The 144179-nt window shown below is 32.8% G+C and overlaps 5 protein-coding genes and 1 long non-coding RNA gene across 10 annotated transcripts in view; 1 reads left to right on the top strand and 5 right to left on the bottom strand.

Moving 5' to 3' along the window:
• LOC133202130 (uncharacterized) overlaps positions 1-6927 on the top strand; it is a 23409-nt gene extending 16482 nt beyond the window's left edge. For 4 of the 5 annotated variants that reach the window (XR_009723199.1, XR_009723204.1, XR_009723203.1 and 1 more), the window contains 7 exons: positions 1892-2075; positions 2259-2378; positions 2482-2581; positions 2686-2868; positions 3528-3611; positions 3704-3838; positions 5467-6927. This is a non-coding gene — a long non-coding RNA (uncharacterized LOC133202130). The remainder of the gene's footprint in view (positions 1-1891; positions 2076-2258; positions 2379-2481; positions 2582-2685; positions 2869-3527; positions 3612-3703; positions 3839-5466) is intronic. The other variant, XR_009723207.1, reaches the window with a different exon arrangement.
• Positions 6928-59908: 52981 nt separating this feature from the next.
• LOC133202119 (DBH-like monooxygenase protein 1) lies at positions 59909-70731 on the bottom strand. Its single transcript, XM_061337899.1, has 9 exons — positions 70643-70731; positions 64158-64347; positions 63273-63405; positions 62589-62690; positions 62001-62180; positions 61694-61851; positions 61182-61413; positions 60907-61003; positions 59909-60570 (listed from the first exon to the last, which is right to left on the bottom strand). Exons 1-9 carry the CDS (start codon positions 70681-70683, stop codon positions 59967-59969), a joined length of 1737 nt encoding a protein of 578 aa, XP_061193883.1. The 5' UTR covers positions 70684-70731; the 3' UTR covers positions 59909-59966.
• Positions 70732-79031: 8300 nt separating this feature from the next.
• On the bottom strand, positions 79032-80900 carry LOC133175789 (growth hormone secretagogue receptor type 1-like). Its single transcript, XM_061310908.1, has 2 exons — positions 80868-80900; positions 79032-80641 (listed from the first exon to the last, which is right to left on the bottom strand). Exon 2 carries the CDS (start codon positions 80422-80424, stop codon positions 79252-79254), a length of 1173 nt encoding a protein of 390 aa, XP_061166892.1. The 5' UTR covers positions 80425-80641; positions 80868-80900; the 3' UTR covers positions 79032-79251.
• A 13444-nt stretch (positions 80901-94344) lies between these two features.
• Positions 94345-105962, bottom strand: LOC133175811 (inter-alpha-trypsin inhibitor heavy chain H4-like). Its single transcript, XM_061310930.1, has 17 exons — positions 105885-105962; positions 104499-104647; positions 104300-104410; positions 103828-104072; positions 103497-103648; positions 103009-103294; positions 101528-102276; positions 101271-101385; positions 98615-98647; positions 98452-98499; positions 98135-98179; positions 96684-96734; positions 96257-96307; positions 95782-95892; positions 95467-95589; positions 95006-95227; positions 94345-94660 (listed from the first exon to the last, which is right to left on the bottom strand). Exons 1-17 carry the CDS (start codon positions 105957-105959, stop codon positions 94446-94448), a joined length of 2781 nt encoding a protein of 926 aa, XP_061166914.1. The 5' UTR covers positions 105960-105962; the 3' UTR covers positions 94345-94445.
• A 15100-nt stretch (positions 105963-121062) lies between these two features.
• LOC133178199 (inter-alpha-trypsin inhibitor heavy chain H4-like) lies at positions 121063-130948 on the bottom strand. The gene is made up of 14 exons (XM_061312950.1): positions 130865-130948; positions 129685-129833; positions 129420-129530; positions 128947-129191; positions 128445-128596; positions 127891-128176; positions 126407-127134; positions 126148-126262; positions 124001-124018; positions 123059-123118; positions 122270-122596; positions 122049-122171; positions 121582-121803; positions 121063-121348 (listed from the first exon to the last, which is right to left on the bottom strand). The coding sequence occupies exons 1-14, from the start codon at positions 130946-130948 to the stop codon at positions 121134-121136; spliced, it is 2835 nt and encodes a 944-aa protein (XP_061168934.1). The 3' UTR covers positions 121063-121133.
• Positions 130949-134675: 3727 nt separating this feature from the next.
• On the bottom strand, positions 134676-137635 carry LOC133178198 (neuronal acetylcholine receptor subunit alpha-2-like). Its single transcript, XM_061312949.1, has 3 exons — positions 137499-137635; positions 136519-137054; positions 134676-135061 (listed from the first exon to the last, which is right to left on the bottom strand). Exons 1-3 carry the CDS (start codon positions 137633-137635, stop codon positions 134676-134678), a joined length of 1059 nt encoding a protein of 352 aa, XP_061168933.1.
• Positions 137636-144179: the final 6544 nt, after the last annotated feature.

The following is a 144179-nucleotide window of genomic DNA, read 5'->3' as shown; positions in this document are numbered from 1 at the left end:
GATACGTATCCCGATATTTGAGCCACGATACGATATGTATCACGATATGTTTAATTGGTTATAAATTCTTTTTTTATATTGAAATGAACAAAACATTTCTTCACAAATAAGAATAATTTATTCAAAGAAGTTGCATATCTGTTGTAAAACTTAATTATTTTGCACAAGTGGTCTTAATTATTATGTATTTCATATTTATATTTATATTAAGCATATTTATTTTATATATTTAACCCAAAATGTTAAGTAAACAAAGAAAAACACAAGTCAGAATTTTTTGGGCGATATGTCGATATTTCTTCATACGTATCGATATGCGTATCATCCTCACATTGAATCGATATTATCGATATCTCGATATATCGTCCCAGCCCTACCATATATTGTATTTATAAATGATTTCTTAGTGGTATTCATGAATTAGGGCATTGTTGTCTGCACCAAGGGCCCCCTAAAATATGAAGCCTGCTTTTTTAAGTACACATACAGTAGTTCCTCACTTAATGCTTTTGGTATGGAATTTAATCATGGAGTTTTAACTGAATATATTTTAATTGGTATTGTAGAATCCAAATTTATTGTAAGAACTAAAACATTATGCAAAAGTGGAAATATAGGTTAAGACAAAAATCTACTCAAAAGCTCAGGAGCATTTTACTTCTTCTGGAGAACCACTTAGCAATTTTAATTTGTTTAAATGAATGGTGACCAACTTTTCAAGGAGAAGTAGCTATGAAACAGTGAAAATTTGATTCATATAAAAGTCTCCTTTTTATAAACCATTGAAACTTATGTGGAAGTGTCCTGACATGGTATAGATTCAAGTTTGCATGTTCAAATCTGACTTAATGGGGTAGGTGGAACCAGTATGGAATCAATATTTTTTTTACATCAACATATAAAAAAAAATGTCATAATAAGATGCGGTCATAACATGGTAGTTTGTTCAATTGTCTTTTTGTAATTAAAAATAAATAAATGAAGTGCATCTACAGTGGGGTAGGATAGGGCTACAATGAAGGATTGAAGTTTTTCATTGGAATGTATGTCACAACAGGACATTGATTAGTGATATTAATGTCCTAGCTGTTATCCTCAGAAAGTGCTGTACAATTTTTTTCCCAATCATGGTTCCTAGAGGTACCCGTAGAGTGGCACAACAATAGTGGATTAAAGTTTTTTGTGGGAATATAAAGGAAAAAATGTTTAAAATAAAAAAGAAATGGAATTTTTTTTTTAAATACAATGTATTTTGTGATAAAGAACAAACAGCAGCATTTTTTTTTCTTCCATAACTGGTACCATTGAACAGAGCCATTCCACCAAAAATGTTAATTATTCCTAGTTTGAGAGCATTAATATTTTTCATCAAATTTTGAATTCGTCTATTTTTATGAGGAAAAAATTGTAAAATGCTAAGTTCAAGATCTTTGGGATTGGTATTTTGACATGTTTGACTACTTTGTATGGACATTCTTTAAATAGTGCACTGTGCACAAATTTGGTTGAGAATGCACATTTAGTTAAGTATTTTAGTATATCCCTATTCGTTCAAGCTATATATACTGTCCTGTCTGTCCACTTTATTTTGCAAGTCATCTAAATATTTAAGTGGTAGCCAAAGAAATTCATTTTCAGGTGATTGATTAGTTTTTGTAGATGTGTATGAATTTTGATCTCTCCCCTGAAGCTAAGCTGAAGTGAAGTAATAATTCTGTTGAACATGAATTGTTAGATATCAAATGAATTCCAAACTTTAAGACTTCGTTTCAATATGAAGGGATATGTTAAGATTCGAGCATTGATTGGTGTATACAATTAAAAGAATGTCTTTGTGCTTGCATGATGAACTGGGTTGAAAAATTTTGAAAATATTAAATGTTTCCCTCAGCTTGTTGTGATCCTCCTGGACATCCAAGTGTTTTCGACATTGATGAAGATTTTGTCAATCTCTCTCTTGGACCAAACCAAGAAATGATGGTTTTAAGAAGATTATAGGATATGTCATAGAATACGAAGACCCCACCACTTGAGGCAGGCTAATGACTACCCAGTAGATGAGTGTGTTTATGAGGGTGAGTAACTGATTACTTGTTGACACATGTATCTTTCTTATGAACTAGTAAGTGGATTTACATGTCCTTTTGTTGCATGTAATTAGTATATTATGGCTGAAAACTGTGAAAAGATGTTTTACAAAAGTGATTCTTGAAATTTGTTTTGTTTACAAAACTTGAATTTGAGAGTTTTTTCATCAGTGAAGGGATTAAAAAAGGACAAGGAATACAACTTCCACATACAGGCCAAGAATCTTGAAGGTTTTCAAATTAGTGAGTCTAGTGATGTGATTGGTCCCATAACTCCCAAGCCCAAATACAGTAAGTATATTTGAAAAAAATTATAACATTTTAAAAAACAATTACCATATTGTACATTATTTTCAATTATTTTTTCTTTCACGTTTTTAAACTTTTATTTTAGCCAAGGTTTTGCCACCTGGTGTACCAGAGGCTGTCAACAATTCTCTAACTTTTTCTGAAATGGGAACCACCTAAACATAATGGTGGCTGTAAAATTACAGGTACTAATTTAAAAGTAGAATAAAAAAAGAAAAAGGGAAATGTTGATCTCTGTTCAAAACCACATAAACACTGTAGCAGTTGATAATATTGATTATCTTTGTAGACTACCTTGTAGAAGAGAGGTTTAAGGGAACAGAGAAATGAGTACCCCTGCACTGACCCCTCTTTACTGTCACCGATCTTCCTCAGGACTCAGAGTGGGAGTTTAGAGTTACAGCTGATAACTTTGCTGGAAACTGTGAGCCCAGTCTGTGCTCACCAGCATACAAAATCCAGGAGAAGATTGGTATGTTGTCAAGTTAATAAATGTATCGTACACTATTATGGTACTAGAAAAAAGATTTGGAGGTCAAATTAAACCATAATGTGTATTTTCTTCTCAAAGCCCATAATACTCTCACTTTACTGGTCAGGAGCTGAAATTTATGTGAAAGCTTCCTGATGTAATAAAGATTTTAAATTGTTCAAAAAATGGCCTTTGAGGTAGATGGGGCCACAATAGGGGATCAAAGATTTACCTTGAAATATATACATACATTTATGTACTGGTTAAAATCTTTACGAATCCTCTTAAGAACAACTGGACCACAAAAAGTATTTTTAAACCTTCTTGTAGCTTCCTTTTTGTTCAAATCATGGCCAAAGGGAGGAAGGAAGGAGGGGGGGGGGGGATAGTGGATTCAGAGACCCTTTAGAGTTAGGATAGGGTCATAATATGAGTTCACAATTTTGCATGAGAAAATTAAGGAGAAAAACTCTTTATAAACATTAAGAAAAGCTTCTTTTACATGGGAAATGTTGTAGCCCATGGGACTCTTCTTTGCATGCATAGTAAAGGCAAAAAGAAAAAAATAGATAACCCCTATTGTATTCATAAATTTGAATCTTACTTTTTAAGAAAAGTGTTATTTTCCAATTTAATATCTAATTTGAATGTTTTGACAGAGTCTTTTGCAATTGGGCAGGATGAGGAATCACACCAATCATTTGTAAATGAAAGCAGCAGTCATGATGTTGTCAATGAGAATGGTAATCTATATTTATGATGTTGTTTCGATGTTACAAATTAAAAGTTAACCCCATAAAAATGAACAGTCTTAAAATGATAATTTCTTTTTTAGAATTTTAAATAGGACATGATACAGGGCCACTTTTAAGTGATGAAGCAGACGAGTATGATGATGGTTATGATGATGAATCATACCATCCTTCAAGCGATGAAAAAAGCTGTGATGAAGATACCATTAATGATCTTGGTAATAAAGCTGAAAACAGAACTTTCTTAAGCTCAAGTAAGCTTTTCTGATCAAAGTTTGTCCATTGTCGATCTCCAGCGTCACTGTTGCTTCAAATTTTCAGCTCCTTCTCAAGAACCACTGTGTCAATTTCAACCAAACTTGCCACAAAGTATTCTTCGGTGGGGGATTCAAGTTTGTTCACATGAAAGGCATCACCCTATTTTAAGGGGATATAATCAAAAATAAGTGCAAATTTGATGGCATCTTTAAAAAAATTTTCTCCAGAAACAATGGGCAGAGTTGTTTACTTGTACAGCTTTTTAGTATTTTCCATGAATCTTCGAGTAAAAAAGTGCTCTACAGATTCACGTTTAAAATATACAGATTTTCCCTAAAGACGGAAAAAATCAGAGTCGTTCCCGAAATTTGCCAATCAGTTTGATAAAGAAGCTTGTTGATTGAAGTGGTCTTATCAAAAATGATCTAAAAACAATATAATTACGGCAAATGTAAAATATGTAAGCAAAAGTAGACAGCATATGGTGACTTGCGTAGTTAGTGCTTAGTATTTGTATAACAAGGGGTTCTTCATATAAAAATGTCTAATAAGCTGAGTTGCATTTTTACTGACAAACTGCTCAAAATACTGACAACTTCTAGAATACTGACATCAGTTAGAAAAGTTAAACAGGTCTGAGTGGGCCAGAAAAATTATTCTCCAGAACAGCAAAGCCATGACAAGTCATATTAATACAGAAGCATTCTCAGGTAATGTAGCTTGAAGTTTTATCAACAAATGACCCCTGGCAGAAGGGTGGGGACACAATGGGGCATAAGACTTTTACATGGAATTATATAGAAAATGTCTTTAAAGGCCTTCTTCTCAAGAACAACAAAGCCATGATTTGTTATATTAATACAGGAGTATTTTTCAGGTAGTGTACATTCAAATTTATTCAAATCATAACATCAAGGGGTAGGATGGGAGAAGTAGTTTCAGGTTTGTTCAAATCATCACCCACAGGGCATAGGGTGGCACCAATTGTATAATTACTCAAACTTTCCAATACTGAACTGATTTCTGCTTTTCTCTTGCAAAAGGGCTCAGGTGTCATGGACCATGGGCCTCTTGTATAAGGTGCTATGTATTACATTGTACAATATGTAGATTGTTTAAAGTGAATTAAAATTCTGGCAGAATTTCTGTCTTGAATTTTAAGTATGACTGTTTCTTTATTACAGTTAAGGATTAATTCCATAAGTTGTTTTTTTTCTCCAGACATGATCACAGTCTGATAAATTGACAAAATTCATTTTAAATAAATTACTTTCCTTTGCATTACATTAACATGATGTTCATTAGCCAGCATTATAAATTATAAATATCTCCATAAGGAGCTTACATAGAGTGTTTCAATCATGCCTAACAGATTGAAGTATGGAAAAACAACTTTCATACCTCTTCATTAGGTTTGAATGGGTAAGATGAGGCCATAATAGGCAATCAAAGCTTTACATAGGGATATATAGGGGGGAAATGTGCAGGGCCATTGTGACTTGGGTGAGCCATGTGGCCCATTGGCCTCTTCTATAAAAATAAAGATGAATCCCTTTTGTCAATACATGTACATATATAATAATTTCAGATATGCCCAGTAAGCCTCTCAAATCTGAAATGCAGCAGAAACAAGCTGCACTTGCAAGTGACAGCGAAAAGGACAGTGAATGTGAAGATGATCATGATGATGTCGGCAAAGTTTTACCACAGTCAGAGAAGCAAAAGACCAGGTTTTTAGAGGCCAAAAACATCGTCTGGAAACTATGATAATAAAAAACATTCATGTCTCTTTTGTGAGAAGTTTTGCCAGCAGGCAGTTGATAGTATGCATATCATATAAGCCCATAGCTCTTTAAGTACAAAAAATTGTGAGATTCATTTTTGCATATAGGTTCAGGATGGAGCTGAATATTGAAAAAATATATCCTATAAATTTTTTTTTCATGGACATGTAGCAGACAGCTGTTTGCATAATTTAAGCAAGTAATTATTTTTTAACCAAAATTTGTGAAATTTATCGCTCATGACCCATTGTTCATGCAAGGTTTACCTATTTATATTGACACTGCAACAGGCCCATAGAACCCCCCCCCCCCCCACTTTTTCTGAGTATAGTATTTTGCTATAGTAAAGTATCCTTTATATCCTGGTTGCTCCTCCCCCCCCTTTTTGTTGCAATAAGGTCAGTTCAGTAAATAATGTTTTTTTTTTGCTTGTCAGATATTTTTTGAAGTCCCCCCTACTTTTGAAACCCTTGCTATGGGCTGTAAATTGAAGTTTTAAAAAATCCTTTACTGGTGAACATCTAGCAGGCAAACTAGCAGGCATAAAATTAAATATGAAGATTATGAATAGTAATCAAACTCAAAAGTCCATTAGAATAATCCATATTCGTAGCAAAGCAAACATGGACCTCTAAAATTAATCTTAATTAATGCTTAGCCCTCTAATTGAAGGCTTCTTCATGTTTCAGGCCCATGAAAAGGCAGAGTTAGTCATAAATTAGAATGTTTTATACAGTATTAGCCAGTATACCTTATCATCTTTACTTTTGAACTTCTAGGAGTTCAGCTGCATCAATATGATAATAAATATAGAATTCTTGTGAAAATTTACGATTTTTGTTGCATGGGTCTAGATTTCTAGATCCAGGCGGTTTTGAAATGACCACAGCCTGAGAAATTCATAATACTCAGGTAATAGTCATAGCCTAGGGCCTTTTGTTGCATTTTAAACACAGGAAGTTATTAACTGCGTGATATTTATATTTCTTGCTTGGTTTTCAGCTTTAAGCTTAAAGAGTTTTTTTTATTTCAAAACTTGTATGTTGTTTAATGCACTAAGAAAATGCCACTATATTTTGCACAAATACTGACTGATTGTCCTTGGTTGTTCTGTGAAAATAAACTTATTTTGGATACCTTAAAAATTAACAGCAAGAATTATCTATTAACACTTGGCTTATACATGTGTATCTTATTTCATGTCAGCATTCTTTTTATGTACTTTTTTGTATAGTTGATGCAATTAAATTGTTTCATGCAAACAAACCGTCTTTTTTGTTTGATCTTTCAAAATGTTGTAAAACATTTGAGCAAAGGGATAAGAAAACTAAAGGGTGCTGTATGAACTGCATTTCGTAAAAAATCATGGTTTTAGAGACCAACATATCTGAGCAATGGGATTTTTAAATGCTGAATTGGAAAATGAAATGATAGAATGTTATGCATAAAAAAACAATGAAGTAGACTTTCCCCACCAAAGTAATTTCAGTTTTTTGAAGTCATTAAATTGCAAGAATAAATAAGAGGGATCATTATTTTTCCCCTTATTTCAGGTCCGTAGAACGCGGAGGCTACCCCCCCCCCCTTTTCTGAATATACTATATTACTATTGTAAATTTTCCTTTGAATGCTGGTTGTGGTGTCATCCACATAAAAAAGAACGAGATGTTATTACATGAACAGTAGTTAAGTAATTTGTAATCCTATAAAATTCTTGTTAAGAAAAAAATAAACTCTTTAAGATCATAAAAAACATAATGATTGCAATTAAAATTGGGGAACGATTTTCAATTTCTACTTGTCTTACTCAATGCAACAGAAAAAAAAAACCCAAAACGAATATTCTTGACGAAGCAAGTCTTGAATCAACGCACACTCGGCAATTCATTGCCGTCAGCGACGTAAAAGCAGAGGGGAGGGGTAGCTTGGCCCCTCCTTTTTTCAAACTTAAAAGTTTTATTTTTAATTTACTGTGAAAGTGTTTATTAACCCCCCCCCCATACACACACTGTTTTGTTCTGTATTTAAATGCGGTCATTTTATTGTAAAGAAATTTTTTGGAGGGTTCACAAAAGTTCAACCCACCAATAGGATTTTCGACTTTTTGAAGTAAACCTATTTCTCTTGCTTGCCAAAGATTTTCGGGTATTAAGTTGTATTTTCTGCCCCCCCCCCCCCCCCGACTTTCAAAAACGATGTTACGTGCCTGGCCGTTAATACTTTTAAATCTTTGTCATGACTGTTAATTTATTCTTCTCATTTCATTTGCTTTATTTTAATCTATATACAGATGTTGAAAGCCAATTTTTTATCTTTTAACTTTATCGGATATCCTTTGACAATTTTTTTTTTCTATAGCATACAGATTTCATGCAGACATTGTCATGTATTTTCGACAATTTTTTGGAAAAATTGGTGTTTTTACGGGAAACGCATTCAAAATTTACTGAATGTAGTGATTTTCTTGTATAATATCTTACAAGAGTGTTTATGTACTGAGTTTCCTGTGTGTGTCCTGGTAAAGCCATGTAGTGACTTGTCAACTTCCGGTGTGTGATTGAGCAAAATCACGTGACCAAATGTAGTGACTTTTAGGTGAAAAATCATTTTTTCATTATTTGAATTTTCATCTTTCTGAACCTCATTTGCATATACAAAGACCCATAGAATCACAGTTATGGTCTGTTTATCTTGTTAGCATTGCTGGAACATAGTGTAGTGACTTTCAGGTGTAAAACCTCGTGTAGTGAGAATTGCGGTTGTACACGTATGTGTGTGTGTGTGTGTGTATGTATGTATGTATGTATGTATGTATGTATGTATGTATGTATGTATGTATATTGAAATACACGAGCCTAATGACAATTCCAATCTAAAATAAAAACAGAACAGTACCAGTTTTGCAGTAGTTTATATATTTACCATATGATTGGCAGGGGATTCTCACTCCTCCATGGCACCTGATCCCACCTCTGATGTTTTTGGAGGTTCGTATTTGCTCTGCTCCCGATTTGTATTGATTTTATGGTCTTTAAAGTTGACTACTGTTCGTTATCTCCATAATTCATTTATTCAGAGATCGATCACGATTTTCAATTAACTTTCGGATTCATGGAAAAATCCGATAAATTTAATTTTCACTTTAGAGGACTTTGTATTAATTGAAAGAATTATTGAAAGAATTACTACCCCTTTATTTATCTCTTCACTTCCAATATTTATCCCTTTCTATTTTCAAAAGTCTTTCCACTAATACATAGTTAAGGGAAATGTTTACTGAGAATATCATAAATCAAATTTACAGTAACGTAAATAAGTTTTACGTGGGAATGTATAGGAAAAATCTTTGTAAGAGCAGTATGGCCATGATAAGTTATATTAGCATGTAAAAATCATCAGGTAGTGTATATTCAAATTTGTTCAATAGTGCTCCCCAGGGGTACGGTGGGGGTACAAACAGGATATCAAATGTTTGCATATGAATAGAGATATTTGAATATATAGAGATTTTTTTTTTCAAAAAGTCTTCTTCTCAAGATCAGTAGGGTCATAATTAGTCACAGTAATATGGAATCATTGTCAGGTTGAGGAACATTCCAGTTTTATAATTTCATGGTCCCCTGGGCTAGGGTTCCAGAGCATCAGTGCCAAACTAAATCTAAGCCTAAGTTGCAGAGACAGAGTCCTATTTTTAATTGTTAAACCTGCGATTAGTTTGGAGCTAAATGTTTACAGGGGAAAAAGCTTTGAAAAAATATTTTTTTACGTGAAACAGCAGAGTGATAATAATCACACTGACATTGAAGCATCACAATGTGTGAATTTAAAGAGGCTGGGGGTTTGTGGCCATTTTTAGACTATATTGATCTCCTTTAGAAGAAGAGCTCCATATGAAGATATAGAAAATGATCAAATTTTAAAACTAAAATTTTTGAAATTTTTCTTTGCCAAATGATAGTTGACAGCTTAAGATATCATATCTAAAAAATTAAGGTAAATCTGGTGGTTAATTTGTGGTTAATTTGTTGACCCCCCAGCCTCCTTAACATGCGTTATATGATGCCCTCTTGAGGGTATGTTGTGGCAACAATAGGAGACTATTTTTCATAAGAAACGAAAATATATATTCCTTAAAAGATTCTTTCTGAAACAAGCAAGGCCAAGGTGACGAACATTGTGGTCCCGTTTTGATTATTTTCCAAGGCTCTGTAACATCAGAAAAATTGGCATTTCATTTCCTTTCACACACCTCAAGATGAGTACATGATATTCACAAATCTTTTCAGAGAGAAGACTAATAAAGGTAACAACATACTATAAATTTGAGTTCATTTTTATTTCTGGCTCGAATGATTAGATTTAGACAGAATTGTGTGTCAGACAAAAAATTCTGGATAGTCCGATTTGTTTACACTAAACTAGGGGAGATTTAATGTTATTTGAATAATAACTTGGTTAAGCATGACAAATTATTTATTATTTTCCAAATCCCATGGAAAACATAATTGCAAATAGCAAATATTAATCAAAATATTGAGTAAATTCCATTACGTTGATCCGTAGAAACAGGGTATTAGTGTGATAAGCATATAACCTTTAGTCTTCAATATTCAGTATGGACATTCTCAATATGCATTTATATTTGATATGCATCTACCTTTCAGAAAGAGATATAAATTTTATATGAGGTTTTCTTTGGCCGAATCCCATGAACCTTTAGTAAAATTGTGGATCGTTCCTATTCGATAAAATGTTGTGCATTATTGCATCATGCATTTTTTTATTTGGTAAGTATTTATTTTACTTTCACTATTAAGTATGATTGATTGATTGATTGCATGTTGTTTTACGTCCCACTCGAGAATTTTTCACTCATTTAGAGACGTCACCATATACCGGTGAGGGGCTTCAAATTTTGACCTCTACTCGGCACTCCGGGCCATTGAGCAGTGAGGAGTCTTTATCGTGCCAACGCCTACCGTGACACGGGACTTCGGTTTGTAAGGTCTCATCCGAAGGAATCGCAACTTTCACTTCAAAGTGCCGAGCGCATGGTGAAGGAACAGTTGCTACCCATTTTTTATCGACTTAGGTCTGTCGCGGCCGAGATTCGAACTCACGACCTCCCGATCACGATCAATATTAAATATGATTACAAAATTAAAACCTGTTCAGAGTATTTGTATGTAATTGGACAGTCAAAGATAACAGTACTCATTATCATTTGCAATTACGCAAGATTTTGCTGAATTCTGTCGTTCAGATTTGCTTAATGTCCATCTGATTCGATTCTAGAATATCTACCCATTACTATAACAGTATTCAAAATTGAGCGAATGATAAAAATTCTAAACATTACATTTCCTTAATTTGACAGATACATATTTATATTAAAGAAAAATACTTTCGAAATTACTCGCAATAAAGTATTTCATGAATGTATATGTTTAATTGTCATATAGCATTAAAATGATTTCCCAACTCGACGATATATATGCAACTTATTTGTTGCACATCTGTTGAAATTCTGTTTGAATAGTAATAAATAAAAGCAATATCTTTAAGCGCAAGAAGAGATCACATATTACAAGAAGAGATCACATATTAATAAGGTCAATACAGTATCACAACTCATTTTTCAGATTCTTTTTTTTTTAAAAACCGTTAAAACTTTTTTTTTTTGTATTTTAAGGTTTTGCATCATCGGAAAAATATACTGTTATCCTTTTTCCATTTACGTATGCACCAGATGAACGAAGAATATTTGCAGAACTTTCAATACACACAACCAATGCAGCATATACCACCATAACCCATGGGAATCGGTCTATTGGACGGCCTGCGGAGTCCAACATCAGACTTTCAAAGGAATTTCCATTCATCTCTGGAATCTTCACCATAACCCTAACAGAGACAGCAGATGTTGTCATGGAAATTCGGGAGCTAAGAAGAAGTTATATTTTCAATATACAATCTTTGAATGATCTAGACAGGGAGTATATGCTGATCTCCTCCAGTGAAATCAGCCACAGCTATACTTGTCGAATTTCATCCAGTTCCACAACAGACGTTGTTGTAAATATAAGGGTACCTCCAAGATTGCAACATGGCTTAAAATTAATTGGCACCTGCTCCAGAAATGGGCATTGTATTTTAAAAACAGACACGTTTATCGAAATAGGAAGCAGATCTCCGCTTTATCAAACTATTATTGCTTCCTCTGACAAACTTATTGTCTTTTGTAAAGATGATTTAATTTTTCAAGTCTTGCCTAAAAACAACTGTGGAACCAAATTTCAGATGTCTTGTCCTATGTTTAATTCAACCAACGTAAACAACTGTACGGTAAAAATCAACAATGTACAATCAAGGAGGCAATATATAACTATTAATCACAGCATACATTCTATCACAAACTTTTTTGAAATTCCATTAGAAAAAAGAAAAAGTCTGAACATTCAGTCAGGATACGATATTTGTGTTTTGTTTATTGAAAATTATTATGATGATTCTAGAAATTCCATAATGAGAACACAAATGCTTTCTTCAACACCAACTCAGTCTACCCTGTCAACATCTGAAACAATCTCTTCTCTTGTGAAAACATCCGAGTCAAACCAGGCACATATTCTTTTGACAACTATCATAAATCGTGTTAAAATACAAGATAAAACTATATCTACAACTGAATCAAGAAGTAAAACAGCTGAAAACAACACATCTGCAAATGTTTTGTCAATTAATCCTTTTTATTCAAAGTTGAACAGTGTTTCTTCGCAACAAAACAATAATATATCCACAACCAGTAGGTACATAGATGAGTTGTTGATAGATACTACTTTGCCTTTTATATCTTCAGGAAATGTAAATTCTACTTCAAAAGATCCTTCACTCAGGAAATATTCCACCATTCTGCATATCATTTATTCAGGTTTTGTAAATCCTACTTCAAAAGATCCTTTACACTGGAGAGATTTCACAACTCAGCCTGTACTTTTTTCAAGAAATGTGAATCCTATTTCAAAAGATTCGTTACGCAGTATAAATGCCACAACTCTGTCTATCATTTTGTCCAGATATGTAAATCCTTCTTCAAAAGATTTATTACTCCTACGAGATTCCACGACTAGCAACAACTACACAACATCTGCAATTGATTCAAGAAAGATCTGTAATTGTGTTTGCAGCAACATAAAACATACTTCTAACGTCACTAGATCTACAACCGTCAACCTCCATGAACTTATTACACAATTAAAGGTTAACAAATCTGAATTATCTTCAGAGGTTAGGAAGACATCATGTGCAAAGGACAACAGAACATCAGCTCAAGGAATCGGATATGTAGGAGCAGTTGTTATCATTTTAGTTTTAGCTACAATAGTTTCTTTTGATCTGATTAATCTTTGTCAGAATTGTGGCCATTTTAGAAAACATTCCGTGAAACAAAAAAGTAAAAAATTAGAATTTCAAGGACATCTAGACACTACTTCCGCGTGACCTGTTCAATTATGCGTAACATTTCAGTTATTATCTGAAGATATAATTGAAGCAATTAAATATGACTTCGATGTGTTGAATATAAGGAAGTGTCCTGGATTTGATTAATTTACATATGTAGGTGATAAACTGTAGATGTTATGTCTTTAAAATATGTATTTAGTAATTACACCAGAATTTTCATATTTTTGATAGATTTCTGAGATGCTAATTTGTTGTATGTAATTTTGACAGTTAAGATAGACAAAAACTTAGCTTGTATAAATGTATTGTTTATTTGATTGAATAAAATGTATTCTTCGATATGATTCGATTCGATTATATTCATTTTAAATTCAACAAAAAAGGAATGTGCACTGTGATATTTTTTTCAATTATTAAATTCTCTTCCTCTTGTACAAAATATCAACTTCAAACAGCCATATTTCCCATGATTTATTAGTGGTCATCACTTCTAGGTTTTACTTTTCTGGTGCATCTTTTCAAAAATAATAAAGTTTTGTTTCAAATTTATACATATTCTAGGCAATCTTCATCATTTAACAGTTAAAGATTTTTTCCTGCCAGCTTCTAATACAATCATCTAAAGGACCTTTCTCCACAATCTGCAGTGGTATTCGAACCTACGAAGTAATTTTCAACTCCTTACATATCTAACCTAGAAGAAACACTTACACCATTTCTCAAGGCAGTCGTAAATTATGTATGTAAAAGAATAAGCCTTAAAAAAGGAGGAATCAAGCAAGCGAACGACTAGATTAAGGGACCACATCATATAAGGATCATTCTTCCATCATCAACTGTGTTTCTGCAACCCCACCCAGTTGTTCCTTTTTTTTTTCCTTTTTTATAACATGTTTCATTAAACCTAGGACGATTATGATTTGATGCGTATTTCTAGAATGATTCTAGTTAACTGCCTTACTGAGTGTGTTTAATTTCATAGTGAACGTAAAATTGGCATAATGTTAGAAAGAGGACATTTTACCTGTACAGTGTGTAACTAGTTTTCTCAAATACTTGTTCCTTAATTCTTTTCCTTTCAGTTTTTTTAAAGAAATACTCCACTCAGCAACCCTCATGTTTCTCAAAGATACAAAAAAAAATAAGCTTGACTACGAGTAAATCGCTTTCTAACTCGCACTTCTTATCGAACCTTTGTTCACGGTATTAAGCAGTCGATAAGGATACAAACAAACGTTTATAATAGAGGATAATTAAACAGATATGGAAACGCCGTGGTTTGGGTGATGTTATTCACTTATCATTTTTTTAAAATCTACTTTACAATAAAAATTAGTGAAGTTCTTTTTTACATTTTATAAAAATCCTGATAATTCTTTTATTAAATTAACTTATCAATAATATTATTAACACTCATTAATTTTTGTTTGTGAATAATAATGGGGAAGAAATTCTCTTAAAGCAGATCGATTGATCATAACAGAGACCCATCCTAACTCCTGAACCCATGATACAGTCTGTCTGCTAAATTCCAGGTGCAGAGATAATTTTCAAAGAATAAATGCATTTTTATTATTATGGCCAAAATAACCCCAGAACGCCTGACTCAGAGACCATGAATTTTAAGATTTTGGAAATGACATTCGTGCTCATTATAAACATGCACTTATTGTTTGTGCTAAATAACCATAGCAGAGAAGATTTTCAAAGAATAAATCATTCCTATTATATGATCCATAAGGCTCTACCCTTACAGTACAACCCCTTATCCAGGGCCATTAATTGCACTTTTTTGACAGAAGCACCATAATTATGCACTTCTATTCTAAATACTAAGGAGCAGAAAAGATTTTTTTTAAAGAATTAATGCATTTTCACTAAACATGTATGACCATAGAGTCCTGCGTTAATTCCAGAACCTTTCACCCAGTTTCCATGAATTTAACAATTTTTGAAAAGGCGCTTATGCCTATTATAACTACTCACTTAGTATTCTATCCAGAAACAGAGAAGAATTTCAAAGAATCAATGCACTGAAGGATCATAAATTTCACAATTTTAGAAGAGGCACGAGTGTTCATCTTAACCATGCTGTTATATAACCATGCTTTTAGTTCTTCTGTTAAATATACAGGAATAGAGAACAGAGAAGTTTTTTTGAAAAAAAAAAAATTATGCATTTTTAGTACATGACCAATTGCACCCCATCCTAAGACCAGGGTTCTTGAGCCTGAGTCCATAAATTTCACAGTTTTAATAAAAGGACTCAAGGCTTATTACAATCATGTCAACCGTTTGATCGCTTCACTTCAGAAATGTAGAAAAAGATTTTTAAATGTCTTTCCCACCCCTCAGGCCTAGGGCTGGGGGTGGGAGGGGTCATAAAATTCACAATTTTTCTTCCCCTAATCCATAAATGCTATATATTTTTGTTTGATATTGGTTCAGTGGTTCTAGAGGAGAAACTGAAAATGTTCGAATGTGAACGCTCGACGGATGATGAAGCAAGACGGATGAAAACAAATAGCAAAAGGTCATCTGAGTGACTCAAGTTTACGTAAAAAACACAACTCCTTGCATAAAAATCAAAATAATCTCCAAACAATGGAATATCCTACATGTATATGACTGAAATTGCTGAATAAAATCTTTTTTTTACTGTTTTTCAGCATTTGATTTCTTGATCTTTATTTTTTATGAGAGCACGCAATTCATAGAAATTCCTTATCTATTATTATTTTGTTTAAACAAGATGTCAAATATTTTCAAGCTATTAGTATTAAATGTATTTACTTGTTACTTTAATGCTGCGATTAAACTTTTAATGAAAATCTCTTGATTATGCAACTATTATTAAATTACAAGTCACTAATAAACTAATCTGTCATATTCATGTTGCTTGGAAAATCTCTTTATAATGCAAAACAAAAAAGAAATCGCTCGATGATTTAAAATAAACAGAAACCTTGTTAAATGACCGCATAAAGTAGAAAAAAAAGTTTAAAATTGTTAAAATTTACGATTCAAAATGTTGACAAGTTTTCGGCTGTGCTTTATATTGATCATCTTTTCTGGAATAACATACATGAGCAAGTATATTTTTGGAATTTTTATTTTCTATTACTGATCAAGACTAATTAGAATAATATTTAAAACAAGATACTAGATATAGATCTCTAAATGTTTGTGCACGGAGAATATGTTGTTCATATGAACATATAAAAAGATAACAAAGTGTAAATCGTTGATTTATTGATATCATCATTAATCACCGAAAACTAAATATTTTAATTTAATCCTCTATGCTCTTATAAATTTAACCATGAAAATGATATCTACAAGATATATTTCAAAAATATTAAAATACATGTTTATAATAAATTATTCAATTAAGATGTCAATACAAAATAGTGACATGTTTGTTTTTTACTTAAGTAGTGTGTGCGAACAATTATGCCTTCTTTCCATTTTACCTCAACAATGAGTATGATCGTTCACCCAACAGTTTTGTCTTGGTTTATGTGACGATCCGGGAAAATGCAAGCGGCATTCTCCTCAATGGATTGTCAACTAGTATGAATGCTTACACGGCATCCTAATTGCAAGGCAATGGGATATTATATCTGCTCTTCATCATCTCTAGAAGTCAAGATGCAAACTAATAGGTGGAAACAATAACTTCTAAATACAAGAGTGTTTACCAGGTACTTTCTCAAACAGATCTTGGACATACCTATTATCTGAGTACGATTCATAACACAAGCGAAGAATTCATGTGTGCCGCTTTAGCACCCCTTGATGGCGATCTTAACCTCAACATCATTATTCCAAAAGTATAAATTCGAAAATTATCAATTAACGGAAAATTGGTTGAAAATTCAAGTGTTGCCTTAGTTGTTAAAAAGGGCCACGTTTTAAAATTCATTAGCTCCATTCCACTAAATCAGGTCAATTTACATTCATCAAACAGTTTATTTTCTGTGTTTTGCGCCGAAAAAAAATTTACGATACCAGCGTCATTGTGGGAACACTTTTCTTTTTTCAAGTGCAGGACATTCATTTATAATAGGATGCAAAATATCACTTTCATCGACAATTTCTGACCAAAACAGTTTAATGCTTTGCAATTCAAGGCGTCTCATTGACGAAATTTCCTATGCTGGATATTTTTTTCCCTTAAACCTTACTACCTTTAATGAAAATTTTGAGTTAGATTCCGCGCATGAAGTTTGTGCCCTTCTTACACTGTACTCATATGAAAACGACTTTATTTGGACAAATGTTAAAGCAATTTCTTCTATTGGTAATCATCCAACTGACATTTCGGCTGAATTATTCACACTGAACACTCCAAAGACACATGGTATCAATTCATCTGCTAAAAATAAAAGCTTGACAGAAAGACGTCGCAGTACCTCTTCAAGCAATAAGGGCCCTCTTATTGACTCAAAGATCTCAATAAATCAGCCAACATCTAGCTTTCCAAATCAAAACCAAAAGTCTTCCACCAAATAATGGCACATATGACCCTTCTCTAATAGTAAAACCATGTCCAGCTATGGTATTCATCCAACAACAAAACTCCCAAAATCTCAAACCTCAGGTTTTTTAAAGTTAGTAACGATACGTCCATTAGGTCGAACAGCAATGACAACTCTTTATTCAAATTTGGTGTCGCCATCGGAATTTCTAAAGCAACACAATGCAGATAAATATCCATCATCAACAACATTTACCACTTCATCTCATTCCTCAGTCTTATCCTATCATTACACAACTAGAACGGAGACAATAAATAAGTCGAATACGGAGGGACAATGCTTATGTTCACTGGGTGAGAACTGCATCGAAATAAAGCAAGAAAAAACAAACTTCTCATCCTTGGAGGAAAAAATAATACAAATACAGTCATTTCTGATGGAAAATACGACATCACTGAACTCGTTCATCAGAAGGAAAACATGTGCCGAGGACGAACGTTCGTCCTCCACGACACTTGGATACATCGGTATAATAGTAATTTCCTTTTGTTTAGGATCTTTTGTTGCTTGTGACTTGCTGTCGATATTTGAAGGGCGCTTCAAATACATAGAAACTTCATAAAAGAACAAGAACTGTCAGACTGTATGGTAATTAGTCATTCATAAATATGAAACAGTTGCATAACCGTGGAAAATATTACTCTTTAGGAGTGTTTAAGCCAATTGTGCATACTAAAGGGAAGAAGAATGAACCATATGAATATTTTGTAAATAAATACTTTTATCAGAATCCGTGATCTATACAAAAATTTGCAATTAACAAATGTTGTGCGAATTTAATATCTTTTGAGCTGTTGAGAGTATTTCACTGGTATAGAAGTGAAATAAAGCATATTTTCTTATATTCTGATAGGAATTGTTGTTGAGATTAGTTTCAGTCTAAGAATTTATTTTTGTATTGTGTGTATGTATTGTTTCCCTTTTCCAATAGCTTCATCTACAGGTCGACTTTACTATTGATTGATTAAGTTAGGCAAGAAACTCTCGATATTAAAGCATTTATGTCAAAATATTTTAAAATGTGTCTTAAACATTGAAGCAAAAACAGGATGAGAAAAATAATCTTCACCTCTCTATTATGTTAAGGCTTTTTTATCATTATTATACTGCCATGCATTTGTGCTATTTTTCAGCAAATGTTTTTAGGTATATTAAAAAAAGAACTGATTAAAATCAGCAGTGCATCATCGCATTTCCCTAATGAATGTATTTCAAAGACAACTTTATTCAGAGTTGCGAAAACACCATAAAGACTGCTTTTATCACAAATATAGCGACTACTTGAATGCAATGAACTCTATCGTCAACTTCCCTTAAGTTTATTTATGTAACAATAAACCTTTAATATAACTGCATATGGTGATGTTCACCTAGTTGATTCGTTATGCAAGAGCATGTAATACGTCCGAAAATTTCTTAAACGAGGCAGGCTATTTACAAATAAGTTTATGATACAAGGATATCAATCTTGTTTCAAGTCAACATTTCGCAAATATGATACAATGACGTTACTTGTTTGCAAATGTCGTTCAGTCCAAATTATGACTAATGTCTTTCGTTATGTAAATTGTAAGGCAATTATTTTCACACTGAATTGACTGCGGATTTTTTCTGTTTACCGATCATATCAAGGACCACACGGCGGGGTGGAACTGTCGACAGGGGATATTCACTACTCAATCGCATCTGATCCCATCTCTCTTTTCAGACATCGTTGTAAGCTTTGTTCATAATTTAAATACCCTAACTTGACTTTCAAGAATGATCACTGGTGGTTGTTTTCACATCTTATTGAATACAATAAAATGATCTTTAAAAAATATTCTTTGTCTTCATCCAAAAATGCTGAAATAAAGGACACTTGAATTTTAATTTTTCTTTTTCATAATTTTTTTTCATACATGAAAACGTGTGAGTGACATTTCTGATTGTAATAGCAATTTTCCATGTTTAAGTTTGTTGTGACATTCTACTTCTCGATGAAACCAAAATATAGAAATATGAACAAAAGATACCCGCATATAATTAGAAATGATGCTGAAAACAGTAGTGTTTCTTGACTCCTTATATTTGCGAGATAGGAATTTGTTTGGGTTTGAGACAAAATGCTCCCTATTTCGCTATTGTTGTATATACATGTAGTCTTTTTGATGCAAATATATGGAAGAAAAAAAGTCCCGAGTTGATGTGCTCGCGTTATAACAAAAAATTAAGTTTTGCAAATAAAAAATTATTTAACTTAACAATTTATCTTTTATCTTTGATATTTGTTGCAAGTAAACTAATAAACATAATAAAGTTAATCAGATGTTAATGCGATTAAAGCATTTTTTTTTATAATCATTTATGCACTATTTAGCAAGATAAAGTATATTTCACAAAAACCCTTTATTTTCATTTTGTTGTTGTTGTTGTTTTTTTTTTCTAGTGTGTGTGTGTCTTTTTATTAGAAGATATTTTACTTTTGAAAATATAGTTTATTAGCGGCATAGTCGTAGAAAATGATTTTTTTTACATTGATGTTTTGCTGCAATCATTTCTGTCCATAAGAACTCCAGTAAGCAACCTTGTGTATAGAGAATTTGATTTGAAATAAAATAACATTTTTTTTTTCATTTTTTGTGTAATCAACAACCAATGTTTTCTGTATATTTTACCTTCTATATTTTGATTAAGGACAAATATTGATTTTACAGATAAATGCAATTAAATGTTAGTTTTTAAGAGAAATCTTGTACACGACGACTTGGTTTACATGATGATGAGCTTGAAAACTTTTCGTTATCTTTACCGTTTACATTTAAATAGTTTCACTCACAAATATTATAGAAATCTCGGCATACAATGTAATTGTTAGATATAAATAAAAATGCTTTATAACATCCCTTCCATGGTCTGTTCCTTTTCTTTATCCTGCTCTATCATATTTTTTTTAACGTGAGATCATACAAATTTACTTATATGTTTTCTACTTTTGGTTTTAATCATATTTAATTACTTAGACTGAGTTTTGACAAATCAGACAAAGAATATATTTCTAACATTTTTACGGCACATCTTTAATCTTCAATTTGTAATTGTAGAAATTTCTTTTATTTATATAAAACTCTTTTACTAGGATATCAACACTTAATGCATTGTGTGAAAATTGATTAACATTCAATCTATCTCTCTATCAATCTCTATTTACCAAATAATTGAATGCTGACGCTGAAACTATGTAACATGGCGACACAGATATTTCATTTTTAAAAGTCACCTCTTTTAATTAAAAAAATATCTTCGATTTTGCAATGGTTTTATTAAATATTAATCCGGAAAGAAACACGATGATAATATCCATAAGATTGCCACAGAAATTCTCCTTATTAAAGAAAAACAGAATAGGTTCGATTATGAAACTTACGCAGTAATCTTCATCAGACAAGGTAAAAAGGGAGTATTCTGATGTTGAATGACTACATATAGCAAACACAGAACTAACCACATACAGCATAATGTTCTCAGAATTGCCAGTGGCATTAATTCTCTCTACGGGTATATATATTATGGGTAAGTAGATCTTCAAATACTATGTCTTATATGTATCACCGTTTTATATATTATATTATTATGACAATTAAGATAAAATAAAAATATTTTTCTTGAAATATTAATTCATATCTGAAAGTGAAAAAATGGGATGTTGTTATAAATTATATAGCATTCATTTGTGCCGAATATCATTCTGAAGTATTCCACTTTTTTCATATTTTTGAGAATCAAGTCATGAAAAGAGAACGGTATAGTTAAAAAATATAAAAGTTTTTGTTTTTTTGTTTGTATGTTGTTTATGTTGTTTAACGTCTCTCTCGAGAATTTTTCACTCGTATGGAGACGCCACCGCTTGCCGATGGAGAGCTGCAAATTTTGTCCTATACTCGGCACTTACAGCCATTGAGCAGTGAGGGATCTTTTTCGTGCCAGCACCTACTGCGACACGGGACCTCGATTTATCCGGTCTCCACGTCCCACAGTGGGATTCGAACCCGCGACGTAAGGATCAACTCCTTACTTCGCGACTCTAGAGCAGACGCTCTAACCACTGCGCCACGCAGGCGACAAAATATAAAAGTGATAAATTGGTAGTTTAGGACATAAACATGACATAAATATGTAGATATTAATGTTTATTTTTTTGTTTCCTTTTTTTTTTTTTTTTTTTTTTTTTTTTTTTTTTTGTTTTGTTTTGTTTTTAAAGCTGTCTGTGGAAAGAATCACATACATGCCTTCTTTCCATTTTTCCTAACCAATGAGTATAATCTCTCACCCGAGAGTTTTGTCTTGGTTAATGTGACAATATCAGAAAACGTCAGGGCCAGTCTCCTCAACGGATTGTCTACAAATATAAGAAACTACACAAAATCTACATCGCACGATATCATTGTTCACCCGAGAATGGGATATTTTGTCAGCTCTAGGTGCTGAAATACGAACATACGTCAAAACATCCACTTCTGTACACAAGCCTTTTTATCAAGTTCGTTCTAAGTCAGAAATTGGACATACCTATTACGTGAGTACAGTTCATAAGACTAGCGAAGAATTCATGTGCGCCGCTTTAGCTCCCCTTTATGCCAGACTTACCCTCAATATCACTTTTCCGAAAGAACTTTTCCGTAAAGTATTTATTAATGACACATGTACATTGATTGACAATTCAAGCGAAGTCATACATGTTGAAAGGGGTCATGCAGTAAAACTCAATAGCTCCTTTCCACTACGCCGTGTCATTCTGCAATCAACTGCTTATCCATTTTCTGTGTTTTGTGCAGAGAAAACTGTAAGATATCAGCTACGACCAAGCAATCATTGTGGAAAGAATTTTCATTTTTCATGTATGGGGCCTGAAAAAGTGAAGAGATGCAAAATATCTCTTACATCTGTTTCTTCTGACCAAAACACTTTAACTCTTTTCAATTCAAGCGGTCTCTCTAAACAAATTAATTATACTGGATATTTCTTTCATTCAATCTTACCTTTCTTACTAAAAATTTGGAGTTACAATCCAAGCATGATGTATGTGTTCTTCGTACAAAATATGCAGATAAAAAAGATTTCATTTGGACGAAAGTTAATGCCATTCCTTCTTCAAGGAAAAATTTTACTACTAATTTTGACAAACCAACTAAGGAACTTTCTGCAAAGGTAACACCAGAATTTCATCCCTCTGTTGTATCCAATTACTATACAAAGACATTGGAGACTAAAAATATGTCGTTTACTGAAAAACAATGTCTATGTTCACCAGGAGAATCCTGCAACGAAATCCAACGAGAAACAACCAATTTCTCAACCTTGGAGGAAAAAGTAATGCAAATACAGTTGTTTCTGATGGTAAATAAGTCATCTCTGAACTCGTTCATCAGAAGGAAAGTCTGTGCCGAAGACGAACGTCCGTCATCAAAGACCCTTGGTTACATTGGTATTCTAGTCATCTCCGTATGTTTAGGGTCTATTATTGCTTGTGATTTGTTGAAAATTTTTGATAGACGCTCCAAATGCATGAAAACGTGAAAGTTAATTTTAAATAGTTTATTGATAACAGCAAAAAAGAAGAGTAACATTCAAATCTTAAGTTTAAATTCAGTTGAAAACTGTTTGACAATTTTGCGTAATAAAAGAGATGCAAGAAGAATGCAGAAATGATATTTAAGTTAACTAATCTGAGCAATTTTACCACATCAGTGTATGAGTCTTCATAACTGATGTAGTATGATTTTTCTTTAACCTGAATTTGAATTACTTGTTATTTGTTTAAAAATTCTGAAATAGTATATGATAAAAGATGGTTATTTTTGTTGTTTGTTTATTGTTTAACGTCCCTCTCGAGAATTTTTCACTCGTATGGAGACGAGACCACTTGATGGTGGAGAGCTGCAAATTTTGACCTTTACTTGGCACTTAGGCCTAGGGCTATTGAGCAGTGACGGATTTTTTTCGTGCCAGCACCTTCTGCGACACGGGACCTCGTTTTATACGGTCTCCTACAAAGGACCGGTCTCCACGTCTCAGTAAGATTCGAACCCGCGACGTAAGGATCAACTCCTTACTCCGCGACTCTAGAGCGAACGCTCTAACCACTGCGCCATGTGGGCGACTGATAAAAAGAATATAAAAAGGTACTTTCATTTTTTTTAGACAGGTCTAGGTTTGTAAAGTAATTAACTTTAATTGATAAATTGCCTTTCTTCAAGTCAACATTGTATATTCTCTTAAAGACTTGTACATAAAGAAAATGGCAATCATCTCCTCACAACAAAGTCCCATCTTTTCCCTTGTTATTATCCATAGAAAGCCAACGGGTTCAAAATTCAAACTCTGTAATTCTGAAAATATACACATGTAAATGTTAATTTTTAAACTTACGTATTGCTGTTATGTTGAAATATGATTGACTGATTGATTGTATATTGTTTTACGTCCCATTCGAGAATTTTTCACTCATATAGAGACGTCACCATATACCGGTGAAGGGCTTCAAATTTTGACCTTTACTCGGCACTTAGGGCCATTGAGCAGTGAGGGATCTTTATCGTGCCAACGCCTGCCGTGACACGGGGCCTCGGTTTTTAAGGTCTCATCCGAAAGACCCGCAACTTTCACTCCAAAGTGCCGAGCGCATGGCGAAGGAACAGTTGCTACCTATTTTTTATCGACTTAGGTCTGTCGCGGCCGAGATTCGAACTCACGACCTCCCGATCACGGGTTGAAATATGAAGAATAGATGCATCAAGTATTTCATGACTTTGAACTGCTTAAGTGTTTTAATAAACGAAATCTATGATACTTCGGTCAACTGACATCAATAATTGCAAATGTATATAGATGGAAATTTGATTGTGTGACCTACCAGAATTTCCTCAGCACAATAATGTACACTGTACATGTAGCTGTATATTTGATCTTTTGTAAACAAATAATTTAGATTCAACACTAAAACTGTTAGTACATGTATTTTTATTTTAAGGTTCTTGTTTAAATTAAAAAGTACTTGTGTATGTTTGGAGAGAAGAGGCTTTTTTTCAAACGAAACATATATATTGAATGTTTGTTTTACTCGGTATCCATTCATTGTTTTTATTATAATACAATTTATTTTTCAGTTTCCAAAATAATTAACCCATTTGTATACTAAACAACAGTGATTCAGTAAAGTTGAGTGGGTTTTTTTTTTAAATTTGATTAGTGAGTTCTTCTCGAATTCGCTGACGAAGAACAGCGAATTCAAGCAATGAGCGGAAGATTGCGCAGCTGTCTTATTTGAAATGATGGAAAACCCTGAATTATAAATGAAAACTTCTTAATTCTTTCAATTTTTCTATCACAATTTATTGAAAATAACTACCCAATATCATTCGTCGTGTGTAAAATGTAAATGCAAGTTATGTCAATATACTCACGTGTAATTCACGTGATAAAATTTTTTTTATATTAATTCCAAATTGTTTCATAGCTCTCTTCTTAAATAATATTATTACTTTTAATGAATAGACATGACATGGCAGGGGTAGTATTAGTACGCCAGTGGGAGATCAAGAGTGGTAATGGGGCCCAGAGCACACCGGATTCCCTGGAATTTTTATTTATGATATTTTAAAAGTAAAATAATCAAGAAATGACTTGGAATTGTCATGTAAGTTTAAAAGAAAAGCTTATCATTGAAAAATGTTCAAGTAACCCCCTTCCCCTCTCCACACACACACAACTCGAAAAAGTACTTTGGATAACTTTTCTTATCTCCCCCCCCCCCTTTACGAATTCCTGGATCTATAGATATGCATTTATTGAATTATGTATATGTTTTTGTGAAGAAGACTTTAATTTTTTAATACAGAAATTTAAATTTAATATGTGAACTTATGATAAAATATATCCTATCGTTTCTCTTCAAATTTATATAAATCCGAAAAAATGGACCACGCTTGCGTTCATAAATAATCATTAATAAACTTCATAAGATTTTGCATATAAACTTTGTCAGATTTTAGATTTAGTCACGCCTAAGAAGGGGAGATGCCTTTTTTTCTCAGCCCTTAATGAATTTGTACTCAGTCTATTCTAGAGCAAAACACAAACGTTTCCCTAGAGTTTTTAAAGCATTATTTGATTTATTTTCATAAATACATATAGTTTCTTTCAAGCACCTCCAAAGATTCCAAAAAAAAAACAACAGTTACCTGCGTTGGATCCAGCGATCAAACATAACGAAACATGAGGAAAATAGTCTAGTTTTTCTGGCATGTAGCGTTTTTAAAAGCATCCGGGACGAGGGTTAGTGGCACTCAGAAAATCAATTAACAATTTCCTCCTGAAAAATCTTTGACGATTAAAAAACAAAAAGAAAAATTGTCTAAACTTGCAATTTCTAAATTGGTAAATTTTTCTGTCTTGTTATTGTTGATTGTATACTCGAAACATTAATATAATATTTGTATTTATATATGCACTTATCTGAGATAATTTATGACATGTTGATTAAGCGGACAATCTGTGGACCAATATCACTCATTTCTGACAAGTTCATGCAATTTCCTGTAGGAATAATTGTGGATTATACTGATAAACAAATGATTTAGTTGCTGAATCAATAAATATATGGATTAGTTTTTAGATTACAGAGAATTGGAGGCCAGGAGAGGGGGAGATGTAAAATAACAGGAAAAGTTTAGTTTTATAAAGTTTGGTTTCTTATTGGTGTCTATTTTGATCAAAGGATAGGGTTATAAATTCTGTTATTATAAGTTAATATTTAAATCAACCAAATCAATAAATTTATAAAATCAATCAATATATTCAAAAGAGTTCTTCTAATCTTGATTCGACTATGCTTTGAAATTCAGGAATAATGTATAATTCACTTTATCAATACTTATCAATTCATTATAAATTAAAAATTATCAATTAAAACATTTTGCTCGTTATATCTGTAGTTGCACGAAATCTTCAGATTTTAGAAAACACACACTCTGACTGAAATGACTGAAATTAACAACAAAATTGGAGATATATATAAGCTAAAAAGTACGTATTTACGGGCACTCAACGATCTACACGAAAGTAGATACGTTTAGAATTTTATCATTAGCAAATGTGATGATATAATGCACAGATTTCCTGGGGAATCTACATGCTACACATACAAGTACATGTTGGTTGCTAAACCTCTCTCATATCTATATGCTGTAAAATCACAACCTTTCGTAGGAGTTAAATTTACGAGTAAAGAGACCCACAGATCGTACAAATTTCAGATATATCTACATTTTAGCAACTCAGCACTTCTTTAACTACGAACCAAATCCTCACATACAAATGTTTATTATCAAAGCATGAAAATGTGACCCCATATAAAGATATGAGAGGTTGAGATTTCATACGTGCACGTGTACGGATACGTCTAGAAGAGGAATTCTCTAAATTCCTCGCGTATTACAGTTAAAGTGAGGACAAATTTTCTACACGTTCCTACAACTTGTAGAATGCCATCTACACGTAAGTGTAAACTTGTAGCTTTTATAATAAATATAGAATATCACACTGCTGTTTTGATCTCGGCCCTGGTATCAGCTCCAGCGGTAGGTTTCGGCCCAAGCCCGGAGGACGCGGGCCGAGACCATCCGAGGGCTGATACCAGAGACGAGATCAAAACAGTGGTGTGATGTTGTTTATATCATATATCTAAAACCAAAGAAATAAAAGAACAAATATTAAGACTTTTTCCCAACAAAATGTTTTATCAAATTAAAATGAGTAATCGTTCTTTATTTTCGATGTTCATCGATCTTGAGATAGGAAAAGATGTTGCTTGACAAAGGTAATTAATCATGTAAAGTGAGGATTTGCCTGATTTGGTCATTAAATAGATGAGTCTTGGTGTTTTAAAACATGTTACAATCAGAGGCACGTTTAATTGCTAAGATTTAAAGGTCCCAAACTTTTGATAACTCTACTTTCACTTTGGATCGAAGCGGGTTACATGTTTAACAAATAGTTACAGGTCTGAGATTTAAAGTAACTGTTTGTTTTGCTTAGGATATGTATTAAAATAAATAATGACACAAAAAGAGAAAACTTGATATTGTGTAACTGTCAAAGCAAATTAACGTCCATTTCTGTTCAAAACATACAACAGTAACCTCTCTTACGTCACAACTACCATCATTTGGCGCACTTTTTAAAAACAATTTTCTCAACATTTCAGCATTAATAAATAATTCTTAAAGATTCAGGACTAGTTTTAGTATACAAAATATTTATCTTTACCACTTTAATATAAATTTACTCTTAATTCACACAAATTAAGCAGAAATAATGGATTGTAATTTGAGGGCGAGACAGCCCCTTGACAACGGGCTGAGACAGAGATATCTCAGCCCTGAGGGCGAGACAGCCCTAGTTCCATGAGGCTGTCTCACCTAGTCCGAAATGCCTGTATCAGGGCTGATACACTGCTAGGTACTTGATATAAATTAGTCAATTTATGTTTGAAAACGTAACTGTATTTTCAATATTTAGGATGTTTAGTTTCATGAGCACTTATTTTTAACATGTTTTATTTACTAACTAAAGTCAAACTAATGTCACAAGACTACTAAATTGTTGAAACAGACACACCGATCACAATACATACGCAATACATACGTTCTTATAAAACGACATTAAAATCTCAACAGACTAAATACAAAAAACGTGTACGTCAAAGTTTATGCTCACGTACACGTACGCGTGGAAGTTTAAGATCTCAACCTCTCTATTTAACAGTATTCTTTGGAAAGCAGGTCTTTCTTCCAACAATCTTTCGGAATTCTGATGGGAACACTTGTGCTCATCAATTAGCTAACCTGTTTTTATATTGTAATGAAACAAAGCTGAATTTATTTTAAAAAGAAATGCCATCATGAAAAGAATACTAACATGTATGCTTTGGCTTTCAATTCATCATTTAGATTATCAACCTTTGTGCCACATTATTAGCAGACCTGTTTTTTGTGTTATTATGAAACAGAATTTTTTATAAAAAATCCCGACATAAAAGTCTCTTGCCGTGGCCTTCAGTTCAACATCTGGATATATAAATGACGTTTTATTAATTAACAATTGATTTTTGGACTTCGCTCAAACATGAGTTTAAGAGACGGTCTTCTGCAAATTAGTTACTTATGTGTGAGGAATGAATAAAGATGAATAAATTAACGAAAGATGTTTTTTTATGTTTGGTGTCCGTTCAAGCTGTGAAATAAACATTCCGGATAGTTTGTATAACGTTAGTTGCTACATCATTAGTTTTCTTTTGAATCTAATGGCGACTCTTATTTGATTAAATAAATGTATGACGCATGTTGTTGTATACGGAAGCCCGTTGAGGCCAATTCAGAGAGAGAAATATTTTTTAATTGCGTTTAAACGCAATAATTATTGCGTTTAATCGCAAAACATTGCGTTTAATCGCAATAATAATTGCGTTTAAACGCAAAAGATTGCGTTTAATCGCAATGTATATTGCGTTTAAACGCAAAACACTTTGCGTTTAATCGCAAAAGATTGCGATTAAACGCAATCTTTTGCGTTTAAACGCAATACTTTTGCGATTAAACGCAATAATTTTTGCGTTTAATCGCAATGATATTTTTGCGTTTAAGCGCAATAATTTTTGCGATTAAACGCAATACTTTTGCGTTTAATCGCAATAATTTTTGCGTTTAAACGCAATACTTTTGCGATTAAACGCAATACTTTTGCGATTAAACGCAATACTTTTGCGTTTAATCGCAATAATTTTTGCGTTTAAACGCAATACTTTTGCGTTTAAACGCAATACTTTTTGCGTTTAAACGCAATAATCTTTCAATGGCAATAATCTTTGTGTTTAAAGGCAGTCATTTGTATCAAACCTTGCAGAGAACAATGGACCCACGCATACTTATATCTTTTATTTCTTTCTCTTTTTACTTATTAGGAAATTGTGTGTTGTCTTTATAGAATCAGATTTCTCCGAGCAAACACTCTCTGAAAGGTAAATTACTAATAAGAATTTATAGAGGAGAAAAAAATGTCGGGTTGTAAAAACAAAGGAATCCTAAGAAGGAGACATGTCTTAAGCTTATTCTCTACATTTTTAATGAAGTTTCGGTCAGTTGTTCTGCTAAAAAAAACTGTCCCATACGTTGCAGTCACAAGTTTAAATCATGTATAAAGGGATTTTTGGAAAGGACTGAGGAAATGTTGGAATTACGTACAACATGATGAAGTATTTAGCCTTCAATGTACATTCATAACCCTTCCTATGGTTGCATACAGTAAACACAAGAACATATGTGATGGATTTATATGAGGTCACAATCAAAATCAAATGAAAACAGATTGATCGATGTGTACTACATGTATCAAATTGACAAGTGCTATTAATACCACTGAAACTTTCTCTATAAGTTGTGATACACGTAAGCAATTGATCAGAGACTTCAGAAAGAGTTTTGGGTTCTAATACATTTAAGACATTCAGGTTGTTAGGATGCCATTGTTTTATTACAATTTTCAAAAACTGGAAAGTTTTGCAAAAAGACACAGAACAAATCGGATCTTCTTAAAGTTGAAGTGTCGGGTCCTAGTACATGTAATTATAAGCTTTGACTAATTCATGTTTGATTCTGACACTACAGTATCATTGTGTTTAAATGCAAAACAAATCCTTATAAGGAAGGATTATTGTGTTTAAACGCAAAGATTATTGCGTTTAATCGCAAAAATATTGCATTTAATCGCAATACTATTGCGTTTAATCGCAAAAGTATTGCGTTTAATCGCAAAAATTTTTGCGTTTAAACGCAAAGATTATTGCGATAAACGCAAAAAATATTGCGTTTAAAACGCAAAAATATTATTGCGTTTAGACGCAAAAAGTATTGCGTTTAATCGCAAAAGTATTGCGTTTAAACGCAAAAGATTGCGTTTAATCGCAATCTTTTGCGATTAAACGCAAAGTGTTTTGCGTTTAAACGCAATATACATTGCGATTAATCGCAATCTTTTGCGTTTAAACGCAATAATTATTGCGTTTAAACGCAATAAAAAATATTTCTTTCTCTGAACTGGCCTCAACGGGCTTCCCTAGTTGGACTTCTTCGGCAGTAATATTATTTTAATTAAAACATTTACCATTCAATAATTTATTATTGATTTCTAATTAATTTTTCAGTGATCGATGAAGAAATATATATTCCTAACAAAAAATAAATACTATAGTAAATTATAATTAACCAAAGTTTGCTATCGTGTACTATAGTTAACAATAGTAAATTAAAGTTTCAAAGTTATCATTATAGTGTCATAGTGATCACTATAGTAAGTCAAATTTTTCAAAGTGATCTTTATAATGTCATAGTTATAACTATATAAATCAAAGTTTTCAAAGTTATCACTATAGTATATCAAAGTTTTCATAGTTATCACCATAGTAAATCAAAGTTTTCGCAACAATCACTATAGTATTTCAAATTTTCATATTGATCACTATAGTCTCATAGTGATTACTATAGTAAATCAAAAATTTCAAAGTCATCACTATAGTATAATATGCTGTTTAACTGTTCAATGTTGGCTACATGCCGTATTATACTTAGTGGTATAGTATTATTTCATCATACAAGCTATGATTTTTTTCTTGGAATTCAAAAAAAAAAAATCTAAATAGTGAAATGGATTAACAGCGATCAAATAGGACGAGGAACATTATTGGATGCATGCTTTTATTAAGTAAGAATGCTTTTCATCGATAAATTCAACCAAAAAAGTAATTGTGACAAAGAGACATCAGTATTAATACTGTCAATTAATTATGAGAGGTTCCATCCTTCAGTGCAATTTGCTCGAAATTGTATCTTGCGGGGGGATGATTTATCACTTACGCTTTTAGTTATCATCTTATTTGAATGACGAATTACATTCATATTTTTAAACGATAATTTCCCATAGGTTTTTATTTCATTTTTACAGGCTCTGTAACATCAGATAAATATGTGGCCATTTTATTTCCACTTGCATACTCTCCAGATACGCGCATGGTATATATAAAACTTTTCTTTAACACGACAAGCTCAGCACTGATTAATATTGTTCACGGACAAAAGAACATTTAAAAAACTGGGGCATTCAACCTCTGTCAGCATTTCAAGGGATTTTACATCCACTTCCGGAATATTCATGATGTCAGTGTCAGAAACAGCTAAACTTGTCATTGAAGTTGGAACTACGTAAATTTTAAAACTTCAATATAGCACCTAGCTCTGACGAATTTAGGCGAAGAGTATATACTGATGTCTTCAAGTAATAGAAGCAATAATTACATGTGTCGAATTTTATCTAATTCACATTATGACACCACATTAGATATAAGGCTGTCCTGAAGGCTTAGACAGGAAATTAGTTAAAGTGGATCATGTTTCAGAAATTCTCATTGCATTTTGAAAAGAGACAAGTATATCCAAATACAGAGTACAATTCTGCTGTATCAAACCGTTGTATCTTCTTCTGATACACTTGATGTGTTTTGCAAGGATACTTCCGTCCTTCCCAAAAATAACTGGATAGTTATAATGATAACTCTGGCAATATGGTCTAATTTTGAAATAAGGCTAAAAATGAAACCAATATTTTTGACAAAGTCTTCTTCATAGGAAAAGGCCTGCTATCATTTGGATATTTTACTTGAAAAAGGCGTTAATGGTAATCTAACAACCAAGCTTTATGATAAACGTGATGACTTTAACTTTTCAATCGTCAACTTCCCTTACTTATGCAGCAATAAACCTTCATCACCTGCATACGGGGTATATATCTCTCAGTTGATTCGATACGCAAGAGCATGCTCTACGTATGTACATTTTCTAAAACGAGGTAAATTATTGACAAATAAGTTGATGAAACAAGAATATCAGCTGTCTCGTCTAAAGTCATCATTTCGTAAGTTCTATGGTGGATACAATGACCTTGTCAGCAAATACAATTTATCATTGAGTCAAATGCTGACTGACGTTTATCATACTAATTGTTAGGCCATTATTTACACACTGAATTGTCGACGGATTTTTCCGTTATTTCCCGATCATGACAAGGAGCACACGGCGGGTGTGACCGGTCGGCAGGGGATGCTCACTCCTCCATGGCACCTGATCCCACCTCTGATGTTTGGAGGTCCGTGTTTGCTCTGCTCCTATTTTGTATTGTATAATGGACTTTTGAGCTTGAATACTGTTCGTTATCTCCATATATTTCATAGATATGCATGTGGCCCCATTTAGTCAAGATTCAATTTTATGCTAAAAGTCCTGGTAAAATAGAACAAAACAAGATGGATCAAAGTTTAACAGAGAAATATATTAATTTTAGCAAGAAAACATCTGTCTAAATTGTAAATTTTACTTCAAAACTATAAAAACCAGTATAACTCTTTAATGCCATAATTATTTTATCTTAACTTATTGAAAATTTATTTTAATTACTGAATCAGAAATCCACTAAAAATACAATAATATGACTCGTCTAAATTTGCAGCTGTGGTAGCTTTAACGAAGACAACGTCTCCTGCTTCTAACTGCACGACAACAATGGAAGATGAAGAATAAAAAGTACCACTTCTTATATAAAGCATTGATAAAATCTGGTTTCCGTTTCTCATCAAAGCAAAGTAAGATTCTTTTCCGTCGTTTAACAGTGATACAGCAAACCGGTACACACCTCGTACAGGAGTCGTGAAGTGTCCATAACTTTCATGATAAGCGTTTCCAAGATTCAAAATTATTTTATCGAACACAACTGTCTGTTCGCCCAACAATTCAACATCGTGTGATAGTCTTGCCGTGAAAGCTATGGGATTTTGACCTAAATTTGAATGTACAAGATTAATTTTTGATTTTAAGAACACAAGTATCATTTCAAAGAACAAGGTACATTTTGGAGTTTCAGTTTGTTACATAGATAAGATGTTTAAACATGATAATGCAAGATGCCTTCGTAATATATATATATATATATATATATATATATATATATATATATATATATATATATATATATATATATATATATATATATATATATATATATATATATATATATATATATATATATAAAGCACTAAAAACCAACAACACTGTACATCCTAAGTGTCGGATCTACTAAGTAGATACAAGGTCAGGGATGGAAATTTATATAAAGCACTAAAAATGACCAACGACACGAACAATAATAATTGTCAAATTTTCGGGACAACCTGTCCCTTCCTCAGGACAAAGAAAAAAGTTAAGAAGTCATAAAAACAAAGGAAATAGAGAAGCAAAAACAACTAGCACTACTACTAAACTACCAAACACTAAATATTTACAAGGTTACATGTTTAATTTGGAGTTTATAAACAGTTGTGAACAAAGAAATCCGGAGCGCTATGAATTGTGATTTACATAATTGAACGAATTAATTATCGCTAATTAATTACGGCCAACAGTAAATCGCACATTGTCTTATTCTCTCAAAATAGCGTAACTCTACATGATAAAAAGAAATTAAAGAAAGATAATATGGAAGGACAATTTTGAAATATGAATTTGGATATACATGTATTATAAATTTGGAAATCGGAAAAAAGAAATAAACAAAAATGTGAGCTGTAAATATTTGGGTAGGTGATGAGATGCTATTGATGAGATGGCGGGACATGACAGGCAAAACCTATTACGCTACAAGGAAAAAGACAATAGCGGCAGGGTCCCTCTGGTAACCACATACCATCCCGTCCTTAAGAACCTCAGCGGTATCCGTCAAAAGAATCTGCCAATTCTCCACTCAAATAAACGAATGGCAGAGGTCTTTAAGGAGCCCCCATTGGCTGCATACAGGCGCCCGAGGAACCTGAAGGACATGGTAGTAAGAACCAGATTGGACAATCCATTACCTAACGGGGGCTTTAAAACTTGCTCTGACAGAAGATGTCTTCTCTGTAAGTACAGCTCTGACACAGACAGTTTTAACAGCCCCGTTACAGGCCGCAGCTACAAAATACTAGGGAATTTGTCCTGTCAAACAGACAACTGCATTTATCTCATCAGCTGCAAAGTTTGCTCCAAACAGTATGTTGGTGAAACAGGAGATCTCCGCAGTAGAGTCAATAATCACCGTTCTACCATTAGGACCAAAAAACTCAATGAACCCGTTGGGGAACATTTCAACCTTGAAGGTCACAAATGGGAGGACATGACAGTAGTGGTTATTGACCATAATCCAAGATGGACAGACGCGCAGAGAAAAGGCAAGGAAAAGTTCTGGATGCACAGGCTGAAGTCATTCCGCCCTAATGGTATTAACAAACTTAATGACTTCACCAGGGTGAACGTGAACTAGACCCAATCCCGAATTGTAACAAACAAGTTCATTCTCTCTATATAGCGTAAACTTTACCGTTAATTCGTATTAATAATCCTGGAACAACCTATCCAAATATTTACAGCTCACATTTTTGTTTATTTCTTTTTTCCGATTTCCAAATTTATAATATATCCAAATTCATATTTCAAAATTGTCCTTCCATATTATCTTTCTTTAATTTCTTTTTATCATGTAGAGTTACGCTATTTTGAGAGAATAAGACAATGTACGATTTACTGTTGGCCGTAATTAATTAGCGATAATTAATTCGTTCAATTCTGTAAATCACACTTCACCGAGTACACCCGATAGACCAGACGCAATTCATAGCGCTCCGGATTTCTTTGTTCACAACTGTTTATAAACTCCAAATTAAACATGTAACCTTGTAAATATTTAGTGTTTGGTAGTTCAGTAGTTGTGCTAGTTGTTTTTGCTTCTCTATTTCCTTTGTTTTTATGACTTCTTAACTTTTTTCTTTGTCCTGAGGAAGGGACAGGTTGTCCCGAAAATTTGACAATTATTATTGTTCGTGTCGTTGGTCATTTTTAGTGCTTATATATATATATATATATATATATATATATATATATATATATATATATATATATATATATATATATATATATATATATATATATATATATATATATTCTAAGGCATCTTGCATTATCATGTTACCATAGTTAACTATAGTTTAATAAGTACTTTGGTACTTTGATTTACTATTGAACTTTACTTTAGAACTTTTTTTGAGATTTTAGTATTTAAACCTCTTAGTCTGAATATCAATGATGTTACATTTGTAAATAACATGTCAATATCCAAGTATATTTCCATTTATAATATAACAAATAATCATGTATGAACTACAGATCATAAAATATAACGATCTGAAACTCATGCTAAAAATACTGAAAGCTTTCATTTACTATAGTAAAATTTGATACTATAGTTAACTCTTTTGAACTATATTTAACTCTAGTATATTTTTGTTAGGATATTTCCATATGTTAAGAACACGAGCGCAATTTACTTTCTTGTTATCATCAAAAACAAAAATGCGGTCAATGTATAACTTTTTCCCGAACAATTATAAAGAAATGAATTCTTCTCAATTAAGTATACATTATTTTTTATTTAGTTTTTTCATTTGAATGAAAAGAGTTTTCTTATCTTGTTTTTTTTAACGTCAGTTTTATCATAAGCACTTATGTAATATATCATGAAAACTATACAAGATCCAAAAGGCATCGCATATAACATTAAAAGAAGTTATCCAAAATTGAAGACATATATAGTCTATATGTACAACACAACATTTCTTTTAAAATAACATTGTGAAAGGTCTGTCCAAAATTGCAATTTGAAAGTTAGGTTAATTTATAGAAGCAATTACTCGTTCACATGCGTGAAATTACAATTGTATTCTTTAAAAAAAAACTTATTTTGTGCATTGACTTTTGTTTTCAGTAGACTTGTTTCTCTTTTCAGTTGACCAATGTCATAATTCACCGTGTGTTGAAGACTAATATTAAGCTGTTGGATAAGTTGTTTCAGATGTTCAAAGTCGTTCCCATGGTTTGTCACATTTAAGCAGAAACCCCGTTCTCCATACAACAGTCCAACAACAAAAAGAATTGTAAAAAGTGACATTTCTTCCTAAATTTCCCAATATTAGAAGTCTGATTCTATTGTAGAAACGTGGCAAAATTTGCTAAGACATGCACGTTGGTCATAAGACCAAATAGGTATTTTAGCAACACAGGTAATAAAGAAGGCGTATTCTTCATGTCTATTACCGATAAGACTCTGTTGCTTTAATGGGACTGGTTATAGATAAGTTGGTTTGATGAAAAATAACACAAGTACACCATATCATTCTTTAAACATTTTAAAACTTACTTGAAATAAATTTTAAAATAAAGAGTGGAAAATTGTTGACTGCATGTCTTTAAAGTTCTTTTTTCATATCTTATATTTTGAAGAATTGTTATTTTTGTTTGATGTCAAAGTAAACGATTCCCTTTAAGATTAAGCCAGCCTCCTAATACGTAACCTGCACTGTGTTACAATCGTTGATCAATTAACAATATTAGTATTCATTTTCATTTCTACCTTGATTAGATATATCCCACTGAACGAAATAAATGACACCACAAAATCTGACACATATGCTTCAAAGTTGAATATTTTTTTAGAAAAAGACATTGATGGCAAACTAAACTAAACTTTATGATAAACATAATGACCTCAACTTTACTATCAACATCCCTTATTTCTGTACCAATACACAAGTATCAATTGCCTATGGATTGTATCACTGCCAATTGATTCGATATCAAGATCATGTTCAATTTCTAAATTTAGGCGACTATTGACAAATTAGTTGATGATACAAGGATATCAACATCTGGCTAATCCTATGGCTGATACGATAACCTTGTTTGCAAATACAATCCGTAGTTATTTCGAATATTGACTGACCTCATACAAATTGTTACGCCTTTTTCAGCTTGATTTGTCAACAAATTTTTACGCTTACCTGATCATGACAAGGTGCACATGGTGGGTGTGAGTGGTCGAAAGGGGATGCTTACTTCATCGTGGCACTTGACTCCAACTCTGTTTTCAGAGGTCTGTGTTGACTCTGCTCTTAATTTGCATTGTTTAAATGAAAATTTGAGCTTGACGATTCTTTGTTATCTCACACTTCATGCTGATATGTTTTTGTTTTGGATAAGATTACTTTGTTTGGGGTTGCTAAAAAGCCTACCACCATGTAATACTGACAAGGCTTTTCAGACTATGGGGATAAAATTAGCTTACCTAATTCTAACATTAAAATGCCTCTTTGTACATCATGCATTAGTATATATATATACCCACACTTTTTGATAATGAGCAGAAAAACAATTCTGGCTATTTGCAGCTTGTTTTAAGTGTTATTTTATTTTGATTTGTTTGTTTGCTACATTGTCCATATTTAATTGCCCCTTTCAAATAGATAATGTAAAGCTGTGAATAAATGTGCGGTTATATCCGAAAATTAAGTGAAAGTAGTTGCTATATAAACATTAATCCTTTTGAAATGCACGAGTCTAATGACAATTCTAATTTGAAATATAACATTGTACAATCAGATTTGTGTTAATTTAAATATTTACCATATGATTATTTGATATTTATTCAGATATCGATCAAGATCTATATATTTCAATTAACTTTCGGATTCATTGAGAAATCCGATAAATTATACATTTACTTTAGAGGACTTTGTATTGTGATGTTTAAAAAAAAAGAAAGTTTACGGTAACCATTTCCGGAATAATGGGCATGATATGATTGCGCAAATGACAAAAAGTCCTCGTAGCAATATTCCATGAACAGCGAAAGAATAGGAGTGTTTGGGAGCGTCAACGCAGATTTTTTCATCTACGTGTTTTGTTTTGACACGTCTAGCTTTTGTGTAGTTCTGAACATTGAAAACTATTTCATTAATCAATTGAATTTATATCTGGATCTTTATGTCCTCTTGTTTTAATTAATTAAAATATTAGAATTTACTATTGGATCTACGTCAACGTATATATTCATTTCCTAGAAGCTTCAGTCGGCATGATTTTCTCAGTGATTAATGACTATGGATGAACAGATGAACGAATGCGATTTTGATATATACGTTATAGACTAGTTTGAGGTTGCATGCATTGCTGGACATGAACATCTTTTTTTTTTAATATTGCAGAGGAAATTTGTTTTCCTCTATAAGATCTTCTCTAGCATTTTCAACACTTACATCGGCCATGTAAACATTTAATCATCGGTGTATATATTATGTAAACATTTTGTTGTAAAAATTTTTATGCGTCGTATTTTGTCAAAAATTGCAACTGAACACACTTCCTCTGTTCTGACAGAAAAGAAAAGTTTCTCTTTGCAATTTTTCACCAATCTAGCAAATAATAATTTTTGAAAATTCACGAAGACATGAACAAAGACGTTTCACGCCGGCATATTTTATGAAGCGCATAAGCACGCAGCGAAGCAAATTTATGTCATTCAACAATTTTTGAAACTAAAGTTTCTAGTTTTGACGTCAAGTGTGGAATTATGACGTGAAATTGTGAAATTCAAGTGTGAAATTCTTCGCCCCCTAAGTCTGGGGTTCTTTGCTGATCATACCGTGAAAAGCATTGATTCATTAAAAAATCTCCTCTGCTCCTTGTTACAAACTAAGAAGCCACCTTTGCTTTTGGATATCTAGTTGTAATGAGCAAGGATGCCTCTACCTAAATTGTGGAAATCGTGGCCCCTAGCTCTGGGCTTTTTGTATTAAGAAGGGGCTCTATTTTAAATTTGTCTTAGAGTGGAAATGTATATATAGGATCTCCCATGATTTGTAGTTGGATATGATTTTTATCCAACGAGTTGTGTGTTTTTTATCCCCGAGCCTTGGCGAGGGGATAAAAACACACAACGAGTTGGATAAAAGTCATATCCAACTACAAATCATGGGAGATTCTTTTTATCCCATATTTAATACTTCACAACCAATGTTTTACACTGTTTTATATAGGACTCCACTTTATTTTACTTCATCGCGCTAACGCAAAAACCATTGTGACGTCACAACTGTGGTTTATGAAAAATTTATCCAATGAGTCATATCCACGGGATAAAGGGGTAAACATGGGATAAAATTTCTTTTAAAATCATCTCTTCACCTGTATGTTTCTCAGAAAAAGTGCGTAGTTCTACAGCTTAGAAAAATATTATTCAAGGGACACAACAGAGCCATGAGAATCATGATATAGAAGCAAATACAGACAATATTAGCAGTTTTAAGTAGATACAATGTTTGCAGAAATGGACTAATCCAAGGACCAATGATTCCTTATAAGACCAAATACAAAAATATGTGTGGTTCCGGTTACCCGACCGTCCCTATTTTATACCCCCGACCCTAAACTTTTTTATTTGGCAATTTTCATATTTTTTCCGGAATGACTCCGGTTTAAGTTTTAGTTTCAGCAATGACGGCCTCCTTGCAAAACATAGTGTAAGTGTTTAATAGTATTAAATCCAAAGCAAGCTAGCATGTAGGTGTCCCCTACCAATATTGACTAGTATATTATCACACCACATCTAAATGCCACTTGCAAAGGAGTGATGGGTATTATTTAGAAAAATTAAGAAAATCATTTTGTTAAAAAAAAAATAAAAAAAAAAATTCCTACCTACCCTAATTTTTTTGGAGGTGTAACCGGAACCACACATATTTTTTTGTTTGGCCTAATATCAAAGTATTTGTTATTACGAGGAAAGGATCAAAACCTACATTTGTATGTATGATATTCTGAATAAACCAGTTATTAAACCTGGTAATAATAAGTGGGCTTAATATTTTAAAATAACTGATGTGCAACGAGAAATTATTTATAATCTTCCATTCCTCGTGACACAGGATTGCAAATTACAATGGTTTCAATATAGAGTTATTCATCATATTCTAACTACTAATATAATAGTGTAGTATAAAATGGACAAAGTTGACACTAAGTCTTGTACTTTTTGTGAAGAAGAAGAGGAAACAATTTATCATTTAATCTGGGACTGTATGTTTGTTCAGCAATTTAAAAAAAAAATTTTAGTCTTAGTCAAGCAAAAGACATTGAATTGAATTTAAATGCTAAATCATTTATCTTTGGTGAAAAAGATGATAATGAAATCTCAGAATATTTTAACACTATGTTGATATTGATGAAGCATTGCATTTATAAAGTTCGTTGTCAGAATACCTGTCCATTTATCCATGGTTTTCTTAATCTATTTAAATCCTATTTTACAGCTTTGAAATACACTGTAAAAGATGATTTTAAAACACCTTACTGACTATAACACTTTCTAGCAGATATGGGTTGTTCTTTTTTTAATTTATTGATTTTTTTTTTTTTGGCAATCACTTTAATATGTAACAAGTGAATCCCTCAAAACTGCACTGTTCTAGTTTTTCTTTCTCCCTCTTTGTTTCTTTTTCTTTCTCAATAGCGAGTCTAAATGAAACTGAGCATGTTCAAGACACAAAATGTGAAATTAGAGCTTGCTTCTCTCTCTCTCTCTCTCTCTCTCTCTCTCTCTCTCTCAATAAACTTTACACTAATTTTGAATAAGTTTCAACTAGAATTAGTTTCTATTCGGAATCTGTTTTGCACATATATCTACATATAAGTTTGTATATGTATTTGTAATATGGGTGAAAGTTTCAATTAAAAAAATTGTGTAAAATCTCTTACGCTGATCCGTAGAATTAGGATATTAGTGTGATAAGCATTCTTAGGGCTAAGATGTATCCTTAAGTCTTCAATCTTCAGCATGGACATTATCATTAAGAAGTTATATTTGACAATACTTGTACCTTCAGAAATAGAAATTTATGTGAGATTTTCTTTGTCCGAATTCCATGAACCTTATAGTAAATTGTGGATCCTTCCTATTCCATATTATTTTTTAGCACTATTCCATCATGTATTATTTTATTTGGTAAGTATTTATTTTACTCACAATATGAAGTGTGACAAGAAAAAGAATTAAATCCTTTTCAGATTATATAAGAGATAAAAATACTCATTTTCATTTGCATTTTGCAAGATCTTATCGTTTAGAGTTGCTAAATGTCAGTGTGATATGATTTTAACATCTCTACCCAATGGTATTACAATGTTCAGAAATGGGCGAATGACAAAAATTCAATCATTACATTTCCTTAATTTGACAGATTTACATTTATTTAAGAAAGACAAAGTCTTTTGCAATTAATAACAATAATATATTTCATGATTGAATGTTTAATTTATCATTAAAATGATTTCCCAGCTGTACGAAATGTAAGCAACTTGTTTGTCGCGCATCTGCTGAAATCATTGATATATATGAAAACAAGATCTTTATTCTATTGTGTTTTAAGGCTTTACAACATCGAAAAAATATACTGTTATCCTTATCTCACTTACGTATCCAGCTGATGAACGAAGAATATTTGCAAAAATTTCAATAGACACAACCAATGCAGCATTTACCACTATAACCCATGGGAATCGCTCTATTCGGCGGCGTGCGGTGTCGAACATCAGATTTTCATTCATTTCTGGAATCTTTACCATAACCCTAACAGAGACAGCAGATGTTGTCATGGAAATTCAGGAACTTAGAAGAGTCCCGCCCTAATTCCAAAACCCCTCACCCAGTTTCTATTAATTTCACAATTTTTGAAAAAGCACTTTTGCTTATTATAATCATTCACTTAGTTATTATTCTATCAAGAAGCAGAGAAGAATTTCAAAGAATCAATGCACTGAAGGACCATAAATTTCACAATTTTAGAAGAGGCACGAGTGTTCATCTTAACCATCCACTCATATAACCATGCTCTTAGTTTTTCTGTTTAATATATCAAAACAAACTTCTCATCCGTAGAGGAAAAAATAATACAAATACAGTCATTTCTGATAGTAAATAAGACATCACTGAATTCGTTCATCAGAAAGAAAACATGTGCCGAGGACGAACGTTCGTCATCCAGGACAATTGGCTACGTCGGTATAATAGTAATTTCCTTTTGTTTAGGGTCTTTTGTTGCATGTGACTTGCTGTCGATATTTGAAGGGCGGTTCAAATACATAAAAACTTCATAAAAGGACAAGAACTGTCAGACTGTATGGTAATTAGTCATTCATGAATATGTAACAGTTGCATAACCGTGGAAAATATTACTCTTAAGGATTGTTTAAGTCAAATGTGCATGCTAAAGGCAAGAAGAATGAACCATATGTATATTTTGTAAATAAGTACTTTTATTAGAATCCGTGATCTATACAATTCTTTGCAATTAACATATGTTGTGTGAATTTAACATCTTTTGAGTTGTTAAGACTATTTCACTGGCATAGAAGTGAAATAAAAGATATTTTCTTATAATCTGATAGGAATCGTTGTTGGGATTAGCTTTAGTCCCAAAATTTTGTATTGCGTGTATTTATTGTTTCCTTTTTCCGATAGCTTCATCTACTGGTTGAATTTACTAATGATTGAATAGTGAGGCGATTAGTTCTCGATATTAAAGTAAGTATGTCAAAATATTTCAAAATGTGTCTAAAACATTGAAGATAAAACAGGATAAAAAAAAATAATCGTCACCTCTCAATTATGTTTAGGCTTTTTTATCATTATCATAATGACATGCATTTGTGCTATTTCTCAGCATATGTTTTCGGGTACATTAAAAAAGAACTGATTATAGTCAGCAAAGTATCATCTCATTTCCATAATGAAGTCATTTCAAAAGGCAACTTAATTCAGAGTTGTGATAACACCAGGAAGTCTGTAAGCAATGCTCCCTATTTTGCTATTGTTGTGTATAGTCTTTTTTATGCAAATATATGAAAAAAAGATTTACTAGGTTGATGTACTCGCGTCATTACGAGAAATAAAGTTTTGCAAATAAAATATTATTTAAAGTAACAGTTTATCTTTTATCTTTGATATCTGTTGCAAATAAACTAATAAACATTATAAAGTTAATCAGATGTTATAAAGTTAATCAGATTTTCATTCTATTAAAGCATTTTCTCATTAATCATTTATGTACTTCTATTTATCAAGAAAAAATATATTTCACAAAAACTCTAATATTATTTTGTTGTTTTCTTTTTCTGGTGTGTGTGTATTTCAATTAGAAAATATCTAACTTTTTAAGTTAGAGTTTATTTGAGGCGTAATCGTAGAAAATGATTTTTATTACACATTGAAGCTTTGCTGCAATCAATTATGTCCATAAGATCTCCGGTAAGCAACATTGTATATAGAGGATTTGGTTTAAAATAATTGTTATAGCATTTTTTTTTTCATTTTTACGGGTAATCAGCAACCAATATTTTCTGTATGAAATATATGGAGATAACGAACAGTATTCAAGCTCAAAAGTCCAATAAACAATACAAAATGGGAGCAGAGCAAACTCGGACCTCCAAAACATCAGAGGTGGGATCAGGTGCCATGGAGGAGTGAGCATCCCCTGCCGACCATAAATGAAAATTTCTTTATTTTTTCAATTTTTCTATCACAATTTTTTTAAAAATAACTATCCAACATAATTTGTCATGTGTAAAATTTAAATGCAAGTTATATCAATACCCACGTTTAATTCGTAGAGCTGCGATTTGTCAACTAGAGAAATGTGAATTGTAATTTCCCGATTTTAATAAAATATGAAAAAAAGAAACAGCAATCAAGCTCAAAAGTCCTTTGAAATAATAACATTTAGAGCAGAGCAAACACGGACCTCCAAAACATCAGAGGTGGGATCAGGTGCCATGGAGGAGTGAGCATCCCCTGCCGACCGGTCACACCCGCCGTGTGCTCCTTGTCATGATCGGGAAATAACGGAAAAATCCGTCGACAATTCAGTGTGTAAATAATCGTCTAACAATTAGTATGAAAAACGTCAGTCAGCATTTGACTCAATGATAAATTGTATTTGCTGACAAGGTCATTGTATCGACCATGGAACTTACGAAATGATGATTTTAAACGAGACTGCTGATATTCTTGTTTCATCAACTTGTTTGTCAATAATTTACCTCGTTTTAGAAATTGTTCATACGTAGAGCATGCTCTTGCATATCGAATCAACTGATAGATAAAAACCCCGTATGCAGGTGATGAAGGTATATTGCTGCATAAGTAAGGGAAGTTGACGATTGAAAAGTTAAAGTCATCACGTTTATCATAAAGCTTGGTTGTTAGATTACCATTAATGTCTTTTTAAAGTAAAGTATCCAAATATGAAACAGATGTGTCAGACTCTGTGGTATCTTTTATCTCAAGCTCACCAGGATATATCGTATCGATATGAGAATGGAAATAACCGTTGTTAATTGGCAATACGTCCTCCATATATCTAAATGTCGAGTTGAAGGCCACAGCAAGTGTTTTCTTCTTTTTTAAGTATAAGATTTTGGACAAATTCTGCTTCATATGAATACAAAAAAAGGTCTGCTAATAACGGGACGCAATTTGTACCCTTGGGAATTCCAATAGATTGTTGGAAGACCTGGTCTCCAAAAGCCACATAGATATTGTCAATCAGTAACCCAAGCATCTTTTTAATATCAACTTCATAGTACTTGTGTGTATAATCAGAATGTTTTTTAACAAAATAATTTTGCAAATGACCAATGACAAGGTAAGTAAATTTACGAGTTCCATTTTTATTGAAAAAACCGCTGTCAATGATATCAAAAAGCCTGGACTTTGGTTGTGTATAAAGTTGAAAAGTCATAAGTTTTTAATCTGTTGATTTTGGTAAAATCTTGTGATTTCAAATTTTCCAAAAGTTCCTTGGAATTGTTTCAAATATCCATATCTGATTTACACCAATTCTCGAATATATTGTTGCATTGTACTCTTGAAGTTTCTCCTTCACTAGTGTTAATATCTTAGTGAGGAGTAAAGATAGAGGCTTGGTTGAACATTTACTGGAACCCGCTATGTATCTTTGTTTGTAAGGATTTTTATGAAGTTTCGGAATCCAATATAGATATGGTAATTCAAATTCATTTTGGTTGTTTGGAATATTAAAATATGTATATTTTCCCCTTCATATTTTGATTAAGGACAAACATTGATGTTACAGAATATATGTAATCTAATGTTATTTTTTAAGAGAAATCTTGTACACGACGACTTGGCTTACTTGATGGTGAGCTTGATAATTGTAAGATATCTTTACCTTTTACATTTGAATAGTTTTCACTCACAAATACAATGTATTAAAGAAATCTCAGCATACAATGCAATTGTCATATATAAATAACAATGCTTTATAACATCCCTTCCATGGTCTGTTGCTGTTCTTTATCCAGCTCTTTCATATTTTTTTTTTATCTGAGATCATACAAATTTAATTATATGTCTTACTACTTTTGACTTTAATCATATTTAAATAGTTTAACAGAGTTTTAAAATTTGGGGAAAAAAACATATTTGTAACATTTTTACGGCGCATCTTTTATTGTCAATTTGTAATTGTAGTAATTTCTTTTATTTATATAAAACTTTTTTACTAGGATATCAACTCTTAAGGAGGTTGGATCCTGTCATCAAAAGTAATGAGAATTTTTTATCAAGTATATTTTAAGAATCTACACACATAGCTTAATTAAAAATCAAAACAAAAAATGGGGGTCAATGCGCTTCTTTTGATGCTACAGAGCATTTAGTTTGACCTTTTTGCACTGTAAATACTTTTTACACATAATCAATTTTTAAAGTTTTTTCTACAATAATATTTATTCAAATAAATTATGGGAACAAACACAGTCTTATTTCATCTTGAATAGACACATTGAAATTTGTCACAACAAAAAAAAATTCAAATTACTTCGCATGTTCAATTATTTGACCTTTTCGCACTTAAAAATATCATTTTTCTGACATTAAAATTTTTAACAAGCAATAAAATCATTTGAAAGTAATGACATTTTACTGAATTTAAGAAGAATGGTTAAAAGTATCTTATATATTCAGATAAGGAAATTAAAACTGGGGGTCTGTGATGTTAATTTTTAGATATTACTAAAATATTGCTAATTTTAAGCTTTAGTTAGGGCTATTTTTTTTCTGGATTTTCGAAATATATTTGCTATATTTATCAAATATGATGATAGAATTCATGATAGTCTATTTGATATATAATTTAGGACCAGCATAAAACAGTTCACGGCACAGAATAACTTTGTGTGCAGGCTGCATGGAAAAATAGGAATCCAAACTTAACATACTTTAAATACTTCGAAAGAGAAAAAAATGATCATTTTCTTCTAAAAATCCATCCGCCACAAAATATAGTTCCTCACTTAATGCTTTTGGTATGGAATTTAAGGATGGAGTTTTAACTGAATATCGTTTAATTGGTTTTGTAGAATCCAAATTTGTTGTAAGAACTAAAACATTATGCAGAATTTTTGAAATATAGATTAAGAAAAAAATCTACTCAAACGCTCAGGAGCGAACCTCGTTAATACATTGTGCGAAAATTGATTAAACATTGAATCTATCTCTCTATCAATCTCTATTTACCAAATAATTAAATGCTGACGCTGAAACTATGTATCATAGCAATACAGATATTTCATTATAAAAAGTCCCTTGTTTTAATTAAAAAAATCTTCGATTTTACAATGGTTTTATTAAATATTAATCCGGAAAGAAACAATATTATGATACTTAGAAGAATGCCACAAAAATTCTCGTTATTAAAGAAAAATAGAATAGGCTCGATTATGAAATTTACGCAGTAATCTTCATCAGACAAGGTAAGAAGGGAGCATTCTAATGTTGAATGACAACATGAAGCAAACACAGAACTAATCACATACAGCATAATGTTCTCAGAATTGTCAGTGGCATTAATTCTCTCTACGGGTATCACGGGTAAGTAGATCTTCAAATTCTTTGTCTTCTATATATCACTGTTTTATTTATTATATGGTTATGACAATTATGTTAAAATAAACATGTTTACTTGAAACAAGATATTTTTATATAAATTAGATTTGCTCGTGGGAAATATTAATTTTTTATCTGAGTGTTAAGAAATGGGATGTTATTATAAATTATATAGCATTAATTTGTGCCAAATATCATTCTAAAGTATTTTACTTATTTAATTCCACCTTTTTATGTTTTTGTGAATTTTTGTGAATCAAGTCATGAAAAGAGAACGATATAGTTAAAAACTATAAAAGTGATAAATTGGTCATTTGGGCCAAAAAACATGACATAAATATGTAGAGATTCATGTTTTTTTGTTTTGTTTTTAAAGCTGTCTGTGGAAACAATCACACGCATGCCTTCTTTCCATTTTTCCTAACCATTGAGTATAATCGCTCACCCGAGAGTTATGTCTTGGTTAATGTGACAATATCAGAAAACGGCAGGGCCAGTCTTCTCAACGGATTGTCTACAAATATAAGAAACTACACAAAACCTACATCGCACGATATCATTGTTCACCCGACAATGGGATACTTTGTCAGCTCGTCATCACCACTAGACGCTGAGATACGAACGTACGTCAAAACATTCACTTCTGTATACAAGACTTTTTATCAAGTTCGTTCTAAGTCAGATATTGGACATACCTATTACGTGAGTACAGTTCATAAGAATAGCGAAGAATTCATGTGCGCCGCTTTAGCTCCCCTTTATGCCAGACTTACCCTCAATATCACTTTTCCAAAAGAACTTTTCCGTAAAGTATTTATTAATGACACATTGATTGACAATTCAAGCGTAGTCATAGTTGTTGAAAAGGGTCATGCAGTAAAACTCAATAGCTCCTTTCCACTACGCCGTGTCATTCTGCAATCAACTGCTTATTCATTTTCTGTGTTTTGTGCAGAGAAAAATGTAAGATATCAGCTACGACCAAGCAATCATTGTGGAAAGAATTTTCATTTTTCATGTATGGGGCCTGAAAAAGTGACGAGATGCAAAATATCTCTTACATCTGTTTCTTCTGACCGAAACACTTTAACTCTTTTCAATTCAAGCGGTCTCTCTAAACAAATTAATTATACTGGATATTTCTTTTCATTCAATCTTACCTTTCTTACTAATAATTGGGAGTTACAATCCAAGAATGAGGTATGTGTTCTTCGTACAAAATATGCAGATAAAAAAGATTTCATTTGGACAAAAGTTAAAGCGATTTCTTCTTCAAGGAAAAATTCCACTACTTATTTTGACAAACCAACTGAGGAACTTTCTGCAAAGGTAACACCAGAATTTCATCCCTCTGTTGTATCCAATTACTATACAAAGACATTGGAGACTAAAAATATGTCGTTTACGGAGGCACAATGTGTATGTTCAACAGGAGAATCCTGCAACGAAATCCAACGAGAGACAACCAATTTCTCAACCTTGGAGGAAAAAGTAATGCAAATACAGTTGTTTCTGATGGTAAATAAGTCATCCCTGAACTCGTTCATCAGAAGGAAAGTCTGTGCCGAAGACGAACGTCCGTCATCAAAGACCCTTGGTTACATTGGTATTCTAGTCATCTCCGTATGTTTAGCGTCTATTGTTGCTTGTGATTTGTTGAAAATTTTTGATAGACGCTCCACATGCATGAAAATGTGAAAGTTAATTTTAAACAGTTTATTGATTACTTGTCATTTATGTGAAAATTCTAAAAAAGTGTATGATAAAAAGTTGTTTTTATTTGTTTGTTTATTGTTTAACGTCCCTCTCGAGAATTTTTCACACATATGGAGACGCCACCACTTGCCGGTGGAGGGTTGCAAATTTTGACCTATACTCGGCACCTAGGGATATTGAGCAGTGAGGAATCTTTTTCGTGCCAGCACCTTCTGCGACACGGGACCTCGGTTTATACGGTCTCATCCGAAGGACCGGTCTCCACGTCCCACATTGGGATTCGAACCCGCGACGTAAGGATCAACTCCTTACTCCGCGACTCTAAAGCGAACGCTCTAACCACTGCATCATGTGGGCGACTGATAAAAAGAAGATAAAAAAAGATACTTTCATTTTTTAGACAGGTATATACGTTTGTAAAGTATTTAATTTTATTTAATTGCCTTTCATCAAGTCAACATTGTACATTCTCTCAAAGATTTGTACATGAAGAGAATGGCAATCATCTCCTCACAACAAAGTCCCACCTCTTCCCGAGTTATTATCCATGGAAAGCAACGGGTTCAAATTTAAACTCTGTAATTCTGAAAATATACACATGTTAATGTTAATTTATAAATTTACGTATTGCTGTTATGTTGAAAAATTAAAGATAGATGTATCAAGTATTTCATGACTTTAAACTGCTTAAGTGTTTTAATACACAAAATCTATGATACTTCGGTCAACTGACACCAATAATTGCAAATGTATATAGATGAAAGTTTGATTGTGTGACCTACCAGAATTTCCTCAGCACAATAATGAACACTGTAGTTGTATAATTGACCTTTTGTAAACAAAATAATTTAGATAAAACACTAAAACTGTTAGTACATGGATTTTTATTTTAAGGTTCTTGTTTAAATTAAAAAATACTTGTGTATGTTTGGAGAGAAGAGGCTTTATTCAAACAAAACATATGTATTGAAAACATTTTAATTTTTGTTTTATTCCATATCCATTCATTGTTTTTATTATAATACAATTTATTTTTCAATATCCAAAGTAATTAACCCATTTGTATATTAAACAACAGTGATTCAGTAGAGTTGAGTGGGTTTTTTTTTAATTTGTTTAGTGAGTTCTTCTCGAATTCGCTAACGAAGAACAGCCAATTCAAGCAAGAGCTGAAGATTCCGCAGCTGTCTTATTTGAAATGATGGGAAACCCTGGATTATCAATGAAAACTTCTAATTTTTTTCAATTTTTCTATCACAATTTATTGAAAATAACTATCTAATATAATTTGTCATGTGTAAAATGTAAATGCAAGTTATGTCAATATACCCACGTGTAATTCGTAGAGCTGCGATTTGTCAACCAGTAGAGAAATGTAAATTGTAATTTCCCGATTGTAATTAAATATGAAGATAACCAACAGCAATCAAGCTCAAAGTCCTTTGAAACAATAAAACTTAGAGCAGAGCAAACACGGACCTCTAATAAAAATCAGAGGTGGGATCAGGTGTCATGGGGGACTAAGCATCCTCTGTCGACCGGTCACAACCACATTGTGTTAATACCTACTAAGATGAAAGAGGGAATTGTACGGGTGGCAAATTATTTCGTTGCTTAACATTTTTACATACATCATTTTCCCATCCGTTCTTCAACAAAAATATAAAGAACACGTGATAAAATTTTTCTACATGAATTCCAAATTTGTTCATTGATCTCTTCGTAAATAATATTATTACTTTTAATGAATAGACATGACATGGCAGGGGTAGTATTAGTACGCCAGTGGGAGATCAAGAGTGGTAATGGAGCTCAGAGCACTAAGGATTCCCTTGAATTTTCATTTATGATATTTAAAATGTAAAATAATCAAGAAATGACTTGGGACACCAACACCCTTTAGGAATTAACACGTAAGTTTAAAAGAAAAGCTTATCATTGAAAAATGTCCAAGTAACCCCATTCCCTCTCTCCACACACACACACACACACACACACAACACGAAAAAGTATTTTGGATAACTTTTCTCCCCCTCCCCCCACCTTTACGAATTCCTGGATTTATGAAAATGCATTTATTGACTTATGTATACATATGTATGTGTCTTTGTGAAGTAGACTAATTTTTTAATACAGAAATTTAAATTTAATATGTGAACTTATGACAAAATATATCCTATCTTTTCTCTTCAAATTGATATAAATACAAAAAATGGACTATGCTTGCGTTCATAAATAATCATTAATAAACTTCATAAGATTTTGCAAATAGACTTCGTCAGATTTTAGATTTACTCACGCCTAAGAAGGGGAGATGCCTCTTTTCTCAACCCTTAATGAATTTGTACTCAATCTATTCTAGAGCCAAACACAAACGTTTCCCCGAGGTTTTTGAAGCATTTTTTTTATTTTCATCAATACATTTAACATTTTACACATGACAAATCATTTTGGATATATAGTTACAATAAAACGAATTGTGAAAAAACAAATGACAAATTATGAAATTACGATTCACAATTTACAAATCAAGGTTTATATGTGTTCATTCTAAGAATTAAAAAGTTGGCATTTTTAACCCGTTGTATTTCCATAATTATGCCTATTATATCAAAGTGCATAACATATCTAATAATTGAGTATTGTTTGATAAAAGCGATTACACTATACATGTACATGTATGCAATAAACATTTACTTTTCATTGTAAAAATTCATTTTTAAAAAACTTTTCCTGCAAACTGAGGTCATGAATACTGCTAGATTGTAATTAAACAAAGCTTTATATGATGCATATAAATATCAGTAAAGTTGATTCATGATTGCAGTGATGGTCTTTCCGATGTTTGTGTTAACAACTGAAACATTCATTCCGTTTTATGTGAATTTTTTTTTCCGTTAGATATTCTCTGCTCTTTAAAATTTGCTGCTTCTAATTATCCAATAACTTATTCAGGAACATGTTTACAAGAGGGGATTTAATTAACTTTTTTTTCAAAATATTAAGATTTATTGGTTTCATTTCAGTTCAGTACATTATTATACATATTTACGAAACTCCATCTAAATGCTTCACAGCCTTTCTTTCTTCAGGTAATGATTATTACAAATACGCAAAAATTGCACATAATATTTTATGACATGTTGATTAAGCGGTCAATCCGTAAACCAATATCACACATTTCTGACAAGTTCATGCAATTTCCTGTAGGAATAATTGTGGATTATACTTATAATCAAATGATTTAGTTGCTGAATTAATAAATATATAGATTAGTTTTTAGATTACAGAGAAATGGAGGACAGGGGAGGGGGAGATGTTAAATAACAGGAACAGTTTAGTTTTATAGAGTTTGGTTACTTATTGATGTGCCTATTATGATCAAAGGATAAGGTTAAAAATCTGTTAAATTAATATTTAAATTCATCAAATTAATAAATTTGAATTTATAATAAATATCAATAGTTTAATTAAATATTTACATATATCTATATCAAATGATTTTTTAAAAGAAATAGTTATAATCTTAATTCGTAAAATCATGCTTTGAAAGTCAAGAATAGTGTATATAGCACTCAATAAATTAATATTTTTTCAATTGAAAACAGTTTGTTTGTTAAATCTGTAGTTGCACTAAATCTTCATATTATAGAAAACACATATTTGACTGAAATAAACAGTAAAATCAGAGATATATGCTACAAGTTCGCACTTACGGGTACTCAACGATTTACACGAAAGTAGATACGTATAGAATTTCATCATCTGCAAACGTGATGATAAAATGCTCAGATTTCCTGGAGAATCTACATGCCACACATACAAGTACACGTACATGTTGGTTTGCTAAACCTCTCTTATATCTGTATTCCGTGAAATCACAACCTTTTGTAGGAGTTAAATTTACGTATAAAGAGACCCACAAATCGTAAAAATTTCAGATATATCTACATTTTAGCAACTTCCTTAACTACGAATCAAATTCTCACATACAAATGTTTATCATTAAAGCAGGATAATTTGACCCCATAAAAAAGGTATGATTTTACATCAGTCTTTGGAAACCAGGTCTTCCAATGAAATATGTGGACATAACGAACAATATTCGAGCTCAAAAGTCCATTAAACATTATAAAATAGGAGCAGAGCAAACACGGACCTCTAAGACATCAGAGGTGGGATCAGGTACCATGGAGGAGTGAGCATCCCCTCCGACCGAACACACCCGCCGTGTGCTCCTTGTCATGATCGGGAAATAAAGAAAATGTCCGTCGACAATTCAGTGTGTAAATAATGGCCTAACAATTAGTATGAAAAAGTCAGTCAGCTTTGACTTAATGATAGATTGTATTTGCTGACAAGGTCATTGTATCGACCATAGAACTTACGAAATAATGACTTTAAACGAGACTGCTGATATTCTTGTTTCATCAACTTGTTTGCCAATAACTTACCTCGGTTTAGAAATTGTTCTTACGTAGAGCATGTTCTATCAACTCAGAGATATAAACCCCATATGCAGTTGATGAAGGTATATTGCTGCATAAGTAAGGGAACTTGACGATTGAAAAGTTAAAGTCGTCACTTTTATAATAAAGCTTTGTTGTTAGATTACCATTAATGTCTTTTTCTAATAAAATATCCAAATATGAAACAGATGTGTCAGACTCTGTGGTATCTTTTATCTCAAGCTCACCGGGATATATCGCGTCGACATAAGAATGGAAAAAACCATTAAATAAATACATAATGCATGTTGTCGTACGTGTTCGGCAGTACTAGTACTTTAAAACATTTACCATTCAATTATTTAATATTAATCTTTAATTAATTTTTTAGTGATCGATGAAGAGATATATCCCTAACCAAAAAATACTGTAATAAAATATAGTTAACTATAGTTAACAATAGTAAATTAAAGTTTTAAAAGTTGTCACTATAGTTAATCAAAGTTTTTCAAAGAGTTCATAGTGATCACTATATTGTTATAGTGATCACTATAGTAAATCAAAGTTTTCTAAGTCATCACTATAGTAAATCAAAGTGTTAAAGTTATCACTATAGTTAACTTTAGTTTGTTAGAGCATATTTTGTAAGGGATACTTCTATTTACTCTTTGTTTCGCTAGAATAACCAAATTAATTTAATTCTGTTTTGATAGAAATATGTATTAGTTGATAAAATTGGTGAAATAATTACTTCTGTAATCATCTCTTGACCGACAACTTGTGTCGTTTCTATTTTCAAAAAATCCTTCTACTTGAACAAAGCGAGAGAAAATATTTACCGTGGATTTTGTGAATTTAATTAACATTGATACTTTAATCAGTGGCTTGAGGCATCATGAAAATGCTGTTCAAATGTTCAATGTTGGCTACATGACGTATTATACGTAGAGGTATAGCAATATTTCGTCATACAAGCTATAATTTTTTTTTCGTGGAATTCAAAAAAAAATTCTAAATAGTGAAATGGATTAACAACGGTTTGAAATCGAATAGGATGAGGAACATTATTGGATGCATGCTTTTATTAAGTAAGAATGCTTTTTTATTTAAATACAACAAAAAAAGTAATTGTGACAAAGAGACGTAAGTATTAATGTTATCAATTAATTGTGAGAGGTTCCACCCTTCAGTTCAATTTGTACTAAATTGTACCTGGTAAAGGGGGGGGGGGGTATCATTTATGCTTTTAACTATCATCTTATTTGAATGACGAATTGCATTCATATTTTTAAACGATAATTCTCCAGGGGTTTTTATTTCATTTTTACAGGCTCTGTAACATCGGAAAAATATACGGCCATTTTATTTCATCTTACATACTCTCCAGATCCGCACATGGTGTACACAAATCTTTTCGTTAATACGACAAGCTCAGCACTGACTAATATTGTTCACGGACAAAAGAACATTCAAAAAACTGGGGCATTCAACTTCAGCATTTCAAGGGAATTTACATCTACTTCCGAAATATTCAGGATATCAGTGTCAGAAACAGCTAAACTTGTCATTGAAGTTCGGGAACTAAGTCAGTTTTATTTTTACAGCATAGCACATTTGACAAATTTAGGCGAAGAGTATATACTGGTCTCGTCAAGTAATAGAAGCAGTAATTACATGTGTCGAATTTCATCTAACTCACTTAATGACACCACTTTAGATGTAAGGGTGCCCTCAAGACTAAGACAGGAAGTTAGTTTAAGTGGATCATGTTTCAGAAATTCTCATTGCATTTTGAAAAGAGACAAGTATATCCAAATACAGAGTACAATTCCGCTGTATCAAACCGTTGTAGCATCTTCTGATACACTTGTTGTGTTTTGCAAGGATACCTCCATTTTTCAAGTCCTTCCCAAAAATAACTGCGGAAAGTATTTTCAGGTATCGTGTGCGATGTTTAAACCTTCCAATGTGAATGTGAACAACTGTACCATAAAAATCAACACTGTCATTTCAAAGAAGCAGAACATCACGATCAATGGCAGGGTGTTTTCGGTTGTAGACTTTGTTGGATTTAATTTAGAAAAGCAAATGTTACTATCTATTCAGGCTGAATACGAAGTTTGCATCCTTTTTGTGGATAGTTATTATGATAACTCTGGCAATAAGGTCATAAAAACAAAAATGCTTTCATCTATGCCTATTCCATCGTCACAACCCAATACTGATGTCACTTCCGCTTCCGAGCAAACATCTTTATTCAGTCAGACAAACTCCCAGAGGACAACTGTACAAAAGGACGCTTCAACAAAGGATAATAATAATAATATATCTACAACTGATCCAATATCTAGAATAATAGTGAAAAAGGCATCCTCTGCAACCTTCACTTCGTTGAAATCCACCGTGAAAAACGTTTTCAGGAACACACTGAGGGAGAACAGCACAAGTACCTTCCTAAATAGGTATTCGGTGCAACATAGCAGCGTTACATCTACAGCTGGCTCAAATATTACGTCTTCAGTAAATAGGAATGGCTCAATTACCAGACACGGTCCTCCGCCAGAATCTCATACATCTACTTTAAAAAGCACATTACTAACCACAAACCAAACCTTCGGTCGTCTTTATTCTACAACAGCATTGCTTACACCTGTTCTAACTTCCAAAAATATATGTAAGTGTGTTTGTAGAAAGTTAAACCTCACTTTAAGTTTTACTAGATCCCCAAACATCAAAATTAATGAAGTCATTGCAGAGCTTAAGATTAACAAATCTGAGTTATCGTCAGTAGTCAGAAGGAAATCTTGTGCAAAGGACGACAGAGCATCAGCTCAAGGAATTGGATATGTAGGTGCAGTGGTTATCGCATTAGTGCTGGCTACCATAGCGTTGTTTGATCTGATTAATCTTTTTGAAAAGTGTATTCAGAGAAAAGAACGTTTAAAGAAAGGAAGAAAGAAAGGCAACTCGTCCAGGAAAACTGGCATTTAATCTTTTTACTTTTGGACGAAATGTTGTAACTGTGTGAAGTTCTTTATAAATTTACACGTATCAGTTTTATTATTATGATGTTATGAATATATATATAATCTATGATGCTGTCGATCAAGTATAAATAAAAGCCATAAGATCTTTTTCTTACATACTGAATATTCAATAAATTGATGGAATTTGTTTAAAAGCAGATGATTGTTCATTGAATTTTTTTGAGAAGCGCAGTGGTATAGGTTATCAAACTAATATGATGAAAATACATTTTAAAGATTTATTATGTTGAAAAAAAATTAGTAAAATCATTTTTTGTGATGAGCTAGACACTCACACTGCCATATGTTCAGAATTTTGGGGAGCGCTAATTATTAATTTTTTGAATGTTGTTTAAGTCCTATTCGAGAATTTTTCACTCATGTAGAGACGTCACCAGTGCCAGATATTTTGATATATGCATGGTGCTAATAGCCAAAGCAATTGGGCTTCTTTCTCCTTATATGACACGATCCTTTGTTTTAAGGTTTTATCCGAAAGACTAGTGACTTTCAAGTCCAATGCCAGGCATTTGGCGACGAATCACTACCTTTGTTTGTCTTTTAGGTTTGACACGGCGACGCTAACTATAATGCACTAATGGCTGTGTGAAAAATCTTATTTCATAACTTCATGAACTTTATGAAAATATTGCTTTGGCTATAAGCATTATGCATATATCAAAATTTCTGGCACTGGTGACGTCTCTACATGAGTGTAAATTAAATACTTTCTTACATTTGCATGTCTGATAATTTTTAGTTGCTGTCTCGTACACTGCAGTATTTTGAGTTAACATGCAGAAAGTGCATAATTTCATATCTGTTTGAAGATTATATCCGTCTGTCTTAAAAATAGAGAAAAAGAACATATATAAAGGATGAAATATTTCTTAGGGATATTATGTTGGTTGGTACTGCTATAATATTTTTAAAAATGCAGCCTTCATTGAAGTTAATTAATGTACGTGTACAAGCAAACTTGCTTTGCACTTTTTTCAATTATCAATCTATTCTTTAGTAGAAAATGATAAATGAATGAATATTGAATACAACTTTGAAGTCGATTTTTGGAAAAGAAAGAAATTTACTACTAGATTGATTCTTGGGAGGTGTTTTTTAATAGGCTTTGTGAAGGTACACTGTAATACGTTTCAGTTCTTGAAACGAGTTTTAAAATGTTACTGGCCTTTTTGCCTTCTTACATGTTTGATATGTAGGGTATGTGTAGATGTGCCTCTTTTCGAGTTCAAATTCATACATAGATATGTTTTGTCAAATCTTACACATGCTTTCTTTTGCAATGACGCAGCACAGTTAAGGCTGCAGTAAGGAGGCGGGGCCTAATTTATACGGGAAATGCTTACTATGACGTCACACAAAATACAAGTTCTTCAAATTACCACAAAATGAAATGATTTGCTATTTTAAACTGTTGAATAGCTTTAAACTACATCCATACAAACTAGTGCATGCATTTTTGTCGTTGGTTAAATCCCACACAGCAATATATCAACAATTCTCTGATCGCAATGCACTTGTCAATGTGACGTCATATCGTAAAATCTGACGCAGTTTGTATGCAGTGAGAGGCGGATCAAATTATATTTATTCAATGAAAAATGTATTTTGTAATTAAATGAAATATAAATTGTAGATATATGACAGGCCATTAACTTGGATGCGATGTCTGTTTTATGATTTTAATCATATACTTCCCGTACATTCCCTAGACAAGCGATACTGTCGTATATTTGTATGCAGATTCATTGAAGGGTAATAGAAGGGTCGTAATAAATCGATATATTGCAAGGGCATACCCTCAATGAATTATGACAAGCTTTTACACATAAACTCAAGAAGTATGAAGATATTTGAAAAGTGCTGCAAACCTGTTGAAATCTTGCAAATGAATTAATTATATCTATATTTAATGTACTTGACAAGCAAAATATTCAACATACGGTCTAACAAATGTTATTTTAGCAATTAGATAGTAGAATCTGTATAGGTTCGCAGCACTTTTCACAAACTACAAAGAGTGTTGAAAATAATTATATGTTAAACTTAGATTTTTAACTTGGTTATGCCCATGCAATATTAGAATTTATAGATGACCTCAATACTTCAGGTATATTTGCTAAAATCACGTGACTGCCACATCACGTGACAAGTCTAAATAAGAAATCTAATCGTCCTCAACATGTAGTTTTCAACCACATTGCATTTGTCCGATAATAGTAAAGTCCTAAAAAGAAACGCCCATTCTTGTAAAAAAATGTATTTTCTATCTAAAAAAATCGCGGATATTTCCATTTGGCACCTTAACTGTACTCCGGAATTTTAATCAGCTACCTATTTTAGATACCCTAGTACAAAGAACAAGGTTCACTTAGGGCCTTTTTTGACCCTGTGAATTTCTGAAAAACTGAAACTTCTTAATTTTAGTTGACAATGCATTAAAATATTATTTAAATCTTTGGTGATTGCGAATCTATCAAAAATGACGTAATTTTCTGGCTAGTCAATGCATAATGACGTCATCAAATGCGTCATTTTCATCATATCTTGAAAAATTTTACAAAAACAGGCAATTTTAAAAGAAATTTTTCGATATTTAATATAGAGAGCAACCTCTGATCTAAAATATGCACTAATTAAATGATAGAACTGTTTCTGAGAATTACAAAACACGTTTCATTTTTTAGATCAGAGGGTGCGCTCATATTATTTTTCTTCTCTGAAAGTACTCAAATATACCCGTTTTCCTTAAAATTCAAGAAATTGCAATTCCATAAAGCCTGTTTTCCAAGATCTGGACTCTAGGGAGAAAATCTTTAATAGGAAATGAAAGTACTGAGTCTTTACTTTATCTTGATGTTTAAAATGGAACATAAAGTCTTAGTCAACAGATTCGTATATCTACAGGGCCATTTTATGCATAAAGTGAATCTAGCTCTTTTAACGTTAAGAACGTGTTTGTAATGTTTCTGTTTATTACTAAATATATGTTCAAAACACATACTCTACAATTGATAATACTCTTTAACATACAATAACAGAATTCAATATTTTTAACAGAAAATTAATATAACAATTTAAAAAAAAACACGGATTATAGAGAACTTAGAGAACATTATTAGTTCTATCAGTTAAAATAAACATTTTCTGACATAAACAAACCATGAAGCACACAATAAAATAAAGAGAACAATGAAATCGATACAGAGTTACCACTTGACGAAAATTTGTTTTCGATTTGTTCTAATTCCTTGTCACAGGAAGATATCCCCATGTAAAACTGTGTCATTTCCGTTCTATTGACTCTTTGATCCAGGCTATATAAGGCATGATTTTTTATCCAGTGTCCCACATCCTTCTTCAAACATGCATGATTTCTGACAGTCTTTACTACAGACAGACACTCAGACAGGCAGCCTCGTAATGGTCTACAATTATCAATAACCTTGAACTTAATATTTCTAACCTCTTCTGACTGTGACAACAGAAAATCCCAATGCCGGCATCCTCTATACTCCTGTGAAATAAACAATTGCATTTGATCCAGGTTTCGATGGGAAACACAGAAAGGTTGGTCCATGTTCTGTTTTGGATAGTAAGTCAGAAATCCAAGACACATCTCGTCATTTGTTCCATCTCCATAAAACACTGTCTTGGTTCTGGATGTGGATTTGAAGGTGCAAGTTGTTTTAAGGGTGTCTCCGGCTTTAAGTTCAAGTGGACTCAAGTATCTAACAAAACATAAAATATATCTTTAACCAAATATATATATAGTGTTTAATAACAAATAAAATTATACTTTTCTTGGAGTAATATTTATATAATATTTGTAAAATTGAGAGCATAAAAGTCTGTAAGTTACATGTATATCACTATAAATTTATAAAAAGTGCACATCTCTTACTAGTCTTTCATTTGAATGTAATGATATATACAAGTTTAAAAGAGATCAAAATGAATTACATCATGACTGTGAGATTAAACATACTTTGTCAACTGAATTAATTGGAGCACATCCTCTCTAAGCTGACATAAACACACAAGTCGGAAAAGAATGTTTTACTTACTCTGTAATTACAGGTGAATCATAGTTATAGTTATCTTCATTGGTAATATATCGTATTTTTTCTCCTCCGCGAAATTGTTCTATTTTCATCTTTCTACCTGTTGGCATGACCAGGAAAAGAAAAATATATATATACTTATATTCAAAAAGAACATTAATTTTGGTTAAAAAATACTTTAATATTGAATAATCATGACTTTAAAATAAGAATAATTGAATAATTGGATTTTATCATTTTAAACATCAATATTAATGTCCTTTGTTTTGACATCTTACCAAGGTAATGCATGTGGTTCAGAGCTCGTGTAAAGTATATAGAGCCGTTCATGGCTATATTTTCACAATGACCAGTGACAATCACTTCCTCTCTTTGTGGGGGTATCTCAAAATAACCCTGTCCTATGGTTAAAATCCCTGCATCAGCAATGCGTTTGCTAGGAGTATAGTGTAGAACCATTCCTGAGCCATCAAAGTAATTTGATTTCTTTTGTGGGTTGTTCCAATGAATCTATACAAATGGAAAGTAAAACTAGAATGATTTACCAGCAATACCAGTGATCATACAAAATTTTTGGTTTATGAAAAAAAATCAAACAATGTACATTTTTTTTAAATATTAACAAAAGAAGTTGTAGCAGTAGAAAAATCACATAAATTAAAGTACATGTATGCCTTATCAAGATGTTGAATGCTGTATGACATGTATGTAATTTTTTTAAGAGCGGGAGAATTAAGAGTCAATCTGATTACAGGGTGCTTTTTGACATTAAGGTGTCTTATTTTCCTACCTGTAAGACGAAGTATTTATAGCCGTGTTGTCCAAGTCTGAAACCTATATCCCTGTGAAAGCACTCCCCTGATGCACCAACTGTCCACAAACCAATGATATCAAAACAGTCGCCAACACTCATACCACAATGTTCAGGTTTATCCATACTAACAGATGCTATTTACAACAAAACACGAAAAATGTTTATACCTAGTACAATTCATCAATATGCAAAATCTTGAGTGCATTTATTTACAGTTTGACTGTGCTTAAGTATTTATTTATTATAATTGCTTAGAAAACGGCTAAATTTGTCGTGAAATTACATTTTTGTGTACATCCAAATAAGAGGATGTGATGCATGACATGTGCATTGTCAATGATCGGCTCTGTTGCTATCATGTGGTAGTCGCCATCTTGAGGAAATTCGAAAGACATGCAGAAATAGTTTGTTTCCTTTGCAGGTACAACTGTTCTTGGAAATTGGAATGTTATGTTCCTCAGCTCTGCAAATTAAAAAAAAAAAATCCAAATATCTCTGTTTACTTCTTTTTGTTTTCTCCGCCCTTTTCTTTTCTTACATGTATGTAAGAACCAGATGTGTGTGATGCATTGCTCCCATAGCAAACAAAAGAGTAACTTAATAATTAAAGGCTCATCTTGATATTATGTACTCTTCAATTCTGTAATACATGTATCAATTAACGTTCAATTCATAGTGTATTGACAAATGATGTTATAAATATTGGTTCATTTACGATGAAATTGTAATTGTAATCAAAAATGCATTTTAACTGAGAGGAGGGGGTATAAATAGTCTTTACCTGTTTCCCAATCCTCATTGAATTTATTCAATAAAATTGTTTAAACTTTAAAAACATTTTAACTGATCCTACTTTCAATGGTCTACATACCGGGATCCTGCTTTAAAGCGTCGCACTGAAAGGACTCAGAAGAACAATCCACCCAGTCGTTCCTCTGCTTGCAAAACGTACTGTTCATGGGTTCACATACGCCTAAAAATTACATACATATCACATACGCCTAAAAATTATTAGTAGTGCAATATCAGTATAAATCTGTCCAATACGATCTAGAAAATACAAATGTAATCTTATATTTTTTATATAAAATAATGAAATATTACAGACCGTTGATTGAGGAAATCGTGGTCTCAAAATGGATAAATGGCAGTCCTCTTTTACTTGATTTTCTTTTATTTATTTATTTATTTATTTATTTATTTATTTATTTATTTATTTATCTATTATAAATTAAATCTTAAATATTTAAAATATTCGCTTTTTATCAAACTGTGATATTTTTCAAAGAATTCCTTAGTGTTTATCCTGGTGTGAGTGTAAACCCCATACCAGGCCAAGTTTTCACATCTTTTAAAATTGTTTGTACTTCTCGGGCTGATGTAATACTGTATTTCTATTTCAAGAACTTAAACTTTTTTTTCCCATTGCAATTGTAGTCACATTTCCTATGAGTTACTAGTATATAAAATTTTCTTAATATTTTTTAATTTATGCTTCGAGTATCTGTTACAAATTGACGAAATAATAATAGATTTCTAATAATGAGATACTAACCAGGGTGTGTTATTCCAGTTACAGAGTCCGGAATTTTGCCTTCCATCCATAAACAGTTTGGATCTCCTAATTCCTCTCCATTTGTTCTTCCGTCTCCATCTGAGTCCATTCTGCAGAGGGACTCACTCCACACCTTAACACAAAGTTAAACATATCAGATATACAAATATATATAAATATATTGTCTTTAAAGTTGTTTATTTTTTTTTTTTTTTTTTGCTTTGTTGGTTCGTTGTTTAACATCCCTTACAGCTGTATGAGAGTTTATCACTCATATGACATGTCACTAGATACCGTTGAATTACTTCAATGTAAGTTCGACCTTATACTCGTCACTCAGGGCAAGTGAGGTTTCCTTTTGAGTGCCTATAAAGTGGTTTATTTATTTATTGATATTATTTGTTTTGGCGCGTGTGTTTTTAAGAATATGTAGGTATATTTTAACACGGGGCTTCGGATTTTAAGGCCTAATCAGAAAGATCTATTCAACATTTTCTCGATTAGTACCTAGTCTTGGGCGAAGGAACAATTGCTACGTAGTATTTTTATCGTCTTAGGTTTTCGCCGCCGTGTCTCGAACCTACAACTCCTTATAACTTAAAGTTGATCTTGATGCATCTTTAAAAATTTACCTTGACACTATTTAAATGCTATAAAAAGTCGTTAAGTACTGAAAAGATTAGAAATATAATTCTATGTACTGATACTTTGTTTTGATAATTAGATTTGTGGGAGAAATAAAACAAAAGAAGAATCTAAAATTTGTCAGACATTCAAAGATTAGACTATTACATTTTACTTAAAATGAACAATAAGATGATTTCAAAAAATTAGTGTAGAATTACATTCAATATTTATACATGTTTTTACATGTATTAAACTGACCTTTCCTTGGTTGTAGAAATCCAATCCAAACGGGTTCCTTTCTCCTCCCCCGTTCTTGTTTTTGTGCCCTACACCTTTCCACATGTAGTTCGGTTTGCAAGGATGGGGAACATTTTCCCCATTAGGAATTTTTTCAGTAAAATATAAATAGGCATGTCCCGATGTAACGACAATGATGAGCAGCGGTAACCTACAGGGATAAGTTTTAACAGAAATTACTGAGTTATTTTAGACACGATTTTTCCCTTTTCCATCTAAATACAAAATACTTTCTAATAACTTACGTGAAAGATTAAAATTTCCAAAACATAGGAAAATGATATTTTCTTATATACGTCTTGCATTTTGTTCTTTTTTTTCTTAAATAGCATTAATACATGTGATCAAAATTGTGATTAATTAATTCTCGAATCAGCATTTGACAAAGTTAATTTTTCACTTACTTCTTGTTATGTGATGTCTTCAATATAATATATAACTTACCCTTTCATTTTCATTCTCTGATTGCGGTTTAAATATAAGTGTAAATAACTTTGCCTCCTTTTTTATATACATGTTGACACTATGTTGCAATGTTTATTAAGTCTGATGTCATACAGTTTTGTTTCGTGTGCACAATTCTAAATTTTCACCTAGAAAGGTAAAAAAAAGAAGTCTTTCCGTTTATTTTCGATGTCCTAGATAGACGAAGATCATTATACAATACATATGTAGATGCAATACATACCTAGATCGCTGAACCGAACAAATTTCATCATAGGATGCGACATTTCATTCATTAATACTGTATATTAATATTGTCATTGTTTACCAATCTCAGTGAAATTTTTTGTCATAAATGTCTAATCGCCGATTTTTTTAACTTTCACTCACTTAAAAAATTCATAAAAAGGAGAACCATATTGATTATTTAGTTGAGAATGTCATGCATGTACACCAGATGATGGCCTATGAATAACTGATAGAGCAGGATCCTAAATACATGGATTGACCCAGAAGTAGTGTAACTGCATGTCTTTCTAAGTTTCTTCGACGTAAGAGAGATGTAAACTCTACATATCAGATGCTTATAAATCTGAAAAATTAATTTGTTCCTAAAATTTTAGAAATGTAACTTGTTTGCAAAACTTTCAGAATTTACTTGAAAGTTGTTATGAGATCTTCAGTTACATGTTCAATTATGTAGAAAACATATTTAATTAAGGATGTGCGTATATTTCACTTCTAGGTTGTTTGATGATTCTACAATGTAATATGGATTGCAATAATGTAGTAAATGTACTTGCATGTATTTGAAAGTATTTTTTGGATTAATATCGAGGTGTATTATTAAATATCTGTCCAAATCTAAAGGACATAAAAACAGTTTAATAATGTCGCTATATATAGCATGACAAATTTGAAAGCTATAATCAGAAGGTTGGTTTGTTTGTTTTAAGGTTAGACGACACGTTCACATAATATATGATTTTGTCCAGGAATTTTTCATTGAAGTATTGCTACTTTATAGTTTCCTCACAAAAAATTGAGGTACCTTATCAGATATTTATGCACGATACCATAGGATTTTATTTACTAAATAATCCTATTGGAAATCACTGGCATTGCCAATAATACATTTTTTTTGTGTGTGTCTTTATATTCTTAGAGATTTTGTACACAGATAATGATAATTATGATTAAATTGTTATATATTACAAAGAGATACAGAAAAGATATTCGAGCAACGTGTCGTCAGACCTTAATCTATATCTTAATCATTGGCTCTGCTTTCCTGTTTATTTGGTTTTATCTTTAAATCCCACTTAAATTTCGTGCTCAACGGAATTAAGACACTAAAAAATTATATCAAAATTGATAAAAGTATGAAGACGAATGTCTTTGTTTAAAAAAAATAACAATAAAAGATATGAGCGATGAAAGTATGCACTAATCTTTGTTTGATGTTCAAATGATGATTCTTGATAATAAAATATTTTTCTCTTCATACACTGAGATCCCTTATTTGCAATTGTTAAAAAATATGAAATCGAAAATTTCACCTGCACATACAAGTTACACTTCACCTAACATCCGCATTTGACTTATCTTTATTCAATCGCCTTTTTCTCTGGTTGAGTGAGCACATATTAGAATAAATGGATTTTTTAAAAATGATGAAATATCCCTTGTTTGTTTAATCATTAACAACGTCCAATACCATGAATAAGACTAGTCCCGCGTGTGATTTTGTTTTAAAAGATAACATCTTCAGAGATTTACGTTTACCGGAGACAATGGATAGAGTTGTTCCTGTAATTCCTGTCTCCTATTTATGTCGTTTTTCACATTTTTCCACTTCGTCCACTTGACAACTGGACCATATTTTACAAAATTTGGCCTTGAGGAATAAGAATCCAATTTTTTTTTTACGAATATCAAATAATGTCTTCTTTAAATCTGAGATTAATATCAAACAGTAACAAACAAATTCAAAGATCTGAGGTCCCCCGCTTTCGGCGTTTTAGTGGTTGGGATACAATTATTAATGACATATTGTAACGGTTTTGTTTGTCTTCTATTGTCTGTCCATCATGCAAAAGATATAATTTTTTGAATTAATAAAGGTTACGGTCAAAATAAAAGCTTCTCAAACCTGCATGAAACTTCAAGATTCAGGTCATGAGTTCAAATATGATAATACAATCTACAAGGTCTTGTCACAAGGTATGCATATGTGAAAAAATATGAAAGCCCTATCTCTTGCGAAGCAAATGTTGATGACCAAAGTTAATTTTTGATAAGTAGGTCAATTTGTTAATTATCTGAACAGCATGATCGATTTTCCCTTAAATTCATGCAGGATGCGGGGACACTTTCCTCATTGCATTATTTGTACATGATGAAATTTTTATTTCATAAATATCTAATATGCATTTGTTATGCATTATACATATAACAACAATTAGATAGCAGTAAAGAACAGTGTCCCTTTTACAAAAAAAGGGGGAAGGAAAGAAAAAAACCTATCATACATTAATAAGAATGTAACAACAAAACAAGATTTTTTTTTTAATTTTCATTTTATTTATTCATTTCTTAATCTATTCATTTTTATTGTATGTTTGTTTGTTTTTTTTTGGGGGGGGGGGGGGAGGGGGGTTTTTTGGTTTTTTTTGTGTGTGTGTGTTTTTTTTTGGTCGTTGTTGTTTGTTTGTTTGTTTGTTTGTTTGGAATTTGTGACTCTTGCTGTCCTATGCGATTTTTTTATAACTTCTGAATACTTACTGAGAAAATAAACCAAGATATTAATTTTTGATTTATAAAATTTTAAGGCAACAGGAATTACAACACGAATATCACAATTCTTAATGTTCACCTGTCATCTGCGTTCAACTTTCTTAAGTAAAGTTTTTTTTTTACGGTTGTATGAGTAGGCATACAATAAACAGGTTGAAAAATGTAGTGCGTCTGAATCGCAATTTTGGAAAGTGGAATTTAAAAAAAAATTACTTGATGCAATATTCCCTGTATGTTTTAGCATTAATGGGATCGTCTGATCAGAATTTTGATTTCTGTATATAAAACCTCGTCTCTTATATAAAATGTAGAGCGGCTTCTTATGACAACAGCACTTAAATTTGATATTTATTGCTAAATTGGAACAGCATGGGGAAATCCTTATCATAGCCTGATGACGTGGTGGAGGGTCTTCAAATGTCAGGTGTTAATCAAGTATAACAGCCAATGCATTTACGGTTGCACAGTAATAACATTCCTTGCATCATAAATAATTTTTTATCATTGTAAAAAAATAAACATCTATCTTAGATGAAATATATGGAGATAACGAACAGTATTCAAACTCAAAAGTCCATTAAACAATACAAATTTTGGAGCAGAGCAAACACGTACCTCTAAAACATCAAAGGTGGGATCAGGTGTCATGGAGGAGTGAGCATCCCCTGCCGACCTGTCACACCCGCCGTGTGCTCCTTGTCATGATAGGGAAATGACGGAAAAATCCGTCGACAATTCTGTGTGTAAATAATGGCCTAGTAATTAGTATGAAAAACGTCAGTCAGCATTTAACTTAATGATAAAGTGTATTTGCTGACAATGTCATTGTATCGAGCATAGAACTTACAGAATGACGACTTTAAACGAGACAGCTGATATTCTTGTTTCATCAACTTGTTTGTCGATAATTTACCTCGTTTCTTTTTAGAAATTGTTCATACGTAGAGAATGCTCTTGCGTATCGAATCAACTGAGAGATACATGTATAAACCCCATATGCAGGTGTTGAAGGTATACTGCTGCTAAGTAAGGGAAGTTGACGATTGAAAAATTAAAGTCATCACGTTTATCATAAAGCTTGGTTGTTAGATTACCATTAATGTATTTTTCTTAGATGAAATATATGGAGATAACGAACAGTATTCAAGCTCAAAAGTCCATTAAACAATACAAAATAGGAGCAGAGCAAACAAGGACCTCCAAAACATCAGAGGTGGGATGAGGTGCCATGGAGGAGTGAGCATCTTATCTTTTGAAAAGGATGTATTCGTTATTAATAACAAAAGATTTGACCTATGGGAGAGAACAATTTTCCGGAAAAAGTCACATTTAAAAATCAATGTTCTTAAGTTGTTTTCTATCATATATTTGTCAATTTTTTTCAAATTTGCATTTTGAACCTAATTTTTTTTAACATGCAACTTTGATTGATTGATTGATTGATTGTATATTGTTTTACGTCCCGTTCGAGAATTTTTCACTCATATAGAGACGTCACCATATACCGGTGAAGGGCTTCAAATTTTGACCTTTACTCGGCACTCAGGGCCATTGAGCAGTGAGGGATCTTTATCGTGCCAACGCCTGCCGTGACACGGGGCCTCGGTTTTTAAGGTCTCATCCGAAAGACCCGCAACTTTCACTTCAAAGTGCCGAGCGCATGGCGAAGGAACAGTTGCTACCTATTTTTTATCGACTTAGGTCTGTCGCGTCCGAGATTCGAACTCACGACCTCCCGATCACGAAGCGAGCGCTCTACCGACTGAGCTACCGTGAACGGTAACATGCAACTTTGAAATAAGCCTCCAAAGTTGGTCAAAACAGTATTTTGTCAGTTAAAGCACTAATTTTTGCATGAAGTCCTTCAGGACAGGCCTGCCCCTAAATTGAATTATGAAATTTTGATAGATTTTGATCTAAAGAATGATTTAAAACAAGATTTTTTTAGGGGCACCCTTACCCTAGAGTCGAAATTCGTAAAAAACCTACAAAAAATGCGAAAACCTATTTCTATCATACTGGATTATACGTATTTATGACGAATATTTTCATAGTCAGTATAGCTCAGAAAGATAGACCGAGGACTCTTACCATGGACATTTTTAGTTTCCTGGTTCGAATCCACCTGTTGGCACACTTTTATTTTTTTTTCCAAATTTTTCACCTGTATAAACACGAATTTGATTTTTTATACAGGCTTTGGCATTTTACTTCTATTTTCTTCCTTAAATGTATGTTTGCTATTGATATAAAAGACATAATGATTTATGGAAATGCAGATCATAAATTCTCTTTAACTAAACGAGTCGCCCGCGTGGCGCAGTGGTTAGAGAGTTCGCTCTAGAGTCGCGGTTTAAGGAGTTGATCCTTACGTCGCGGGTTCGAATCCCACTGTGGGACATGGACACCGGTCCTTCGGATGAGACCGTATAAACCGAGGTCCCGTGTCGCCGTAGGTGCTGGCACGAAAAAGATCCCTCACTGCTCAATGGCCGTAAGTGCCGAGTATAGGAAACAATTTGCAGCTCTCCACCGGCAAGTGGTGGCGTCTCCATATGAGTGAAAAATTCTCAAGAGGGACGTTAAACAATAAACAATCAAACAAACAAACTTTAACTAAACGCAATCAACCGGAACTATATCTCAGTGTAAGCACACTTTGTTCGAGGACACGAATCATACACTTTGTGTTACTCGATACTGCAGGTGTCACGAAAAAAAAAATCATGCCGAGAAAAAATTTGCTGTGTTTGTCTTTCAAGAGCATCTCTGGGTAGTAATACTGTTTTCCCATTGGGAGAGATACTGCGCTATGCAGAGTAGATGCAGTTCATTCCTCGGGAATATTGTGTGCATTGGCGACATGTTATGTCAAAAATGCAGGAGGAAGGTTTACAGATAAGAAAAGAACGTGGTAAGGTCAGTTAATGTTTTATGCCCCGTTGCCATTACCCAGGCATCAGGTAAGGACCCTCTTACAAAGGATGTATCTGTAAATACCGATGTAGGGTCATATGAAGACACAGTTGACTAGAACTAAAACGATACATGAGAAACAAGAAACTATACGCATGTGGCCTAAAGTCAGCGACCGGAACGGATATCGATAAGCTTTTTCTAAAGACTGAAACCAATATCGGCCCTATAGGTCAACGCATATATTTACCTAGAAGTGATCCTTTGGAACTAAATCAAGTGAAATTTACCTTTGCAAATAAGTATCTATTCCCAAATAATTGCATGTCATTATTAATTCCTTCTCTTATTTTTCTGAACCACTAGAATAATTTGTATGTAAAATTATACCTCCTTCAGTACATTCGGATTCACAATGAAATCGCAAGCGCTTAATTGGCACATTTTCATCACTTGATTCTGGCATGATAGTGTTTACACTTGGAACCAATGTGCCTGGAAGTCGTCATAAAAGTAAGGATTGTGGGAAACATTAAGCAAGTGCAATAACTTTATCTCTCAACATGAAAGCCTCCAGAAAGCAGTTCACACACTTATTTGTCAGCATCGGGTAAAATTTATCAATAACTATCAAATGAATGAAATATTAAAAAAATTATTCTAGACCTGACGTTCCCTTTTACAACTTCTAATACAATCAAAAATGTTTGATAAACTAGTTCTATCAGTTGATATTTGAAAATTGTATTTCTGTTAAAAGACCTTTGGCTTGTCTGAACCTGTGGGTAATGTTAGTTTTCTGATCGAAATGTGTCTGTCGTCTGCCTATTCATGTCGATTTTTTTTAAATTTTCGACATTTCCGAGGGTAACTGGACCAGCTTTTACCAAAGTTTCCTTCCTTCTGAATAAATTAAATTGCTGAAATTGCAGTTTTTCTCCAGGAAGAGAAATTTATAAAGATATGAAAATAAAACTGAGTCACTTAAGAGGGCTGGGTGGTTGTGGCCATTTTCAGACTATATTGATCTCCTTTAGAAGAAGAGCTCCATATAAAGATATACAAAAATGATCAAAAATTAAAAATAAAATGTATGAAATTTTTGTTTGCCAAATGATAGTTGACAGCTTAAGATATCATATCTAAAAACTTAAGTTATATCTGATGGTTAATTTGTTGACCCCAGCCTCCTTAAAAGGTCTTCTCAAAAACCCTTGCCAGAAAAAACGAAGCTAATTCAAATGCTACCGCTTATTACATACATTAAAATTGATTAAATTATTGCCCTTGGGGATAATATTAGATATATTAATATTTTAAAGAAAAATATATTTATTAGTAAAGTTTAAAATTTGTATTCCATAAGGACAACAACGTCACGATTAGAATAATCAATATTTACATGATCCTAGATTGTGTAGATTCAAATTTTTCAAAGTATGGCTACCATGGCCAGGGTTGGACAAAAGCCGGTTTAATTCCATGTTTGTATGCATAAAAATGTATAATTTCCCTTTCTTATTACACTAGTATCAAACGTCAGGTTGATCATGAAACATCCCCATTTAGTATATATATATATTTTTTTTAATTGTTCAAGTAAGGTCCTGAAGGAAGGTTAAGACCAAAAATGGACCAAAGTTTAACATTTAAAGGTGTATGAAACAAAGTATCTTCTTTAAAAAGGACGTTAAATAGTTGAAATAATGCGATCAGATTTATATATTATTACCTTTCGTAGTAGGACTTCTATTTGTATTACATTTTTGCCAGTAGATCGGGCATCCATTATACAGGATAATTATTAAGGTGACTAAGGCGAAGGTTATCGCCCATGGGCATCTTATATAATTTCCAGTTGAATGATGCCGTCGAACACGTGCACTAAAACCCCTGTCACACCGGGACTGCGTCCTCACGGCGATCGCACGGCGTCCATAAAAAATGCAAAACGCCGAGGTGAGCGCAGTAGAGTCTCCTACAGCGCCGTGACAACGCGGCGAGATCTCCACTGAACGCGGTAGGGTCGCGTAGGGTCTCCTAGAACGCCAGGGGACGGCGCGCACTTTGGGCATGCAAAAAGTACGCACCGTGTGATCGCCGTCTGATAAGAACGCAGTAGAAACGTAGTATGATCGCCGTAGCAGCGCGATGAGATCTCCAACAACGCAGTGGGAGCTCCGTACGCACGCCGTGAAGACGCACATGATCGCAGCATGAACGCAGTGATAGTAGACTGCGCTTCCACGGAGACCTCGCGGAGTCCTTGGAGATGTCACGGCGTTTCTATCGCGCTTTTACGGCGCTTCTAATGAGATTAATTGTCTTGTGATTTTTTTGACTGCGATTACACAGCGACAACAAGGAGTTGTCACTGCGATCATTGCGTTCCCTTGGCGTTTCTACCGCGTACGTTGGCGATCACAATGCGCTTTCACGGCGTTGTTAGAGCGTTGTCAGCCAGCTCACATAACAAGAGCAATCGCCTCATATTTGATCAGCAATAATTCTAACGTATTTTTGCACTCCTGGCCAGGAGCATGGGAGTAAAATTGGGAAGTAAAAATTACACCAGAACCTGTTCTGTTGTTTCAGTGGGGTTGCGATGGAATTACTTAAATTCTATAACAACTTTTCAGTGTGTTTATTTTTTACATTCATAATAAAATCAAAGAAAAAACACATCTGAATTGATATAATTGAAAAAAGAAGGGTTTTAATTATAAAACTAACAGTAATTTAATACTAAATTATTCAAATATATCATTTTTGAAGACTTTTCGCTATATGACTCGAATCTTCAAAGAAAAATATCTTACACTCCTTCTTAATAAATATCCATAGTGAAGAACGCATCGTGGACGTACATGTATTGTGAACGCAGCAAGCGCAGTGAGAACGCCTTGAACGCTAGGTGACAACTCCTAACACGCCGTAAAAGCTCCGCGGAGGCGCAGTCAATCGCGAAGAGATCTCCGTTGGGAACGCAGTAGCACGCCGCGAGAACGCCGTAGAAACGCGTGGATCGCCGTAGAGACGCCATGACATCTTCACATTGTAAAAATTTTACTGAAATTTGTGGGATTTCCCTGCGATTTTAACATTTTTACAACGCCGTAATGACTCCGTGTGGACGCAGCTTGGTGTGACAGGGCCCTTACTTAGGTCATATGCATGTTACGGACATTATTCGATTATTTATTATAAACTGATGTAAATTCATGTGACGAATTTGCTGAATGAAATCGTTTTCATTATATAACTGTTAAAATGCAATTTATTTTGCATCACACATTTAATGGCATCTTACTTTATAAAAACAATCTTTTCAAATATTGCCAGCAAGGCATGCAGCAGCGATGTATATCAGTATGAATAATTCTCATCAAACGTGCATGTAAATTGTATAAAAAATAAATCAATGGATGCATTGGCTATGAGAGTTTTAATCTGAAAGTATATCAAGCCCATAAACATTCTTTTCTAATGTTGCCGTTCTCGTGAAATAACATTTTAGTGAGTATGACCGTATCAAATTCATCCTCTGATTCACTGCTTTCTCAAATATGTGAAATATAAAGTCGAGCTGTGTTTATCATTATTTTTTTCTTCAAAAAAAAAAATTAATAAATCTTCCATAGGCATTTGAATTACTTAATTTTTGTGATGAATCATGTCTGGCATAAATTCCCCCTATACAGAATAGTTTCATTCTGTGTTAAATCCAGTGTATTTTCCCATTAAATCTGTGACCCCCGAGTAATATTATAAGAGGAAAGAGATATATAAAAATTCGATGTTTTGAACGGATGCTAATGTTTTCTTAAGAAAAGGACATGATTTTAAATTAAGGATATACATTAATTATTAATCTTTGAAAATAAATCATTTATGTTTCACGTATTGAGCTCTTATTAAGCGTATATTAAAGGAAAACAATTGAGTCCCTAACAGCTACAAACAATAACTTTGGAAAAACGTGAATGAGCTATATGAAGATCGTTTTTTCAATCATTGAAGCTTGAATTTTTAAAAAATCTGATAAACATGCTGTAATGTCGTATGTATATTTCATCATTTAAATGTCACAACAAAACATACGTTGTATCTCCTTTCTAAAAAGATTTTGTTTGTGCTATGCAGTGACTGTCTCTAAAAAGTTTTTTTTCCTTGATTTTTTTTCTGCATTTTCCCCATTTAAATAAAAGAGGCAATTTTATCAAACTTTCATTATCATTTTTATTTTAATGTTCCTTTTTCCATATCTGCGAGGTATACTAAGTAAGAAAATTGTTGCAATATCTTTCTTAAATACATGTATGTTTACCCATTTCAAAATAAGAAATGTTTTGCTCTGTTTGCACCTCAAGAAAACCATGGGATTACTATTATTCATTCTTTTTAAATTTACTTAATTTTTAACAAGCGGAATCCTGAAGTGTCGAGAGGAAATAGGTCGGTTAAAGAGATACATCTTACTACAGCGATAGATCTCCTAAATCCTGTGAACAATACAAATTCTGAACAGGGCAAAACCACAGACCACTGGAAATATCAGAGATGGGATCGGGTGCCTAGAGGGAAAAACCATCCCCCTGTCAACCCGTCACACCTGCCTTAGGTCTTTTGTATTCATCAACAGGAAGGTCATATGTTTCATGATTCGGAGAGGGGGGTTGATTTCAATTTTTATTTATTTATTTGTTTTAGTTTTTGAGAATCCACGTTTGATTTCCTCCACTTCTTGAATATTTTGTAGCAGAGGACATTTGACACTTCTCCTTCACAGCAGTTAAAATTTGTCAGAAGTAAAAATCAGGGCTTCTTGATAGAATTGCTGGAACTTGTATCTATATTTGTAAGCATCTTTATGATGCTTTGGAATACACTATAGGTATGATATCTCAAATAGTTTACCGTTGACTGGAATGTTAAAAGCATTTAAAACTGACACATGATTTTGAAGAATTTTATCTTTTGAAAGAGAACTTACATGTACACAGATGTGGCATTAAAGCCATGTTCTAAAATGCAGTTGTAATAACAAATCTTAAAAGCAAAGATGGATTGTTATTGACTTTGTAAGCCATAGCATATTATTCATTTTAGTCTTTCAAATTCTTTTCACAGAAAACAGAAGAATAATTACATCTGAACCTCTTTATCCTGACAAAGTGTCGAGGTCTTCCCCTTCATATTTTACGAATCGTGTAACAAACTCTTTCACGTGATACATAATAGAAATAAGGTTTTGTCGCCATAATTTTAGACCCTTTCAGGTCATCTTTTTCAACTTTATTTGCAACACCAGTCATGATGCGATCAGCAGGACTATAGTTGATTGACATATTGATTAATCATATGTTGCTTTACGTCCCGTTCGAGAATTTTTCACTCATATGGAGACGTCACCATACATGTACAAATGTATACAGAGGAGGGGCTTCAAATTTATACCTTTACTGGGCACTCGGAGCTATTGAGCAGTGAGGGATCTTTATCATGCCAACGCCTACAGTGACACAGAGCCTCAGTTTTTATGTCTCATTCGAAAGACTCGCATCTTTTACTTCAAAGTGCCGAGCGCTTGGCAATGGAACATTTGCTACCTATTTTTATTGACTTGGGTCAGTCGCGGCCAGGATTTGAACCCATGCTCTACCGACTGAGCTACTTGAAGGACGACTAAAGTTGAAATAGGAAGAAGAACAAATACACTTAAGAGGACTTTGATTTAGACACTGTGCTTATAAAAAAGTTTGGAAGCAACACTGGGGAATTTCTGTTAAGGAAATTTAGGGCGTTAACTTCATCTTAAATTAAAATTTGTTGAAATGCAGGGCAGATTTTTTTTTCTTGATTGAGAATGTTTCTAATGTTTACAGAATCTAGACCTTTATTGACAAATTTTAGCTTAAGGAACCTACTGGCTGATTGAGAGTTATTGTCTTCCATAATAAGTAGAGGTTTGAAGAACCTGCAATGGACAACATCCATAATCATAAAGATTACCTTGTATTCTGGTGTTAAGGAATGCATGCATGGACTTACTTAAGCTTAACAAAGATATCTATTTAATAAGGAGATTTCTCTTACATGTAGAGTATCTTAATCATTATAGAGATATGTTTAAAAAATTATTCATGGATACAAGAGATAGTTTATATATATATATATATATATATATATATATATATATATATATATATATATATATATATATATATATATATATATATATATTTCTTATGAAAATAGAGATATGTTAAATGAAGCAATATATCATATCTTTTACATATATAAAAATATATTTATCTTAAGTAAAATAAAATATCTATAAGACTGCATTTCCCTCTCTCTTTTTCTCTCACTCTTTGAGAACTGTGAAGAAAAAAGTTATCTTGCTTAGCTAATGATTTTAAAACGTCTTGTCATAGTCAACATGTGATACCTGTGGGAAAAGTGTCAAATTTTCAAAATCTTAATCTTTGTTTTCAGCAAAAAAAAACCAGTATCTCTTATTAACACAATACCACTTCAGTATTAAATCTAAACAGGAAAAAAATCCAACATCGTAAAAGAAACCAGGAAACCGGAAGTTAATTAGATGAGCACAATACTTGGCATTGTCAACAACTTCCTTAAGTCAGACGACATGGGCTCTTCCCATCATGCTTGTAGAATATTGAGAACATGCATTATTTTATATATAATGAAACTTCTGTTTAAATTGTTGTCTTTTAATAATAGCTATACTACTATTTTAGAGGTCTTAGGTAGGAAGGAAGATATATATTGTATAATTATCCCCCCCCCCGTTAAGTGTTTGTTGGGGGATATTGTATCAAATTGATGTTTCTTCTCCACCTTTGAGGAAAACTGCCCCTACAATTGTTGCTGTCTGTAAAGAGATTTCATTTAATTCTTTCAATAAGCACCACAAAAGATGTGTCTAGGGCGAGCTCTATAAACTAAATCCCCTGGCTACTTCGGTATTATTGTAATCTGCTTATGTATAGGTTGAATTGTTACTCGTGTTTCGTTTTAAAAGAGGCCGTTTAATTTTAAATGAATAAAAACTGACAACGAAGAACAAAAATATGATTTTTAAAAAAAAATTTCAAAGATGTAAAAAAATATATATATACTTCAAAGGGAACATGTATATTAATTGCAGGTTTAATAACATTTCAAATCATAAGGTCCCCGACAGATGTTTCAGGGAATCAAGCTTATTAATGAAATTGAGACAATCAATTTAAATTAAACACTATTTGCAAAGAATTTAATAGTAGTTTATTCATATAGTGCCTAATTTATTTTATCTTTGAATTTAAGTGTAAACAGATGTACATGTTCCAACAACATTTGATTGATTGATTGTGAGTTGCTTTACGTCCCGTTCGAGAATTTTTCATTCATATAGAGACGCTACCATATACCGGTGAAGGGCTTCAAATTTAGACCTTTATTCGACACTCAGGGCCATTGAGCAGTGAGGGTTCTTTATCGTGCCAACGCCTTCCATGACACGGGGTCTCGGTTTTTAAGGCCTCATCCGAAAGACCCGCAACTTTCACTTCAAAGCCGAGCGCTTGGCGAAGGAACAGTTGCTGCTTATTTTTTATCGACTTTTGTCAGTCGCAGCCGTGATTCGAACACACGACTTTCCGATCACGGAGTGAGCACTCTACTGACTGAGCTACCGTGACGGTACCAACAACATTTAAAGATATTGCAAAGATAACAAGCATTCTGAGAGTATTGCATTAGCAATACTAGTCCCCTACCAGCAAGTGTAATCTGGTTCCCGTTAAAAATTGAAAAAAAATAATTCCGTCAAAAATTAATGAAGTGGAACAAAATGCAAATTTGATCTATAACTCATCAAGGTAAAGTCACATACCAAACATCAGCTCAATATCTGCAAGCGTTTAGAAAAAAAAATGCGAAAAACCCTGCAAAATTGAAAAGGTCATAATTCCGTCAAAAATCATTGAAGCGGAACGAAATGCAAACATCAAGATACACTCACATACCAAAAATCAGCTTAATATCTGCAAGCGTTTAGAAGAAAAATGCGGAAAACCAAGTGGGACAGACTGACAGACAGACAGAGGGACAGACGGACGGACAGACTCAGAGGAAACCTATAGTCCCCTCCGGTTTCACCGGTAGGGGACTAATAATTTGGGAAGTCCCTCCCTCCATCCCCCCCCCAAAAATAAAATAATAATAAATAAAAATTATTTTCAGATTTTGAAAGCCCATAAATTTACTGAGTTTTTTTAAGTCCAGTTTCATCACAAAAAAGCTATCTTGACTCATTGAGAATGAAACGTATTTATAAAGATTTTTTTGAACACTACAACTGTAACACATGCTTCTTCATTCAACTTGTAATTCAAGGGAACATGCGAATAATCTGTCTGCAACAATCTTTTAACATTCACCTACATGTGATAAAAACAAATAACAGATGTAAATAATTTACTCTGCAGACTTCCTTACGTAATTAAGTACAAGATATGTAAAGGAATTTGTAACCTTTAGTGCACAAACGGATGATAATTGTATTCCCTGTAGAACACTTAATTCATATAAAGAAAACATTGTAACATTGATTTTAAGCCCAAATGAATAGGTCAAAAAATAAATAAGATAAAAAATAACCATTTTTTACGATTTGATATATGGTCGTGTACTAATATTTTTTCTAACATTTTTATTGAACGTATCGCAAAATATCTAATATTATAAATTTACTTAAAAAGAGTATAATATAACTTTAATCTCACATCTCAGGAAAAGTCCTCATTTAAACACAAATTTTATCACATTTTAACCAGAACCTTCAAATAGAATAGCCTCAGACAACCTGATTGAAGTCTTAAAGCTTTCAATTGCTTCTGAATAATCTCACACACTTCCGGCAGGTTCGGACAATTTCCTGTCTAAATCGTTCATGGATAATACTGTAAATAAACGGGTTAGCTGCAGAATTGATCATATAAGACCTTATCAGAAAATTATACGCCACCTCTGTAGAGTTTCCTTTGTTGACCTCTAGGAAGGCAGTATGGGTAATTTTCAGCACCCTCGTTATCAGATGAGGGAGAAAACCAATAATAAATACGATTGTCACCGAGTAGAATATGAGAGTCGAGCCTTTCATTCGAATACCTCTTTTCCCAATGGCATATCCACAACGCTCAATGTTCATGTCCGAATGGTTGTCCTGGAATTTTTGAGATTCGGAAGTGTCCTTCATGAAAATTAATCCATCGTGAAAAGATCCTCTCCTCCTACGATACAACTTCATTCCTATCAGAGAGTATAAAATTATCATTAACACAAGGGAGAGTATAAACACGATGTTAAGTATATAAAGATATATACGAGCATTGATTGATTCATCACTAAAACTTGAACATTCAAACCCATTGATTGTTACATTGACTCCCCGCACGGGTGAAGGTTCGAGTCCCGCAAACATCACTATGGGCCAAGAAAAGAGGATGCTTAGTCCTACACAAATGCAGCAAGCTCTCTTAGCACGGCTGGGAGTGAATAAAATTCGGGAACTTCTGACACAAAGGTTCATGTACCTGTCTATAGCCACAGCTACAAGGGTAAACCCGGCAGCAAGAACAATTGAAAACTCAACAAATCTCATAGTCTTACAGAAATCCCCAGATGTGAATCTGTATTGATTTCTGAGGTCGTAAATTTCAAAAGGCATCACAATTAAACAATTCATGAGATCGAATACGGCCAACACGGAAATAAAAACTCCCTTCGTTGTTGATTTACTTTTAGATTTGTAAACATAAAACACAATGCTGTTTCCGATTCCTCCAACAATTATTAACAGGAAAACAAAACATATCACTGGTAACAAAAGCACAGCATTTTCGTCGTTTTTGTAATTCAAAAGAGTCTCCTCATCCGTCACTTCTTTCGTATCATCTCTTTCAGTAAGGTTTGGATTTATGTCCATGCCGCCTATCGACATTCTGGTCAAAAAGTTTCCCGTTTGATGGGTTCCCAATTTTGTTTCCCGATCATGCATTTCCTATCACATGTTTACGCTCTGTTCATTTCAGTTTCCTAAAAACTCAGGGAAAATAACCACTAATCCAGTCGATATATAAGACACTTGAATTTTTAGAAATGCAGCACTTCTTGAGTAAGGAGAGAAACGATACACTTTCTCGCCGGTTATATTTTGTAGCACGAGGATGTTGATAAACACTGCCTTTTAGCCTAAACAAAGTAAAGATTCGCACCTGTAGAAAAAAGATCAATATCAATTAGACATTTCAAATGCCTCATCCATATAATTTTACCGTCACTAAATAAATGAATATTAACCAAAAAATATACAGAACTCACTGCTAACGTTAACGATCAAAAATGATAAAAATATCTATAAGCACCATGCCGTCTGAGAAGTCTGCTTCAACGAAAACAACCCATAATTTATTTGCTGTAAAGAAGAATGATAAAACTTACAATATCAAAGCCCTCAGTTGGATTTTATCAAATCCGATTGGTCTTATTTTTTGAATATGTGGACTACCCAGATTTAGAGAAAAAAGACATTTTTTTTTTAAAGAACTGCAACAAACGAATGAAATCCAAACAATAACAGACTTTACTGAAAGGCCCATTTTATTCTGGACAATTTAGAAACTCCTGTGTGGTATTAATTGCTCATTAAATGCCATCAACGAAACTAAGAGGCTCACTATGTGCATTAAATCGACATTTAATGGCAGACGAACATTTCATCAACATTTGTACCGCGCTAGTAATATTGGGGTTGTTATGATTTGCTTTCCCAACGTCAGAAAAAAAGAGTTAACCCATATGCTTATGTCATTTATCTAAATATGTATGTTTTGGCCTTCATAACTACATAAGCTGTTATAAAGTATAGTAATACTTCATCTTTGAAATTGTGGAATTTCCATGAGTTGATGATACGAAAAACTGACTGCTCTCTCTCTCTCTCTCTCTCTCTCTCTCTCTCTCTGCGAGTCTTGCAAAAAATTCAACGACATGAAATTCAGATATTTCAACAAACATTGGCGTTATTATTTTTCTCCCATACACTTCGCTCTGCATCAAGAATCAAGACATCTAATTACATAGCGAGTACAAACGGGAGGAAATCCCGTTTTATTATAAACACTCCTGGCAGAATGTGTTCTTTTATCACAAGATTATGTAACTTCAGAGTGCGTTTTTCCTGCAGTATGAAAAAAAAAATACAAACGAATGATGTGTGCATGCATCATAAATTTAAAGTATTTTCAAAATTCTAATACTGCATCACGAAAAAAAGTTGTGGTTATTAAAAAATTATTAATGTTAAATGAAAGAAATTAAATACTACATTCCTCGTTAAAAAAGTGGTTTTGTTGATAAAGTAACACGAGTAAAAATCTTAATGGTCATCAGAGTTATTTCCCTTCTTTAATCCACGAACTTGATTACACACAAAAAAAATAAAAACAGTAGATATTCCACACTTTGCATACAAAGGGATTCTCAGTATTGTTTTTTTTTTTTTTTTTTTTTTTGCTGTTGACAATGAATAACATTTTTCTAAGATTGCGCTATATCTATAAGTTTTAAAAGAAAATACCTGGTACTATCCAGTATTTTGCTGTATATATGTAAATGTAACACTTTTACTTTGTGAAAGAAAACTATTGAAAATAATTGTGTAGCCAGAAAATATTGTTCAAGCTAGGAAGAATTGTTAATATTTATATGAATGCTTTGAAAAACACTCTAAACTGTGTAATAGGCGTAATTTAACACAACACAATGTATGAAATCAATGTTTCTGTATATCACAGTAGCCAATAGATGCAATTTTTGTAACATATATTTAATTTCAATCTCTCTGTGCACCATACATTTACTAATTAGAATACGCTGATTATACACTCTTTTTTAAAACATTTTACATTCTTTTATTATGCTTCATATTGATTGTATGCCAATATAATTGACTGTCGTCATGAGAAAAAGGCCCTTAAGGTCAAAATTTCACAAATTGACTTTATGGTAAATTTTGATAGCCTGACTCTTTCTGAATGCAAATATACATCAACATTTAAAATATCTCACTTTTTCAGTATTTTATGAGCATTTTAGTAAGGCTGCTTCAAAACAACGTTGACGTTACTTACTGAAAACGTAATGACGTCGCGTGCGTCACAATCAGTTTCCAAACATTCTTTTAAAAACTACATTTTTTACATAACCTTAATCGTTTTGACTCATATAAACTTGAGATTTTTTTTTCTTCCAAGCAACTAGTATGTAATTATTCATGAGGGAAGTCGCATACTATTTTCATACTATATTAGAGCAAGTCTAGTAATTTTGTAAAGGGTGGGCTGAGGGTCTAGACAGGATCTAGGGACGGTTTTTATTCAGTCGAAAAATTAATACTTGTTGAATTCTACATCATAAGGTATTCTTTTTAAAATTCATACCCTAGCTCAATTTATAAAAGATATAAAGCACTTGTAATATTAAAATATGAAAAAATCTATATAGATGTCCCAGAAGGTTACCTTGTGCAATTAAAGCGGGGCATCCCCTCGCGAAAGAGCACATCGATCCCGATATAAAAAAAATATTTTCGGATGTAAGCACGCATACACTCACCCACATACACGCACGTTACTTTATCCCCTATAACTTTGTTACGAAGGGATAATAACACCTCATGTATTTTCTGTATCACCAAAAAATTCTAACGGGAAATAAATTCAGATACGTCATGATGTGTAAACTTTTGCTTTCTTTTTCTTTCTTTTTTTAAGGTTCATTAAAAAAAAAATCATAATTAATAACAAAACAAAAGAAAAAAACAAAAACAAAAAATCTGTTCACTACCTTCAAGGGGATTCTTTTATTTAGCTTTTTCTTAATTTTTAAAAAAAAATGTTTAAATAATTAAGTTTCCATTGTTTATACAATTCAATTTCTTCGCCTTACATGTAGTTATGGAGTAGAAACATAACAAAGAGGCACATAACGAAGTCAAAGGATTAGCTTGTATTATGAACGTTTATTCTATACATGAATTTTTTTTTTTTTTTTTTTTTTTTTTTTTGTCAACTACTTACTTTTTTCAGTAAATCACACTTAATCCAAAGCGATTAAAAATGTTTCTGTCCTTTTTTTTATTTTGAGGAACCTGAGCCCTCGACGCTACTGCTGCATCACTTGAACGCAACAAGTATTGGTCATTATTTCTTATAGTGCTGCTAATCTAAAAAAAAAAAAACCTGATATATATACACAAACTAAACGGACTTTTCTGAGCGAAATGAAATACAGTTGCATTACAATTTTTTTTATAAAATCTATTTGAAATTGAAACCGAATATCATGCGAGACTTAACAGATCCGTAGAACGCGCGGGGGGGGGGGGCAATTTTTCCTCTTATACATGCTGCCCCCCATTTCTGTTTTTGTAAGGTGAAGCACTGGTAAATTCTAGGATTTGTACAGATAAGTTTTTCCCTTTTTCTGCTTGTCAGGTTATAGTATAGTTTTTTTTTTTGCCCTACCAAACCCCCACCCCCCACCCCGAACTTTTGAAACTAACTACGGACCTGCTTGAATATATGTGTTGGTTAATTAAGATCATCAACTCATCTTCCTCTGTGGCATCAGCTACATGTAACCTGACACCTAAGCTTTTCATATTTCGATGCGATGAAATGTACATGAAATTATATTCTAAAACAATAATCGAATATTACGTCTAACACAGGCCCGTAGGAAGCAATTTCAGTTTTGTTTTTTTTTTTTTTGGGGGGGGGGGTAGCTTTACATTTTCAGTTGGGGGGCACTATCAACTACCAAAAATTCCTTGACAAGCAAAATTAAAAAAAAAAGTCATCAAACGTTTTTATTGAGAGGGCACAAACATATAGTAGCTAGTAGCCCCCCCGTGCCCCCCCCCCGCCCCCCGTTCCTACGGCCATGTAACACATATGTTTATACTTTTTTTATATATATGAGGCGATTCGGTTAAGCAATATCCCATTGAATGTTTGTAACTCTACCACTCTAACTTGACCTTCATGGGCGATCGACTTAGTATCTACTTTTGTCTTGAAAGCTAAAGATAAAATAGACAAACCATTTTTTCCTAGGTATTGTTTCAAAAAATAACAATTTGTCAGAATCTCGAAATTAAAGAGCATGACTCTTATTTTTGCCTGTTACCACACGACTAAAATAGAAACTTTTTTTGTGTGTGTGCTTGTTTAATATTTTTCCCTCAGTATCCCTACATCAACGGAACTTTCAAAAATGTCGAGATCCGGGGTATCGATATATCAGAGCTGAGACTCGACGTTCAAGATTTCAACACGAAAGAAACGTGACTAATTTATTACATACAGATGTACATGAATACAACAGTACACACGCACTTAACGTTTTAAACTTTTCTTTTCATAAATGAAAAATTCTCCATACTATTATACATGTAGTATGGAGAATTTTTTTATTTATGAAAAGAAAGGTAAAAAACGTCAAGTGCCTGTGCAACATTCAGCAAAAAAAAAACAAAAAACAAAACAAACAAACAAACAAACCTTTTTTAACATATGGTCATCAAAGTTTTGCCTGAACCTCCTTTTCTCCGCTCGAAACATCACCAGTGTTATTTTTTTTTTTTTCATATTTCTCAAAATTTATATTTCTGTACTGTCTTTGTTGTCTTACGACTGGTGTGGTTGATGTTTTTGAAAGTTCTCTTAACATTTGAATTTGACACCCATAACCACTTGTTGCTGGTTCCAATTCCCCTGTCGGTGATTTATTCTCAAAAGATGTCACCATATCAAAATTTATCAGACGTTTGTAATTTCTTTACAGCCTAATGTATTGTTTAATCTGTTGTTTCTTTTGTGTCATTACTATTTTTATTCCTTATATCACCGTCGATGTAATTGTTATTTTCTTCAACTTTGATCATAATGCTTTTGGAAAAAGTCCACATTAGCTGTATTTATTTCCTAAATGTATTGCAATTCAATTTCGAGTCAGTTTTTATCGGAACAATTTAAGAAAATTGATACAATAGTCATTTTTATCAGAAACTACTTTTTTGTATTTATTTGATCATTTCAAAATGTTTTCTTAATCATAATTTATTTTTTGCAAAAATTTCCGTGGCATCCCCCTCTTCCGTTTTTCCCCTTAGCATATTCTCTTGCTGTTAACTTAGCAAAGAATTATCTATATAGGGGCTGTTTGCCCCCCCCCCCCCTCTCATTAGTTGCTGTAGTAGGAGGTTCGAATCTCCCATAATACCAGATACCAGTACTATACCCCCCCCCCCCCCCAAAAAAAAGAGAAAAGAATGGTTCTCTTTTTTAGATTGAACTTTTACCGATTTCTGTTTTATTCGCAGATTTTTTTTTTTTTTTTTTTTTTTTTTTTTGCTTTTCAATGATCTGCACCCCACCCCCTCCCCCTCAAACACATTTGGATGTCGACGCTTCACCCTGAGTTGGTGAGCTGGTCTAACTGCGCATATCGATATTATTAACTATGGATTAATTAAAATGGCTAAGTACATTTTACATTAGGTGTTTTTTTAGAATTAAGAAGTAATTTTTTACTTCCGTGTTTACAATACCGCAACTTTGACGTCGTTTTCTGCGCATTGTGACGTAAAAAGATAAGGGCCCTTTTCTCATGACGGCAGTCAATTATTTTGTGCAATAAATAAATAAAATTAAGGCCAAAATAAAAAATAGGTTTGTTTCCCCTAACGCGACCGACCCACTTAAATCGTGCCGACTGAAAAGTTTTTTTAATAAGATTATTCAAATATTTATTTTTTATTGTTTATCAACTTTATAAAATACAATTTCATCAAAATTCGTTTTTTATCAGAATGGCGGCTTTTGTTTTACTCTCATTTAGCGCCCACAACATGTTGCCACAGAGGAATATTTAGTGTTATAAAACAACGGCGATGTATCAATCTTGATATACATCTTTAACTTATTAGAATCCTACACTCTTGAAACATTTCGTGAATTAAATATACCATGACTAAGGAGTGTTAACATGGCATTTACAAATGTGTCTTCTAAAATTAACGTACGTAGTGAGCATGACAAAGCCTGCCTCATGAGCAGATGATGGGCCCACTTTGTGTATGCATATCAATAAATTTCACTGCATTTCATTCGTTTCGATCTAAAAAAAAAACACTTCATGTATGATTCTATTTTTACTATATAGGGCGATAGGATTTGTAAATTTATCTTTGTATAATTATTTCATCTTGATAAATATAATTCGGATGTCGTTTCTTCATTCCTTTTATTTATGGGGTAAACTTCGTAACTATAACATTAGATATAACTTTAATCATTTTAGAATTAAATATTGTCTATACAGGTACTCTCTTTTCAAATAGTGTTAAAATCTTTAAAGTTGGCTTATGGTACGGCTTCCTGAGACGTCCAGTGTATTTTTCTTTTCTTTAGTTGGGCCATTGAAAATAGGTTGTTTCTTTGCTTTAAAATACCTTTAAAAATTGCTGGGTCGACAACATTTGAACACCTGCCTGGTAGAGGGCTCCTAATTTAGACTTTTTCTCGGCACGTATGGCCATTGTTCATAAAGCATCAGTAAGGGATCTTTATCGTGCCAACATCTACATGTATACTGTGACACTGCATGGGCCTACGTTTTGTTTTTTTTGTTTTTGTTTTTTTTTTTTGTTTTTTGTTTTTTTTTTTTTTTTGTTTTTTTTTTTTTTTTTTGTAAAAATTCAATTTCAATAAATTTACGCTGGCCTGAGATATTTCACTAGTTCAAATGAATAATATTTGTGAATTAATTTACCATACATGTTGCTTTTAAATTTCATTTGTATGATATTAGGCTTAAAATCGGTTTCTTTTGTTCTTTCTTATTTATAGATATATTATTCAATTTTCAGAATGTATTTTCAAAACTGCTGTCATAAAAAAAAATAATTTACCTACCTACCTACTCAACTTGAAATTTTAGGGTCGGGTTAGGGGAAACAAAGATATTTTTAATGATGGCCTAAGTAAATTCAATGATTTTTCTTCCTTATTGAGAATGTGAACATGTGATTAAAATCAAGTGGATTTTACACGTTTGAAAGTGTGAAGTTCCCTTATATTTCTTTAACTTAAAGAACTATTATATAGTTGTTTCAAAATGTACTCTAAAAATAGCAAAAGAGAATGAATAAAGAAGTGTTTACTTGAAAGCATATAAGGAAATAATGAACTATATCTGACAAGCAAAGTTTATAACCTTGAAAAATAGTCAAACTGTTTTAGAAAAATGTGTACCCTGTGTCCTCAGCAGAGCGTGTCCTTTCATCGTTCAAGAATAAAATATTTTTTTAAGATTAAAGAAATTGAGAGATTAATGAGCATAATTATTATTTAGAGGATTTAACATACTTAATACTTTTTTGGTGATTCAAAGGATAAATGACAACATAAAAGGGTTTGGTTTTGTATTGTATTTAGCTACCTTTCAATTGTATTCAGGAAAACTAGAGGTACTGTGAGCACACTGTGCTCACATATAGATACTCCCGCTCCCTTATGGGTAAAGATCATTAAATTTTCTTCAGTGGTATAGGAAGAGTTGCGGATAAGAGATTGGTACCAATCGGTTGGATAAAAAGAGAGAGAATATTTGAGCTCTCTCTCTCTCTCTCTCTCTCTCTCTATGATAAAATGGCAAACGCTTTCTATATATTTAATTAATCTGTCCTCGTCAGTTAACGTTAGAAGAATATCCCTTGCATTAATATGAAGGTATAACGTACACCTTCTTATTTATACACATTAACGTTGTTAATTGTTGCTTTGTGAAGTTATATTTCCGCAACAATTGATCAAGTCTCAATAAAATTAAATAAACAAGGAACTTTAGAGGTAATGAGATTTAAACATAGACGGAGAGAGATAGGGGCATTGCTTTTAAAATTGTTTTACTATTACACATTTAAAAAAAAAATAAATTGTTTAGACTGTGGTTCACATTCTGTATTGCAGTTTATTTCAAATTTCTGAAGGGATGTTTGAACTTTAAATTTCATTGTTGCTATTCATATAAAGATTTTATTTAATGATCGTATATTGGTGAGTGCTCATGCACTTAATCAAAATAACGCCATTACGTATATGCTTTTTGCTGCATATATCATCAATAAAACTGTGTACTGAAACACACAACGAATAATCGGTAGTCCCACTATTCAGTCGAAAGAGCTGAAGTAGAATTAAATGTCAAGAATTAAAGATGCTGAAACATGTACTGTACCACCGAACATCAATTAAGGCACTGTTGATGATACCCCCCCCCCCCCCCCCCCCCACTATACTTCCAGATAAGAAACGTATTGTACCCAAGAACGTTAATCAATATTTGAAATGTACACTGTATGTATCCATGTATAGCAACTATCAAAATATGACATTACGACGACTTTTCATTACAGACTTCGAACTCAATGAAAATGTTAAACTGACTAATAAGTCCCATCAAAGATACTTTTCCTACAAGTTGTTACGACAATATCAATTCAGAAAACGAATGATTAACATAAGAACTATTGTATGTTCTATATCTGTTAGAAACTAATTCAAGACTATTATATTGAGAGACAGGATAGAAGACTTTACAATTATTTCTCTAGTATATGTACTCATTTAAGCTCCTTTGATGGACTTGAACGGATAGACTGTTCTCTATTTTCTCTTTTTTTCGTATTTTTGTATGAAACTCACAATTTTCAAAGAGGGCATAAAAATTAACGTTTAGACACTATGTTGATATCACAATATTTTTTTCCTAATTAATTCATGTAACTGTGAAAAATTTCATTATCAAAAATCTTAATGTCTCTCTTTTTTAACTCAAAATGTTTATTTACCTTCTTGGCGTCAGTCCCTTCCACTCAAGCTGTAGATTTGCACTCGCCATTACTTGATTTAAAAGTGCTTCCTCTCGTCCGCCGGAAGTAACTTCTTGATGACGTGACTTTGTGCACATTATCCTAAACGTGCAAGTGATGAAGATGACATTAGAGATGGAAAAAGAAAGTCGATCAGTTAAAATCACTCGTTAGAAGATCATTATAGAGGATTGTAAGTTAAAGAGTTATCATTTAAAATAATGGCCAAGATTTCGTTTTTACGTATGGAAAATACATCAAAGATTGAAATGAATTTAAAGAGCAATGTTGGCCGGAGATAAATTGGTTAATACTTTCAACGTAAAATGGCATTACATACAAACAATACTCAATATGGGAAAAGCATGCATGTACAGTCAATCTCCATTAATAATTATATTGTTTCTCTGTTGTTACATTAAATGAGGATTTTTTTCTTTGGTAGACATTCTTTCAATACGAGGTCCCCTTTTCAAATGTCGGTAAGGCAGCAATTTGTCATCGTTTTGATCCTGATTTATTATTAGGAGAAAATCATATAATTTGCTCGAGCAAAATGCCTAAATTAAATTAAACGGATTTTTAAACAGTATTTCAAATAAAAATCAATTGGGAAGTCATGTTAAAAAGTAGGAAACATTTCATAATACTATCTCCAAACTGAATTTTATCGTTAAACTTGAATTCAGAAATGGCATTTGGCTTTGTTAAAGTGATGCTTGCAAAACGAGGGCTTGATAAACGATCCATTAGCCTCTTTGTTAATTCTATAGATTGATGTGATTCGGCACATTCAGATTAAGTAAATGAAAATCACGTAACGGAGTCATTTGTCATCTTTTCTTGTTCTTCACAGAAATAAATAGCGGAAAGGATTTCACAGGATCACGTTAAAAAAAGTGACACAATTGTACCGAATGTACTTAAAGAAGGTATTATTTTTGGCTTAATTCAGTACGCCCCCAAAAATTTGATGTTCTCATTAAGTGTTGAAATTTGCTTAAATATATGTTGAATATATAAATTTGAAAATCCTGAAAAAAAAGGTACATGTTTAAAGGAGGACCGTTCTGGAAATATGACATTATATTAATTAGTTACTTTTATAAGTTTTAGACAGATTCTGAATAAGCCTCAAAATAACTAATTAAAGGGTTATTTTCCTTAAGAAAATAGTGTCCCCAGCCCTTGCCCACTTCAATTTTCGGATATGTTGTGTAAAATCCTTTGAGAAATTACATTTTTTAAAATCTTTATGGGCGATGTATGTGGACTATATTGTCTGAAAGAAAATTTCATTGAAAATTGATGTCTTCCGCATTTTTTTTAAGAAATTACAAAAGTACATGACGTCACAGTTGGCATTTAGGAGGTCATATACGATTGATTGATTGATTGATTGATTGTTGTTTTACGTCCCGTTTGAGAATTTTTCACTCAAATAGAGACGTCACCATTAACCGGTGAAGGGCTTCAAATTTAGACCTTTACTCGGCACTCAGGGCCATTGAGCAGTGAGGGTTTTTTCTCGTGCCAACGCCTACCGTGACACGGGGCCTCGGTTTTTAAGGTCTCATCCGTAGGACCCGCAACTTTCACTTCAAAGTGCCGAGCGCTTGGCGAAGGAACAATTGCTTCCAATTTTTTTTTATCGACTTAGGTCAGTCGCGGCCGTGATTTGAACACACGACCTTCCGATCACGGAGCGAGCGCTCTGCCGACTGAGCTACCGTGACGGCAGGTCATATAAGAAAAACGATTTGTATGATCTTACTGCATGGAGTTTTAACAATTCGGAAATCATGAGTTTTAACTTCTCATAATAATTTCATATCAGATTTAAAAAAAAATACAAGGCCAGATTTGCATTAAAATCGAACCTTCTTCATTGTAAATACAATATAAAAGTTTATCCCAAGTACACCTATTACCAAAGCAGTAATATTTGAAAGAGTTGGGTTAAATTATAACTTCACACAGATTTGAATAATGTTTTGTGTACAGTAATGGCATAAAGCGATGGAAGAAAATCAGAGAACTGACAGTACTTATAATTTTACATTCCCAGATTACTAGTGGTTGTGTTTTTTGAAAACCGTACTCTCCAGCCATTGATTAAAAATTTGCTAATTTTCTTTGTTCGATATTAATTATCCAAAAGTAGAAATGTAAATTACATGAAAGGTTATCGAATAAATACCATATTTCCAAACCTTTACTTTAAGCTAAGATGATATATATATATATATATATATATATATATATATATATATATATATATATATATATATATATATATATATATATATATATATATATAAATATATAGTTATATAGTTATATAGTTTCATTATAATTATAAACTATAAATATTTACATTTGCAAATGTTTTCCTTTATATAACACTATTAAAAGCAATCTGTATCTATATCCGTATAAACACGGGTTCCTCGCGACATAAACGTTCGACGTAATTTCTCAGTGACGTCATAAAGGGTCGACGCGCAATCAATAGATCAAACTTGTGCCGTTGAGTTTGAAAAAATAAAACATTTCACGCGTTAAGGTTATAATCAGGCTAATAGATAATATGAATAAGTCACAAAAAACATCTATCGGATATAAATACGGGTTGGTACGAGATCAAATTTACCATAAAGCCCTTCGGGCTTTATGGAATTTGATCTCGTGACCAACCCGTATTTATATCCCGATAGATGTTTAAAAATGATACCTTATTTCTTAAATATCAAATCTTCAATCTTTTGGAATGTTTATCGCCGAGTTTCAAACGCTCAGGCCTCTATAATAAAATGATCAGCTCCAATGTAATTTATTCTCCGAGATTGCTCTAAATACATGATGGAATGGTGAAATACAAATTCATTTTCTCTGCTCTAATTCATAAAATGTTCAACTCCAAGACAATCTAAGGTACAATTTACAAGACATATTTTAAAAATATTCTTATTCTTATACATTTTCTATATATTATATATTCGTATATGTTTATATTATTCTAAATATCTAAAAACTCAGAGATTTAAATTTAAGAAATTTCTTTACATTACCAATGTCACGAAGAATGATCGATTGAATGTTGCTTTACGCCTGTTTGCGAGAATTTTTCAATCATATGAGATGTCATTGTTTTATGATACTTAAAGTGTTGCTATTTCTAAGAGAATTATATTTATCATGTTTGCAATTATATAATTAGCCTTGCATTATAAGATCTTTCTTGAAAGTCAATCTACTAGTTTATTGTCAAATAAATTTATTACGTATTTGATTCATGAATAAGATACTGCGATTCTGCATTATATCCAGTCGCAATGCTCTAAATCATTGCACAAGTGGGAGTAAATGGTCTAGAGCATATTCAGATCAGAGCAAAAATACCTCGGGACCACTGTAATAACGTATTTATGTGTGATTTGAACTTGATTAATCAAACGCTTATTACTGAAGAGTTAAACCGAAATTTTTAATTATCAAGTACACGTTTTGTCAATTTTTTTGTAATCTAAACAAACTGTAGGATATCTTAAGCATGAAAGTTGAACAGATCTTCTTATTTAAGACTTCAAAGAGTTTTGTTAAGTTGTTGAGCTCCACATCACATCAGGATCAGAACATTTGAGGTATAAGCTAGAATCAAGATTATGACAAAATGACTGAAAAAGCATTTTGTGATGTGGTTTTACAGATATGGGCCAGACCAAACCAATAACAGTGTGACTTTGTACCTAATGCGACAATGTAACACACCAGCAGGACATATTCAACTAATTTCTGACAGGATGAAACATTCTCGTGTAACAGTTTAAACATGTAGTTACATGTTTAGACTAAACATTTTTAACTCAACAATACGTATATGGAACCATTCTCATTGATAGCTTAAGAATGGTAGAAAAGACAAGTTATAAATCATTCAACAGATACAATCTCAGTGATGGCCTTTGAGATATTACCTACATGTAAACTTGAGTTCATTGTATGTGTACAATGTATCAACAAGAATGGGGTCAAATTCTTCTTAGCTGCAGAAATATGACAAAGGCTAAATTTTGGTTCAACTGCTACAAAACATACTTTACTTTTGAGTTAGGTTTATGATTCAAAGTGAGGGTTTACCACTTATTTTGATAGAACTCATCCGAGTTTGAAGGCATTTCAAACATAATTTACGGGTCCACAATTATACAAACACACAGACTTATGGGCCATATAACAGCTGTATAATTACCGCTGTCTACAGCTGGGTAGAAAAATGTAAAATAGTCATAAATAGAAACAGAGAAAGAAACTCTAAAATAGCATTAAAGTTATCCAAGCTTACAAAAAATGTTCGTCCTAAACACTAGAAAAAAATCCCCAAAACAGTTTTATAAAAGAATATATAAAAATCATTGCATTTTTGATGAAAAATAAATGTATCCTTATACAGTATTATATTTCTTAAAATAAAAAAAACTGTTCAGAATAACAATGATCGGTGTAAAAGTTTTTTCAACAAACGGAATATAATTTCTTCAAAAAGGCTAAAGGGATATTGATTGATGATGAGTATGCTGAAATGAATGTCAAGAAACCTACAGTGCAGAAATAACATAACCAACTTTTTGATGTGTTCCTCAAAAAAAAAATATAAATAAGATGGTATTCAAGCAAGAAAGCAACACACAAGCCAGTGGGGAAATGACTTTTAAGTGTATAAAATTTTTTAAGTGTATAAAAATTATCAAATGACAACATCAATTATATGAAGTTACACACAGTAACCAAAGATTGGTTGACATTTCAATCATTTATCCTATTTCTGATTCATTTCTGATTGAAGGGTTGGAGAAGGCTGTGATATATTACCTAGAACTCACACTATCAAGTATGCCATTAAAACTAACTTCTTGAAGGATATTTGTACTAACTTTTACAATTTACAAAAATAAATCATAATAATCATAAAGCGAAACAATGTGTTAAGAAGCTTTATTTATATATTGATACAATGCAAGAGATTCATGCTTCATTAAAAATTATTCTTCAACTAACATGGATGTAGGAGACAATCAGATTCACACTGACATGACTTCGAATTGAGACATATTTGTATAAAACCTCTTAATGGTTTCATTGTCCAAGTACCAACAGACTCCATCACCGAATTCTTTTGTTATAGCTCTCAGAGAAGTTTGTTGACCATTTGTCTGTTCCAAGTTTACATACGAGACAAATTCTCCCGACTCCATCATTATGTCAACAAGTTTACCACTGTAGTCTTTGAAAATGGCTGCAAAGATGAAGTATAAAACATCTTATTCATGAAATTCGGTACGCAATGAATTGACAGAAATCACTGATTATAATATAACGGAATTAAAAGTACAATGAAATAGGTTTAAACCAAACCAATCTTGAGACAGTCGTTCTGTCTATAACCCAAAATCGTTGCTTGATAAAAAGAATTATCTTAAAGTTAACAAAAAATAGCCCTTAATTCCTCATAAACGAAAGATAAACTCAAAAAAGAAAAAAAATGAGAAAAAAAAACACCAGAAAGTTTCAAGGTAATTAAATAAAATCAAAATCATAATCTACTTCTTATCTGATACATGTATAAGAACAAAAAAATTACACAAGATCCCGTCCAAGTTATCCTTTGGGGCTATGAATTCCGCTGACAGCTGCAAACCAAGCGGTGTGTTCATGGCTTTTACGGTGACTCCATCTATATTCTTTCGATATATAGGTGCCTTGGTTATGTCTCTCCGGTTGGCGTTAAATGTCACGACCCTTCCATCTTTTACTGTGATTTTATTTATCATCTCTGTTCCAAACTGGCCGTCGATGCGGTAGTCTGCAATCAAAACACAAAAAATGATACTATAATTTTTCTTTACCAAATAGTTCAAAGATTTAAATACTTTTGAAAATCAAAAATAATAATTTCAGTTCATGGATATCACTGTTTTTTTTTGAGACACCTTTACAGGTTGATAAGGATAAGAGCATTGTATTTGATACATAATTAAAATTACTGTGCGATCATTTATTTATCAATTTTGTTTGTTCCTTCAACCATTGATTTGACCCTACCTGTGACAGATGATGTTAATTTCAAAATACTGTACATCGTAGAAGAGGACATTGGTAAATCAAAGCAAAGAGGTTTTGCTAGGCCGGGAATAACGATTCCAAAAGATGGAACTTGAGATTTCTCTGTAAGTATTGACAGTTTGGTGTAGTTGTCATAAATACTCATTTTAAACTGATTAAATTGAACATAATTCATTATGTGAGGTACATAATTAGGATAAACAGTAGGCATTGCCTATTGCAGCTTTCTTTATAAGGTACAAGCTTAAGGTAATCAGTATATTAAACTTATATTTACTCTCCCCCAATAATTACCCAATGTCCTGGGTTTTGGTATTGATGGCGTTACTGGTTTTGGCGTGGTTGTGGTGGATAGTCTTCCTCTGGTTAAGCCAGGGAAGCTAGGTAAGGATTGGATTGAAGATGCTGAAAAAATAAATACAATGATAATTCAGTTGAATACAAGATGAATATTATGAGAACATTTTATGATTTCGCCTCAGATTTTGGGACGTGAAAGAAAATTTTTAATTCATGTATTTTTGCGATTTGGACACTGCGTCCTTTTTAAAAAAAATAATTCAAATGCAAGAAATCTGATATTGACTTACACATCAAAAGTTCGGCTGTGTTGTGTAGTTATAACTTTATCCTTGTATGTTAATGTAAAGGTAGTCAACTAGTAAGTATAATAATTATACTGTTTGTTTGTTTTTTTTTTTTGTTTTTTTTTTTTTGTTTTTTGTTTTTTTTTTTTGTTTCCATCGAGTGACAGAAAATAATTACTTACAAGCGATATTTCCGAACGGCATTCTTCTACTTATCCCAAAAAATGGCCTTGCTTCATGAAAGGAAACAAATGCAACTTAAAGATATATTCTATCTCATAAAACTTACTACATCTTGTATATTACTTTAGACCAAATTCTATTTTCACACACTTTCCTAAATTATATATGCATTTTTAAATCTGAGAGCCTCCCTAGTTATGGATTTTCCATATAAAAAATATGTACGGAATTTCAACAAACTTGTTATAACAGATAAGAAAAAAATGTTTTAACGAATTCAGAAAAAAGTTTTAACGAATTAAATTTGAGTAAAACAAATTCGACAATTCGTTAAATCGAATTATTAAATAGTTCTTATAGGTCCTAAATGAACTTATTTAAAAAAATCAAAATCAGGGAGAATATTTAAGAAGAAAATAGTCTTACCATTGCTAGCGCTGTTTAACATTGACTTTCGTCTTGGAGGAGCAGCAAAACCTAGTGAAATTAAGAATGTATTTTATTTAAGAGGCTATACGAAGGTATTTCCCCAAATAAAATTATATCTTATTTTATGTTAATACTGTAGATGATTCAAATTTTGTCGGGAAAATAGTTCTTTTTGCTTAAAAAGCAATTTTGTGTATGGATTTCTGTGTTTTTGCGATCATTTAAAAATTGAAAAGTAATGCTTCAAATTATGCATATAAATTATTTTTTTGAAAAATAATATCTTTCTACATGTAAGCATATAATTAAGGACCCTCTATACACCAGTGCAAAATGTTTTTTTGGACATTGAGAAAATTATTTTGAATAAAGTTGTAAATATTAAGCTTATCAATTTAATTTTCAATATATGGTACGTGGCATTTACCTCCAGGAAAAATGTTCTCAGACAATCCAGTATCAATGAACATAAATCACTATTGTTTACTTCCCTGGAGAAAATACATGCAAATAAAGTGTTCAATTAATTTATCTTGGCTATTTAAAATGTTATGAATGCTTGAACTGGTTACAAATTAAGTAATATACTGTAAATTTCAATTTATTGGAATTTAGATCTAAGGGCAGATCACTCTAACTGCAGAAAAATACCATAGAATCAGAACTCTTTAGTGTGCAGTGTAGAGAGGGTTTACGCCCGCTGTAAATACTCAATTACAAACAAATCAATGGTGATTAAACTATTTTACAAAGTGTGGAGTATTCAAAACTCATTTATATTAATTATATTTTCCCTTAATTCATGACCATTTGCTAATACTCAAATTAAGTCAGTGGTCAAGTAAAGTAGTGTCTTTCACTATAATTGACAACTTTAAATTGCCAATGAGTACATGACTAATTAGTCATGTACTCATTGGCAATTGAAAATTGTTTCAACAAATTAGTGAACGACAGTAACGTAATTCTTAACGTGAAACAAACACCCTTGGTTATCTTACATTATCCTGATCGGCCAATAAACATGGGTTTATATCGAAATTGATTTGGAAAATCCACCATATTGTTTTAAAAAGTACCCTTTATTTTATTGCACATCTACTTTTTTTTGTATATACTTGATTTTTTTAAAATGAATTATTCAAATTGTAGGATTCGTTTAAAGAATTCAAGTCGTTAAACATAATATTAGAATTCGTTTAAAATGATTTAATTAGTTATAGCAAATATTAGATTTCGATTAAACGAATTTAGTCTGTTATAATATATCGCTTGATCTGATGATCTACGAATTTCTACGTGACGTGATACGATTCTTTGTATCAAGTTACTGTTGTAATAATAAATATGTATAAAAAAAAAAAAAAAAAAAAAAAAAAAAAAAAAAAAAAAAAAAAGAAAATAACTTATCAATATTTTATGTTTCAGAAAATAATTAAAGCACTTACTTAGGAAAGAACTAGATTTTTGAAACAATGATCCACCGCCACCACCTACAATACAATAGATATGGTAAGAAAAGTAACTCCTTTATTAGTTATTATTTTTCGTTTTCTATTTGGAATTTTTCACATTTTGTTTTAGGAGATCACTCGAGAGAGTAATTATTTTGGAAATGCACTTATTATTCCTTGTAAAAAAAAAAAAAATCCTTGGTCATAATGACTTAAAAAGAAACTTTATAATTGCAAATTTTTAAATTTATTTATGCTCTGCAGGGTTCTCGGAAAGCTTAATCAACGTGACCAACCAATAAAAAACGTACCTCCACCCCTTCTTGGAGACGAAATGCGTCTGCTACTGGATAGCATATCTCACAAAATAAAAAAAAAAATTATTCAAAACACGTTCATACCAAAAAAAAAAATAGCTTGAATTTGACCATGGATCAATGATATATATAAAACAAAGAAAGCATGAGAATTTACTATTTGCCAAGAAGCCAGGCGCTGCCGCTCGTCCTGAAAAATGCAAACGAAGTTATATGAACAACTTTTATGATATTACATATCTTAATAGCTTCAAATCTTTGTATTTAATTAGAGATATTTTGCAACTATCTTCCTCAATATTATGGGACTTAAGGTCAGATGATACATTTCTTAATAATACATTATTTTTCCCAAAATTCTGTCATTGAAGTATTACTACTTTAACATATTTACTCATAAAACATTGAGGTACCTTACCAGGCATTTGTACAAGATATTAGAGGATTGTGTTTCCTATATAATTCTTTTGGAAATAACTTCAATCACCAATATCACATATTTTGCTTTTTTGTTTTTTTAAACAATTAGAAAACAGTTTGGAAACCAAAAGGAACTTATAATTTTGAATATTTTTATACATTACTAAAAGATACAGAACAGATATTTGAAGAGATTATCGTCTGACCTTAATATATTAAAAATAACAATATGTATAGTAATTATTTTTATCAATATTTGTACAATCATGATGTCAGAGTTTTATTAAATTGTATTTTTTAATAAACCTTATAAGTCGAATTTTAGTAAGGGTTCAACTCGGGCATTCTTTGCAAATGGGTTAAGATCGGTAAAGTGAATATCTCAACCAATTTTTTCGTATCGGAGATTAGAGTTTTCTTTCTTGACACCATAAAATCTCTAAAATGTCTTTTTCCAAAAATAAAATATAGATTCTTATTGGAAATATCTAAAACTGAGTTTAGCTAAAATTCCCACTTATTAAAAGTAGTTCTTAACCTTTCCTTTTTATTATTTGACATTAACAAGAAATGATGAGTAATGAGGGGTCTTATTTAAACAAAGGAACACTTCTTGGACCTATATGACTGGGACTGCTTTCAGTCTTTATAAAAAGCTTGCCGATTTCGTTACTGTTAGTGACTTTAGGCTACATACATTCTATATCAATATAATTAATCGTTCTTTTGCTGTTCTAAAAAAGATTTTTTACGATTGTTTCCAATATCTTCCTATGTAAAACTTAAATCACCAATTTTGGCCCCACCCTAAACCCAAGGGTCATGATTGAACAAATTTGAATCTACACTATGCATTGAAGCTTCATCTCGAGTTTCAACTCTTTTGCCAAGTGGTTAATGACAAGAATTTTTTAAAGATTTTTTCCAATAAATTCCTATGTAAAACTTTGCCTTCTGTTGTTACCCCACCCTTCCGCCAATTTAGACCTATACTCAAAACTAACGGCCATTGAGCAATGAGGGTTCTTTATCGTGCCATAGCCTTCCGTGACACAGGACCTCGGATTTTAAGGTCTCATCCAAAAAAACCTGTGATTTTCAGTTATAATGCTGGGCGCTTGGCGAAGGAGAAGTCACTACCTATGTTTAGAACTTTATGCTTAGAACTGAATCGAACCCGGACCCCCGATCTCTATGCGAACGCCATACCACATGTCGACAGAACAACGGTTAAATTTCGAACAGAAAAGCTTTCTTGAGCCTTCAGCCTCCCTTTTTTATATTTATTTATTTCCGGTAATCATATATTTGAGAAATTAGAATAGTTTGTAGATCATATATACCTAAAGACAGAAAGTTTACTTTATCTTGGAACTCCTTTGTATATTTTATGTGGAAAAAGACTTTGTACTATTCTGGAATAATTTTTGTATGACCAATGGTCAACAATGCTCACCAGAGTTACAAATGAAGATGAAAACATTTACTTAGTCATCATATAACCACATACAAACGAAAACTCATCTTTTTCATGAGTACTCTAATTTGTTTTCCATTTATCAAGACTGTTCTTTGTGCTTTATGTTGTGCTCTAAAATTCAACAACCGTTATCGGGAGGTCGTGAGTTCGAATCTCGGCCGCGACTGACCTAAGTCGATAAAAAATGGTTTGCAACTGTTTCTTCACCATGCGCTCGGCACTTTGAAGTGAAAGTTGCGGGTCCTTCGGACGAGACCTTAAAAACCGAGGCCCCGTGCCACGGCAGGCGTTGGAACGATAAAGATCCCTCACTGCTCAATGGCCGTAAGTGCCGAGTAAAGGTCAAAATTTGAAGCCTTTCACCGGTATATGGTTACGTCTCTATATGAGTGAAAAATTCTCGAATGGGACCTAAAACAGCATTTAATCAATCAATCTATCAAATTCAACAACCTGGTAATAGTTTTTATAAATTATTATATCAGTAAAAAAAAAATGGCGATTATTTTTTTTTTATCTGTTTGTGCTTCACCTTTCTTTAAGTCCTTACCAAATAAAATGTGCACCTGCACGCAATTATTATTATTTTTTTTTTAGAACTCAGATATCAAAAGAAGATTTTATGCAGGTAAAGGGTTAAAATAGCAAATATTTTATTAAATTACCATTAAGATATTGCATTCGAATTTTTTAAATGAGACATTGATTGAGATATGTTTCCCTATTCTGTTTTGAAAATAAGTTACTAAAGATTATTAATTTGCAAGAGCATTTTGGTTTTGAATTTTGGATGAAACATAAAGTAAAAACCACATACAAAATATATAATTTAGCATTTATTATTAATTTTTTTGTATTTTTTTTTTTCGAAATAATTTATTACGTTAAAGTATTAAAAAAAAAATACCCTTACCCATGCTCAAAGAATCTGCTTGATTTGATTCTGTTGGCTTCACCTCACTTGGATTAGCCTTGGTGTTATCGGGCAGCGTAACCACCATAGAAGTCAAGGGTGTCACAAACTGATACTGTAAAATTAAATCAATTTAACTCATAATCAAATTCTCAAAAGATTCCGTTTGCATTTCCTTTTTTTTTTTTTTTTTTTTTTTTTTTTTAAATTACCAAAGCTTTGCTCAGTAAATAAATGTAATCTTTATTTATTTATACCTTTAAAGAAAGCTGAAGAATTTTGTCTTCTAACTTTTTTATCTCTGTCGGTGAATCAAGAGCATCTTTATCTCTCAGCATTTGTTTGATAGACAAATACGCCCATAGTTTCTCCATCATTCCGGGATTTCTGGTAGTGACAGGGGGTGATGGCGTTGGGAATGGTCTGGGTCGGGGAGGAAATGGAGGGAACGGAGGTCGTGGCCATGGGATAATAATGCTGTGATTGGGAGGTACACGAAGGAAGACTTTGGTTTTACTTCCTTCTCCATTTACGATCATGCCTGATTGTAACTTGGTAAGATCTTTTATTTTTCCTGCAACAACCATTTCAGAACCTTTGAAGTAAGTGTTGAAATTAGTCTCAGTAACTGAGGTGTCATACAATGTTCCATCAACATAGTTGAATGAGACGTTCTTCAACAAAACGGTTGAAATCTCCTCGTAAAACCCTGCTATCTGAAGAGCTGCGTCTGCGTCTTCATAGATTTTCCTTGCAAATCCGTTATTCTGTGCTGCAAGCCTTTTAACAATGTCAAAATCAGCGCCTTTTCCAAAAGCAAGACTGAAAATGGGCAGTTCCGCTTCGTTCTGTTTCTTTACATTTTCTAGTATGCGTTCAGTTCTGGTCTCTCCAGACGTGGCTTGTCCATCGGTTAAGAAAACCATGAGAGGTGCTCGGCCCTTGGTTCCGCTTATTTGCATTAATTTTTGAAGGCCTTCTCTTAATGAAAGATCAATATTGGTCCCTGAAGGATGAAATATGAACAAAATAAAATTTTCTCTCTTTGAAAGCAGGTGATTTTTTTTTGTAATATTCTTGCTAGCAAAACCTCCTTTAATCTCCGCTATATTTATGTTAGGCATGCCTATGTTTTACAGGTGTAAAATGTTTTTTAATTAAATGATGAAAAATTAAAGATACATGCATTTTGACATTTTTTTATGATAGTTAAGAAAAGAGGAGATAAAAATGTTATATGAATTATTACTAAATTTTCTGAATTCGATGGATATTAGCTGAAATAAAATTTTAATAATTGAAATACTGTATACCAACTATTAGTTTCGTCATCTTTTATTCGCGATTCGTCAGTTTGAAATCAATCCACGACAAGTAATTTTTACTACTAACGACTCATTCTCTACAAATTCAAAACAAAATAAATGATTTGCAACGATTAATATTCGCGAGTTGAAGTAGGTCGCGAAAATCGCGGATATTTCTCACACGCGAATAAAAGTTGGTTTACAGTATTACTTTTCGTGATGTACAGTCGCCTTTTGTATACATTTTTGCAGTATGCATATTAAGTACTTTGCTATAACTGTAAATATAAACCGCTTATTCAAGATCATCTCGAAAATATAAAGGAATAACGATTGTTTTAACTTATCATTCTTATAAGCTAAAAATACGAATAAAACAGACAAAATAATAAGCAACCATTCATATAATAACTGAGAAAGTGTATACGTACCTCCCCTTGCCGGGGTCTTTTTTATATAGTCTTTGGCGGCGTTTTTATTTGAAGCTGTTGCCTGTACAAATTCCGGTTTCCAGTACGACAGGGAGGAATCGAACGCAATAATCATGATTTTATCTTCTGACTTAACATCGTCTATAATCTTATACATGGATTTCTGAAGCTGTCTCATTTTAGTTCCACTCATTGAACCACTCTTGTCCAGCACGAACACTATATCCATTGGCATCGGTTCAATTCCTTCGGGTGCAAGGAAATGCACAAAATATCCATCCATTACCTTAAGATTTTTTTGGTAATATATATTTATGCATAGATTTGTACGATATGTATACAAATATTATTGTTTAATTTTTCTTTCAATTCATCAAAAGCAATTGTATGCTTATTTATTTTGTTGTTTTTAAAATCCCTTTTTATATTACTTGTATATTTTTCTAATGGTTTAAGAAAAACGCTACCATAAAAGTTGTAGAATTTACCAGAATATCCCCTGCATTGTCACTTCTGTCCACATCATACTGGACAATAAACTGGCCAGAAATACCAGACTCTTGTTCAGCTCTAGACGGCTCGTATGAAATAAACGCTTTCGTTGGAGAAATACGATCAACTACGGCAAGTTGGTTTGTTCCTTAAAACCAGAAGAAAACGTTCATTATCCTTCACAAAATCACATCATATACAATATAACTTATGGTTGATATCTCAAATGGGTTCAAATTCTATTTTGCAAATCGCAAGTCTTAACTGCGAGGATCGAATATCGAGCTTCAATTTGTTTGCTACAATGAATGAAATAGTTTGCGATACCTTCCGGACCCTCTGTAAGAAGATCATTTTTTATTGGTGGAGTCTTGATAGTTGTGATATTTCTTGATTCCTTGATTAAGACGTTGATTTTCAAATCGTCGACCACTTGTCCAGGATTGATGTAAATTACATGGTTGTATAGGCCTTTAGTTCGTCTGAGAAGTTCCCGGTATGTTAACTCGAACGTCACTTTTTCTTGGGCTGCTACATTGACCTGGATTTGAAACTTGTTTGTTTCTCTAGGTCTGTGAAAAAATTGTATCTGGTAATGAGCTTATTCTTTAGCATAATTTTTAGATATTTTTTCTCTTTCTGGACAAATAACAATCATAAATTGATCTCTAATGGAATAGAATTTTGTACTTAAGGTTGTGGTTAAATAGCCCAATTACTTATTAAGTGTCTTTGGTATAGAACTTTGATTAAAAGTTCTGTTCAGTCAGTTAAGTGATGAAATATGTATTTATCTCACTTGGCGACAATATGGCCAGCACTCTGCCCTTTTGCTTTGGCAGCCTCAAATTCTTGTTTGGCTTGTTCCTTTTCCTTCACTTTTCCATGGATTTCTTTGCCATTTATTATCCTTCAATATAATCATGTTTCCTGTTTGATATCATGTATGAAAAGTAAACGAAAAGAATTGCATAAGTATCGTATGATGTGTTACTTACAATTTGAACGCTGTAATGAAAGCTTCGTTTGGAAGAGTAAGATCGAAAACGGCTTCCCTAGCAACTGGTTCCTTATTGACAACTTTACTGGTTACCACCGTTTTTGCAAACCGGAAGTCGATTTCCGACGTGACATGGAGGTAATATATCTAAATAAAATTGTATGATTTGATTTGTTGGCGATATAGTAAGATTTATATACCTTGTGACTTTTTATTTTATATATATGTAAATTAACACAAGCGATTTGTAAGGAAAAAGAGAGAGAGAGAGAGTTGTAATAATATTATTTTATAACATTTAGTAAGCTTTGAAATTAGATTTGTCAAACGTTCTTTTATAAATTCCTTATTATCTTCTTACATTTTACATTCTTGCATCTTTCTATCCAAAAATGTTATGTTGAATCCTTCCTCTTTTTTGAAGGGGGGGGGGGGGGGGAGGTTAAGCTAGGAATAGAGTTTTTCGTGTTGAGAATATTTTACAGGGTATTCATCCTTACTAATAGATATTGAGATCAGTCATTTTTGTTTAATGTTGTGATTTGAGAACAACTGAACTATTTATCCTTTCTTCAAAGAATAATGTCAAAAATTGAATTCATTTGTTATAATTACATTAAGCAGATTCTGTATTTATTCTTTTTTTCTCTCCAAAATACTAAATTATCAAGCTTCTGAGTTATTATTCTTTATCATTCATTTTTATTGTTTAGTGTTAAACTTTAGATAATAAATATAAAATTTACTTCATCATATAATTTTTCAATTTTGATTTTAATTTTGAAACCCTTTAAAAGTGTTTAAATGTCTTCCATTGCCAGTTTTACAGCATTTTTAAAGATTCAGATTGTGTTTCTTCGATTGTTATTTATATTGTATCATAAAACGTTTTAATAAAACTTCACCAGAAAACTGCTATTTCAGTCAATCATGCATGTAAATAGAGATGGAAATATTGCATCAATTAAACTTTCTAAGGAAACAAACATACTAACCCATTTTCTTTCCTATTTCTGTTTTCTGTTTTATTTTGTTTTTAAAGATATGTTTTGTTTATAAATCAAAATAATCAGTTGCCGAAGTATTAAATTAATAATCAAATAAAATTTCAACGAAATAGTGCAATTTCTTTTTAATTCTTATGCTGGATACTTCATCTTAGAATCAGAAAATTTAATAATCTTTTCCCATAGTTTTCAAAATATTAAGGTATGCAATATCATCCCTATAACTTGACATCATTTTTTGGTAGTACAATGAATGTACATGTACATAGATATTAAAATCAAAAAGGAATACCATTTCTTAAAACATCTTTCGTTTTTAAAATAATAATTGATAGGATATTGCCCCCCCCCCCTTCTTTGACGAAAATGTTTCCTACCTCTGGTTTTTTTAAATTCTGTGACGAAACAAGACACAAGAGAAATATTCCATACGCTATAAATCCTTTATACATTCCCATTCTGCAGATTGACATTAAATGAAATCAAGATTAACCATATTTATATAGCATAATTTTGTACGCATTCAGTTTAAACAATGGCAAAAATAGACCTTTGGAAACCCCCTGGTAATCTGCATGACGTATAAATTGTCATGCTTTGTGAAAACACTCATTTATCATTTTGCGTTTGGTTGGGTTGTTGACAAGTTGGATTTAAACAGGTGTGTTTGCATGTAGGTATAGAATGTTTATGCCTCGTGTTTTAACATATGTATCATCTAATTAGAGGATGAATTCAAAGGAAAACAACGCCGTTAACAAAACGATTCTTAAAAGTATTTTGCTCTAAAACCCAGTACATAATAATTAGCTAAACGTGACCCTGGGATTTCTTATTCTGAATAAACATTTTGGATTTCCGAAAACTCTGGAGGGGGGGGGGGTGTTTAAGGTCCAATAGACAAGCTGTGCTTTTTCGACTTAAAACATTGGGAAAAATCTTTCAAATTTAAAACAGTACTAAATACATGCAGCAGGGCTTCAGTGATATTTTTTAATACCGATGAATCCCTATATGGCATTTCCCTTTGATTAATGATATAGTCTATCGGTAAAATGTCTGGCAGCAAAACATATGATACAATGATAATATTTCAAAATATCAAGTTTTGATCACATATAATTTGTTTTAAAAATCGTGATGAGAAAACCAAGCTTATAACGTTTTCCTTTGGGTTATACTGTATTACTGTAGCAGCTGATGGAAATTGACGAACGTCATCGGTGAATTTTCGCAAAAGTAATTTTGAGACATCTCATCTTTTTTAATTATTAAAGAAGTAGGAGTCCCGTTATTTATCTTTTGGAGCTAATGACAGACAACCAGTTATAATGTTTATAGAAGAAATGAAAAACATGAAGGAAAATATTATTTGGATTTCCGTTTATGTTCAAATCTATGACCGAATGGACACGAGACTCTACTGTTTCCAAACTTGACAGCTTTGTTTAAGGTCAGACGACACGTTCCTCAATAATAGATAATTTTTCACAAGAATTTGCATTGAAGTATTGCTACCTTAACAAGTTTCCTCACAAAAAATTAAGGTACCTTACCAGGCATTCGTACAAGATACCAGATCTAGATGATGCTGTTTACTATTTAACCCTTTTGGAAATCACTAGCATTGGGAATATATATCACAAATTTTTGGTGTTTTTATTTACTAAATATTTTGAAAACAGTTTAGAAATCACAAAATAATGATAATTATGATTAATTCATTGTATATTAAGAGAAAATACACAACAGATATTCGAGCAACGTGTCGTCAGACCTTAAGAAACCAAAGTGAATGTCAACGACACATTCCTGTAGATGAGGCACACTTTCCTTTCCTGTTCCACATTTCAATTTAAGACTACCCCATTACAATCTTTTATTTTATTATCTTTAATCAATCAGCTACAATATCCTGACATAGGTCCCTTTAAGAATTTATTTTTTGAACTCCTTTCTTGAAAATCACCTTTAAAATGTTTATTCCATGTCCATTACATTGTATCTAGTATTTAAGAATTTTTATTATTAATATTTTCATCATTTTGCCAGATTTTGATATTTCTGTAGAATTAAGTTCAATACTTGAAACGGAGCAATATGCGGACTGGATTCATAAAATTGAAAGTTTTATTTCTGATTCATACTTTGTAAAAGTTAGGTTCATTCGTAATTCGAGGAGATGGCTAGAGTATTTCAAAAAAGATATTTGTGGGAGATTTGCATGAGTAAGCATTGTCAAATTAAAAAATTATAATTACAGTAAAACACGGTTTTAAGGAAATCTCCGCTATAAAGATGAAAAACAATTTCCATAGCACGTGATTAAAGTTGGTAGTTGCCAATTATCTTGGCATTAAAGATGTAAACGGTTAAGATAACGGACAGTGATCGACCTCAAAAAATCCATAAACATATATTTTTGAATTGCACAAAAATCTCTTCATTGTGGAGTAATCTTAGCATGCACATTTTAACAAAAACTTCTAAAACATTGGGTTTAACACATGTAATATCATTTTTGGGGAAACTCCATTATCTTATCATAAAAGGGTGCTAAATTTTATTACTCTATATACAAAGCAATATATCTTTTCCTGTTTGAAACAGAACAAAATACCTATGATTACTGGGCTGCTTCATCATTTACATGTTACTCTTAGATGGAAAAATCCATATCAATTCAAAAATTTGCAATGACCAATTTTGAAAACTTATGGTCACAATGGATTAATATTTTTGAGTCGTAAATATTTATTAAAACACCAACAATATTTTTTTTCAAATGGAATACTACATCTCATTGATAAACTTTTATTTGATATTTCATTCTTGTTTAAAACTAGAGAGGGGAAGTGTGAATGTGTGAGAAAATGTGAGCAAAAAATTCATTATGTAACTTAATATGTAACTCTTTGAAATAAAAAAGAAAAAAATCCACAAACAATACAAATAGGTGAAGAGGGCATAAAACACGGACCCCTGGAAATTCCAGAGGTGGGATCAGGTGCCTAGGAGGAGTAAGCATCCCCTGTTGACCGATCACACCCGCCGTACGCCCTGTGTATTGCTCAGGTAGACAGAACTATCCGTAGTCAGTTCAGAACAAAAACAAAGGCCCAACAATTGGCATGAAACAAGTCAGCAAAAACACGACCCAATGACAGGTTATATCTGCTAACAAGGTCATTATAACGACCATTAAATATACGAAATACTGACTTTAAACGAGGCTGTTGAAATCCCTGTAACATCACTTTATCAGTGAGTAGCCTGCCTCGCTTTAAAAATTGATCGTACTCAGAACAAGCTATTGATTAGCAAATATGTTGGGAGACATAAACACCATAAGCAGGTGATAGTAGAATATTACTACATAAATAAGGAAAGTTGACGATGGAAAAGCTAAAGTCATCTCATTTGTCATACAATTCAGTTGTTAATTGGCCTTTTTCGTCTATTGTCAGTAAAATATCTCAATGTGAAACAGATGTGGCAGACTCTGTGGTGTCCTTTGCAAAGAAATTAGTTTGCCTAACTCTATTCTAAAGGTATGTAAAGGTGATTGCTTATTTTTAAATATGCTCGAAGATTTGATAAATTTCTACGTTTTTTTAGTTTGAATATCATTTCTAAAGTTAAAATCAAGGACCCTAGGTAGTAGGCCCTAGGGCTTTGTCGGGGTTCTTGGGAATGGCCATTTTAACAGACCCTGGAATCTCGTACTAAGATTTGGCAATGACCTGTATTTGCCCTTCCTGCAAAAATAAAATTGTCCAAATATTGACGTACAGCATCTAATCCTACTTGTTATCTAACCACCCATTCAAAGAAAAGAATGTTTCGAAGGTATTGCAGGATATGAAATAGACGCCACATGGTCACATCTTGCCTTTTAAATAACAAGCTTCCCTAAAATAAATCCTACTATATTAGCTCATAGGCCTTTGGATATCTTGGCATTAGCCTGAAGGCACTTTTAAGGTCTGCTTTAGGTATTAGGTTTAATTTAGCTAGGAGGTCCTCCTTTCCAAATTATGATGCACGATGGTTTCAAAAAAGATGTGTACATGTACCTAACTGTTGTGTCCCTAGGGTTTGCTTATAAGATAAAACTAAATGCAACTTTTCCTTGGTAGGACAAGCGTGTGATCATTGGTAAACCCTTTCACTTTTCGGAACCCCCCCCCCCCTCAACACACACACATACACGGCTACTTCTTTATTTATCTTAGCCTCCTTAATATCTCCATGTTAAACTGCTGAAATTAAATTATTTGAAAAGAAAATACTTCTTTGTTCTGGATACGGTGATTTAAAAATGTATAAAACCATATAGTCCAAAACTCTAGCCAATTACTCGCCTGGGTTTTGTGTTATCGTTTTACATCACTGGGTCCAAAGGTGTTGAAAGTTACGATAGGTTTAATAAAATTAATTCGGGTTCCAGTCCAGTGTAAAATTTACCTCAATCTGTGTGTTCTCAGTACTTTACATGTAGGAATGGTGGTCAGGGCCCTTAGAAATGAGAATTTCAGCACCCATTAAGCTTAATTGGAATTTCAAAGAAAAACCCAGTCATAAGAGAATCAACAGTCAAAATTATTGTTGTTTTCATTTGTTAAGCAAATAATAACACATCAGGAATACAAATATTTAATGAATTACAAGTATCTTTAAACTTACAATAAGGAATAATGGTGGTATCTGATTATTAGGAGGACATGGCTGACCAACATAACCTGCTTGAACTTACTAGTCTTCATTTATGAACATGATTGATTGATTGTTGTTTTACGTCCCATTCGAGAATTTTTTACTCATATAGAAACGTCACAATATACCGGTGAAGGGCTTCAAATTTAGACCTTTACTCGGCACTTAGGGCCATTGAGCAGTGAGGGATCTTTATCGTGCCAACGTCTGTCGTGACACGGGGACTCGGTTTTTAAGTTCTCATCCGAAGGACCCGCAACTTTCACTTCAAAGTACCGAGTGCACTTAATCTTAAAAAAATTAACTTAACGAACAGAGGAAAATGTAAATAAATAAATCTAAAGAACACTTTAATTTTTTCATAACAATTACTAAAAAGCGTTTCTATATTTTCAATGTAAAAAGAAATGTTCTTTATTGCATGCAAGCTTTACGGCTTCATTTATTCTTTTTAAAACATAAGTGAAAAGGCAATATGGCTTATTTTCAAAGGAAAATTACTTCAGTAAAATTCTTCATGCTTAACGTATTCCGAGTTTTCGGAAGTACACTGTACGTATGCTATGTACATCGTTTGGGTTTTAATGTACGATTGTATATCGAAATATCACTATCAAGTACATGCACGTTTATGTTTTTCTAATGTAATTTGTACCAATATAGATTTTTAAAAAATTATCTGAGCATACAAAAATATTTATTTATTTAATTTTAATGCTTTGACTTTGAAAATACAGATAGGTTTGCGTAAAATATCTGTTTGAAAGATGATGAAAAGAGAAAACATGCTCGCTCGCTAATGCTTTCCGTGCCTTACTTCTGTATTTAGGTTTAAGTTTGATATTAATTTGATCCGCCAAATGTAATTGTAGTCTCTAAACCAAATCAAATACGATCTGCGCATGCTTAGTACTAGGCGAGGTCTTAGTCTAAGCCTAGTCTTACGCCGCTTTCTGAAACGCGATTTAGGCCCGTCTAAATTTTGACGTAACTTATACCTAGTCGTACTAACTTAGGCCCAAATCTACGACTTTTTGAGAAACGAGCCCCTGATCCCACCTCTGGAATTTCCAGGGGTCCGTGTTTTATGCCCTCTTCACCTATTTGTATTGTTTGTGGATTTTTGAGATCGATCACTGTTCGTTATCTTTACCTTTTACATTCGAACTATACAAAAGCTTTTAAGCTGATTTCCTCATCTGGGACTCGTTTCTCAAAAAGTCGTAGATTTGGGCCTAAGTTAGTCCGACTAAGTAAGTTACGCCAAAATTTAGACAGGCCTGAATCGCGTTTCAGAAAGCGGCGTAAGACTAGGCCTAAGACGAAGACCTCTCCGCTAAGAACTAAGCATGCGCAGAGCGTATTTTATTTGGTTTAGAGACTACAATTACATGTGGCGGATCAAATTAATATCAAACTTAAACCTAAATACAGAAGTAAGGCACGGAAAGCGTTAGCGCGCGTGCATGTTTTCTCTCTTCACCATCTTTAAACAGATATATTACGCAAACCTATCTGTATTTTCAAGGTCAAAGCATTAAAATTAAATAACTATTTGATATGCTCAGATAAATTTAAAAAAAAATCTATATAGGTACAAATTACATTAGAAAAGCATAAACGTGAATGTACTCGATTTGTGATATTTCGATGTACAATTGTACATTAAAACTCAAACGATGTACACAGCATACGTACTTAGGAAAAATTAGAATACATTAAGCATGAAGAATTTTACTGGAGTAATTTCCTTAGAAAATAAGCCATAATGTCTTCACATGTTTTACATTAAAATAAACACAAATAAGGTAGTGGCAAAGTCCTGGAACACGTTCGTAGCTACGGTTTAAAAAGGGGGGGGGACCCCCACAAAAAAATCTGGCAAGCCAAAAAACCTGAACTACCAAAAATTGGGGGTTGTTGGGGGGGGGGGGGGCAACTTCCTAAATTAATGTGACCAAAAAAATTTCATTAACTGTCCAAGTCAAAAACCTAATTAACTGTCCAAGTCATGGAATTTGCCAAGTCAAAAAGCTAATCAACTGTCCAAGTCATGGAATTTGCCAGTTCTCGACCTTACAGCGACAGAAAGTGGGAGGAGGGGAAGGGAGGGACAACCAGCATCAGAAGGAAAATTTAATATAGCAAAAAACTTCACTCAGAAAAAAGTGGAGGGCCGGGGCCCCCTGGCCCCTTCGTCTTCTACGGACCTGTGGAAAATTTAACAATTATGAAATCATATATTATTAAAATATGGATATGAGGTTGTTGAAAATTTATCAGTTGTATTGAATTTATAATTTGATAACAGAATAATCAATTCTAACTGAATTAGATTTCTTGGCATTCAAGCTGATACATGTATTATAATACATGTAAAAAAAACTTCGTCGGAAATTTTTAAATGCGTGGAATGAAGATCTCCAAAACGTCCCACAACTTACAATCTACCGAGCCGTAAAGATTGATTTTCAAACTGAGAAATATGTAACAATGGATATTCCAAAGTGTCATCGTTCTATACTTGCTCAATTTAGATGTGGTGTGTTACCTATAAGTATAGAAACAGGACGGTATAAGGGGGAGGCTTTATCTGATAGACTCTGTACTCTATGTTCTTCAAATAGTGTAGAAGATGAATGCCACTTTTTGCTGCATTGTACATCATATTCAAATTTTAGAGCAATCTTTTTACCAGTATTGGATTTAAACCAACTTCATTTGATATCAGTATGTCAGATTTAGACAAAACCAAATTTCTTTAAGTAAATTTCCCAAGACAAATCGGAAAATTCATATACTTAGCATATACTTACAGACAGTCTATTATTTATAATAAACGCAATGCGTAATATCACAGTATTCTTATTGAATGTTATATTGTTAAAAGTGACATATAGGCCCGATGGGCCGGGTGTTTAAATTCCTATTATATGTATATTTGTTGACAGTTGATGTAACTGTACATAACACATGTCACTATAATAAACCATTTACTTACTTACACTTCGGACATACGGTATAACATTGATATCGATATGATAATTTACACAGTCCATGTAAAAATACGCATATACAACATTTCCATTGGCACACGCATTCTCAATAAAGGTTTGCAAAAGCTTAATTAGTTTTTAATCAATTTCTTGTATTCCATGTTACAGGCAAGCAATCTAGTATTTTTATAAATTTCTGAAATATTTTCATTTAATATATTTCCAGTCGGGATCAGATTTATTTAGATCGGGAAAGGTATAAATTTCAACATCATCATTTTCTTCTTTTAAATCTAGTAATTCCGTTTCAATTTCTATTAAGAATGTGATCATATAATATTTCTTTTATAGATGCAGAATATTTCTTGAAGATTTTATCTCGATATAAAGATATTACCAAGTCATGATTTTCATATTCATAAATATTTTTAGATAAGTAAAATTTCTTCTTCTTGATATGTTTTATTAGTATAATGCATTAATTGGCAGCATATTTGAATCTCTGTTTCTTATTTACTCATAAAAACATTTTAACACGTTATTGACCACTTTCTTTTCAAATGCATGCAATATAAAGTGTTTTATCTGTTCATGAATCCATCAAAAGACACTCTCAAACAAAATTCATTTGAGAAAAATACAATAGATTTTAAATTAATTAAAAACAAGTACCTATTTTTTAAAAAATGATAGACCCATCGGCACATCTTAAACGCCATGACAGTTACTCCTTTGAAATAAGGAAAAAAACAGTATTACGGACAAGATAATTAATTACTGGAACATTTTACAAATTCATATTTTTCTGTTCTATAAATTTTATATTGAATTAAAGGGGAAATTAAGGTGAAAGGTTCATAAACTTGGCATAATTACCGAATATTTTCTTATTATCGTAAATCTATTAAATGTATATTGTTTGAGGAGGTTTTTTTTTTCAAAAACATTATCCATTTAAAAAATAAATAATTATCAGGGACCCAGTGTGTGGGGAGATGGGGAGTAGGGGTAGTAATTGAGTTAACAAAAAATAATATTCAGAAAAATTTGACAGTACAAAAAAACAAAAAACAAAAAAAAAAAAAAAAAAAAAAAAAAAAATACTGAAAATGTAAGTCAGCCTTAATTACAACTTAATTTTTAACAGAAAACACCATTACTGGAAAAAAAGGAGGGTTGCAGCCCCCTCCCCCATACTACGCGTGCCTGTTTTTTTTTTTTTTAAACTCGGGCACTTCTTTTATGTCTTAAGCTTACCCAGTTTCACAATTCAAAATTCTTACTTACAAATGTCTAGCTCATCAAACCTTTTTACGGAAAAATTCTGCATCCTCGCTGGACTTTTACTACCTTTCTATTTACATGTACCTACATAATATTAAATTGTATATTTCACATTTCGCATATCATGTATGTACATGAATAGGTATTACATCGTTTACGTACAAAATAATATTTTTTTTATCTCTTTGTGATCAAAACACTTGGCACTTTTTTCAAGTTGTGTACAGACTAAGAACTTACGCCTACTCATGAGCAGGCCTAGATTTAAGCTTAACTTTAGTCTCGACTAAGTCTGCGCCTTTTTGTGAAACGCTACTTAGTCCGATTTTGGGGTTTAGTCACCGACTTAGTCCGGACTAAGCTTACGCCTGGTCGTAGGCCTTTTTGTGAAACGAGCCCCTGAATGTTAACTATTCTTAAAAACTTATTCTGTAGCATTCTACGACAGAGATGTGCAAGATCAACTAAACAATTTTTCATCATCATTATAGTGTATCATAAAATGAAAAAAAAAAATTAAAATGGAAAATAATTTTTACAAAGGGCAGCTTATGTTAGGCAAATTAAAAAAAAATACAGAATGGATGAAACATTATTTCAATGTTTCATTTCAAGTAAAAAAAAAAAAGTAGAGGATCTCTTTTAATTTTTCACTCTTTCCAAGAGATTAATTATTATAACTGAAATGTTTCCTACCTTTGGCGTTTTAAGTTTCTGTGACGAAACAGCGCACAGAAGAACAATTCCATATGCTACAATTCCTTCATAGATTCCCATTTTGCAGATTCAAACTAAATTTATACAATTTTAACCATATTTATATACCATAATTTTGCACGCATTCAGTTTGAACAATAGCAAAAATAGACCTATGGAAAACAATCTTCAAGATGTAGAAATTGTCATCTTTTGAAAAAAAAAAAAAGAGGTCATTTATCATTTTCCTATCTGGAACGTATTTTTACGAAGGCGTGTATGCATTTAGTTATAGAATATTTCTGCTTTATAATTTATCGTAATGATTAAGTATATCCTGGTAAGATGAATTTAAATTAATGAAATTTAAAATATAATGCTCTAAGAACAATATACAAGAGGCCCAAGGGCCTTAACGGTCACCTGAGTATGATACATCAATTTAAAGGATGCATAGAGTATAAAATGAACTGAAAGGTGAAGCTTTATTGCCCCAAAGCAAAAAAAATAGGGTGATCATGATCAACAAAATAATTGGTCTTAATATTCATTAACAGTTCATAAATTAAGTTCTAATCTGTTCCCCATTCATCACTATCACCATACAACATATTAACAAATTATCAATGCTTCTGTACTATTTTAATCCCTTGTTGAAATCTCTTACATTGGCCTCTCTTGGTCCTTGATGAACATTTAATAAGACAAGTTATTTTTGTCTCATTTTTATTTATCTACTACTTACAAGTCTATCTGATCATTAAAACTATGAAAGTACTTTTTGTATTATACAATAAAAGTTTTTGCATAATTCTCTTATTCTATTTACCTTTCAAGTACATTATTTACAGTGATAAATTATCAAAAGTAAATGGCAAAGGGGAATAACTCCTCTCAGTAGAATACAAACTAATAGAGCCCTGGCCAGGACCAGAACACTTGACCAAATGGTCCAGATGCTCAAAAATCTGGTAAAAATTCCCTTCCTTATAAAAACTTTTACTCTGTTTGCCTCAGATATGCCCAGGTGCGAAGAAGATTTTTAAAGAAATAAAGCATTTTTACTACAGATTCACTATATTATCAATAGAGTCCCCCCCCCCCCCAACACCAGAGCTTCTGACTCTGGGACCATACGTTTGCTCATCATAACTAATCACTTTGTTTATCTGCTTAACACTAAGGAGCGAACAGGATTATTTAATAGAATTATTGGATTTTCACTATATTATCAAGAGCCCCACCCTCACACCAGCACATCTGACCAAGGGGTCATGAAATTCACTACTCTGGAAGAAGCACTCTTGCTCATCATAACTATACACTTGGCTTCTTTGCTTTTTTAACCAGAAGCAGAAAAGAATATTTTCAAAGAATTTTTTGCTTTTTCACTTTATAATCAATAGAAGCCCCCCCCCCCCCCCCCCGAACCCTTAAACCTGGGGTCATAAAATTCACAATTTTGGAAGAGGCATCCTTGCGTATCATAACAATGTACTTAGTTTGTTTAAACAATACCCAGGGGCAGAGAAGAAGATTTTCAAAGAAACAATTCACCTTCACTATAGGATCTATATAGCCCCGCCCTAGCACCAGAACTCCTGTCCCCGGGGGCATGAATTTCACAATTTTGGAAAAGGCATCCTTGCTTATCATAACAATGTACTTAGTTTGTTTAAATAATACCCAGGTGCAGAAAAAAAGATTTTTAAAGAATTAAAACATTTTCACTTTATAATCAATAGAGCCCCGCCCTAACACCAGAACCTCTGATCCAGGGGCCACGAATTTCACAATTTTGGAAGAGGCATCCTTGCTTATCATAACTATGTATTTAATTTGTTTCAATAATACAAAGGAGTAGAGAAGAAGATTTTCAAAGAATTAATGCATTTTCACTATATAACCAATAGAGCCCCACCCTAACACCAGAACCCCTGACCCAGGGGCCATGAAATTCACAATTTTGGAAGAGGCACTCTTGCTCATCACAACTATGTACTTAGTTACTGTATTTAATACCCAGGAGCAGAGAAGAAGATTTTCAAAGAATTAATGCATTTTCACTTTATAATCAGTAGAGCCCCGCCCTAGAAACAGAACCCCTGCCCCTGGGGCCATGAAATTCACAATTTTGGAAAAGACACTCTTGCTCATTATAAATATGTACTTACATAGTTTATTTATTACCCAGGAGCAGAGAAGAAGATTTTCAAAGAACTAATGCATTTTCACTATATAATCAATAGAGCCCCGCCCTAACACCAGAACCCTTGACCCTGGGGCCATGAAATTCACAATTTTGGAAGAGGCACTCTTACTCATCATAACTATATACGTAGTTAATTTATTTGACACCCAGGAGCAGAGAAGAAGATTTTCAAAGAAATAATGCACTTTCACTATATGATCTATATAGTCCCACCCTGGGGCCAGAACCCCTGACTCTGGGGCCATGAATTTCACAATTTTGGTAGAGGGCTCAATGCTTATTACAATGATGCCAACAGTTTGACTGCTTGATGTCCAGGAGTAAAGAAGAAGATTTTTAAAGATTGCATTATTTTTGGTGGTTTTAGCCCCACCCCTCAGGCCCCAGGGGGGCAGGGACCATGAAATTCATAATTTTTGTTTCCCTTCACCCATAGATGCTATATGCCAAATTTGGTTGAAACTGGTTGAGCGGTTTCAGAGAAGAAGCTAAAAATGTTCAAATGTTAACGCACATCGCACGACGCACGCCGACGGACAAAAACGGATAGCAATAGGTCACCTGAGTGACTCAGGTGACCTAAAAATGCTAAACGTGATCTCGGGATTTCTTATTCTGTATTTATAAAAAATTTGGATTTCCAAAGCAATTTTCCTGGAGGTTCAAAAAAAAATGTGATGTACTCTTTCGTCTAAGTTTCTTAAAGAGTATGCTTTCAAAAATAAAAGGAATTTAAATATTTCTGCAAGGACATTTTTCTTACATTATGATGATTCCATGCATGTCATTTTCTCTGAGTTAATAGTTAAAGTATCTAGCGGCAAAACATAAATTATTCATCAAATAATCATTTTTGCTGGTTTTGCAAATTCTAAATAAAATTAATATTCAGTGTGTTTTTATTCCTATCAAATAAAAATTAAATGAAGCAAAATCTTTACCAATCCCCATGCATCATTTATGTCTATAATTTAAAACGATAAAATACACTTCTAATGTTCTACTTTTAGGGATAATAAATGGCGATTTTTTTATTATGATATCCATATTTAAGACTAGATGTTTTTGTGAAACATGATACCTCCGTATAGCAGCTTATGACAAAAGTAAATCTTCTCAAATGCAAGTCAAACTCCAAGATCAAAAATGTTGGTACTCAAAGAAAAGTTTTGTCCCAAGGAATATAACTGTGAAATATGAAAGCTCTAGCACCAACCGGTAAAAAATTATGGCCAAGGTTAATTTTTTTCAAAACTAAGTTAAACCCCAAGATCAAATGGTCATAAATATTTACACCCAAGGAAAGATCTTCTCACAAGGAATACACATGTGAAATATGAAGGCCCTAGCACAAACCATTCAAAAGTTATTGTCCAGATTATAGTTAAATCAAGATAAAAATGACGTAGAATCTCCACTCCATGTATCTTTTGATTGGTTGATAAATTTACCCCCCGTCGATCACTGAATAACGGATAGATATGGATTAACATATTACATATAAACAAATTATATTTTTTATTACATGAATACTTTTTAAATTGCATTATTTACAATAAAGCATATTACTTGTTGTTTATTATTTTATCAATGTGGTAACGGTATGCGGTGGTATGAGGTAGATAAGACAACACAGGCCCTGTCGGCTGTTACAAGTCCAATTTGACTGTGGTCTCTATAAAACTAAAATTAAATAAAACACAAATAGTATTTGCATCGCTTTTCATGTCCCTGAACGCTGCACTAACAGGACAGGATACATGGGAAAGGTGATTCCCTCAAGTTTCAAACTATTTGTCTTGTGTAGCTGCATTCGGGAGCTCTCCTCTGAAAATACTATTTGAAATAATGATATACTACAATTTATAAGGTTTATATCTCTCAGTTGATCCGATGCGCAAGAACATCCTCTACGTATGTACAATTTCTAAAACGAGGTAAATTATTGACAAACAAGTTGATGAAACAAGAATATCAGCAGTCTCCTTTATAGTCATCATTTCGTAAGTTCTATGGTCGATACAATGACCTTGTCAGCAAATACAATTTATCATTGAATCAAATGCTGACTGATGTTTTGCATACCAATTGTTAGGCCATTATTTACACACTGAATTGTAGATCGGATTTTTCCGTTATTTCCTGGTCATGACAAGGAGCACACGGCGGGTGTGACCGGTCGGCAGGGGATGCTCACTCCTCCATGGCACCTGATCCCACCTCTGATGTTTTGGAGGTCCGTGTTTGCTTTGCACTTATTTTGTAATGTTTAATGGACTTTTGAGCTTGAATACTGTTCGTTATCTCTATATATTTCATCACTTCTGAGGGAGAGCCAAGGTAATAGCATAAAAACTAGTTTAGAGTACAGTGACCATTATCAGATTTACACTTGCATTGTGACATCAATGTGACAAAAGGGTAGGACATAATTAAACATATAACACAATACTAACTATTTTAAGTGACCTGCAATATACTATAATGGAAATGAAAAGAAAATCCCTGTGTTGATTTAACTTTATGGAAGGAATACTCCATTTATTGTGCCGTAAACATTTGTAATCACAAAAACAATTCTTAACTTGTCGTTTACACAACTTTTGCTGTAAAAAATGAAAAAAGAAGTGATTTCAAATATGTTTCCTAATGACTTCAGTAACAATATATGACGTACAAAAAACTGAGGTCTTCATCAATTGGATTTTTTAACTGACAAGAGACATGTTAACACAGGCATCGGAACACCATGGGGTTTCGCTTAAATTAGGGATTATTCTCCCACTTTTTCGCACAAATAAATTAATTATACACAAGTAATTCAGTGTAGTCTAGATGTTAAATAACAAGATGTTTTATTTCGTGGCTTGAGAAAATTCGGTCGATTATTCCTTACTTTCATTCCCAATAAAGTCTTTAGTCAACAAAATGGCAATAATTCTTCTGCTGTAATTTTGTCTGCCTTCTTTATCCTCAGTGTAAGGTTGCGTGGACATACGGAAGCTTTTTCTCTAAACTATTTCACTGAACTGTCTTTGTTGCTGCAAGTCGCATTGATCACATCCCTGGTCTCCCTTTCGTTTCAGATGTGGAAAAGATAAATATTTTAATTTAATGATCACTAAAAAGGGAAACCTTTTTGACTAAAAGAAGTATCTCTTCCACTAAGAGATATCTCTTTTTCAGCTGAAATGTTTAGATTTAGAGATATCTCTTTTAACATTGATATCCCTAGAAGTTTAAAAGATATCTAAGTCTTTCTAACTCTTAGAGATATCTCTCTAGATATTAAAAGATCTACTTAGGAAGATATTTCTCTCTAAGTTACAGAGATATCTCTTTTGGTTAAAGAGCCCACCTTCTTAGATTTAAGAGATTTTTTTCCAATAAATAGTAAAAGGAAATTAAACACACACACACACGAATTTTTTTTTTTTTTTTTTTTTTTTTTTTTTTTTTTTTGATTCGTTGGTGTTGATAACAAACGCTGATAATGAGAGCGATAAAAGAACTAATCCGTCAACAATTCACAATCATCTTTGTCACTTGAACAACAAACTAATCCGAATCATTTACACTATTTTTGCTTTTTGTCATCATACAACGCAATCTGAACCAAATTTTTAATTCAGAAAAATAACACATTAAAGCAATGTTTGTTTGTTTTATTATATATAATTGTAATCAATTCTAAGATAAATACATCAGAGAGACATACACTTTCACGGTATTGTAACTAAAAATTGAGAAACCTTAGTATAAAACTTCTTAATGGTCTCATTGTCCAGGTACCAACAAATCCCATCACCAAATTCTTTAGTTATTGCTTTCAAAGAAATACGGTGTCCAGTTGTCTGTTTCAAATCGAAGTATGTGACAAACTCACCAGACTCCATAACCATAGCAACAAGTTTACCACTGTAGTCCTTGAAGATAGCTACAATAATAAAAACTAGATTAATTCATTTTTCTATATATTATTATCAGAGAAGGAGGGATGTCACCTATCTCAAAATGTAACAGAGACTGTTTCAAAATCAAATTTTAAAGCATAAATATCTCAGTGAAACTTTTGTAAGTTTGATTTAATTTATCTCATATTATGATTCTCTCATGACTTGCATTACTACAAATGAAATTTACAAAGCGTATAAAAGAACAGAAAATTACATAAAATTCCTTCTAAATTGGTCTTTGTTTCATTGAATTCTGAAATGAACTGGAATCCAAGTGGTGTGTTTCTGACTGAAACTGTTGTGCCATCTATACTTGTCTGGTACACAGGTGTCTTGGAGATGTCCTCCGGATTAGCGTTAAAGGTCATGTCCTTGCCATCACTAACTGTGATATTATTGATCATCTCTGTCCCAAATCGACCGCTTATACGATAATCTGGTAACACAGAGACAGAAAATATATATATCTTGTGGTATAATTTATTTGTATATAAAGAACACATAAAATTATTTTCTTCATTAAAAATCGAAATGACCACAAACTGTCGTAAAAAAGACCAATACAGTCAAAAAAATCTAATTCCTTTTAATATTGTGTCCTTGAAAATAAACAGTGTGTTAAATGATTAATCATGTTCTAAACAACATGCTGCGACCTGTCAATAATTGGAATTGTCATACCTCTTCCAGTTGATGTTAATTTTATTAAAGTGTAAATCGAGTCAGACGCCATCGGTAAATCAAAGCAAAGAGGTTTCTTTAGTCCAGGTATTGCAATCCCGAAAGATGGAACCTGAGATTTCTCTGTAAATATCATAGGTAAATATTATATTTAAAAAAAGATCAAGTTAAATATCATCGTTATACCGTTAAACTTCAGACATAATGTTTAAATTGTAGACCTTGTATCCTTGCTTTGGCTATAGAGGGTGATGACGGGCCGGTGGTGGTTGTCTCAATGGTAAAAGGGGGAAGAGTGGTTGTCTTTTTGGTAAAAGAAGGAAGGGTGCTTGTCTCTGTAGTATTGGGAGGAAGAGTGCCTGTCTCTGTAGTATTGGGAGGAAGAGTGCCTGTCTCTGTAGTATTGGGAGGAATAGTGCCTGTCTCTGTAGTATTGGGAGGAAAAGCAGTTGAGGTGGTGGTGGGTTTAGGTGAAACAAAAGTGGTGGTGGTGGTGGTTGTAAACATAATCCTTGGAGGAAATATTGAGATGCGTGGAAACTGCAACACTTGATGAAGAAATGATTTACACTATGATGATACTGTTTGTTTGTCCAGAATGAATATAATTTCACAAAACATATTTGAATATATATATATATATATATATATATATATATATATATATATATATATATATATATATATATATATATATATATATATATATATATATATATATATATATATATATATATATAACACTTACCTTGAAGAGGGTCTTTAACCCTTGATTTGATTAATTTTTTCCTCACACTCAATACATGCGATAGAACTGTATTGTGCATAAAAATATAAATATTTGAATGAAAAAAAGAAGATATCAAACAGTGTTCAATCTCAAATATATATATATATATATATATATATATATATATATATATATATATATATATATATATATATATATATATATATATATATATATATATATATATATATATATATATATATATATATATAACACTTACCTTTAGGGACTTTAACCCTTGATGTGATTACTTTGACCGCATTGAATACAGGCGAATGAACTGTATTGTGCATAAAAATATAAATATTTGAATGAAAGAAAAGATATCAAACAGTGTTCATTCTCAAATAAATCAACAAACAATACAAATCTGTGAAGAGGGCCCTGGAAATACCAGAGACGGGATCAAGTGCCTAGGAGGAGTAAGCATCCCCTGTTGACCGGTCAAACCCGCCGTGAGCCTATGTATTGATCAGATAGAAGGAATATTCTGTAGTCAAATACAGTATAATAATAAAGACCTAACAATTGCCATGAAACAAGTCAGCCAAAATACGACCCAATGACAGGAATATTTGCTAACAAGGTCATTATATCGACCATAGAATTTACGAAATGCTGACTTTAAACAAAGTTGTTGAAAACCCCGTAACACCAACTTATCTGTCAGTAGCCTGAACAATAAATAAAGGTTAAAAAAGTCATAAACTTTAAGTTTTCTTGAGAATTAAAAAATATGTATGATTAAGCAATTAAATAATACAAAGTATGCATATAAACCCCATAGTATTTTAAATGGCGGGAAGTAAAATTCGACAAACCAGACCAGAATTCGAACAAGGCCCCTCTGAGTCACTATTCAGATGCTCTGTATACTGAGTTATCTGGCCACCATTGCTCAAACCTGTCTGACTGCCACATTCCTCCCTCCATAAAGGTTTTCTACGAAGGTTCTTTCCTGGTAGGTCACGACAGGGCGCGGTACATCACCAAATGCAACCGGCGAGGAGAAAAATGCAACGGACTAGACCAGGTTTTGCATACAGGCCCCTTGAATATCTGGTCTAGTGCTCTACGAACTAAACCTACCGTATCTAGCCATTGAGCTTGTCTGACCGCCACAGTATTATTTATTTTGATTAGCTTATTTTAATGTACTCACATGCTAGGGGACCAGTGCCTAAAAAACATGTAAATATGCGAATTACATAGTAATTAGATGATCCATTTATCCACGAGTTGATGTTTGAAATATTTTCAACAGGGTTTAATTACACAACCATCATCAATTCATGAATTCTTAATTGAAATAAATGATTGCCTTGTTGATGAATGTATGTATATATATATATATTCCTGTCATAGCAATTCCTAAAACACATGAATCAATGTTTACCCACATATTTTACTTTTTAAGAATACGAACTCTTGACTTAAATAATTGCACAGATTAGAAAATAGCCAGGTTATATTTTGAAAGAAAATTAGGCTTTATGTACTCTAATACTTTGAAACTTTACCATGATACTAAACTATGAAACTTGAAAACTTTCTTTTTGGGATGTATAGTCTTCTTACAATCTCTCCAAATTGCAATTAATTTGTGAATGTACAATCTTCTTACAATCTCTCCAAATTGCAATTAATTTGTGAATGTACAAGTATTATTTCCTCTTAGTATCAGAAAATCTCAGGTAAGAATTGGAATAAATGAAATATTGAAGAATGGGTGGACTTTAGGGTCCTGAAAAAAGCTGTAAATTGAAGTTTTATGAAATGTTTATTTTTTTCCATAATATTTAAATCATCAATATCTTAACTGTGTATTCTTGCTACAGGTCTAAATTTAAAACTCTCTTTAACTCAAGGAAAACCAAATAACTATCGAAGGCATGGGGCCTGAAGATTTCTTGAATATCAATAGATAATCAGGATCACACTTTTTTCATCGTCTGAATACATAGTCAGCGCATGATTGTCGGTTGTTCTTAAGAACACTGTAGTTGTGTATTGAACAAAATAATGTTCATATTAAAAGGAGTTTAGCCGACAAACGTGCGTTCATACTTAATTTTGCAAAAACATATCCAAAACAAACTTCTCGCTTCCATTGTAATAACTTTGTTAACCTTGATCAGGTCGACCTGTTAAAAGAGTGACCTTAATGTAATTCACGTCTTACAGCGTGGTTAGTTAGTCTGTCATTCTCAGAATTTAGCAAATTAAATGATGTTATATTTTTAGTGTCCTCACAATATTAATTTACCAGAGAAATCTTTTAATTTCATATAGGCATTGCTGAAACGTACCATATACATATTCGAATTTTTATAGAGAGAGAAGGAAAGAGAGATGTCGACACTGACGCCGATCGATAGCCCGCCACCTATTTATATTGATTATGTGACCTAAAATCCACTCCGGGTACATGTCAAATTCCGGACGGCAACACAAATGTATCGTTGCTTCATTTTGATTCATGGCAACACTAATGTTCTATCTAATATAATCATGTTTACGTAAATCTTGCAATTGCTTTGTAAAATATTTGGATTCACTTCATTTACAGATCGATAGGGTTCGCAAAAAGATCCAAAATCGGGCGTTAAGTTCACTTATTCTTTAAATTCGTAGTGTCAGAACTTTGACTTACTAAAGGAAAAAACTTTGATAATTAGATTTACTAGAGTAACAAGCATTCCGGGAGTATTACATAAGCATTACTTGTTTCTTCCGGCAAGTGTAATCTGTTCCCTCTTAAAAATTAAAAAGGCCACAATCCATCAAAATCATTGAAGTGGAATAAAATACAAACTTGGTCTATATCTTATTAAGGTAGACTCACATACCAAAAATCAGCTCAATATCTGCAAGCTTTTAGAAAAAAATGTGCGGAAAACTTACTGGGACAGACTGACAGTCAGACTGAGAGACAGACAGACGGACAGACGGACGGACAGATCAGGAGGAAACCCATAATCCCCTTCTGTTTCACCTGTACGGGACTAAAAACTGGATAATTTGAATTACTATAGCAAATACTTTGATACTATAGTAAAATTTACAATAGTACTTCTTGTTTTGTATTTTAAAAGGATCGAGTTTTTTAAAGATTTGACAAAAAATGACAACCACAAAAAACAGAGCAGTAATTGTCGTTACTTATAAGAAGCTTATGTGGTATGTGTAGAGTGACACATACATGGGTCACTTTGTATGTCTCTGTCCTTCTCTGTGTCTGGAAAAAGTCGCACAGGACAAATAGTTCTGAACTTTCTTATTCTTACTATAGAAATATAAAATCTTTACCTTGTTGAACAGAGTCTGCAAGCTCTGATTCTGCTGGATTCACCTCGCTGGGGTTTGCCTTCGTCTGATCCGGCAGAGTAACCACCATGGAAGTTAATGGTGTCACAAACTGATACTGTAATAGATATAACATTAAGGGACTTTCTTATCGCTGTCTTAAAAAAATTGCCAGACTTCTAAATCAAGTGAAAAATAATTTTGTATTGTAAGCAATCGATATCTAATTCAAGACTCTGATACTTGTAAATAGTATTCTTACTTTCAGAGAAAGTTGTACAATTTTATCCTCTAGTTTCTTAATTTCTGTCGTAGAATCAAGTGCTTCTTTCTCCTCCAGTAGCTGTTTTATGGTCAAATACGCCCATAGTTTCTCCATCATACCAGGATTTCTAGTAGTGACTGGTGGCGAAGGCGTCGGAAATGGAAATGGTGGAAGTGGCCATGGTAGAATGGTGCACCACATTGGAGGCACACGAAGGACTACTTCCTGGTTTTCACTTCCGGTCCCATTAACAACCATACCTGATTGTAATTTGTTTAAATCTTTTACCTTTCCTGCAACAACCATTTCAGATCCTTTGAAGTAAGTGTTAAATTTTGTGTCGGTTACTGTACTGTCATACAATGTTCCATTAACATAGTTGAATGAGACATTTTTCATTAAAACGGTTGAAATCTCCTTGTAAAATTCTACTATCTGGAGAGCAGCATCGGCGTCTTCATAGATTTTTCTTGCAAATCCATTATTTTTTGCCGCGATTTTTTTAACAATGTTGAAGTCTGCCCCTCTTCCAAAAGCAAGGCTAAAAATGGGTAGTTCTGCTTCATTTGCTTTCTTAACATTCTCTAAGATGCGGTCTGTGTTTGTTTCGCCTACCGTGGCCTTTCCGTCAGTTAGGAAAACCAAGACCGGTGCCCGACCGTTCTCACCAGTTGTTTGGATTAGATTTCTCAATCCTTCCCTTAATGAAAGATCTATATTGGTACCTGGAAGTTCAGTTATTTCGTTATATATATTTAAAAGAGACAAGAAAGATCTCAAAACACTTCATACGGAATAATTTTTTTCCAGTATATAAAAAACAATACTCTAAAAAAAATTGTAGTATGCATTTCAAAAGGCTGCTTCTTTTCGCATTAAGTTTTGACCTACATCTAATCTATTACTTTCGTACATTGGATCTCTTCCTGGCAGCTATTTAGATTAAATTTAGCAACATATTCGATCATCATAATGGGTTACACGAGGGATTTCCCAAATAGCCATCCAATTAAATTGCAGAAGGCTGAGCTAAAATAAATCATTAATGTTACCTTAATTTCTACAAAGTCTTATACCCATTTAAAAAGAACTTGCTTACTCTCTACAGCGCTAATTACAGACACAATTGTCAAATGATTTAATTGACACTACACACTCAAACCAAGAGAGGTTCCGGTTAGTTGATATATACTGGCAACCTCATAATCTGTAAATTTAAGTTTTTTAAGTACAATGTTTAAAGTACAAACTAAAATCTATGAAGTTTTTTGTCTTTCTGTACATCTTTGATTTAACTCCAGCCCTCGGCTAATCCTTTTAAAATGATCAGCCAATGAGCTAGATTTTTTTCCTAAAGCTGAATGATTTGATCAAAGCAAAGAATCAGCTCTGTAAAGTGAATACTAAATGCTCTTAAGCTTTGATTTTATAATAATTGTCAAAAATGGGAATCATTTCTAAGAGAATTTGTGACGACTAACCTCCACTGGCGTCAGTTTGTCTTATATAATCTTTTGCATCAGTTATGTTTCCAGCTGTTGCTTGAACAAATTCGGGTTTCCAGTACAACAAAGAAAAGTCAAATGCAATGATCATAATTCTGTCTTCTGCCTTGACGTCATCTAACATCTTCAGCATGGATTCCTGAAGCTGTCTCATTTTAGTTCCAATCATTGAGCCACTCTTATCCAGCACGAACAGAATATCCATTGGCATCGGTGCAATTCCTTTGGGTGCCAGGAAATGCACAAAATAACCATCCATTACCTTTGAAAACAGAGTAAAACTCGTAAAAGATCTATATATTTCATTTTTTTTATTTGTGGATATCTGTCCCATTCCCTTTTCAGCAAGGTTTTTTTAAATTCATTCTTACATTCGTTAATTTATAACTGTATGTTTCCTTAACTTTTGTTGACAATTTCCGTAAATACTCTCGTGTGCTTTTGTGCGCATTTTGCATCAAAGATATAATCATAGCAGAGAAATAAGTCGATATTGTATCACTTTTTGCAAAATATGAATTTTAACGTACCAAAATATCCCCTGCATTGTCACTTCTGTCCACATCATACTGGACAATAAACTGGCCAGAGACCCCAGACTCTTGTTCAGCTCTGGATGGCTCGTATGAAATAAAGACTTTCGTTGAATTAATGCGATCAACTACAGCAAGCTCATTTGTACCTAAAAACAAAATAGCAAAATATGTTAAAAACGCTGACCTACTTTTAATTTTTTTAAAATGAAAATTGTTTAAGCACTGCAAAAGTGCAAGTTGCAAAGGATAACCTTGACATGATTATTTAAAATTCATTTAACTATTGTATGACATCATTTATTATTTGGTTTTTATCTCGCTTTTATCCATTTATTAGCAAACCGCCTGACTGGTATAATGACAACCATTTAAGGCACAAAGATATATGTAGTTCAAATGTCACGTGAGATTGAATGCGGTTATGAAGCTATAACCCCGAATTTTACTTATGAATAAATATTGATACATCATGTAAAAATCGGTATAAAAGTTTTACCTTCAGGACCTTCTGTAAGAAGATCACTTCTTATTGGTGGGATCTTGATAGTTGTGATGTTCCTTGACTCCTTGATTAGGACATTGATTTTCAAATCGTCAACCACTCGTCCGGGATTGATGTAAATAACATGGTTGTATAGGCCTTTAGTTCGTCTGAGAAGTTCCCGGTATGTTAACTCGAACGTCACTTTTTCTTGGGCCGCCACATTGACTTGGATTTGAAACTTGTTTGTTTCTCTAGGTCTGTGAAATTGAAGTTGTTCAATATGTTCACTCTAGTGTGAATATGAGATATATAATCATTTTATACTATTTTTGTTTTCAAAGAGAGAGGGCTATGATGTAGAAAAGTTATAAATACATTCGGTTATCAATCTGACCTTTTTTTATTTCTACATTTATGCGATAGTTATTTTCTTTTTGAATTATAAGTCATGAATAAAAATGAAGTGTAATAATTATAATTCTTACTTGGCTACAATATGACCTGCACTCTGCCCCTTTGCTTTCGCAGCCTCAAATTCCTGCTTGGCCTTCCCTTTTTCTTTTACTTTTCCATGAATTTCTGAGCCATTTATTGTCCTTGAATAACAAATAAACAGACTATTTTAGTTTGTTTTTTATCGTATATTTCACTACAAAATCAGGTAGTATTAATTTTTACATTTAAAATATTTTATTGAATGGTAAATTACAATTCAAAATTTTATCCGTTATATTGTCATACTCAATTTACAATTTGAATGCAGTGATGAAAGCCTCGTTTGGAAGTGTAAGATCGAACACAGCTTCACTAGCAACTGGTTCCTTATTGACAACTTTACTGGTTACCACAGTCTTAGCAAACCGGAAGTCGATTTCTGACGTCACTTGGAGGTAATATATCTAAACATAAATATTAACAAAAGGTTAAAAGTATTTTAAAAAGCTCTACAATAATTTTCTATTAAGTTAGAAAATGTCTGCTTTTGGAGAAACTTTTAAAATTAATCAATTCATTCACATTTCATAAGACAAGATATATTTGGACATGTATTAATTTGGTATGTAGACGCAAAATACACGCATTTCATTGACCTTTTGAATTTACTTCTGAATTTTACTTAACTAAAATCTACGCTGTTATTTATCAAAATATATTCAAAATTAATTCAAACATAAAATGGGGTTTTTAAACGATAGGAAGTTCCAGTAAATTACTGCAATTGAAATATTGTTGGTGCACAATTACGTCATAAAGCACTTCTTTAAAGAAAAAATCTTAAAAGTGACAGAGTTCTCATTGTATTACTACTATAAAAGTAGAATGTATTTCGGTGGTTTTAATTTAATTTAATTTCAGCGATCAAAAGTTATCCGTGAACTTTAAATCATCGTGATTATTGTCGATATATTCATGTAGCATTCCTTTGTCAAATGAAGTGTTTTACAGTTTAAAACCCTGTTTTCTATTTTGAAATAGTAAATCATAGAAAATCATTAGAAAAACCGAGGTAATTAACATTAGTTAAAAATAATCTACCATAATTTTCGTTGTTTTCGATGAATAATCTTTAAAATTGTAAATATTCAATAGTGAGGAAATTAGAGCGAAGTTAAAACTACAGTGAAATGTATGAACTAAGAAAGCGTAAAATACAAAATAATGAAAATCAAAGATGTTATTTGAATGACGAAATTTCAGTGTCAAAATATTTCATGAATTATTTTAATTCAATAACTATCGAAGTCTCCTTTGTAAAAGACAGAAAGGTTTAGATCGTTTTCAAAATGTTTTTTCTTATCTCGAAAAAAAATTCAGTTTTACTTGGCACAAAAATTTAAATCGTTTGTTTGTTGTTTAACGTCCCTCTCGAGAATTTTTCACTCATATGGAGACGCAAATTTAAATCGTAGGAAATCTAGTAAAATCCTACCTCTGGGGTTTTTTTTGTTGTCTGTGACGTAGCAAACCCCAACAACAGTATTCCGATAGCCACGGTTCTCTGAATTACTCCCATTTTGCAAGAGTAAAACCGACGTTCTGCAAAACAAGTTCGATTATATCTAGATAAAAATTTTGCACGTATTCAACTGCTTTTGTATAAAAAGACAGTTGTTTTGTGGAAAAACCCGCGGACATTCTGTGATGTTTCAATGTATCATACCAAGAGAAAATGTCATTTATCATTTTCGCTTAGGTAGGCTTGTTTACCATAGGTTTATAATTTGTTTTCAAAAATGCATACAGATCTATGATGAATGGTTTATGTTGAAATCTTCATTATCTTTAATAAGTAGTGATATTTTTTTCATTTTTCTTTAGAAGGATACATTTATATGCAAAAAAAAATGCCTTTTCAAAGTCAAAATTTTGGATTTTAATGTGACCTTGGATAATCTGTTTATCGACCAACTCCAGTTTATTTTTTTTTCAAGCAATATGAAGGTGAAACTGTTATTCATCACGCCTTCCCTTTAGTGAAATAAACATAATTAAGTGACCTCTTGACTTATTCATGATAATTGCAAATTAAACAACGGTATTATGCAATGCTTATATGAACCTTACAGATACAGGTAATTCCTTTACACAAGCAGTATATTTTTTATTACTCTTTTATTACCATATGAATGGAGCTGTACCAGTAATTTAACAATTGTTCTTCTGTGTAAACAAATCTTCACCTCTCACCCATCTCCTATTACTTTCCTTTTCAAGAATAACCCCACCCCACCCCTCCACAAGGCACCATGAAACGTCTTAAAACAGATCTCTTTATCATTCATTAAATTGTTTCAGTGTATAAATGGTAGTATTTCTTTGTAAAAATGACAGTGTCTTTTCTACCATAAATGTTCAATGAAGTTTCACTTTTTGCTTAATTTCCTCCGTCAAGTGTGTTCATGTTCATTAAAGGGTTGTTAACGACTTTCAAAAATTTTAGAAATTGCAGACACTAAAACTTCCGGAATCTGAAAAAAATTATAAAAGCATACTGTGGAATCATTTAAATTCGTGGTGGATCAATGTTCGTGGATTTCGTGGGTAACCCTTACCCACGAATTTACATCCCCACGAACAATTATTTTGTCAACGTACTGATTAATTAAATCTACCAAATAAACGAGCTGCCCACGAAATTACATCCCCACGAACCAATAAAATTTTGCTTGCCCACGAACATTGACCCCCCACGAATTTAAATGATTCCACAGTAATAAAAGCTTTTTCGAAAAATTGGAACTCGAGAGCACTGCATAATTATATGGGGTTTTTTCCCTGTTGGTAATACTTTTATCTTTGTTGAATTTATCAGACTTGATTATGAATATACAAATTAAAATTGTCGAACTCCCATTGAAGCTTTTATGGATTAAGGATTATACAGCTATTTTAAAACAATCTTTTATTCATGTGCGAGAAATACCCGGGAGTTTCTTGTCTTTGTTATGGCGTAACTGTTTACAATTTCACTACCGATTACTTGATCAATAAAGAGGGCTTACAGCGTGTGTGATCGGTCGTCAGGAAATACTTACTTCTCCTAGGCACCTGATCCCACTTCAGTCGATTAGAAAGGTCGGTATTTTTGCTCCATTTTAGATTTGTGTTCTTCACTAGATTCATGACATTGATAGTTTTTTTTTTTAATTATCTTCATTACTTTACATCTTGTGCTCATAATAGTGAAAGAAGAGAGTGTAACAGGTCCACCACATTTTTATCTTAGCTAAAACTCTTCTTCAAACTTGAATTTTTGCAAATGTAACACAAATACATGGAAATACGAAAAAATGCCCATTTCAAACAATAACTGCACTCATTCAAATTGTCATGCATTTTATTTTAAATGCTCCAGGGCTAAACGTGTGATGCAATAGTTTTGATACGAAATAACAAATGTTAGAAAACATTTTTGTAAACGATGATGATGAAAAGTAATTGCATCTGATGGCTTTTCCCTTCGCACAGCATAATAAATAGGCACAGTAGGATCTGTTCTGTTTTATCATAAGTCGGTGAAATGAATTACTATGCATGTTGATTTCTGGATCAGGAAAATTAGGGGCTTGAAGAACCTACATCAACCATTCACTGAATTAATAACAAATTACTGATACATGTATTTATTTCATAAGGTCATAACGATCAACTTTGGATCGAGTCAAGCCCTCTTCCCCAGACACATCAGCGGTAAATGTTTCATATAATGAAATGTTTTATACTTTGCAGATACTGCATTTTTTTAATGAAATCTTTCAGACCAACCTCCTTTCCGTGATGTGAGAAATTTACTCCTAGATTTTTGCAACTATGTGTGTGAGAAAGTGGGTGTGTGGATGTGTGTTTTTGTTCAATTATTTCTTGTTAAAGTAGGATTACTTGGTCACGGAATACTTATTACAATTCTATGAATCTTAGCTGATGTGACCTAAGGATTCTACTTGAATTCTAAAAGTCTTTGCATTCGCAAAGGCCATGGCATACTCTTAATCCCACTTGAGTTAAGGTCAGCTTTAACGAACGAATATTTTTCCGATATACTACATGTACATGTATATGTACATGTATATTCTAAATTGACAATTCATATTTGAATTCGGTCACTTAGATTTTTCAACAGGTGTTTCATGACTATTTCAGCCTCATATCTGAGTATTTCCACTCGTGTGCTGCTCTCTTTCTTTCTCTTTCTTCTGTGTAATAAAAAAAAGTTTAATTTCGCTAATTCTTGTTTTCTCAAGATCTTATTGTTTAAAATTTAAAGACTAAAACGGAGAAAAACATAAATTGTACTTAAACAAAAGAGGTTATTGGTATTTCCAGAAGGTTTTCAGTCCATTTCAACAAACTTCAAGATTGATGATTTTCTCTTTTTAAAAAAAAAAGTCAGAGTGTTTTGACGAGAAAAAGAAGAGGCAAAGTATTTTTTGAAAGAATTTTTCTTAAGATTCGTCCGTTAAGCTCTTTTAAATTTCTGATTTTCTGTTCAAAAAATTTTTTTGGAGCATTTTCTAACGCACGTTTGAATAGAGAGTGCCAGATTGGTGAATAAATTAGAATCACAAGGATTTGTTAGCTTATTTGGATCGTTTGACACAGATTATCATAACGGTAAACCGTCATTACCAAGAATAATTAATAGTACACTGTATGCTGCAAAACACATCACTGTCAAAAACACTTAGAATAAGTTTTCAACTCAGTTAATAAGAAGTATATAAGAACTGATTTAAGTATTTCTGTAACTACTTGTTTTCACTGGTTATATATTAACAATCAATCAATTTTATTTGATCTAGTTCATATGAGAGCTTCAGTGTATTCTTTGATATTTTATTGTTTACCAACACCAGAGACAGCCTTATGGCTGGTCATACATGGTCAAACTTGACAGATTTGAACAGATAGTACATATATCACTATTAAATGCATTTGATTCGAAAATCTCGATAATTTACATAAATAAACCGCAAGTACAATTAGAATTAAATTAGGGCTAATTAGAACATTCAACGTTGTTTATTTTCAGATCTAAACTTTCTGTTTTGCTTTGCGATTGTTCAACTTTCTGTTTTGCTTTGTGATTTTTCAACTTTCTGTTTTGCTTTGCGTTTGTTCAACTTTCTGTTTTGCATTGCGATTGTTCAATTTTCTGTTTTCCATTGCGATTGTTCAACTTTCTCTGGAATATGTTTTTAATTTTCCAAATGTATCCGCCATTTGTATAATAATTACTTAATTTACTGATTAGTAAAAATCATGATTGCAAATATTAGCGTCGTGAGAATAACAGTCAAAATATAACTAACAAAAAAGAATCGGTCAAGAATTTTGGAAAACTCTTGATGCGTCATTGATGTATGTGACTCCACGTCTTCATCTTCAAATCCTACAACCGATTTCCCAATCTTTGGTGGAAGTTTGTTTGGCTCTCCTATTGCCGTCACTGAATCAGAGTTTTTCTTTTTACAGCAGTTTCCGCCACATGAAATCATAGCCATGAAGCGACCAATCCGAGCCAAGCATGCAGGAACGGTCTCGTCGCCCTTGTGGTAGGTGCCAATTACAAGAATAACAAATGCAACAGAGAGAACACCCAGCGCAAGAACGATAACCAAGTAAACAGCTGAAACGAAATCAAATAAGGGTACATTAGTATTGCATGTATGAGTTAGTCTTCTGAAGGCTAAACACTTCAACAGAGAGTTCTTATATGGAAAGGTAAATGTTTTTCTTTAAAGAAGTTGTTCTTCATGATCTAAAATGTTTGTGTGTTTTTTTATCACCCAGTAAAGGATTTTATGTCACTCTCTCAAAAATATAGATAGCGAGCGTAGCGATCTCTATAGACTTGTGAAAGAAGAGAGGAAATTCGAGCTGAAATATACCACGTTCGGCAATTAATTTTTTGTTTGAAACCTGTGCATAATTCTTTTGCCACCACGATTCCGATAATGGCGAGTGCCGTGGTAGTGCCGCGGTTATCGTGAAGAATTAGATATTAAAGTAAATAAAAAATAATTGCGACTACTTTAAAATCGCATTTAATTTGTTAAAAAGCACTTTTTTAGACTTCGTTATTGAAGTGCAACTAACTTGTTCGTTTGTTTATATGTTGTTTAACGTCCCTCTCCAGAATTTTTCACTCATATGGAGACGCCACCACTTGCCGGTGGAGAGCTGCAAATTTTGTCCTATACTCGGCACTTACGGCCATTGAGCAGTGAGGGATCTTTTTCGTGTCAGCACCTACTGCGACACGGGACCTCGGTTTATACGGTCTCATCCGAAGGAGCGGTCTCCACGTCCCACAGTCTGATTCGAACCCGCGACGTAAGGATCAACTCCTTACTTCGCGACTCTAGAGCAGACGCTCTGACCACTGCGCCACGCGGGCGACTATCAAACGAAGTCTTGTAACATTACAGTCTAGACTTTACCTCGTGCAGCTTGAAGTTTTAAGGGGCGGATCAAAGTTAAAAGCATAACCTGTGTAAAGGTCTTTTATAATGCAACTGCGCTCGCCCCGACGATAGCACCGTAAAACATAGTAGTCCTAAAATCATGCGGGAAAATGACAATGCGAGACGCAGTAAACACAGGAAACGGTTCACTGAAAATTTGTTTCATCATTTGCAATTTGCAGAAGGACAACTCAGATATGTGAATTCATTAATAAATACACTAAGTAAACCGCGCTTACTATAGTACTTAACGGTCTCACGGTCGGACATATTATTTTTAATAAAACGACACATTTTAATTGGTCATTGGGCTATTGACAAATTGCAAATATTTCTTTAGATATTGTTTATGGACAAAAAAGAAGATTGTCAGTTTTTCAAGTTTGATTAATTCTAGTGAAAACCTACAGTACGGACTGAATTCTATATCTTGTATCTCCATTAATATTTCCTTGTCTATTTTATGCATCAAATTTTATCCACAGTTTGAAGGAGAAAAATAGAACTATGTTTCTTTCAAACAGTGCATCAATGAAAGTTGACTTCGGAAATTGTGCGCTGAATCTAAGAGAATTCAATGAATGGAATATTTCAGTTTATCAATAAGTCAAATTCTTACTGAGGTAGCATACGGACACAGAGGTACTGGGAATATTGTCTGAAATCAGGGTCAAGTAAACAGCATAAGCCAGCAATACGGTAAGAGAGTATCCGATTTTCTCTCCGGAGTCCACTGGGAGTTTAAAAACCATTGAAATAAGGAACGCCATTAGAACCACTGGAACCATAGTGTTGAGAGCATGAAACATAGGTCTTCTCTTTAACGTAATACAGAACGTGTGACTCGAAAATGTTTGTCCAACACGAGATATCTCTTTAGTATTTTCTCCCGCTGCATCTGTGAGCAACCATTCTCCATTTTCACTGTAAAAACTCATGTCAACCGCTGGATTGTCAAATTCAAGACTGATTTCGTTGCTTGTGTAGCCCCACGTGTTGACTTTAATCGTACATGTTTGCTCGTCAAGTGGGTAGTAGGTTATGTCGCAGCTACAGGCCACAAGGTATATTCCCGCAGGATTCCAAGTGATGTGTCCAGTACTCATTATCCTCATGGGAATGTTCTTATCGCTGATTACAGAAATGTCTTTTACTCTACAAAAAACCAAAGGTTTGGAAAGTTACTTTTAATTATACGTTAATATTCAAGATCCTGCATTTAATAAGAGGGAATAAACAATAATATGATGCTAATCTTGGTTGCAACTGCTTCATGGTGTGATAATGGAGATGAATATAGCGAATACTCTTCCACATTATTTATTTCAGTTTCCTTCACATGATATGCATTTATATAAGATAAGTTCTAATTTGATCTGAAGGCCGTCGGAACGGTGAATGCGTTGAGTGCAAACAATACTGAACAATACATGTATAATGTTTTAAAAATAAATTCGGCCAATTGGCTACAGGAGCATCCTGATGTATATGAGGAGACAGACAGAAGTAGCTGGGAACTAACACTAATGAGATGATTATCACTGTAGATAACCCCCATCCCCATCCTGAGTATGTACCAAGGTAGGGGGTGAAACACACAATGAGGGATGGTCTCGACTGAGGTCACTGGCAGTGTTTGCAGAAATTTCATCAGTACTGTATGTAAGTAACATAGCTGGAACTACCAGTGTTTGATGGGAAAGACTTGCTGACAACCAAGTATAGATTAGTGACATCTTGAAAGATATATGGAGGTTAGGGAAGACTGAACAAGGTTACGAAGGGATGAAACCCCAACTCACAGGCACTGTGAAGGGACACCGCGTACCAATCAACAACACAGAAAAATTAAATCACCCACAGAGTCTTCCGAGAGTGGGGGTGCAAGCATGATGTAACAATAACTATTCGGCTAGTTCGTACAATGGACTTAAACGGGAACAATGGCAGAAACCCAGTGTGGCAGTGAGAAGGTTTGTAGAAATTGAAAGGTTTAAAGGTATACTAAGAAAGAATTAAGTGTAGATATGGGTAGCAACAGATGGAACGCACAGTAACACTGATGAGACTATGGAGGACCACAACAAGGAAGAGCATCGCAGTGTTGAGGACCTCTTACCTAATGAGGCAACTCAGATGTACATTGAGGAAGAGCAACCAACAAAGTACAACTAGCTGCAGAGCCTTCAACAGGCAGCAGGAAACAAAGAATGGCCAACAACATATTATAAGATAAGGATTGATCTATGACGAGGACCTTGATAATATATTAGATACCACACTAACAGGAAACTGTACTATATCATCAATCATAGACACAATTGAACAAGAACGATTTGGAGTTAGTTACAACAAAGGAGAAAAGGTACTCAGAGCACTAGCAAAACCTAAGCGGCGGCAGAAATAAGGATAATGAGAGCAGAGATATATACAGTACGGTCACAAAGCAGTACAGTATGGCAAGCATGGAAGAGAAGGACTCAATGACATACGAGCAATATTAAAGTAGAAAAGAAACAACTTTCAAAGGGCAGAAAGAACTAGAAAAGCCAGAAGAAAAAGAGACCAACGTTTGTTGCCAACTCATACTGTCAGGACTATTAAACCATGCCAGAGATTGGCAGCTAGAGGTATACTGGTATCAAGACAAGAAGCTGCAGTTTCCTGACACTGTACAAAAAAATCTCAGACCCGATATGTTTTCTGGTCGCCAGGAAGCAAGAAAATAGTTAGCATAGAGTTGACACTTCCATGGGAGGAGAGGTGTAAAGAAGCCAATGTGACAAAAGGGACAAATCTTGAAGACGGCGGAGTGTTGAGACAGAGGATAGCAGACTTGGAGCTTCCTGTTGAAGTTGGTTGCAGAGAATTCCCTGCACAGTAAGTGTGGAGGCCGTTTTCTGCATTAGGAGTGACTGACCGATGCAGAAGAGTAGCAGTACAAAACTGGACCAGGCGGCAGAGAAAGCATCCTGCTGGATATGAATGACGAGAGACAGAAGTAGATGGAAACAGACGCGCAGTGTCTGATCACAACCATGTTGATTGTACAAAGAGTGTACCAAACTAGGGGTCGGAACATTCAATGAGGGATGGCCTGGGCTGGGGACATCTGCAGTGTTTGCAGTAATTCCACCAGTTCTGTATTTATATCTATCTGTTTAAAGTGAATATAATTATACCCGCACTTTCTAAAGAAAGTTCGGGTATATTGTTGTTACTCATGTCTGTCTGTCCGTCCGTCCGTCCGTCCGTCTGTCCGTCCGTCTGTCACACTCTTATTTCTCAAACTCCTCTTACATTTTACACAGTAGCCTAATCATCTTTTGGGAGGTGTTTGGTGGTGTCATGTAGATGTGCAGTAAAGTTTCGGAATTTTCATGTTCACCCTGGGGGTCAAATGGGGGTCGAAAAATGACGTTTTTTATGCAAAAAGCCCCTGGTTCCCTGAACTCCTCTTACATTTTACACAGTAGCCTAATCATCTTTTGGGAGATGGTTGGTGGTGTCATGTAGATGTGCAGTAAGGTTTCGGAATTTTCATTTTCAAGTTTTTGATGCAGTGGAAGAGCTCTCACTAATACATATCAGCATATTACTATTAGGTTTGATAAAAATATCTTGAATGATTTATTTAAAACTGAGCTTAACACTTATTTGAGAAAAGAGAGGTCAAGGTCAACGGAAAGGTTGAGGTCAAAATGTTGATGCAGTTGAAAAACTTATATCAGTATGTATTTACTATTAGCATAGAAGTTCAACAAAAATATCAGAAATGGTTTATTTAAAATGTAGATAAGGCCAAATAAAAAAATATGTGTGGTTCGGGTTACCCGACCTTCCCTATTTTATACCCCCGACCCTAAACTTTTTTTTGGCAATTTTCATATTTTTCCGGAATTTCCCCCAATTTCCATCAATGGCTCCAGTTTAAGTTTTAGTTTCAGCAATGACGGCCTCCTTGCAAAACACAGTGCAAGTGTTTAATAGTGTTAAATCCAAAGCAAGCTAGCATGTAGGTGTCCCCTACCAATATTGACTAGTATATTATCACACCACATCTAAATGCCATTTGCAAAGCAGTGATAGGTACTATTTAGAAAAAAAAATTAAGAAAATCATTTTGTTAAAAAAAAAAAAATTAAAAAAAATAAAAAAAAAAAAAAATAAAAATCCCTACCTACCTACCCTAATTTTTTTGGAAGTGTAACCGGAACCACACATATTTTTTTGTTTGGCCTAAACACTAATTTAAAAAAGTGAGGTCAAGGTCAAAGGAAAAGTCAAGGTCAAAAAAGTTGATGCAATTGATATCTCTCAGCAGTATAATTATATCAGCATATGAAGTTTGATAAATATATCTTGAATTGTTTATTCAAAACTGATCTAGACACTAATTTAAGAAAAGTAAGGTCAAGGTCAAAGGAAAATTCAAGGTCAAAAATTTTGATGCAGTTGAAAAGCTTACATCAGTATGTATCAGCATATGACGTTTTATTGAAGTTGGACATGACAAACACTATATGCCTCGGCCATATTCATGGCAGGGCATAAAAAACTTGAATCTACACTATATGAGGATGTTTCCATATCAAAATGACTAACAAGCAAATTCAAAGAATTGTGGTCCCCTGCTTTCCATGTCCTAGTGGATGGGATGCCATTATTTATGACATATTGTTTCAAATATGCACGCCCTATCATATGTCATTCAAAAGTAATCACCAAAGTTAAAATTTTTGAAAATTAGGTAAAACATCAAGGTCAAGGGGTAAAAAATCATAGCATGCTTGGAAACATATTGTTACAGGTAATGTACATGTCAAATATAAAAGTCCTATCTCTTCTCAATCAAAAGTTATAAGGAAATATAACATTTTTGAAAAGTAGGTTAAACTTCAAGGTCAATGTCACAGAGTCAAAAGTCATGATATATTTAGAAAGGTCTTGTCACAGGTAATATACATGTATAATATGAACGCCCTATCTTTTCTCTTTCAAAATGATCATTTGAAATAATGTTAAATTTTTTGAAAAGTAGGTCAAACTTCAAGGTCAAGGTCATGGGTTCAAAAATCATGGTATGTTTAGAAAGTTCTTGTAGGTAATGTACATGTGAAATATGAAATCCCTATCTCTTATTATTCAGAATTTATGACCAAGGTTAAATTTATTGTGACAGACGGACAGACTGACAAACGGACAGACTGACAGACAAATGATATTTAATGTCCCCTAGGTCCCTTTTGTGAAAACGGACGACAATAATGCCCTTGCTATTCATGAGAAGAAGATTTATGATGGAAAAAATCCCCTGCATTTTTCTATGTAAATCATTGGATCCCCATATGTGGCGCCATCCTACCCCAGTGGGTCATAATTTTAACAAATTTGAAGCTACACTGTCTATGTAAAGAAAGTTTCAACTTTTTGGGCCCAGTCAGTGGTTCTTGATAAGACTTTTTTAAAATGATACCACCAAATTTTCACTAATTCTTGATTATCCCCCCTTGAAAGAGGGTGTGACCCTTCACTTGAACAAACTTGAATCCCCTTTACCCAAAGATGCTTTGTGGCTGGGTTGGTTGAAATTGGCCCGGCGGTTCTAGTGAAGAAGACAAAAATGTGAAAAGTTTACAGGCGGACAGATGAATGACAAACAAAATGTGATCAGAAAACCAGAAAAACTCAAGTGAGCTAAAAACTGATGATCACAAGTACTTGGAAAGAGTTACAGTATTTGAAAAGCAGTTTTTTTTTTCATGCATTAATTGTTTTCAGAAGCTGAAAAGGTATGACTTGTATCCATGTTGAAAAAACTTCACATTTCAGAAAACAGTATGATTAAAAATAGTTAATCAAGGTGCTTTGAGTAGCAAAATAAGCTAAACTGGTATAGCTAATTCAACCACAGAGCTTAGTGAATTTTAAAATGCACAACCTTTTCAACTCTTAATCATTCTTAAAATATTTATATCATCATTTCTGATTCAAGGGAGAACTAGAGATATGATCAGAAGTATATCCATTGACTAATAAACATGTACATGTATATTGTGTTTTTTAAGTCATTAATGTTTGTTTGCTGTTAAATGTCCCTCTTGGGAATTTTTCACTCATACGGAGACACCACCACTCAAAAATAATGAAGACGTACAAGTCGGATTTAAGGTTAACATTCATTTTAGGAATTTTCAACAATTAATTAAGACGTAAAGAGATAACTCCTTCCCCTTGCCCCACCCCCTTCCCAGACCCCAGTTTGTTCATGTATGCAAACTAGTCTAATACTTTGGTTTGACATAAAAAAAATGTGAATACATACAAATAGTTTAATGGTCCATCTCTTTGAATGATTTTCATTCCTAATTCTAGGTTGACCCAAATTCATGAATGAAATGTCAAGTAATCTTATCATTGATGCACTTCTATTTAATATGATGTAGTCATATTATGAACAAGAGAGTGGGGATGACCTCAAGGGTTCATAACCTTAAACCATTAGATGTACATAACATAATAACACAAGAAACAAAATTATGTCTAGTCAAATGGAAAAATTTTCTACTATTTAGGAGTCGCATGATCATTTGTCATTTCAGGGACAGGGAGCGGCTAGGGAGATTGGAACCCCCCCCCCCCCCCCTGGAATTTGCAGAGTTATTTAAATAGGACTATATACTGATTTACAGAAGCAAATAAAAAATGACTTTGGATGCCCTCCCCCTTTAAAAACATGGACCCCACCATCATTGTTTTTATTTTGTTTGTTTGTTTGTTTTTTTTTTATTTTGCTCCTCAGGAAATTCTGGGCTGGAATTTTTTTGGACCGAGGTGTGGACCCCCCTCCCCCCCGGAAAAAAATTCCCGGATCTATGCCTGTAACTGAATGTAATGTCGACAACGGGAGATAACTCTTCAGAATGTGAAATTCGTCTATTGTGGCATCGATGATCCACTCTCTACGATCGGCTCATACATTCAGTGTCTGAGAGAGAAACGAACGACAACTCTGCATAGGAGATTGCCGATGATCTTTGATCCTTTTTAAACTTTAACCTAACCATTTGCATTTTGGTTTATTTTACCCCAATCTATACTTAAACTTGTACTTACCGACTGTCATAGGTCCTGTCAACTTCATGAAATATAATCCAATTAAAACACAAAATGAATTAATTTCCACTGATATACATGTAACACTGCACCATGTCACATGGCATGTGCAATCTAAAAATGATAATGGTAAAACTAGTACTAGTACTGGTAGGGTGACGCAAGCCCAATGTGATGTAGAAATTTTCAAAAAGGTGTTCACATACATGTACAGTACAAGAACAAATTTTAAATTATCATAACAAACGATGTTTTAACATAACTTTGCCATCTAGGCCTATTTCCAAAAACAGGCAAATTGTGTGTGTGTGTATTTGGGGGGGGGGGGGGGGGGACACATATAAATTGATTGGGTATGGCTTTTCAAGGAGGTTTTTGCCTAATCAAATACTAAAAAAAGTTTGCACATTTTGATAAATTCATCAAAAACGCTTTGTACTAAAATAATATTATTTGTTGTTGAGAAGATAAATTTAATTTAAAAAGTTCCAATTATGGGCCAAAAATTTATATCCCCCCCTTTTTATTAAAACCTAATTTACAACATTAATTAAATTCTGATATTTCAGACTGGTAATGAATTAAGTATATGAAATGCGTATAAGAGGTTCATGGGTCACATGGTCACCTGAGCATTTTATGCTCGATTTGACGAATACATGTACTGTGTAAATTATAGAATTATTTGGACTTTTTCCTTGGTAAGCCCAATATGAAGGAGTGTGCATTTAGAGGCAAACACCTTAGTGCGGGTATTACTGTCTCATGACAGCATCTAGTTATTGAATGAAAATAAAAAAATCACTATTTATCCTCCATATTGTTTTAAAAAGTACCCTTTATTTCATCGCACATCTACTTTTTTTGTATATACTTGATTTTTTTAAAATGAATTATTCAAATTGTAGGATTCGTTTAAACGAATTTTAAGTCGTTAAACATAATATTAGAATTCGTTTAAAATGATTTAATTAGTTATAACAAATTTTAGATTTCGATTAAACGAATTTAGTCTGTAATTTATCGCTTGATCTGATGATCTACGCCTTTCTACCTGACGTGATACGATTCTTTGGATCAAGTTACTGTTGTAATAATAAATATGTAAAAACGCCAGGTAGTGCCGCTAGTCCTTAAAAAAGCAAACAAAGTTATATGAACAAC

The sequence above is a fragment of the Saccostrea echinata genome, unplaced genomic scaffold (genome assembly GCF_033153115.1).
Source record: "Saccostrea echinata isolate AGI-Se365-2 ecotype Australia unplaced genomic scaffold, CSIRO_AGI_Sech_v1 ptg000002l, whole genome shotgun sequence".
In the NCBI taxonomy this organism is placed as follows: Eukaryota; Metazoa; Mollusca; class Bivalvia; order Ostreida; family Ostreidae; genus Saccostrea; species Saccostrea echinata.
The sequence above is the reverse complement of the archived record's forward strand: the minus strand, read 5'-3'. Positions and strand labels throughout refer to the sequence as shown.

What these genes read in the sequence shown, in the direction of transcription:
- LOC133178199 (XM_061312950.1), bottom strand. Translation starts at nt 130,948, where the DNA reads ATGGGAGTAATTCAGAGAACCGTGGCTATCGGAATACTGTTGTTGGGG. An exon ending in ACAATGCAGGGGATATTTTG is followed by an intron (nt 128,177 to 128,444) that starts GTACGTTAAAAT and finishes CTGTTTTCAAAG; the next exon opens with GTAATGGATGGTTATTTTGT. An exon ending in TTGTACAACTTTCTCTGAAA is followed by an intron (nt 126,263 to 126,406) that starts GTAAGAATACTA and finishes TATCTATTACAG; the next exon opens with TATCAGTTTGTGACACCATT.
- LOC133178198 (XM_061312949.1), bottom strand. Translation starts at nt 137,635, where the DNA reads ATGTCACTAATCTATACTTGGTTGTCAGCAAGTCTTTCCCATCAAACA. An exon ending in AGTCGAGACCATCCCTCATT is followed by an intron (nt 137,055 to 137,498) that starts GTGTGTTTCACC and finishes GGTTTTTTGTAG; the next exon opens with AGTAAAAGACATTTCTGTAA. An exon ending in TGTGTCCGTATGCTACCTCA is followed by an intron (nt 135,062 to 136,518) that starts GTAAGAATTTGA and finishes ATTTCGTTTCAG; the next exon opens with CTGTTTACTTGGTTATCGTT.
- LOC133202119 (XM_061337899.1), bottom strand. Translation starts at nt 70,683, where the DNA reads ATGACATGCAATTATTTGGGAATAGATACTTATTTGCAAAG. An exon ending in AACTGGAATAACACACCCTG is followed by an intron (nt 62,691 to 63,272) that starts GTTAGTATCTCA and finishes TGTAATTTTTAG; the next exon opens with GCGTATGTGAACCCATGAAC. An exon ending in GAACCACATGCATTACCTTG is followed by an intron (nt 61,004 to 61,181) that starts GTAAGATGTCAA and finishes TCATGCCAACAG; the next exon opens with GTAGAAAGATGAAAATAGAA.
- LOC133175811 (XM_061310930.1), bottom strand. Translation starts at nt 105,959, where the DNA reads ATGTATAAAGGATTTATAGCGTATGGAATATTTCTCTTGTGTCTTGTT. An exon ending in TTCTTCAGCTTTCTTTAAAG is followed by an intron (nt 101,386 to 101,527) that starts GTATAAATAAAT and finishes TTAATTTTACAG; the next exon opens with TATCAGTTTGTGACACCCTT. An exon ending in ACCAAAACCCAGGACATTGG is followed by an intron (nt 95,590 to 95,781) that starts GTAATTATTGGG and finishes CAATACTTACAG; the next exon opens with AGAAATCTCAAGTTCCATCT.
- LOC133175789 (XM_061310908.1), bottom strand. Translation starts at nt 80,424, where the DNA reads ATGCATGATCGGGAAACAAAATTGGGAACCCATCAAACGGGAAACTTT.